The sequence below is a fragment of the Hippoglossus hippoglossus genome, chromosome 20, assembly GCF_009819705.1.
Source record: "Hippoglossus hippoglossus isolate fHipHip1 chromosome 20, fHipHip1.pri, whole genome shotgun sequence".
In the NCBI taxonomy this organism is placed as follows: domain Eukaryota; kingdom Metazoa; phylum Chordata; class Actinopteri; order Pleuronectiformes; family Pleuronectidae; genus Hippoglossus; species Hippoglossus hippoglossus.
Genome location: NC_047170.1, coordinates 11,302,252 through 11,446,430, shown reverse-complemented (window position 1 = coordinate 11,446,430; position 144,179 = coordinate 11,302,252). Strand labels below are relative to the sequence as shown.

The 144,179-nt window shown below is 43.1% G+C and overlaps 3 protein-coding genes across 18 annotated transcripts in view; all 3 read right to left on the bottom strand.

Annotated features, from left to right (window-relative positions):
• Window positions 1-34,612: 34,612 nt before the first annotated feature.
• eya1 (EYA transcriptional coactivator and phosphatase 1) lies at window positions 34,613-99,211 on the bottom strand. Of its 16 annotated transcripts, none has more exons than XM_034572463.1 (22): window positions 98,944-99,086; window positions 98,695-98,801; window positions 93,869-93,929; window positions 74,494-74,782; window positions 68,685-68,802; window positions 66,913-67,040; window positions 66,230-66,295; window positions 64,774-64,851; window positions 62,713-62,779; window positions 62,206-62,351; window positions 61,261-61,398; window positions 56,567-56,649; window positions 55,286-55,493; window positions 54,600-54,742; window positions 53,791-53,874; window positions 50,477-50,566; window positions 40,032-40,090; window positions 39,746-39,906; window positions 39,362-39,476; window positions 38,892-39,013; window positions 37,890-37,990; window positions 34,613-35,714 (listed from the first exon to the last, which is right to left on the bottom strand). In XM_034572463.1, exons 6-22 carry the CDS (start codon window positions 67,034-67,036, stop codon window positions 35,634-35,636), a joined length of 1,866 nt encoding a protein of 621 aa, XP_034428354.1. In that variant the 5' UTR covers window positions 67,037-67,040; window positions 68,685-68,802; window positions 74,494-74,782; window positions 93,869-93,929; window positions 98,695-98,801; window positions 98,944-99,086; the 3' UTR covers window positions 34,613-35,633. The 16 variants fall into 16 exon arrangements, with proteins under 16 accessions (XP_034428354.1, XP_034428357.1, XP_034428363.1 ...); XM_034572466.1 differs by having other exon boundaries at window positions 68,685-68,737; XM_034572472.1 differs by having other exon boundaries at window positions 61,261-61,383; window positions 98,944-99,085.
• Window positions 99,212-125,794: 26,583 nt separating this feature from the next.
• LOC117753888 (musculin) lies at window positions 125,795-127,435 on the bottom strand. Its single transcript, XM_034572380.1, has 2 exons — window positions 126,763-127,435; window positions 125,795-126,549 (listed from the first exon to the last, which is right to left on the bottom strand). The coding sequence occupies exons 1-2, from the start codon at window positions 127,162-127,164 to the stop codon at window positions 126,466-126,468; spliced, it is 486 nt and encodes a 161-aa protein (XP_034428271.1). The 5' UTR covers window positions 127,165-127,435; the 3' UTR covers window positions 125,795-126,465.
• A 2,948-nt stretch (window positions 127,436-130,383) lies between these two features.
• Window positions 130,384-144,179, bottom strand: part of trpa1b (transient receptor potential cation channel, subfamily A, member 1b) — a 19,369-nt gene continuing 5,573 nt past the window's right edge. Inside the window, exons 8-28 of the mRNA XM_034572619.1 lie at window positions 142,980-143,116; window positions 141,645-141,693; window positions 140,033-140,132; window positions 139,848-139,948; window positions 139,129-139,304; window positions 137,702-137,866; window positions 136,523-136,637; window positions 136,117-136,283; window positions 135,609-135,699; window positions 135,422-135,481; window positions 135,220-135,309; window positions 134,837-134,907; window positions 134,521-134,674; window positions 134,301-134,390; window positions 133,777-133,946; window positions 133,564-133,693; window positions 132,574-132,756; window positions 132,258-132,326; window positions 131,680-131,781; window positions 131,457-131,575; window positions 130,384-131,076 (exon numbers count right to left, since the gene is read on the bottom strand). Of these exons, the coding sequence (XP_034428510.1) occupies window positions 130,875-131,076; window positions 131,457-131,575; window positions 131,680-131,781; window positions 132,258-132,326; window positions 132,574-132,756; window positions 133,564-133,693; window positions 133,777-133,946; window positions 134,301-134,390; window positions 134,521-134,674; window positions 134,837-134,907; window positions 135,220-135,309; window positions 135,422-135,481; window positions 135,609-135,699; window positions 136,117-136,283; window positions 136,523-136,637; window positions 137,702-137,866; window positions 139,129-139,304; window positions 139,848-139,948; window positions 140,033-140,132; window positions 141,645-141,693; window positions 142,980-143,116 (2,541 nt within the window). The 3' untranslated portion in view covers window positions 130,384-130,874. The remainder of the gene's footprint in view (window positions 131,077-131,456; window positions 131,576-131,679; window positions 131,782-132,257; window positions 132,327-132,573; window positions 132,757-133,563; window positions 133,694-133,776; window positions 133,947-134,300; window positions 134,391-134,520; window positions 134,675-134,836; window positions 134,908-135,219; window positions 135,310-135,421; window positions 135,482-135,608; window positions 135,700-136,116; window positions 136,284-136,522; window positions 136,638-137,701; window positions 137,867-139,128; window positions 139,305-139,847; window positions 139,949-140,032; window positions 140,133-141,644; window positions 141,694-142,979; window positions 143,117-144,179) is intronic.

Sequence of the window (144,179 nt, the reverse complement as noted above, 5' to 3'; positions counted from 1 at the left end):
GGCTGCATTTTATTCTGACAGGCAGAAACAAAGATTTTTGGAAATTAAGATGTAGACACTCACAACCACTTGCTGATTGTTTTTTTTCAGTCACAACGTAACCTTTGCTGATTCAGCAGGCTCCTACCACACAACCTCGTTCTGGGAAGCAAACTGGCAGTAGCTGAGGTTACCAGTGTAGAACACAACATGGATAATCAATTACAAGCGTTGCTGACCCCGTTGTCTTAGCTAACAGCTGGTCTGCAGTTAAATTCTGCATTTTACACTGATACAACTAATAACTTGTTCTGTACTAAGCCATTATTCAAGCATATGTATGCCTTCCTGTTTACACTGGCATGCACGAGCCCAGTGGGTGTGAGTGGCCACTTGATATACGTTTTTGTTTTTAAAATGAAAACGCAGTAGTATGGATGTAGCCTATGCCCCTGAAATACATGATACGTGATAGAGACATGAACTTGATGTGCTGCGTCTATTTGCCGATCACTTTTCTGTCTGTTATTTACACATCCCGTCTACCTCAAATGTAACACATGTGTGTGGGTGGTTTGTGAAATCCATACAGTCTACCTCATAAGTAGGGGTGTTTTTCCCATTGCTTTTCAGCACGCTTGCAGAAGATCTTGATAAGCTTGTGAAAACGGAACTCTGCTGGGTCTGAAGCCCTGTTGTGATAAAGAAACTCTTTGTGTGGTGCACTCCTGCCCGACGGTACACAATCCCTCCATCCCTCTGTTAGGGACTGATGGGTAGAGGTGGAAAACAGGTAAATCAACGTAGAACCTGCCAAGCTCACCAGACCTGTTCCTGCTGTCCCTTGCAGGTGCATAGAGTTTGGTGAACAGGCAGCAACATATTTGGGTAGAGCAAACTGAGGTGCTGCTGTGATTGGTCGAGGAGAGGTGTGGGTTATACTGTCTCTTTCCTTGGTGAGCATCCCCGCCCTTTGTCCTCAGACGTGTGTTTGTAGATAGAAGCAGCTGCAGGTTAAATGGCGAGGAGCACCTGTGAGGAGCAGCGCTGTCGGGAGAGAATCACAAACATAACGTGCATGCATGCATGTACACACAGCTTGTATTTGTTTCTATCTGTGTGGATATATGGTTATAGTGCATGCAGTTAAAACATGGCAACCTATTATCATTACATAAGCTTTAGGCTCCATTCAAACTGTGCTCCTTTCTGCACAATAACACTAGTATTCTATCTGTCTGTGTGCTGTCATTGCCCAGGCCCATAAGGCACGGTTGCCCTTTTTTTCTTCCCTACCTGCTGGAAAGCTTCCTCTACATGTGGCTGCATATGAGTGTGCCAGTGTGTTTCAACAGTCTTGCTTATGGACTTGTAGACAAACTAATTACCTAAGTATGTCCCCCCCAAAAAACACAGAACAGGAAGGAAGGATGTAGAGGTGGCAGCTGGTATACTCCTACCACTGCCATTCTTATACGCCAGCGTGCACACACACACACACTACTCCCCATGTCTGGCAGGAGGAGACAAGGCCAGTTGTACCCAGTGCCAACCCCTCTGGAGCCAGGCCAGTCCCGCTGGACCCTCTGGATCGTATTCTGGTCTGGGCCGTTGTGGCTGGTTGGTCCCACTGTGTAACTCTAGCTTGGCCTCTGACACAGTACAGGTATGTCCCCTGTGGCCCAGATTACCAGGGGACTGTGTAAACAGCCCTGCTAATCTGAGGAAGTATCCTGTTGGCATATTTCTGAAGGCTGCCCCAGCGACAGGTTTGGTATTTCATTTGGAGAGCAACCATAAGACTGACGGTGGAGGAAGGATTCAATATATACATCTTAATTATTATTATTTTTAATTTCCTGCTGTAGTGTCACTTCGGATATAGAAAACTTTACATAAATGTCACATGAGAAAAAAGCTAAGATCTTCTCATTTTCATTACCTCCGTCAAAGAGGTTGTATGTCTCCGTTTGTTTATTTGTCTGTTAGTTCGCTGGATTATGCAAAAACTACTGGATGAAACTTGGTGGAAGGATGTGGCATCCGTCAGGAAAGAAGCAATTATAATCGTGGTGCGGATTTGCATCAGGGTAGGATCCAAGAATTTTTTCCCACTCATTATGGGAAAGGGCTTTATTTTTTTCCCATCATTTACATTGATTTCTCTGAGACTAATACAAGGATCTTGATGAAAAAAAATCAGACAAGTTTAAGGGGCTGATATTCATGAGTGGGTGCAATTTGGTGCAGATCCAAATAAGGATCTGGATCGAGTGCATTTTAATGTGGTTTCATAAATGGACTGTTGGGCCTTGGGGGAGGTATGAGCCATTTTAGTTCCACATTTGCATATGACTTTAACTTTCCACAATAAAATTTCATGAGATTTTTTGTGGAGATATTATAAAGGTGTAGAAAAAACTTTGCACTACTGAAAAATATTCACATCTGGACTGAAATCTGATAAAACAAAAAAAAAGCAACTTAAAATAGGCTTTAAACCCTGTTTTTTCATATATGGTTTGGTTCGGGAAGGAATCGCCAAATTGAGTGTATGAATATCATCGATGGAAATTAATATCTATAGTGTTTGTATGTCTGTGGCATAAATTACACTCCACCCTTCAAACGACCTCAACAAAATCTCTATCACCTGCTTTACCTTTGTCATGCAGAATTCAGGCCCCTGCATCTTTAAGTCACTTTAATCTGCTAACAGCTTGGACTTGGGCCACTCGCTCATTTCTTTGGCCCTCTTTCCATTGTCCTATATGTCATCTCCAGGCAGACACTGTTTAGATATTAATGGCTGCATGATGAGATGGCCTCCTTACAAGGCTGCCCTTACTGGATAATTGATCATGCAGTGAATGACATGATGTGGTTCAGGTTTAGGTCTAGCTGCTTCGCCGGGGAGACGCCATCAAGATTTTTCCTTTCGCGGCACACCTTATTCTTTGAGGCGACAACTTCATGGTGTCAGGTGGACGGATAAAACATTTTACGAGGTTTGATAAAAAATTTAAGGGGAATCTCATTTACACCCAATGTACAGAACAGAGCAGGAGAGAGGGGTCGAGCCAAAAGAGGAAAAAGAAGGAAACAGAAGTCCATGGAAAATTCTGAGAGACATAAATCACACATTTAAATAATAATTCTAACAGTGTAATACAAACAAGTTTAAGGAATCTCAGTGTGGTTTCTTTGATGACTTTTCTATTGCAGTAACTAATCCCAGGGCCAAATGAGAGAAGTAATGAGCATTCTTTTCTGACATGAGTGTGTTTATAAGAGTGCAACTCTAGCATGTAAAGAGAGATGCATGGAAGGACTTCTCTTCCTTGGAATAAAGTAATTAAGGATCTCCCTCCCTCTTTTTTCTTCTCCCGCTCACAGCCAAAGAACGTAGCTTTCTGTGTGTCAGTCGATCATCGCTGCAACTTGACATCCTGACCCGCGTGTTTAATTTATTGATCTTCATTTTATTCGGATGTAAGGGCCCTTTGCTCTTTTAAATTAATCCAGGTTAATTTGGCCGGGCCCCCGATCCCACCCAGCATGAATGGGCCCTCTGTCGGGGCAGAGCTGGCCCTGGCCACCCAGTTTTATGGGAATCTGCAATGAATTAGAAAATCTGTCAATGCGAGAGGAGCTGCACTGTGCGGATATGCCGTGTCACTCCACCTGTAAAAGGACTGCTCTTTGTCCATTATCTCCCAGGCTTACCTGAGGAGAGTTAACCTTGAGGTCAATAACATCTCCATGGTGTTTCATGACTGGCTGGGCCTGGGCCGGGGGGTCTGAGGAGAGCCATTGTTAACACGGGGGCTGCAGACCCACACTTCCTCCCTCTTTGGCTCTCCCATCAAATACCTCTGGGAAACAGATCTGTAAAGAGCAGTGACGGGAGCCATAAAGATGTGATCACTTTCACAGGAAAGAGCAGCCACTGTACCGGTTTGTCTTCATTGTGGTTAATATAAACGGGTCATTTCTGTAAATGAAGTTACAGCGTCAGGCCATTTATTCCTGCAGGATGTATAAATCCTGCAGAGTTTTTATCCGGCAACCATTTAAATTCAGCCTCATAATTACACATAATGTCCAACTAGACTGATACACCATCCACGAACCACGCCGTACCCCTGAAACCAAGGATGTGGAACTTTTGGCTGAACGCTCTCTTCCTCTTATTTCCCCCTTTAATATGAATCATGCTCCTCTGTAGCTCGGTCTTTGTAGTTAAGCATGCTGGTATTCAAATCTAAGCATCCCAGATTGGACTATAATTTGCCTGTGCATATCTGTTGCTCTGCCCGTAATCATCCCAATGGTAGAAATAATTGTAAGATTGTAGGAAAGTTTTAGGTAGCGTGCCAGACAAATAACAAGTATTTTGTCACAGCAGTGCAGCTTTATTTCTCTCAATCCCACCCTGCTGTGAGTAATAGGGAAGATATTTTTGTTTACTGTTGCCAGAAATAGATTTAGGATGATCAGGAAATACTCCCTAGTGAATTAATTTTAAGAAAATATGTATTTCATTATAATTTCTAGGCCTCTATTGGCATTAAAACAATTACAGATTGATGTCTGCAGCATTATTTTTGATTATTTTTGTCTGTAGGGGCCTTATACAAATGAATGCATAATCCCATATCAGTTGAGGAGGTCTGTTTTGAAACGCTCTCCTGTTTAGATGGAGACATTTGAATAGGATTTGACCTGCATGTAAATGGTGGGTTGGGAGAAGTTTACACTGAGAGCAGGCCGGCAGGTGCAGGGCACAGGGACGTCCAGGTGCTCCTGCTGCTGACAATGACACAGATCCTCTGTGTTTGCTGTTTGTCTTCCAGCTAGAAACCAGACGAACATATGATTTACTCTAGTGGAAAATCATTTGGTTAAATGACGCCTCATGTACCTTGATATTTTCACGTTCTTACACTGTGCAACTCCGTCAGGGCACACAAGGAAGAAAGGATTTGCCTAATTTGAGTGGATATTTTCAAGTCAGTCAAGCATTTGTCAACACAGCACAACAAAGCGAGACGGCTCTGCACTCTACGCAAGCTGACAGCAAATTAAGCGCTGGGCTGATTACGGCTTGGATTTATTTAACCAAACAGCAGAGACAACTGTCTTTTATTGAGCTGCTCTATGGGAAAAATGTCTTTTTCCCATGTTAAACACAACCATGCGGGCTACAGCCCTGCAGCTCCCGGGCTATATATATTAATCAAGTATTGATCCGTGCCCTTTTTTTTTTGCTGCTGCTCCTTTTCTTGGAAAACTATGTTGTCACTGCATTCACCAGCAGCCCCAAGGGGGTGGTGTGGAGGCAGGGGAACATGTCGGGCCAAGTGCATCACCTGTTCCTCAAACCAAAATAGGACACAACTTGAGATTCAATTTTAGCAGCCAGTGGGACCAACCGACGGCAGCGACAGGGCTGTAATGGCTGGTGATGAGTGATGATCACCGGCCCTCACTCACAATCAGCAGTCCCCAGTGGCCTCATTTCTTTATACCTGCCACTTACTGTAGCCTGCCATCCACTATTAATAACCACGGATACTGGGTTTCTACTCGCGCCTTATTTGTAACTATTTACAGCACAGAGATTAAATTGTGTTTTGTTAAAAAGAGGCACTTTCTCTGATATACCAACGTACACTGAGGGTTTTCTTTAAAGTTTAAAAGAGTTTTTTTCTGACTAGTAACGAGGGAAATTAGAACAAAGCCGAAATGACAGAACCAGTTATATTAAGAATACCCTCTGAGAAAGTGAAAAAACTCATGTACCCTATGAAATCTGTATCTGAGTCACATATACAAAAGATTAAAGCTTTAAAAACTCAAAGTGGGCAGCAATCAAAATCACAAATCTTCCTCAAAGGAAGATTAAGTCACGGGCTATTCCCGATCGTCACAGAGACAGATCCTTTTCGTTGATTTCAGCAGCTGCGTCTCGCTTTTTTTCCCCCTGCGTTCAATTTGCGTCTCGTCTGGCTGCCACATTAAAACACAATAAACCACAAAACAAATATTTGTTTTTGTTTTCTCTCTGGAAGTACGGGGCTTTGAAATCCACACCGGCCGCCTCGTCGCTCAAACTGGCGCTGTGAAATCGAAAGTGACAAAGCATTTTTCTCTCCCCCTCCGAAGCCCCAGCCCAGACTTTTTTAACCTGCTAAGAACTGCAGATGTTTCACTTTTTCATCATTTGGAAAATGTATACCTGCCCTTTTTCTGCTTTTGTATATTTAATCCTTTGTGAAGGCCTGTGGTTATTTGTGGTTGCAATTAGGCTGTTTCCATTAAGGAATATTACTGCTAAATGGATCCATTACTCTAGACCCTGCTTCGTCATAGGAAAATGCCTGACCACCTCAGTGATTGGAAGGAGGCCCAGCTCGGATCTCAAAACAGAAACCACTCACACCTGAGAGAGACAGCGGCAAAACCAGAGTTCCACATCATGATCGGAATCCATTTTCTGCTGCTTAGCTAAAGCTCTAGTTTGAAGTGGCTTCAGGGTAAACAAAGCAGGTGCAATGTCATACTTCCTACTCATATCCTCCAACTGGACCCTGGGACGTTACAGATATAACATGTAACAATTCTTCCTTAAAATGTCTAAAAGTAACTAGACCTATGTTATATATTTTGTTGACTTGGGTACTTATATAATCCAAAATGTTTCAAATAATGTTCAAACCCAGAAAATCCCCAACTGTGTCCTTTGCCCAACCTCCGGTGCAAACTACACATGAGCTCTGAATAGTGACCAAAATAATTACATCATGATGCCATCATGCAATTCCAAAGTTTTACATGTGTATTTAAAATTCTGCCTTGTGCATACTTGATCTAAAGATAGTTTAGCCGCTGTGACACTGGGCCCCTCCATGATATGTAAATCATGTGCTTCCCACAGAACTAAGTTGGCTTCTTGGGAGGTGGACAAGAATATTTCAGTCGTCTCAAACCATAGATCATTTTAAGAAACAACCATGCAGAAAAAAAACACACACCCGCTGAAAGAGGGCAACGTTTAGCTCGTACAATAATTGAGGCCTTATATAAGACACATTGTCTGCTTAAGGTCTGTGTTGAAAACTTTGACTCCTTTCCTCCCTGTCAGAATCACGCCAGCATTGACGGAGCCCTACAGCCCGCAGCGTCTCTTGTCACCGATACGTCTGTATCGTCCCCTAAATGGGTGACACTGACACTAGGATGTCACCTGGACTTTGTTTCTTAGCGTGCCTCCACCTCCCCACCCTCGGCCCTCGGGGTGATTCCCAGCCTCAGCTCCTCTCACTCCTCCCTCCTGTATTGAGGGACCGAACAATGGCTCCCCAAGCCTCTGGGCTATTTTTACACCTCCTGGCTTTGTTGTCCTCCCTGCTCTCGTGAAAATGCACAAAATGACAGGGCCGATCAATTGCAAAAAAATATTTTGGGAACTTGAATGTGGCCCATAGGGCTGCTCCACAAAGGGGCCTTATTGTTGTTGTGTGCCATTATGGTGGCAGCCCATAGCGTGACAGCGCTTTGACAACAGCTCCTTTCAGATTTAATGCTGAGTGACGTATTTCTGATAATCATGAACAGATTGAGATCCTCCATGTTGCATTTGCTGCAGTTGGCATCCACCACATGGAAAAAACGCTGCTGTTATGACTATTGTTTCGGCAGTGTTTGATTTAGTTGATGGGAAGCACCCTCCTCAAAAATGAAGTATTACTGTCAATGTGAAGGAGAATGAGCTTGTTTTCATAACCATGGCAGGAGCGGTTTTGGAAGGTCTTTTACACTGCGTTGAGTTGAAATCGGTTTCTTAAAAAAACATACAACCGTGTCACAGTAAACCAAGAATCCTGTTTGATTATGGACCTCAAGTCATTAGAAAATAATGTGCGTCCTTAAGATCTTTGGTGAACATAATAGATGCTACAGATGCTACAGAGAACATGCCAGTCCACAGTTGACTGCTGTATAAGTTTGGCGATCCGTCCCTCCAACATTCTGCCCGGCCAGTGAAGCGTGCCCATGGATCTTTCCCTTCATTGTTATTAAGTGCCTCGTATCCTTTGCCTAGTCTTAACCGTGATGACAATGCTTTCCAAATCCCAATCATTTAGGATCCTGTAAACAGACCACTGCTTTCATGTGAGCACAAACTACACAGCGAATACCCTCTAATAGCGCATATCAATTGCTATTAGGAACAAGGGGGAAAAAGAAGAGAAAAAAGACAGAAAAAAACAGGGGGGTCCGATTATCCCTGAGTCTCTAACAGGCCAAATAAATAGTACCATGTGAGTGATTTGGCCCAGATGGACAGCCAAGTCCAGGGGAGTTAGAGTTGTCCAAAAACCATCAGAGTTTAGGAGGGACGTCAGGGTACCTGCCTTACCTAAGCATCCCTTCATCATTAAGGGCTTATAGGTCCCAAATGGATTTTACAGTCACTGCTCTGGGACACACATCGGCACGGAGGCTGGGAGTCGCTTGAGGCTGTGCAGCCCAATGAAAACCACTTGTGGAGTCGGTGATGCACTTCTGACTGAAGGGAAGCTTTTGAATGGAGGACAGCGAAGAGAGCATACCTCCTCCTCCAAGGCCCAAAAATCCCCCTTCTGACATTTAAATTCACTTCATGCTTATTTTTTATCTGGATCTAAACCAAATTTGGCACATTCATAAATATCAGTCCCCTTAACACACCTGATTGTTTTCATCAAGATCCATGAATTTTTCTCTGAGAAATCAATGCCTTATCTCACAATGTAATAATAAGCCCCTGCTGTGGATCTGCACCAAACTTTAATGGCTTCTTTGCTGCACAACAACGTATCCTTCCACCAAGTTTCGTGGCAGACAGACACACAAATGCAGATGAAAACATAACCTCCTTGGCAGAGGTAATAAAACCCCATCTGAATATGTATGCACTCAGAGTGGTAAGTGACATTTTATCAAATTTGACTGATGTTCAGAGAAGACAGGGAATCCAACAGAATAATTGTGCTGTCGAATGCAGATCCTGACAATCTCCCCGTCGGTGCAACATGTGACTCTACTGTCAGGCTGATTTGTGTGTGTAAATAAGCCTGAGCCTGAACGACACTGGCCTCTGGCTCAGGCATCAGCGATGGAAATGAGCCACAGTGTGTCAACAGCCTCAGAGCAGCTCAGATCTGCTTGCTCATCCTGCTTCATTTAGCATGTGACAATCCTGACTGCCCGATGTGATGGCTGCTGTTGTAACATGTCTATCAGCTTGTCTTTTACGGACAGATGATTTCATTTTTGTGTATCTGTGGCTTGTTCTTCCTGCCGAAAACATCTGTTGGAGAGACAGTGAAACGCAGCCAACCTCCGTCTACCTGTCAGCCCCGGCGACCTGCTGACACGTGTTTGTATGATTAAAATATCACAGAGAAAATGTCATGTAGCGACCACATACAGCCACCAGCCTTGTGTCATGCTCCTGCGGTGAGTGCGGTGACGCCGAGTGAGTCCAGAGAAAGTGTGCGCTGCTTCCTAGTCATGGGCCTGTATGTGTAAATGCAGCAGCACATGGAACCGGTTGCAGTGGGACTGACCCCGAGCTGCCCAGTCGGTCCTGTTTGTGAGAGATGGAGCCTGTCTTTTATCAGTCCCCATTAGAGGGGACAGGGGTCGTGTGTGTGTGTGTGTGTGTGTGTGTGTGTGTGTGTGTGTGTGTGTGTGTGTGTGTGTGTGTGTGTGTGTGTGTGTCTCCGTATGTGTGCCTTGCTGAGCCGCCACATTAATCTCCATGAGTGAGCGCTAGCAGGTGTTAACCTATGTCACTCCTAATCGCCATGGCAACAGAGTCATGGCACCTGGAGGTGTGAGGGTGTGTCATGTTTGGAGCATCTCCACACACCCACACACACACACACACACACACACACACACACACACACACACACACACACACACACACTGTACATGTATATATTCTATATATGCATAGTCGCTCTTTTTCCAAGAGTTAAGAGAATTTTGGTCTGTATGGTAAACATGAAGCCGCAGCAGAAGCCCATTAGCTTTGTTTTATTAAAGACTGGAAACAGAGGGAAACAACTTCTTTAACGTAAATGGACTGTACTCACTCATGAAGTCACATTCAGCCACCCATACTTCACAGCCTTCAGGAACTATTCAGGGTTCAATATTTTGCCCAAGGACACTACAACATGCAGACTAGAGGAGCCAGTGATCGAACCACCGACCTTCTCGTTAGTGGACAAAGAGCTCCATCTCCTGAGCCACAGCCGCTCTTATGACAAGCTAGTGGTCTCCTGACTTCTGCTCTCTATTGCACAACTATGTAAAGTGGCATCAATCTTGAAATCTGCAACTTTTCCTTCAACATTTAATGATGATATTTTAGTCGGGCTGTGTTGACTGATTGCAAAGTAATAAAGTATTTCTGAATCAAACAGGCATTTCCTGAAATTATAAGCGACTGAATGCAATCATTTTCTCCGAGGGCAGCATCAATTCATGCCCTGTAGGCCTTTAAGCACATGATGAGACTATCTTTTGGGATCAACTGCAGAATATCTTCCTTACAGTGTAATCATTTCAGCTGAGGTCAAGTACTGATGGTTTTCGGGAGAGCCCTCTTAATGCACCCTTAAGTCCTGCGGCTCTTTGGCTACGTTCGTCTGGCAGACAGAAGTAAGCGATGGCTTGGGGAGGAAATGCTCTGGGAGACTTCTGGCTGGAATGTGGCGTGGTTCGCTCCCGGAAGGCCGCGCTGCAGTGGGCCCCTAGTGTGGCTGCCACACGCCGTGATTGCCAGGGGTCACCGCCCAAGCCTGGACCCTTCATCCGTCAGGCTCCCTGCGCATGATTCGGGGTTCACGTGTCAGAATATTTCTCAGCTCGCTGACCAGCCCCCGCATTGTTTCGCCACCCATCCTCCTCAGGGACCGCAGAAAGCTGAGGGATGTGTGCAAGACAAAGGCCAAGTGTCAGATAAGCACATCCAGATCAGAGATAGAGAAGACAAATTAGAAAAGCGATGGAGTGTGACATAGAGAGCGGTGATCTTGCAGAGGGCGGTGCTGTTGTTTACCCTCTGGAGAAGGTGACGGCGAAGCCAAAAGCACCGAGCTAATGCTGGGTGGCAGCTCTCTGAGGCCGGGACCCCTGGGCTTTCTGCTGGCTGGCCCAGCTGTCATCTTTCTAATGATTTCTTTATTTTGCAGGAAGAGCTTGTCGCCAGGGGAAACGCGCCACTTCCGGCAAGGGGAAACCCGACGCTGGGCCAGGCTGACGCTGGGACCCGCTACGTCTGCAGCCACATCACAAGGGACCAACACACCCTTTCATCCTACTTGTGTTTCTTTGCTTTCTTTCTCCCTGTATCCACACAGTCATCAGTATCACCCTTTCTTGTAGAGCTCCCACTTGTCCTCAGGGGTTTTAACTTTACTTCTCAGTAGTAATAGTTTTCTTTTGACGCCAAATGATTATTTAGCGTGCCATTTTGTAACACATACCAGTGTCACTGATACTTTGATAGGGTCTAATTACTCTCTACAAATAATTTTACATGAAGGGGTGTAGTCTGGTTAGAATACAAGAGAGGAACAGTCAGTTTTTTACTTTGTAAATTCTGACTGGTTATTTTTGTGTAAAGATTAAAAAACTGATTGCATTTTCAAATATTGCATATATATAAAAAGTAATATGTATTTATTCAGACCAAAAAAACGTGGTTGTTTTAACGTCACGTAAACGTATAAGCATGTTAATCATAAATCATAATCGGCCACGTTAAAATGTTTTTGACCACATTTGAACCTTGCCATTGATTTTGTAATGGATCTGAAATCCATTAGTGAGTTTGGCCCTGGCCAGTTGGATCGGGGTGAGTGGGGTTACTGGCCCGCAGTGACTGATCTCACCCTAGTGAAGCTTCTCTCCCAGGGCGAGCTCGGACAGATCCCAAGAGCCCTCGCTTTTTTTTTCTTCCAGCCCTCCGTCAGAAACCTTGAGAGGGCCTTGAAGAAAAGAAAACTTCACCCCCCCCCCCCCACCCCACCCCATCGCTGAGTCGAGCATAATCAGGCCCAGCCTCCCAATCATGAAACCCAAGTTGAGCGCAACTTACAGCCGTTGTTTCCCCCCGCGTTTCTCTCCAGGGCCCCCCGCCGCTGATTGTTCCAGAAACAACAGATGGAAATTGTGAGCGTAAACATGTAAATATTGCAGGAGTCATGGCTGAGAGCAGCGTGGAGCAGAGGGCCGCTCCGCCATCGCAGGGAAGCTATTACAGCATGAAACGGAGCAAAGCCTTCAGAAAACAACCACTTTGTGTCAGAAGTGATAGCTGTCAGGATCCAACACACAGAAGCATAAACACGCACATGGCCACATAAACACACGCAGGGCCAAGCAAACTGACAGAAAAAGAAACACTGAAACACAGGGTACGTGAGTGATTCAGGCTTTTTGGTTTTTGGTCAATATCATGTGATGGAGGATACATGAGGATGAAACTTTTTGAATCAAATCTGTGCGATTAAATACTTTAATGAAGCAGAATTTAAAATCATTTACTCATGATGTTATGTTTAAGAATGCAGCAAAAAAAAAAAACAAAGGCCAAAAGGTAACACAAAGAACATATGTATGACTCTGTCTGCATGTGTGTGTCCTGTACGTAAAATCGCTCTCATTCCGAGAGATCTTAATTGTGGTAGCGCAATCTATACAGGGGCACCTGAGAGTCGAGGCACGCAGCACAGTCGAAATGTAAACATTTTCAGAGACTGATTGGTATCCAAACCACAGGACCGTTACCTGTCAAGTCTGAGCAGCACTTACTAACTTGATGAGATGTCTGTGCGTGTGTGTGTACGTGTAAATGTGTGTGTACGTACATGATTATGTATGATTGAACCAGAGGCCTGCTCAAGACACACACAAAAAAAAAGCTCTGGTTAAAATCAGAGGGTCTGCTCGGCTCCACGCTGACAACGCCATCATACAATCTAAATCCTGCTTCATTTGATTTCTGACGGCACACCGAGGGAAAAACCAAAAAAAAAGGACGTTCGCACAGAAAATCAGCCTTGATGAACCAGACAAATGTTTTTTCAAGATGATGTGATGGTCAAAACCTGGCAGCTGACACGTGAAACTGAAACAGTAAACTGATTCGGCTTGAACAACAAGAAAAACATGTGGATGAACACAACCCTGGAAGTTGATTAATCTCTTCTAAAGACATATATGTATTTACTGATTATACAAAACTTATATGCATTTACAGTATATACATGTATAACCTCTGAAACAAGGCAATCAACTTGAGGGGCACATTTCTCCGCCAAAGTCCACCAGTTCACAGAATTCACATTTAAATTCACTAGACCTCAAATTTGCTTTGGTCTGCACCAAATTGCACACACTCATAAATATGATTCCCCTTAATGTGCCTGATTTTTTTCATCAAGATCCATGAATTATTGTCTGAGAAATCAACAAAAACATTGAAAAAACGTCCTATCTCACAGTGTTAAAGAGACTGAGAGCCCCACCCCTCCACAAAGTTTCATGGTAATGGGTTGGGTGGTTGTTTGTTTTATCCTGCTAACTAACAAACAAATAAATAAACTCCTTGGTGGAGGTAACTGTGGGCTTTGGTTTGCGTTATTGTAAACAACAGTCATATTTTAACATTGTATAAACAGCAAATTGATGAAATTAAACTTCTAGATTCATAAAATCAACACTGAGTAGCACAAAACTAAAGCTTCTTTTTCACCCCACAGATAAAAGATATCTCTATATCGTCTGGAATATAAATAATGGAGGTCTGGAAAGGTGAGACAGAGAGAACCAACAGTTAAACCCAAACTGATTTTAGAATTGAATTGAGGATTTTATTGCAAATCTACAGATTTTAAAATCTTGACGTTGTACTCGGTAGATTGTCAAAGTTTATCAGGGAATTTCCCATATTTTCTGTCGAGGTTACATTGTTCTGTTGTGTCTATATGTTGCTCGCTGCATAGCATCACATTGTGTTTGTGTGTCTGCGAGCTCCACCATTACAGCTCAGTGATTGACAACAGGGCCAAGCCGGGAAACTCTGCTGGGGGCTCAACACTACGGGGAGGGTGCCATCGATATCCGTTGTGTAATTTTCTATTGGCAGGTGGGTGATGGCTGTGATTAAATCTGGGCTTTAGCCCTGCCATCAGCATTATTGTGTCGGGATTCCCCGAGTCCCCGCTCTCCGGATCCTCTGTCACATTCTGTCATGCCAGCTTCGGGCCCTGCCAGCTGGCCCCGTGGCACGGCATAACACAGACCATGTTAGCCCCACAAGGGCCCCTTTCCTCTGCGATCCTCTCTCTCCCTCACACTCACACATTCTCAGTCATGCCTTCTCTTTCTCTTCTCCCCCCTTTCCCACCACCCGCCATCACCCACCGTTTAAAGCCTCACGCTGTCATCCGGCAGCATTGTTTTATTTATTTTGGTCTTCTGTCATTCTCCAAAGCGATGCATCTGTCCGTCATACTTTGCAGATCATCTGGGTACGGCCACCAGTGGAGGAGAGACGGGGGGGGGGGGGGGTCACACCAGGTTTACGATGTATTTTTCGTGTGGGCGAGCTACGTGGGTGTTAGTGATTACTGCAGAATGTCTGGGACGTGCAGGCCTGGTCTTGGTGGGCACAAGCTGGGGCAGCGGCTAAAGGTCAGGTGTGGTAAAACAGAAACGCTTCCTATTGATGTCTGACTGGCGTGTTTGTCTAAGGGCGAGGAGGCGAGGAGAGCCACGGCTGCTCTCATCGGCTTTGGCTGAGGCCTCTTTACCTCACACACATAATTGGGGAGGCTTCAGGACGAGTTTGAATCATCTCTGGGCCGTCAACATCATAATTACCCCATTGGCCCTCCAAACACTGACAAATTATTCTGAGGTAATCTGACCTCCTCTGAAAGGGCAAATGCTGTGATTTCAAATACTTACTCTGACATAAAATAATAATTGCAAAGCCGTATAGAAAGTTTGGTGGAATCCTTCAAATTGTTCAAAACTATTATATGGTAGCACGAGTGTTTATATGATTTTATTATCTGCTAAGTGTATACATTTTAAAATTCATATAAATTACATGAGATGAATTTGTTTCCATTAATTTTCTTTGGACGAGAGTTTAATGCACGCAAACACGCGCACACACACACACACACACACACACACACACACACACACACACACACACACACACACACACACACACACACCCTAAAATATAGATATCTAATCAAGTATTAAATCATGATATGATATGATATGAATTGATTTTAAACATATATATTAACAAATGTATATATTTAACCCATGTTTTCACATTCATGAACTATATATACGGTGTGTAAGACACACCAGTCTGCATGTGTCTCATCCCTCAGAGTTACATTCAAACACTACATTTCCATTAGGCTCAGCTTTCCTTCATTTTGTCTGGTGACCGCGGCACTTTACCGATTCAGAATTAGCCCGTGACACGTCAGGTGCGTACAGTATATCATGAGCGCGGCGACCTCTTGAATAGCACACCTCATGCTGTGAATGTGTCAATATTATGAAGTGCTGTCATCTGATCTAATGGGGTTTCATGTCAGTGGACAAGCTGTGACCCATGCCTGCACGCACACACACGTACACACACACACAGACACACACACACGCACACACGCACACTGGGACAGAGTCTGTGTCACCCTGCCTATTCCTGGCCATTGTGGCCACAAAATGGTTTACCCATGTGCAATTTGTTCAGTGTTGTATCTGTGACTGAACATATATCTGATTACGCTCCTCCTTCCATAAGAAATTGTTGACATGAGCGTTTTTCATTTGAATTTGCAGATTCTGTGACACCACTTCTTGCCTGTCAAGTCAACATCGAGGCCAGCGCAGTCTATCCCACGCCCGTGCTCTGAGCGACATGTCATGGACCGAGGGGTCTTGGAACACACCATCTCTAAAATCAAAACGTGTGTGTGTGTGTGTAGACGCCAGTGTGATGCCCGTAAAACACAACAAATGCCAAAACACACAAGAGACATTGGACGTGTGCTCAGAGAGAGCCTGTCATGCAGACATTCACACAGAGACGTGGAAAATTAGATGTTGAAAATCATTATTACCGCTTGTTTTCATTTCATCTGCCTCAGTACAGTCTTGACCATTGATGTTGCCTCCTTTAAACTCACTTTATTGTTTACCTTTAGTATCTATATCTGTTTACCTTGGGCGTGGGGGGATTCCTTTGGGCGCTTGAAATGATTAAGCCGATGATCTCATCCAGTATACGCACTTGTCAAGTAAGTGTGGAATTGGTTCATACAGCACTTTCTGGTGTGTTCTGGATGTAAACGATATATTTTCTCACATACTTGAAGAGTCTGGGAGTCGGGCGGGTTGTCACCGAGGCAGCCAGCGTGTTGGCAGCGTGTGCTCATCTCAGACGGCAGCACTGTCAAGTAGAAGGTTGTCTCACTGCCACATGAGAATACCAAAGCTGTGACGTACACTTCACCTGCCATTGACACCGAATCAAAACACGTCACACAATTAGGTCCATGATGAGCATAATGCATGAAATGATTCTGTGTGATTCCTACGAACACACTCGGGGGCTCACACACACCGGCTGTGTCTGGGACTCGATGAATCCCCAACGGTGAAAGCCACATTAAAGGTGAGTGTTGTTATTCTGCCTTTCAGTCCTGCTAGACTCATCAGTTATCCTCTATGGCCTCCAGGATGTCTGCCATCCCCTCCCTCCTGTTTGTTTTAAGAAAAATCCCACTCTCAAAGTGGGAGTATGGAGTGGGTGCGTCTGACACAAAAGTAAAAACACATCTTTCATGTCTAAATAAATCTGACAAAAAAATGCTTTATGAACTGCCACCTGAAGGTAGCCCTAAAAGCCGCAGTGAGCAAAGTGGCCATAACGCTTAATCCAATTGGCTTCCTCACTCCAAAACCGTCTTAGCAGATGGTCGGCTGTAATATGAAAGTTATTCACCCACTCACTACGGCAGCGCGTCTGTTATATCACCATGTCCTGTTATTCTTTATGGCTTCCATAGGCACTAAAGAGGAGAGAAGTTATTTTCTTTTCATTACTTCTCTCTCTTGGGGAACCGGGAGACTTGGTCCAGCTCTTCCCCTTCAGTCCAGAAATTCTTTTCAATTAAAGGCCTATCCTACCAGATGGTAGAGACGTTAGGGCAGCGCTCCGTTGATGTGCTGCCCCTGCAACCGATGGACAGCCATTTCATTTACCAGGCAGTAAATCTTAAGGCACCTAATGCCCCGCAGCCGAGGCCGCCAGCACCCGACAACGCATACCAGCCCCAGCCGGAGTGTTGCTCTGAACTTTTACCGTTCGATCCTCCGCTCCCTTCTCAATCACACATGTATTGTCTTTGCCACGGATCAATTAAAAGGATGGGGTCTAAAAAAAGGGCCATTTGTAAAATGGACGTCCTCTAAGAAGGGAAACAGCAGCAGAGAGCATTGGAAGCGTGAATAATTTATCCCGAAACCCTATCACAGGGTTTGTATCAGTTTCCATCATAAAGCTTGGCGAGGGAGAGCGGTTGGAGGGGAATACATCAGCTTGTGTGACAGGCTCTGCAGGGAGGGTACAGTAGAGGGTCTTCTAGGCAACCACATACACATAAATCCACTCGCTGTCTCAAAAGGAAGAGGTGGAGAGGAAATGGCACGGTGAGAGCGTGGCATAAGGACCTCGCCACTACTCCAAAAAGAATGTAGCTCTTAAAGGAAATACATTCTTTTTTTTTATAGTGACAGCAATGGATTTTTGACGCCATAAAGGCCTTTGGTGAACATCATAAACAAAAGCATGAAAATCATAAATTTTTACACACATTCCTTCACACGACACGCACAATTTATAGCATCTAGTTCTGTGGAGGCAGGCGAAACCACATGAATCGCCAGGTGATGCACATCATTTCAACTTTTTTCTTTTTTAGGGAAGTGGCTTTTTTTTTTTTGCACAAGGCTTAATATCTACAGCAGCTACTGCAATAATATACACGGTGAAATGAGAAGCCTCTGGAATCACAATTAATTTCTTCCTGTCTTAATCTCGACTTTGTTTTACAGTGAATGGTATGTACGAGTGTCAAAACAGTTAATTGACACCACATTCTTTTTCCTCAGTTTCGGGGAAATCGGGATGAGCTTCAGAGCTGTGAGATGCGTGTGAGTGAGAAGGGGGTCATCTCTCTCTCTCTCTCTCTCTCTCTCTCTCTCTCTCTCTCTCTCTCTCTCTCTGTTTTCCTCTGTGTTTTCACCGACACCATGAAAAGATCACTTTGCGTTTTGGGGCCAATCCGCTCTGAATGTCTGATTCCATAATACATATACCAGACAGTGATTGCTTATCGAAGGATAATGCATGTTAAATTTCGCATGTGTTCCTCCTGTATTATTTTAGCTTGCTTGAAATACGAGTGTGATGGGAAGCAGAGATGCTCCACAGGCGGGGAGGCAATATGGAAAAAAGGAAGGTTTGTTGGTTGATAACGCACAAACACACAAAAGACTGGAGACAGTTGTCTGTAGAGACAAAACAGATTTCCTGTAGCCTGTACACCTGATTTGATGGTAATGTGTGCGAAGGTCGGCTATTGTGTAAATACTGTCTGAACAGTTTCCAGAACATAAATGTAAATTTGAAATTTGACACCTGATAAATACAGACAGCTTCCCTCATTGGTTGATTTATACATCTTTATTTTGTGTCTGCTTTATAGATGCTTGAAAGTCAAGGATAGATGTAATTGTATGATATATTTAGTCTGAGGGGGGAAAACAGAATCCGAGTGTGTGTTTTGATGAAGGACATCATAGCTCATTTGCTGCCCGTTTCCCGTCACGTTTGGAGGCTTGTAATAACAGAGCTCCTGGTGAGTGAGTCAAAACGAACTCCACCTCAGCTCTTGTCCCGGCCAGCAATCACAGCCCGTAACTCCCACTGTTCGAAAGCTGCCGGGAGAAGAGGAGCCGGGGACCGAGCGGCTGCGACTGCCAGCGGGCTCACCGCGATCTGCGTCTGAAGCCCGAGCCAAACCTGGCCCGTCCCAGCGGAAAAGTGCCATTTTCTGCGAGAATGAGTGAAAGCCTGGTGTTCAGACGAGAAGGCAGCTTGTTAGGCTGTTCTCTCCTCACCCGCTCCCCCGTTCAAAGGGAGCTATGGGATATTGGAGGAAATCCCACAGAGCTGAAAAGAGACTCAGTCAAAACAAAGGAGCCTGTCAGGGCCCGAGACCACAGCCGTTTTCACACATTGTTCTACCTGGTAAAGGTGTTTGCAGTCACTATGGTTTGGAGAGGGATCAAAGTTGGTATGATGTAATGTACTTTACATTTAAAGCAAGATTCCAGTTTTTAACAATTTGGGCCTAATTTCACTGGTTTTGGTCAATTGATAACATTCTCATATGTGAGCACTAACCATGAAACCACAGAGTGAGTTTAGTTTAGGGTAAATTGGAAGCAGGGAGAAAGAGTTAGCCTGGCTCTGTCCAAAGTAAAAAAAACACCAACCAAAACCCTTTAAATTCAATAATTTCAATGAGATCAATTATATCACATTTGTTTAATACATAAACTGTATATAAAGATGGATGACGTGTCTCCGCTTCCTCCTGCCATCCAGAAATGAAGCCAAAATATTCCGGATACGAACGCTCCCCTCTTGCCGATTGGAGCCAGATTCTGCACTGTAGCGATGGTGGGATGGTGCTTCGGTATCAAAGTCCTGCTGATACATGTGCTCAACCAATTGCGAGTCATTCTCAGCTATCAATCATGACGTTTCACCCCATCAAATAACTAATTATAACCAAACTTGCTGGAACAAATAACACAAAAATCTGTGTGATAGGAACTACCTAAAATGACAGAAACCATTATTTAAGATTTAATTTTGTTTGTAGCATGTCCCATCTGCTGACATGGAGGAGGTAGGGTTTAGGACCTATTCTGCAGCCAGTCACTAGGTGGTGATCAAGACGCTTTGGCTTCACTTCTGGGAAGCTGTCGTGGCGTCCATCTTCAGTCTATGGTTTAATCTGTACATAAACTGAAATGTAAAAATGAAAATGTTGCTTGTCCATCTCTTGTCCTAATCTGTCCTGTCTGAAACACATCATAGTGGTCTGTCTTTTTTTTCCTTTTCAGACAGAGGGGTTTGAGGGTGAAGTGTCATTTTACTCAGCATCCATAAATAGAACGTGTGGAGCGTATCCCCCATGGAGGTGAATGCCTATCATGTTAGCAGGGCTGAGGAGGTGCTAACCTGCTGCTGGCAACCTTCACACTAAACAATACTTGTTACAGAGAAACACAGAAATCGGATCAGTGTTGTGTGAAAAGTGAACTAATGTTATGTGGAGAAAAAGACAAGAAAGTGTAACACAATCTAATGCTTATTGTTGTCAAGTGCCGGTTCCCTTGACAGAATTACATTACAAGTAATTGAGTAACAACAAGGATGTCTTTAGGTTGTGTTGTGTGTTATGCCCAATTCAAAATAGGTAACATCTTCAACATGAACAATGTTAAAATTGAATTTAAAAGCTGAAAGAATTGTAAATAAGACTGTGTCCTGTTTTCATTTTGAACAGTTTGGGAGAGTTACCAAAGACAGATGGAAGATCGATTTCAGTGTGGCTGGAAATATGCAAATTTAACACAACATTCAGGTTAGGTACAACCATAGATTGTATATAAAGATGGATGATGCATCTGCACTTCCTCCCACTATCCAGAAATGAAGCCAAAACATCTTGGATATGAACGCTGCCATCTTGCACCGAAAACGTAATTTAGAGCCAGATCGGAAGATGGAGCTGTAGTGATGAGGTCCAGCCGTTACACACGCTCAACTTCATTTAACCCAGAAGTGACTGTGACCTTAAAGCCAAACTATGTAACTTACTATTTAACTGAATGTAAGATGCTGTTAAAAGTTAGCTTAAATGCTGCAAAAGTTGAGAAATGCTGCTAAAGCTTTTAGCAAAACGGTAGCATAGCATTTTGCTAAGCATAGAGCTCAAAAATACAAACAGTAGGACAAATGGTGGACCATTAAAATATACTGGTCACCAGACATAACTAAAACCCCATTTGAATTGAACAAATCGTGTTTTATTACTTAGAAATCAACTTTTTGAGAGGAAGGATATTTGTAATCTGTCTAAACAGTCTCATTTTAAAGAGAGACTGCAGCAGTTTAGTTTTTTTATTAAATCTCTCTGTTACTAACTTTTCTTTTTACTTAAGTGCTGCCAAAAATCTGTAACAGATTATCTGATCCCATCTGTCCTTTCCAGGCTTAATCATCCCCGACCATTAAATACAGGTTGGGCCTTGTGGTGAGGTGAACAACAACGTGTAAAAAGGACATGCATTAAGCCAGTGTCAATTACACAAACCTCAACACTGCTATTAACATAGAATAGACACGCCACCATTTTGAGTTTAGACACTGTATATTCACCTGTACCAAAAAATAACCCGGGGCATCGAGAAACCACCAACAATGCTGCTTCCTTCCGAAACACACCCCGTCCCCCCCGCACAGTGAAAGTCTCAGAGCTATGCCAGCGAAAATTAAGACAAAAAGACATGATAGCTAATATAGTCTTGGCTACCTCTGTGTGCCCTGCAGTCATATAAGCCCATTGTTGCCAAGCTCTTTTGAAGCCTCGTAAAAATATCAAAGTGTTGGAGGCTGACAGAGCTTTGAACAATTAGTCTCTGGCTCAGTGACAGAAAAAACTTAGACAACAAGAGAAAGAGATGACAGATAGTGAGAGAAAGTACTGAATGTGTGTGTGTGCAGTGATTTTGGCTTTCCCAATTTCTGAGTGATGGGGGCGAGGCTTGCAGAGGGGGGGCACCTCAGATGTTACTGTGCTGAAGCATGACAGCTTGACAAGGAAGCGTTACAGAAACACACACATCTCCGCGCTTATGGACACGCTCAGGAATGTGTTTTAATCTGAAAAACTCGGTTGCAAGGTGGACTCTGTGTCTTTGCATTGAACAAAAGAAGGAGACAAGGCCAGGGTAGATGCCAAACACCCCCGACCATCCTCATTTCAAAAAGTAATGAGCCTGTCAAATTATCATCCTCCATCTGACTGACAGAGCAGGTCAGGAAGAGAAGGAACGGCAGAGGAGGAGAGCGGAAAAGAGAGAACGTCTGGTCGAGCTACAGCCTGTGCTGCTGCCTTGTTCCCAGCCAGTGCAGGAAATGAAGAAATAGGATAACATCAAAATATGCAAGCCCTATCATCCCCGGCACACCTCTCCAAAGGCCACAGACAAACCGGCGTAGGATTAAAGAGATTAACCTTTTGCCAGATGAAACAATTCTATGGAGTTGACTAAGAAATGTGTTTTAACGATGAGCAGAAAAATGTGTGATGATGACGACGACAGTAAAATAAGCCAAACGGCTGAAGCGGTCTGAGAGACTTGGCGACCAATAGGAAACTTCATTAAAAAGAGATTCTGAAGTGATAATTAAACAATCAAAGTGAAGAACGACAAACACATCACTGTTTGTGCGTCACTCGCTCTGATGAAGTGAACAGAACTGTGCAGACAAGGCCACACTTAGAGGTTCGACTGAAGAAAGACAGATTCTTTAGGGATTGTTTTTTCCTCCTGTGGGCAGAGAATGACAAACACTCAAATCGGAGGAAGAACATTACAACCAATCATGTTATGTTCTACCTCCTCATCATGTGTGCACGATTCATAAGTAATGTATTGATAAATATATTTGATTACCTCCACCGAGGAGGTTTTGTTTTCTCCTGCACTTCTTTGTTTGTTAGCAACATTACGCAAAATCTATGCAATCGATTTCTTTTATATTTTGTGGAGGGATGAAGTATGTCCCACATTTTGGTGCAGATGCAGATCAGGGGGCAGATCTAGGATCCCCCCCCCCCCCTTCTTGATCTTGATGAAAGAAAATCAGGTTTATTGTGTAAAATTCTGATAAAAATCCAGATGTAATGAATGTAAATGTGGTTTCCAACGGGGACTGTTGGGCCTTGGTGGAGGTGTGCACTCTACCGAGTGTCACTCAGTGTTTGTTTTATTGCCCAGCCCATCCCATGGTCACCAGGAAATGTAAATTAAATCCTGTTTTTGCAAAGTTTACAAAAACATACAGTGCCCAGCTGTTTTGGGGATATTACAGAGGGGAAAAAAAGAAACTATAGATGTGTGGCCTGTTTATAACTTGAGTAGGAATGAAAGGGCCTGGGACTGTGTGCCACAGTCGGGGTAGAGAAGTCAGTAAGCACTGAGAGAGAGAGAGAGAGAGTGCTAAAGAGAGATGGTGGGTGGGCGGCTGCGGTGGGATGGTGGCATAAATATATAACCGGAGCAAAAGCTGTGAGAAGAGGAAGCTTGCATGCGATGGTTTTGGAGCAGGTAAGGCTGTTTCCCTCCTACTGGGCAGTGATTACTGTTGGCTGAGGTCCACCCTGCCTGCAGCTAGATAAACATTATCTATGGCTCACTAAATTCCCTTTTATTTGATTTGATCCCTTTTTCTTCTGGGTGAGAGTTTCTGTGGTTCCGTGACAGGAGCCCGTAACGCATGCACAAACTTTGATGCCTCAACAGTTTGACGCATGCCTTCATAAATCCCAGTTTTAGTTTATAGGTTGTGTTTATTGTGTGATGTTATGGAGGGGAAAGTACAATCGTGGAGTGTAAACATGTGTGTCACAGTGGAGCTCATCTGGGGAGCAAAACCCAGGCCCCTGATTAATTTACTGCTGGTTAACAACACGCACACACACACAGTATATTTATCATGATTAACACGCGTTTTGTTTCTCACTACGCCATATCCATGAATTCCTCTGCAGCAGAGTCCTGAAACTCTTTGCAAAAAAGATGGGTATTATTCTTTTTTATTACAGGTCTTTGTAAACTGTGGATGTTTATGGGATACACTCGTAAAAAGGGTAAAGAGGAAAAACTCGCACGTGGGTATCAGCTGGGTTTCATTCCTCTCTTTTTTTCCTCCTTTTCTTCCGCTGCTCTCTTCATTGAGACATGGGGAGCTCATAAAGAGGCTGAGAGAGAGACAGGATCCGGGTGATGTAATTTGCTCTTAGCGTCAGCGAGGAGCAGTCCGGTGATTTAGCAGGAGTGTGCTGAAGACATGACAGAGACTAATTGCTTTCATTAATCACGTTTTGCAGGGCCCATTCCGAGGTAAACTAATTGAAATCCTCTTACCTGTCAGGACGCCAACCATTGTGCGCCCTGGCAGGGAGGAGGGGCGAGCGGCTGGGGTGAGTGAAGGTGCAGCGAGAGAGTGCAGGAGAAGGAACGGGGCAGGAAATGAAGCTTTAACTACAAATAAACCATGTCTTTGTCTAGACAAATCTCTTTTCAAGCCGTAATGCTCTCTGAAATGTGTTAATGTCATGTAAAGTCTTTCAGGGGGCTGCGGAGCCGAGGAGAAGCCAAGCGCAAATGTGGCTCGGGAAGAAAGGCTCTTTTCCAGCATAAAATACCAAATCAAATTATTCCCCCGGCCCAGCTGCCAGTGGCGTCGGAGAGAGAGAGGCTTTAGGCCTTAATACCTTTGTGTGTGTGACAGGGGCCATTACTGAGGCCCCTTTACGCCGGAGCACAGCGGAGACATCAGAACAGCCCGGCCTCTGCACACAGACGGACGGGGAAGAGACAGAGGAGAGTGGATTGTCGGAATCAATTACTATATTTTATCTATGTGTACTCAACACTGGAGTGGTGCAAAGGAAGTCGGCTTGTTTGGGATGCTGGTGTTCACGTCTCAGGAGGATGAGGTTTTTGGGGAAGATTCTGCGAACACTGCTACATCTTAATGAACACAACTGGTACAAGGCCCTTTAAACGTCCAAATTAGTAAATCAAAAGCTCACAATACTGCATAAAAGTCGCTGGAATGACAGATCATTTTCAGAAACAGCTTCAGTCCAAGCTGTCGACGAAATAGACAAACTATATTAAAAGACGACCTAGAACAACATGCTTTTGTTATGAGTCCATATTCTCTTTCATATTGTCATGGATCCTTTATGATGGTACACACACTAGGTTGAGATCATAAATCAAGTCTTTATGATTACTGTGGATGGTCTTTTTTTTCTTCCTCCGGAACATCAAAAGGTAACCAATCCTGTGACCACACGTCGTGAACCGGTCCACCTCTGCCAGTCAGTGGGGGGTTTTGGATTTAAAGAAGCTGTCACACCTGTATATAAGCGCACACACACACACGCACACACACACACCTTTTTGGCAGTGGTATTCAGGAGTTGCGTAGAGGACAAATCCAAAAGTGATTGCCGTGTGAAAGGCCCTCCTCCTGCCTTGAGAGCGCGTCTCCAGTTACGAGGTCACAGACAATTAGAGAGAGAGGATCAGACAGCCCCACTGTTGTCATGGTGCTGCGGAGTGACTCTCTCTCTCTACACACACACACACACACACACACACACACACACACACACACACACACACACACACACACACACATACACACACACACACACACACTCACAAATGCACACAAATAAGTTCCCTGCTCCATGAAACACATACAGACATTCCCTCGCATGTTCTTTAATCATAAACAAAACACCAACGTCCATGTATGCAATGCTGTAAACACACACGCGTACACACGTAAACACACTTTCATAAACACAGCCTACTGCCCGGGCCCGCCGTCAGTTAACACCTCGCACTTCCTCTCCCCCCCCCCCCCCCCCCCCCCCCTCATCCCCCCCTCCGTCTCAGACAAACACTGCCTCGGGCTTCGAGAGCAGACATTTTTTCGAGAGGTGAAAATGTAATTTAAGGTCCTGGAATGAATTTATTTGCCAAAAAAATATTATCTGTTGATCTGCAGGGGTGTTCACTGCTTCCTCTTGTCACCGCACTGCCTCCCATCGTGGTGCAGCGAGGAGGAAGAGGAGGAGGAGGAGGAGGAGGAGAAGAAGGGCCTGCAGGGACACGGGCCGACTCCAGATCTTATCGCGGCTACCATCCCATATTAGGTTACATCTATTTTTTAATTTAACATACTGGGAGACAAGTCCGCATTCACAATGAGGCCTTTATGATGCGTGTCATCTCGGTGCCAAAGACTTCATTGTAATGAACAGACAGCCGTCCAACTCCTTCAGCTCTGACTAATGAGAACATTAAAGAAACATTGCAAAAGATGATATTTGAAGCTTATAACATTACATTTGTGGTGAGAACGTGTCAGCGGGGTGATGATTTAACACAGCGGAAATTTGCAGGGCTTGTGATAATACACATTGTACAGAAGATTTGTGCAGAAGTAACATTGCTTCACCGATTTGCGGTTCCCAGTGACAGCGGCGGCAGCTTTAGTTTGGGTTCAGTGGCAGAAGAGGACGAGTCAGAGTCCGAAACATTCATCATGTCATTAAAAAGTTTGTAGGAGCCTCAACTGGTGCACGGACATTTCTTGTCTTCTGGTTTCTGTCGCTTCTCTGCAGCACCTTGAACTTATCAAGTTTGGATGTGAATGCTTACAGATACTTTCTGAAAAGCTTTCTGTGTGTCATCTACTCGGTGAAAAAAAGATTTAGTATTTTTCAATTTTCACAGGTGCCAAAAATAGAAAATTATGCTTTCTTTCCTTTTTTCATCCTAAAATTTTTATGCTTTTGCTTATGTTTTTAAGTTGTGTTGTTTTATTTTGCCTGCTTAAAAATAAAGTTATTATTGTTATAATCTGATCAATTATCCATGAACGAAAACAGAACTATAAAATACATATGAACAGGACAGTCCTGGAGATTAGCCCCTCACTGTTTATCATCCATACATGCATTGCTGCTCTGAACTCATTCTCCCATGTTATAATTCACAGAGTAACAGTAATAGGCCTAGCAGCTTTTTGTCAGGAACAATATCCTTCTACGTGTTGAACAGTCCTGAGCAGCTCTCGAACCCACTGAAACAATTAACACAGTGAACTCTGTCAATGCTCTAATTCTCTGGGCTGGAGGTTCAGAGGAAGGATCATGAATTATGGATTGCGGTTTAAACATCCTCGTCTCTGTTTGATTTCAGGATACAGGTCTACAGATTATTCATAGCAAGAATTGGCTGCGGAGAACCTCCAAGTGTTATCTTCGATTTGAAAGAGGGATTGCACAACTGCACGGATGTCAACCTCTGATAGAGGGAGAAGAGCTGTGGGACTGAACCTGTGTCCTTTATCAACTTCAGGAGCTGTGTGGGGTGTGTGTTTGTGTTACAAATGGCGTACTGTACAACATACCTGTGTACAACATGCTTGGTATGAGCGATTCGAGTGAACAGGGAGGTGGCGCAGGATTGAGGGCATAGCAGGGGGTGAATGCAGGGTGTGTGTGTGTGTGTGTGTGTGTGTGTGTGTGTGTGTGTGTGTGTGTGTGTGTGTGTGTGTGTGTGTTGGGGGGCAGCTGGGGGCACAGGGGAAGAGGAAAGGGTGAGGTGTAGGGATGTGGGGTGGGGGCTTGGTTTCCTGTTCCCCAAATTCCCAGCTCCTGTCTGTGGAACAGGTACACAAAGCCTCCCTTGAAGGTTTTGGAGAGGGGCGGCAGGATGAAACGCAGCTACTGATGGTTAACAGATCTGTCCCCCTGGACGAACCCCCTCCCCACCTCCCTCCCCCACTCCCTCCCTCCCTCCCCTCACTGCTAGCCAGCACCGCGTTTGTTTACACTCTCCCAAGCCTTTTTAGCGTTTTCTGGCCCAGGCCGGGAGACTTGGCGTGGCTCCATGCTGCTGATTGCCATATTCCCAGACCAGAAATGTCACTTACCACTTTGCTCTCCTTCATCCGCCAGTTAAACCCTCTGTAATCCCCCAGAAGAGCGGAGTCACCCAGGATATAGAATATTTTCTGCTGTACCAGTGGCTCCTTGCCCCCGTCCTGCCCCCTCCGACGCCTCTGTGTCCCCTGACCGGAGAGAGGCCGAGCACAGAAACCATTTCAGCCAACTGGAACGGGACATTAACATTCCTACTTGGACAGTACGAGCTTGAGAGAGACAGATAGACCAAAGAGGGGATACCAATGGACCAAAGCTGCTTTCAGACATGCACTGAACTCCGGAAAATCTCCTGAAATTATCCAGAGTTGCTGTATGTGCGAATGCAACTGTCCCAATTTGTTGCCTCAGACGTGCTCCGGAGTTTCTCCTGCCAGCCCTTTAGTAAAATGTCCAGATAATCTTCAATTGAGTACATGTGAGAACCAGCAGGAGATTGAGATGAGTGGTCATGTTACAAATATCTAAGAAAGAGGTGAAAAAAGAGACACCACACACAGAGAAGACACAGATGAAGATGTGAACTTGTAAAGACGACATTAGAGCTTTTGATGATAAGGCCGACTGAGGTGATGTGCTTTAAATAAAAAAGAGAAAACCTGTGATCTCTTCAGCGGGATTCATATGTTACGTCCTGATTTCTGTTACTGTCATACTATGGAGGTCAAATACATTTGTGCAATATACCGTACAAAAATTACATTCCACAATTTTAATAGCAACATGTAAAGGTTCATTTGAATAGTTTATACGATAAAGTCCATTTTCTTTCTATATCATATAAAACTTCTCTTCTGTTTTTTCGCAGCAAAGTAAACATCGACACTTCTCACTTTTTCTTAAACAGGTTAAAATAAAGTTATGTATGAAAGTAAGTCTTTTACCTTATGTGTGTGTTACTGGGCTAAAATACACAATCTGTGTTGCAGTAAACTTCTGAGGCTCCTGTATATAAACTGAGTCTTAGCTAGCTAGCTAACAATGTGGCAGTTAACACAGTCACAAAGCTTAATACTGCTTCAAAACATTCAGTCAGTGTGTAAAGAGAACATCAGCGAAACAGCCCAGAGGACATGTTCAACAGTTCAGCAGCACTTTACTACAGTGGCCGAGAGAGCTCAACGCACTGCAAATCAAGAAAACATCTTCATCAATTTGACGACACATGCGCTGCAAAAAGTCACAACCCATGCAAATACAGTAAGAACCTCAGGGTGGGTTGATGAGGTCAGTGTTGGGTGAAAATGTAAAATGATGACATTACTTTACAAAGATTTTACAAAGACCGAAAATATTACATGAGCAAACCTCCAGGCATCAAAGAACAGAGAGATATCACATCGCCAGTGACAAAGACATGTCATGGAGATAAAATTAGAGATTCAAAGATGTACTGATTGTTGAAAAACAAGAAATGACTCACAGGGGAGGTGCCAAAGGGAAATCCTTAGTGAGAGGAGAATACTTCTGGATCAATACCAGTGAACTTTACACCCTAATGGCCTGAAAGAAGAAAACAATCCAGCTGACATTCTGTGAATCATTGCTTTTGGGCCTGTGTGCGTTCACTGTTTAATGAACACACACATCGTCCACTCCTTTAAATTATGACATAAATTCGAATTCTCCGATTTCATTTCGTTCCTCGAGTTTGGTCACAGATATATAGAAAAAAATCTGATACTCCAATATATGTGGTCATGGCTGTGGTCATAAAATAAAGTAATTAAATGAATTTTCTTCACTGTGGTATATTTCAGGACATAAAGCAGGAACAGGACGGGGGTTTCGGTTGTGGGAGAAAAATCAAAAAAATCAAATGAGAGGGAACACACAGTCTACCTTCAGAAAACTGGGTTCACCCTTCCTTCATTTCTACTTTTAGAAAAAATACGAGAGGAGAAAGAAAACATTACCCATGACTTATCGAGCAAAAACAAGCCAAGGTGGGACGCGGGGCTGTTTTATTAACCGGATGACATCGAGTGTATAAAACTGGCCGAGAGGCTCCTTCTCCTGCCAGACGAGCGGGAGCTTGGCCCGCGTCCGACTCCTAACTGGAGAGAGCTGGCCCAATTAACACCCGGGAGGGAGGTCCTTACACACACACACGCGCGTAAACACCCTGTGCGTGGTCACACAGAACATACAGGGAGGTCTGAAGGGCCTGCAGCGGCCAAAGGAACCCTCGGGGAGCTGGTAGCCCAGAGTTAGCTAAGAAGTCTTCACACGTGCACGCTCACTCGCACGCTCGCAGTGGTAGGGTGGCCCGAGTTGACATATAAATCTCTGCCACTCACCTTCAAATGGAGCGGTGCGGTGGGCCCAGTAAATGTGTGTGTGTGTGACCACAGATGCAGGTGGCCCTGCGATGTGGTCGGGCAGAGAGCAAGCGGCCGCTGCAGCTCCGGCCCCGGCGACGCCGCTCGAAACACTTTCAACCCTGCAGCAGCAGCAGCAGCAGCGTGTGAACGTGCTGCTTCAACTTCCAAAATGATAATAAAAAAGAAAGTTAGAGTTGAATTTCAACATGTTTCTGCTTTTTGATATTCAATCAAGAATGCTACTGCGGCGCTGGTGTGGGATAGATGCATCATGGGAGCCTCCTACAATGGCTACCACTGTATGTCAGCGCTTTATTGGAACAGCATGGGCTTTGTCAAAACAACTACATCTGGTAAAATTACACATTATTTGCAGCTCTGGATGCCAGAGAACCTTAATATAATATATACACTGCAAATACTGTCAGACCTTGTGGGCACCTGAGTGTGTGTATCCCTCTCTGAACTCCGACCCAAACCCTCCACCAACATGCATTAATAGCATTGTCACAGTCTAGACTCACTTGGGAATGCCTGGTCTCTGTGGGACAGGCATAGCTGCGGACGCCCCGGCCCCTCCGGAGTTGACACTCCTGGCCGGGATCCCTGGCATCCGCAGCTTCCTGATCACCAGCTGTCCGTGCCCCACTCTCCCTGTCAAATCCCAGTAACTGAGAAATAAACAAACAGTAAACAAAGGGCCTAGTTTAGCGCCGCCGCCCGCCGCAGCATGACAACAGGTTTGTCACTCTCGCTGCTCCCTGCCAGGGCCGAGTGAGAGCCGCTCTCTGAAGTTCTCCCCATCTTTAAAAAACCACCGGAGGAGGAGCTGCAATCAGTGACAGTTGGTTTGTCTGCGCCGCCTCAAGACAAACAAGCGTCGGCCAAACCGAGAATAAGGGAAAAACAGGCTGAAACAATCAAACAGCATGTCGCTCCGCTTCTCGGATTGAGCAGAAAACTCCTCGCAGCCCGACTAAAGACAGAGGCTTTGAGTCTAATTCTCCCCCTCCCTCGCTTTCTTATTGTTTCAATCTGTGGACATCTGCTCGCTGCAGAGACAAATTCCCCTAACTTGAGACACATTAGCCACCAAGAGGAGAACACAGGCCTATTAATAGGCTTCCTGCTCGTAAAGGAGATGTGGCAGATCAGGTTTTTTGGGGGGAGTTTGATATGCATGTAATACAATATTAGTTCAATTGTGATGCACCGTCAGAGGCCCCCTCTATGGAAATCTGCATGAAATCACTGTCTGGGCAAAGTCGTAAATCACCAGCGGCGTTGTTTATTATTGCAGTACAGTTTTATGGAGGGCGGGCGCTTTGCCGGGACGTCCCGGAGAGGAATGCCCAACAGAGGACCTGCGAGGTAATGGCCCCCTTCATTTCCACGAGGGGGTTGTTGTGAGTTCAGCGAAGATCGAGCCCTAACCTTAACCCTAACCCTGGAGAACAACACGGCCCCTTTTAGGCCTGATTAGAGCACAGGGACACTTCGACCCATCAATAGCAAACACGCGACATTTTCAGTGAGCAGCGACGACACAGAGGAGACTGTGAAAGTTCTGGATTGTGAGTCAGGTACATGACACAAGCCAAACAGACACAATCTAGCTCTTATTTTTCATTCCCATCTGTTCTGTACGAGCAGCCAGTGTGGCTGGCCAACATGCCACAACACCCACTTTTTCTCTCTTGCAAAAAAAACGTCTGGTCTGGTTGCGTCTGACTTTTTCCTGCCAGGTCTCCGAGCATCAGGAAAACTTATCAAAGAGAACAGACCTTCATTCTGTGCTGAGGAGAGAGCAGCTCTCCCCTCCTCTGCTCTGCCAGAGCCAGCGAGGACCTCAGACGCTACTCAGTCTTTCAGCTGTTCGGAAGTTGAGGGGGGAAAAGCACTTTTGGGGTCATTGTTGATGCTGCATTCCGGCGGTGGCGGCCCGACGTGGCCCGTCCAGCCTGGCAGACGCACATACCCCGGACATCACTCCCACTCCATACGAAAACATAATTGATATTGAACGACTCTAAATAAAATTCCACGGATGCTCGATTTCTCCAGCGTGGTTTTGGAGGCCGCGCGCTCTCTTCCCCGTCCAGGCTTGTGTTACACGCCGCACTCTCTTAGTTTTGACCACCTCATAAAATTAGCCTCATAAATATTTTTCATGTGTCATTTAGACTAACCCGGCTTCTCTGTGACTCGGAGTGGATTGATAAATGTAAATTATGCACGGCGGCTCCTGCAGACGTACACGATGAGGCCAGAAACGTTCGGCCGGGCACTGGCTCGGCCTCAGGAGCCTCAAGAATGTGTGACGCATGTTATGCATTGTTGAGGCTATCGGGGAAAATCCAGCACTTTTCTCACAGGAATTAGGAAAAAACTATCTAAAATAATAGAAACCACAAAAATATAAAGAGCCTGTGTTATTCCAAAAGTCGCATGATTGATTCCAAACAAAACTCAGAGTATTACATAAGTATGTGTGTACTTTATTTATTGCCTTGATGTGAAAAAGTATTTCATAGCAGCTATTGTGTGGGTTTAAAGGATGTGATTAGCATGTGGGTGTGTGATGTTTGGTCTCGACTCGCACCAGCTCCAGTTTCTACTTGCTTCCTGGTAGGATTAGTGGCTGAGGCCTGTGACATCAGTGTCAGTCTGTAATGTCATTCCAGTCATATTAATACACAAAGATATGAGAAGAAATATGGACACAGACAAAAGTGAAGGGACTATTTATGAGGTGGATTAGGGCTATGTAGAAGAAGAAAAAATAATCGGAGATTTAGAAAATACAGTTGTAATATTCCAAACTTTGTTCTTGTAAAATTACAACTTTAGTCCTGTAGTGTTGTGAGTTACTTCTCGTTTATGACTTTATTCTCGTATTATGATTTTTCTTCTTGTAAAGTTTCGACGTTCCTCTGGTAAAATTCTGACTTTTTTCTCTCAATATTACAACTTTATTCCGGTAGCATGACGAGTTTCTCCTCAATTACAACTTCATTCTCAAAATCTCCGAATTTTCTTTTTTGCTCAACATGGCCCTAATCAATCGTATCTTTTATTGTTTTAAATTACCTTATAAGATGTAGTTTTCAATAAAACAACTCAACAAACAGAAAACAATATTTAACAGTTCACAAATCAGTTTTATTAATTTAAACACAATCAAATAATAATGTCAAAAACATCTGTACACATATTTTGCAGACACAACAATCTTTTGCGTTTCACAATGAGGCCCATGTAGTGTAAAGTATTTCCAGTTTGCATTTATGATTGCAACATAATAAAAAAAAAAGCGTGCTGTATGAATCTATAAAACATTTCCTCTATTTACCTACCATTACCTTGATCTAGCAGCAACATGTAGATACCCCGCAGCGCGGGGGGAGAAGTTGTTTTGAGTAGATGTGGGGGTGGGTGGGGGTATGTTAGGGGGGAGGGAGAGAGGGATCCAAATTGAAATGTAAAGGCCAGCAGTGATCATGTGCAAAGGAGGAAAAAATGAGAAACACGAGTCGAGTTTCTGCTTAAGAAATTCACAGTCGATAGCACATGTCCTGTATGTTCACAAACCCCTCGAAGTTAGTGGCTTTTCTCTAAACGTTAATTATGGTTTCCCCATCCACAGATGTAGAAGCGCTATGGAAAGGGCTTCGTGTAGTTCAGCTACTTCAAAACAGGGACACAGAATGTATTTTCAAAGTCGAAATAAAAACACTACATCATACAAAATTACGCTCGCTGTACAAGAGTTTTTATAGCGCCTGTATAAAAGATAATAAAACCTATTCAAGCCTGCCGTTTTTTATTATTTTAAATATCAGATTTATTCAAATTTGTTGTTAAAATGGCTCATAGGAGGCAGGAAACTGCCGTATGCCACTTCCAAAAAGCCTCATCAGATTTCAGTTTGCCTTCAAATATATATATATATGGGGTCAGGGCTGCAAGCTGGTGAGATGCCGTAAGGAAACAAGTTGTGAGCTACCTTTCCAAAAAACAAAAACAAAACAAAGAACACAAATATTTCTTTCCCTTTGAAATGAGTCTAGAAAGGTTTTTGCAATCGAGGAGACCTGTTACGCTTTAGAAATGAATGAAGTTTCCTGTAAGGACGAGAAAACATCACAGAATCAGATGAAAGGTCGTTGACACTTGACATCCATGCTTTTGGTCTTGACAAAAACGATTTATCACAAAATCCCCATTTACTGAACAAAACTCGAACACATCAACACTTCCAGGCGTCGCACAAAGCGCGTGTGCGATGGGATGCCTTTATTCTTTTTTTTTTTACTTCAATGAAGAAGCATTGCCGCCTTTCAAGAGCACGTACCTAAATGAATATAGGAAGGAATAGTCCAGTGATTACAAACTTACACACACAAAAAAAAAGATTTCCTCTGTACACGATTGTCTCAGCATTGTAAATAAAGTTTTTTGTAATTTTCTTAAATTATTAGAAAACCCCTTTTTTTTTTTGTTTCTTCCATAAACGTCTTCCTCTCGCTGTGGTGGAAATCAATAGTACTTTGCAAAAGGCACGAGTCTTTTGTCGTCGAGGTACCTTCTCGGTGGCGCGGCACCACGCACAAAGTCTCCGTTCATAAATAAGAAGCACAGGACTCCCAGGCCGACAGTTAACAGAGGAGCAGTCGCTTTGTCTGTCCGTCCCATGACAGGGGGGGGGGGGGTAAAAAGTAGACGGACAGATAAGGAAGAGAAAGAAGAGCAGTGGGAGAGAGAGGGAGGGGGCGAGAGGGACGGAGAATTGTCACCAGCAGTAGTCGAGGGCCTGTGGTTTACTGGAGCTGAGTTCTGTGGCGAGGTGAGGCGAGGCAGGCGGGGCCGTCAGTAGCTCTGCTCTCCTCACAGGTGTGAACCCTGACAGAGTCCCGGCACAAACAGGGCGCCGTAAAACACTTTGACAGCTTCAGAACGCCGCCAATTCACAGTAACCAGGGCGAGCAGCTGCAGCGCCGTAAATTCACCTCTCTCCTTCGCTTCCAGTTAAAAAAAAAAAGAAAAAGGAAAAAGGTTCAGGTTAAGACGAAGTGTGACCGTATGTCAGCACATTAACCGTGTGCTCAGCCTTCTTTTTTCTTTTTCCATCCTCCTCTTCTCTTCTTCCTGTGAAGTGGAAGACGGACGCCAGGCAGCGCAGGGGGGCGGTTATTTTTTTTCTTTCATTTTTTCATTTTTCTGGGCTGTGGGGTCTGCGGCAAGCGTTTGAGGGGGCTGGAGGGCGAAGGTGAAAGGTTGCAGGGGTGTGAGGTGGAGCACGGTGTTCAGTGGTGGTGTGGTGCTACAAGTACTCCAGGTCGAGAGCGTGGTGGAGGGCCATGAGGTCTGAATGGCTGGAGATCCTCCAGAAGGGCATGTTGTGCTGTGGAAGGAGAAAGCATCATGTTACACACAGATTTATTTTTAAAAATCCAAAAAGAAATCTACAAATAAAATATATATATTAGCTTATTTTTAGTGCAGAAGCATTTAATTGTGTTGATCAACGCAATTTAATTAATTATTGTAGTTATTTATCAAAGAAAAATCCCCCAAATTCTCAGGTTCCAGCTTCACAAATCATTTTAAATGTAAAACAAAAAAATCTAAAAACAACGATTGGACATTGGGGAAGTTTAATGAGCATTTTTCACTTGATGTCACGCACCCAAAATAAAAATCTTCACTTGTAATCGACTTTCTGAACACTGACAAAGTGGTGGGAAGACGTTCTACTACATTCACTGAATAAAGTGAGACAGATTCACCAGGAAAATAAATCACATCAGTAACACCCCCCGACTGCTGCTCGTGCTCCCTCGTGCACGCGTCTCTGCAGCCAAGTAGCACATCTGTACCTCTAACTAATTTCTCTGCTGCAGCCGCGTGTAGTTTTAAACCACCGCACTCGTCCGGGAGCCGTCCTCCACCTCGACAGAAACCAACTCCCCACAGTGTCTTTTCACCGTCCACCTCCTGCCTGCCGGTGTGTGTTTAGGACGGTGCAAATGAGCTGTTGTTCCCAGGCAGAGGACGAGGGGGAGAAACCCGAGTCGCGCAGAATGAAAGGAGCTTGTCAGGTAGAGTCCTCAGCTCCTCAGTGTGTGGAGCCCATTACCCTCCCCTTATCAAAGGTATGGCCTCTCCCAGGCATATGTTCCGCTTAGGAGAGCCTGCACTGACCCTTAAAAAGCTCTTTGCTTTTTGTTTTGTAAATTGTCTTTGCTTTTAAGTTTAAAAGCTGGAGATGTTATCTCCGCCCTCCTCTCCCAGGCGATGGTAATAACTGAGGGGAGAATTGTTTCAGGGGTCTTTTTTCTCTTAAGGTGAAGGAATGAGGGCCGAGGGGAACTTTTTAGACGTTTGCTTTTGTAGTTCCACGCAGTGTCACGTTTGATATGCGCCTCCTGACGGGTGAAATTGTTGTGTTATTACACGTCCTCTCTGATGTTGACACAGAAACCTTTTACCGCATGGCGTGTCGCGGGGCTCTCACACCAAGACGAGGGGGGGGGGGAACTGCCTTAGCCTTCCATCAATGTCACACTTGAACAACTCAAGACCGAGTAAAAATATTTGCATCTTTTTCCACAATCATCCCTCAAGACCATATTCCCAGGTCACGTTCGCTTTCCATAATACGGAGCTATTGCTTTTCACACTTATCCAGGGTAAAGGTGGCTACTTCTGCCTAATCGGCGCCTAATCACTCTTCATCTGTCCTCACGCTCCTCTCCGCTGTTTACTGAGAAACAGGTGAAAAAGGAGCTGGAGGCTTTTCAAAGGGAAACGCCGCGTCTTCACCCACTGACACCAGAACTGTCAGTGAAATATGCTCCTGGGCCGCAGATTAATTTGCTAATGAATATGTTTTGCCGCGTGTGGCTTTTGGTTTACATCCAAAACTTGGCAGAAACGCTGAATACACACAAATTGGGGAGCAAGAGCCAACAGGTAAACGTGAAAAAAAAAAAAGGTCATCAGATTCAACCGTCATGTTCGCCGAGAGATTGCAGGAGATGTTGGCTCGGAGCCTTTCTTCATCCGTCTCGTGCTAACAAGCTTGTCATTGCAGTAAATATTCTGTGTTCGTCAACAATGATTTAAGTCTCCTTTATGCGCAGTCTGTTTACGATGTGCCTTCAACGGGCCTGAAAGGGCCTGTCTAGCATTACACACTCAGCATTCACACTGCTCAGGGCACCAAGCAGGGATATATAATTATGCCATCTCTCCCGTCCCCTGCTTTGTAAACCTGAGATGGCGGAGGAAGAGCCCTGATTACACACCACGGACTTTCTCTCTTGTACTCCGATGCACTATAAGAGGATAAACGCATTAAAAGTGAAGGAGGGCTGCGGAGGAGGGGAGCTGGAGCGCTGATTCCTTTCTTTGGAAAGACGTGGCAGGTATGTTTTGTGTTCTGTAATGAACTCCTGACCTCACCGAAAGCAATCACGAGTCCAAACATTGTCTTTTCTCCGAGCCCTGCAAACGTCTGATGAATGCCTCTCCCAGATGACACAACAGCAGTATCTGTTATTCTGAGAGCTCTTACCTTTTTCGAGCCTTGCTCCTCTTCCACGCCATCTCCAACGACAATGTAAACAACTTTCCTCCCGAACCTTTGAATTACCCTCTCGAAGCAGCTCTCCTTCCCTGCGGAGGAGTGCACAGGAGAACGTTAGCGGAGCGTTGCATGGAGGCAAACAGATACACAGGTATACACACACACACACATACATTTGCAAAGACTCGCGCTGAAGAACCATCAAGTTGATTCAGAGGCACAGGGCGACAAGAGCCCCCTTTTAAAAACACCACACGCACAGAACAGGGCCGAGTGTAAACACTTTGAGCTCAGAGAGGAGATGTGATAAGATCAGGCTTCAGATAAAGACAATTTGAAAAGCATTAAGTCACTCCCTTCTGCTCCTCAGACATGGGACGAATGGACTGAACCAGCATGTTCCAGGGTCTGCTTATTGGAGGGCCAGTGTGCTTAATGCTCCGAGGAACCCTGAGCTGAACTCTGCTCCAACTCTCTGCTGATGGGCCCGAAAATGGCATGGGGGGGGGGGGGGTGAAGCTTGATGTTTACTTTGCATTTGAAACAGTGAAGAAGGGGAAGAACCGGAGGAAAGGGGGGAAGGAAAGGAGGAGGAAGAGAAGAAGGGGAAGAGAGGGAGGGGGGGGGGTCCCGTTGCCTGTTGCTGTGGAATGACATAAATGTGCAGAAGTGGTTTCATATGCAGAGACTGAGCAGCAGAGGCCTGGGGAGGCCCAGCTCAGGCCCAGCAATAGAAAAATAATCCCAGGCTGATTAGGCTGATTCCTTGGTAGAGGAACATCAACCCTCTCCGATGACTAAATGTCCCGCCCCCGTCCACACCTCAGCCCTGTCACTTAGGTAGCGTGTGTGTCTTAACTGTTTACGCTCACGTCGCTGAAATAATAAGCACTCACGTCCCCAAAGTGAAAGATTGGCGGCAGGAGGAGGAACATCACAAAATACAGTAACGACGATAACTCAAATCACACACACTTCAGGATCATTTACCTATTTTGGTTGCACTATAAATATTCTCGATAGGAAAGACAATTCCCAAGCCATAGAGCAGGACCTTAGCCAGGGCGGGGATGAGCTGCGTGGTGGTCACCAGGATATTCACACAGTTTGACCTGGATTAGGAGAAGGAAAAAAAAAAGGGGGATGACGTCGTTTTAAATCACTCGGAGGGAGGACAAAAGAAAAACACAGGGTGCTGGAAATACACACAAAGTCATGAATCAGTTGTGTAAAACATGTCCTCAAAAGAAGGATTAGATCTCAGCTCCTTTTCAAGTCGACGCTCTTAGCGCACTTATTTTTCTAAATCAAAAGGCTGAGGCCTGTCAAGAGAGACAAATTTGGAGCGTTGGTGTTTTCTTTAATAGCCTGGGAGTATGGACTTGACTTATTTACACCACATGCGAGTGTATATATGTGCGGTGTGGGACTGGGTACAATTTTCCTTGCTGGAGTCCTACCTTGAGTGGATTAATGTTAGTGCTTTCAGTGCCAGTGTTAACCAGGAGTCCGTCAAGGCTTCAATTTCTGCTCGCAATTGCAACCAGGCTTCCCTTTTGGCCGGGCCCAGCAGACCTGAAACGCAGGGTAACATTGTTTGGGTTGGACTGGCCCCTCTGAAATACCACTGAAATTTTCAAAAAAAAACTACCCTGACCAAGTAGTGTGGCATGTGAGCTCTTAGAACACACACGCGAAGGCTCTCTCACACTCACACACACTCACACACACACACACACACTCACACACACACATACACGCCCACGCAATGGGGGCACGTACATCTGCAACCTCATTTCTACTCGACAGATCTGTGCAAAGTGGCGCTGCTCGTCGGGGATTACCTCCAACGTTATTTTTGTAGGTGGTGTAGATTTCTTTTACTCGTCTGTAACGGAAGGCCAGCTTTCTCATCCAGTCCACGCCTCCGCGCACGCCCGTGGCCAGACACAGGTTGGCACTGGTCGCCGCTGCATGGAAACCGTCCGCGCCAAAGTTATACGTACTGATTTTAAGAAAAAAAAGGAGAGAATCTGTTAGTTTGAGCTGTTTCGTCATAATGGTGGCTGAGCATGTGACACTTTTCATGTTGATAAATGAACCGAGAAGCCATGAGGAGTAACGTTGTACCTTAGATCCTGGCCGTTGTCATCGGACGACACATCGTCAATATGTACCTGGTCACATTCCTACAAAACACAAAACATACTCTGTGAGTGGTGTGAAGAAATAGAATTCAGACAGATTTTATTCTTCTTTTTGGGAAAGGACACTTCCCATATGTTCCACGTTATACAGGAATCTGTGCTCTGACTGGACACCTCAGTATTAATCCTCCTTCGCCTCGACTTTCTCTTCCTTTCAGTGGTGGGATGTGACAAAGTACATTTACTGTACTTCAGCATATTTTTCATCTATTTGCACTTTACCTCAGCTACTTTTCAATATTACTCCAATCGATGATGCGAGGGGAATTGGCCCACTGATCCAATCAGAGCGGGCTCCGGCAGCATCAACATCACTGGTAAAGAAACAGCTAAAATAGATTCGATAGAGGAAGAGATTTTTCTGCCCCTACACCCTCATATACGACTCTTTTCAAACAATAATTAATCTCATCATCAGTCTGAATGGACTTCTACCACTAGAGGGGTCTAAAGATATGCAAACCCACAGACATAACCAATGAAATCCCCAATACAGCAAGTTTTACCAGTCGTACCATTCATACTGCTTCATCTGGGAGCGTACATATACATATACAGTACATACAGTAGAGGGATACATGTAGGCCAGGGGAATACTGTGTATAAAGAGACTTGGCTCTAATAGCCTGTGCATGTGAGCATCTCCAAACATGTGTACGCAGATCTTCCCCTTTGGGCTGGCTCTTCTTGGAAAGGTGGAGAGATTCTGCAGCTCTGCACTGCGCTGATTCCACCGGTACGCAGTAACACAATCCAGACTTTCTGGTAAATGTAACCTACTAGAAAAATTGAACCTGATGCTAACCGCCAATGAAATTATGACCTCTGATTGCTGCTGCGCCACACACCAACACAGCCCCGGGGCCAGTCAGCCAGCCAGCCGGCAAAAGAGCGCAAGGAGAAGGCAGACTAAAAATCTGTTATTAGTTTTCCATTTATAGGATCACTCTAGTGCCTCCCCCTTCCTCTCCGCTCCTCTCTCTCTCTCCGCCCCCCCTCAGCAAGCTTGAAATGTGAGGGAGTCCTGCCTTGGCATTCACATCAACACATTTCACATGGGACGGGGCAGAGAGAGTCGACATGAGCTGCTTTTAACTTAAACTTGAGGGTTGCAAAACATTTTTACTGACAGGAGGTTAAGAAATAAGACTGTTCAGAGCAAAAAGGCTTCAAACTGAATGTGACATCCACCGTTTCAGTTTGGTTCAGTCAGCTCGAACACAGAACCAGAACAGAGAGACTATTTGATTTCTCTACGAAGTAACCTAAAGAATTTCTCTGGAAAACTACAGGATTTCAAAATTGGTCGTCCCGCTGCAAAAGAGGTTTCTCTCACCTGTTTAAAGTTATGCGAGAAAATAATAATTGAAACTTGAGCGAGAGAATTCCTCCGCTCTTGAGTATGAAAAATCCTGATTTTGTAAGCTTTTTAATTAAGTTTCATCCGGCTGTTAAGACACCCAAACACAGAAAAGGACTTCCTTGTTTTAAGTCAATCTAACTGAGGCCAAATGCTGACGTTATTGCATTCCTCTCTAATGCTAGAGCAGGGTAAGGGTAAGGGCTTTCGACCGTAAACCTTTTTTATTTTACTGGTTCCCCTCTGAACAAATTTTTCATCTCCCTGGATTTGTGGGGAGAGGGAGGGGAGAGCGACGTGAGGAGAAACTCAAACCAGCTGTTCTTTAACAGAATTAAAATCTTGACCCCCAACCCCAGCTCTAATGCAGCCATTCTCTCGCCAAGCCTCTCCCAGCAAGCCCCGAGATCCAAAGAGGAAAAGACTTTGACCCTGTGACCCCTCTCCCCTCCTCTCCGGGGCTCCGGCACCCCGATAAGGGGGTGGGAGGGTAGAGAGCGGTGGATATGGAGGAGAGCAGCGGGTAAACGCTGGGGGAGAGAGAGTCCAAAGTGACCTCACATGGAGCAAACTCTGAGCCCCGCGTTCCAGAAGATGGACTGCCAATTGAAGCCGAGGTGCAGGCGGGGGCTCTCTCTCTCAGTTCCGACGGCCTAATCTGTTTCCAGACACTCACCAGCAAATCTTTAATAGTCGAAGAAAGCGGCAATTTGTCCCAGCTTGATGATCCACTGGCAACAAGCTTGTGGATAATTTACGTGCGCAAATTATCCCCCGATCCTTTCCTCGGAGCGGAGCCCAAGCCAGGAGTATTGATGTGCCTAATTCCTTAAGTAGTGCCGGCATGTCTGTTTGTTTAGGAAAACAAAAACAGCACCCTGGGTTAAGCACCACGTAAAGCCGCATTTCAAAGACCTCCCATTCTGGTGCAAGTGACTGGAATGCTCCTATTATCAAGTAATTACCTGCTGGTGAGTCAGACACAATCAGCACAAAGCTCCTGCCACCTCCTGCACTTTCATTCAGCCCCGCTCGTTTGCCATATCATTGCCTAACAACACACTGTGTCCTGGCACCTCATTGGATGACAATAGCTCCTCATTTTATTCCTCCTATGTAATGTGTTTCTTTCAGGGTCTGACAGGCAGCATAGATCAAACCAGCTATCTGAGAACAATATTACTCAGCGAGTTAATTATGGGGCGTGGTGCATGAGCCAGAGCCAAAACTCCAAATATGACCTGATATACACAAATACATTTCAGTAATTAGGCCTCGCTGTGGCCATTAGAACTGACGTCTGCTTACGAATGATTTTTCATAGACTTTTTCCAAATCCTTTGAGCTAATAAACACGTCGAAACCACAACAATTGCAAAGTGTTAAAAATCCAGGAGGCCAAGAAAAATACGGTCTTCAGGGTTTTGAATCCTTTTTCATTTTGTGCAATTCTGTAGATGTTACAATGCAAACCAGACAGAGGTTCGTCTCCGCGTGTGTGTGTGTGTGTGTGTGTGTGTGTGTGTGTGTGTGTGTGTGTGTGTGTGTGTGTGTGTGTGTGTGTGTGTGTGTGTGTGTGTGTGTGTGTGTGTAAAGACGGAGGGGGACGGCTTTGGAAAAAATGCACAGACTCCAACAATTACTGGTCGCAGCTGGGGCTGGCGTAAACCTCTGCACTGGCTCCCTGGGAGGACGGGGGAGAACTAATGGAGGAGGTGGCAGCGGGTAATGTCGTACAGTAACCCTTACACATACTCATTAGGAGCCACTTCTGAAGGTCTCGTAAACACCACACAGCCATGGACGGTGCAGGCAGGTTCAAGTCCGTTAAGTACAGTCATATAGTCAAAGTGGTGGATGGAAGGCATCGTTATGGGGAGGAGAATTTTACTAACTGATGGGACTCGTTGAAGGTGTCAATTGCAGGCCGCCATTGTTAGAGAGATGGATTTAGGACTTTCCTGCATATTACTATAAATGTGTAGAAACGTTCTTATATATGCATTCATTTTCTACATGTGTAGATGTTTTTATTGTATTGTTTATATGACTATGAATATAGTAGGCTAATATGTCATAATACGTTTTTATTATCTCTGCCAACAAGGATAAGTTGCTTGGTTTGTTTGCAGGATTATGCAAAAAACAACTGAACGGTTTTCCATTGAATGTTGTGGAAGGAAAACCCCATTAAATCCAGCTGCGGATGCGGATCAGGGGGCAGATCCAGGATTTATTCGTCACTTTCTTTGAAATTATGAGATGGAGAGTTTTTCAACATTTGATTTCTCAGAGAATAATTCATGTTTACAAATGAAAAAAATCGGACATGTTCCGGGAACTGATATCTCGGAGTGTGTGCAATTTGGTGCAGTTTGATTGAATTTAAATGGGACTGTTGGGCCTTGGCAGCGATATGTTCTTTGACGAGTGCCACTCTAGTTTTTAATGTCTTCTAAGGACGTAAGAGAAGCCGATGCTCGAAATCAGCTAATGAATTCTAATAAAATCATACGAAATTCTAAAAGTAGCATAAAAAAATGACAAAAAACATTATTGTATTTTGTTTTGTGGCTCTCACGGCTGTTTCATAGGCACTCAGGACTTAATAAAACTAATTCACAAGTGCTTTAAGTTCCTGTAACTGACTGAATGAAAAGCTTAAAATATCAAATAACAGGCTGCTTTTATTTTGTTTGTACAACATTACCAATACAATGACAGGCCTTCACGATGGTGACACACTGAGGGCAATGAGAATCGAAGAATTTCTTAGAACCTTTTGAACATCTCTTTTCCATCAGATCCCCCCCGTTCTCCCCTCACCGAGCAAACAGTGGTCTCTCTAAAACCTACAATCACCACTAACTCGCACCAGATGTTCCTACTGTACTCAGGAGTGAAGACCCTCCACCAGAAGCCATCGCAATTACTCCTTATGCAAACACTGTCTTTCTGTTAAATTCATCTGTGACACATTCTTTTCTCTTCAATCTGAATTCATCCAGCAACCAAACAGTTTATTTATATATCTGCACAGGAAAGACGAGAATAGCAAAAAATGCACATGTGAAGCCAGGAGACTTCTGCCTCAGGATGAGTCCATCTCCACATCATTCACTCTTCCTTTCGCCGTCTCGCCACTAGTCTGCAGACAACTTCTCACTGGGGAGGAAGTTATCAGAGCCCTCTTTGTTCCCCTGGCATCTGTCATTAAGCAATCAGTAATGACGGCCTGAGTCTTCCTGTAGCCCTGGAAAGAGCTCAGAGTGGTGACTGCAGCACTCAGAGCCAGATAGAAGAAAAAAACTCAGTAACGCATGTTACCAAAACACAGGAAGGACCGCGCTATCGGAACTAACCTTTAGACCTGTGTTTCCCGTGGAGGTCTCTGTCACTGCCGTACGGACAGAGTCCACTCTTTAGATACAAGCCACCCCTGGTCGCCACCCCTGGTCGCCCCCCCTCTCTCTCTTCTTCTCTCTCAGGTGAGCTGCTGGGGTGGGGGTGGGTGGTCAAAACCGGCGTGAGCGATAACAGCCGTCATCACAGCATTCTTTCTGACCCTACAGGCTAATGCCATGTGAAAAAGGCTCATCCATGGTTCGCAGGTTCTCAATACTGCCACTCCACCGGCAAAGGCTGTCACCCCCCCCCCCCCTCTCCGTGGTCTGTGACCCCCAGCAACTTCCTTCTCTGTTCCCACCACAGGCACCCTTGTCTGGGGTAGGGGGGGTGGGAGAGGAGGGGCTGTGATTACCTGGGGGTTGAACACAGGATGTGGGTAACAAAGGAAGAGTTCTTCGAACCCACTTCATTCCAATCCACAATCTGTGCTTGAACAGTCACGGAATTCAAACAGCGGCGCCAAACAAAGCGCAGGTAGAGAGATGCTGGTTTTACAGAAATTCACACAACTCTGAGAAGTCAACCAGAGGCAGCACGAGAACCCACTGAACTGAATTATAAACAAAATGTCTGCAAAGTGCTGCTATAATGACTGGAAAACACTCCACAGGTAGGCAGCAAGAATGAGCTGCTTCTCATTATTTCCTATTTTTGGAAATGCAATTCCAAAACCACACCTCAAAGGAGTGCACCATTAAATATAATATCAAATCTCACTCATCTCAGAAGTTTCCCCTTTGCAACAAATCAAAATCAATAGAGGAGCAGTTCATTCCTGCCAAGTGGACTGTTGTTTCTCTCCTTCCACAGACCACGCTGGGCAGGTGCCGCGTGTCTCCAATTTAAAATCGGGACAAGAAATCTTAAATATCATAATTTGTCACCAGACAGCAATGTTATATTTTCCGTGCACCCTCAACCCTTATTGGCGCACGAGTCGGCTATGTTGGGATAGCGGGTAGAGGCTGGGAGCGAGGTGGAGCTCTGCGGAACAAAGATTGACAAAGTGGCTTTTAAAACCTCCACTTTCTCTCTGTAGTCTTTCCAAAACACAGCAGCGGCCGCGCCTCGAGTCTTGATGGAGTTCTGTCGAGGACGTGACAGAACTGCTGAATCAGTGGCCAGGCAAATTGTGAAATACCCACATCAATGTGTGCAGACGTAAAGAAGAACATCTGACAAAACAGAGCATGTATGAAAATGGCAGAGGTTCCTGTTGCAATTTGGTTTCAGAGGCAGATTTTAAACTGAAGGAACATGAACTCTTAATCTCTGGTTTCCCCAGTAAAGATCTTGACGGGTTACTGTTCTGTTATAATGGAAGATTTTTTTTCCATATATGACTGGCACAGTTAGCGTTAAGTTCCTTCTAACTGGGAATAAAATCACCCAAAAAGTCAACTATCAAGGAACGCACCATAAACCCACCAATCACATGGAATGGCGAGTACAGGATCTGACCCTCTACTGTGGGACATAAAACCAACAGAACCGCTCCACGCTAAGAGGCTCTGGAGGGCCATTTCAGCCACTAGGAAAAGGTAACCGTGCGTTTCACAGCATCTCTCATTAACAAGCAGCCCCTGGGTGAGAGTGACAGAGGAGGTTTTAAACCAGCGAGTGCGGGGTGGGAGCTATAAAAGGCAGTCGGCTCACCGTGTCACAGGGTTGTTCCGCAGGTATGTGTGTGTGTGTGAGCTTCATACAAGTGTGTCTGCGTTGGCCGGTACGTGTGTAAATGAAGACTTTGCTGCACAGTGTGTGTGAGAGAGTGGTGCACACAGCGTGGAGGCATCGGTGGACTAATTTAAAATGTTCCCACCTTTAGAGACCTCTCCCCCTCACTCTCCCTGTGAGTGGTTTGCCCCCATGCCCTTTATCCTCCAGACAGGGAGGGTTGTTTTCTCACCCAGGGAGGGGGGAGACGGCAGCCCCCGTACCCCACTGAGAAGGGGAACACAGGGGGCTCGGGCCAACGAGACAGAGGCCTCTGGTTCCCACATACTGCTCCGTGTTAGGGTTTGGGCCGCAGCGGCGCACCTACAGTAAACTCACACCCTGAGTCTCAGCAGAGCTGTCAGTCTTCCCAGTGAGCTCAGCCTCAGTGGGCTTCATTACACACATCACTTTAGACCATCAATTATCTCCACCCCCACCCTTCAGCTGTCCCATAAAAACGACATCCAATAAAGCAAACCGACTATATTTCAAAAATGAGATATATGAACAACAAATGCTCTTATAATTATATTGTTTTGAAAAAGAAAATCAAAAGGTTATTTCCTTTGACAGAGTGTAATTCTAAAAATAAAATAGTTAATTATGAAATGACTGATATAACTCAACCAATATGATGTTGCTTTTAATTTAACCAACATAAGAAATTGATTTTGTATCAGATTTATTCAGATTATGTGTTTATCTCTGTAGCTATTGAAATACAGCTTCTTCTACAAGGACAATTAATACAGTGGAGATCAGATCAGTGGGGATCACATTGCTATGAATTACTTTACTAATACTTCCTTCAGCGTGAGAGTTTTTTGATGATAAAAACAGATTGTGTGGTTCATACAATCCTACACCCGTCCTTTAAAAGAGCTGAGCGGCAAATGGTTTGTGTGGGGACGATCGATGGAGAGATTTGTGTGTGTGTGTGTCTCGATCGGGAGGGGAAATCTTTTGGGGGAGGTGCAGTATTTCTGAGAGCCACTATCTAAGAGTGAAAAAAAAAAGAGAGCACTGATCCAGGAAAAGGTTAGAGGAGTGAGACGGAGAGACGGAGAGAGAGAGAAAAAGAGAGAGAGAAAGAGGGAGACGTAAGGGTGAAACTGATCCCTGTTGACCCCTTCGGCATGCCCTCTTTCTTTTTATGACTTTCCTCTGAATCGTCACTCACCAGCTCTATCAACACGACTCAGCCTCCATTCACACACACACACACACACACACACACACACACACACACACACACACACACACACACACACACACACACACACACACACACACACACACACACACACACACACACACACACACACACACACACACACACAATACAGGACATTAGAGCGTTTGCTGCAGCTTCGGGTGATGGAGCTCAATATTATGCTTAATTGTGCTGTTTATACGGCTGTAAACAACCCTTATGAGTTAAAACCGAAACAACAGCTCTTAAAAACAAACATTTAAATGAATACAAGCAAATGCTGAACTGCACATACTGCAACAATTTAAGGAAGCAGAGTTCACATTTAATGTTCCTGTGCACGGCCTGGCAGGACAGCAGTGTTAAGACTCAGATGGACCACTCACTCACACACACACTGTTGGGCCACTAACTCTGCACCTGTGTTTCTGCACAGCCTCTGGGGTCTCCCTTTATGGCTTTGACTAAATTAGATGGACCATATGCATTTCTGCACATGCTTAAATACATAACTGCTGCTGGGTGCGGTATTTATAGCTGGACTCTATTTAGCTCTATCTTAGATGGACGACTGTAAATCAGCCGAGAGGAAACACAACTGGTTAGGCGTTGCTGAGGACTGGCACTTAACGCTCGCACCGGGGCCGAGAGAGGAGAGATCTGTGCGCCTGCAAGAGAGTGTCACCCCTCTTCTGGTGTCACTGTAAATAACGATCACCGCAGTGTCTGCAGAGAGTGAAGTCTTTACGTCGCACTATTCAAAGACACTTCGCTCATAAGCCACTTTCAGACATGCACTGAAACTTTTCCTGCCAGCCTCCTGGTAAAATGTCAGCGTGAACCCAGGTGAGAGTAAAGCAGGAAATTATTTGGAATATTCAAAGCGAGCAAGAGGACATGTTGACTATGTTTCTAACACGTGATGGAAGCAAAACTGTAAGAAAAAATATCTAAGGATGAAAATTAGGCGCCAGACAGAAATGTCTTCATGGAAAGTCAACAAGATTTTAGAGCTTTTTCGTGATTAATGAAAAACACTTGATTTCCACAGCAGACGTCATGTCCTGCCTCCTGCATGCTCTACACTTCACCTGGATGTTGTGGACATTTTCCCGGCGTTGTGAACGCGTCTGACTAGAATAATCTCTGTGGAAGACAAAATCCGAAGAATGTCCAGACCCAATTTTGTGCACATTCTCTGGTTTTCATGTCTGAAAACTATAATGAAGGAAGGCTTTTAGGTGTCATAACAAACTGCAATAATTTGGTTTCTGAGATAGAGCAGAAGAAAATAGATTTAAAAAAAAAATTATTGTACAAGCAGTCCGAGCTGCCAATTCATCTGTGAACGGTTTCATCACACATGAAAAGAAATCAAAACACAGGACAGATGTTGAGCAAAACCACATTTAAGTGTTGTCTCAAACTGCCATTTCTTTTTTCAAATGATTGGGGCACATCTATTAAATAAAGTGCAGCTAGGACTGGATTCTACATGGCGAGGGCATAAGGAAATATTTAACCAGCCAATTGCAGACAATTAACTTTGATCACGATGACTGCGTTTGGAATCTCAGTCACACGTCTGTCTGGGGAGTATGAAACTTTTCTCTCTGTGTGTCTCTCCCGGTTTTTTCCTCCTCCTCCTCTGGGTTTGCTTCATGTAACAAAGCCGAACATGGTGGTGAGTAATGAGACTTGGCAGACCGGCCACAGATCTCTTCACACTTAAGTATCAAACAAAACATTTCCTCTACTGTGAGGTCAACCCAAAACAGGACACTGAGGAAAAGCGCTGGGTCAGTGGGATCAGATTCACTGGGAGAAAAGAGACCGGGAGGAAGAAGCAGGGACAAAAATCAAGGAAATAAAAACTCAGGAAAATCGTAAGACAGAGAATTGGACAGAGCAAGTGTTGACAAAGAAATATTATGGAGATGAATTGCTCTGTTTATTGCTATAATGTGATGAGCACGGAGAGCTAGCTGGGTTTTACGTCTCGATCTGGACAGAGGGTAGCGGGTGTATTTCATGTATACGAACAAATGGGGCTCCCACTTCTCTGTACAGACAGTCTGAGCCTATAGACATCCCTGACCCTCTGCTCCCCAGACACCCCATCACATGCACACACACACACACACACACACATCTCCCTACCCTTGATCCCTCTATTCCTGTGCCCCAGGGGCAGATTTTACACTAGGCGTACATGAATCAGGGGGGTAAAGAGGCGTGGGAGGGTAGACGGCAGGGGATTTCATGCTGTGTGCGACCGGGTCTGTGGTGTAGGTGGACAGCGACACCAAGCACACAGCATGACACACAGACAGCGTGGCCACAGAAACACTAGAGCTTGACAAATTGCGCTAGCCGCTATGGGAGTGGGAAGGAGGTGGAGGCGGGGGCAGGGCTGGTGACCCAGGAATGACAGAGACTGACAGCACATGTAAAATTCATGGTATCCCTTGGGCTCCGAGGTAATACTTCACCACTATGGGACTGATAACTGAGAGGTAGGCTCCACACCATGAAACAACTGTTGCTGATGTTACTAAAATCTTAATGAACCCTCCTGTTTGGATGTATAACACTACAATTCACAAAAGGTGACAAGAAGGCATTTTTGCAGAATAAATAAAACACAACACAAAACACATAGACCCACCTCTAAGTCGTTAAAGAATAAGTGTGTGTCAGCCAAGTTGAAGATCATTTCTTCCATCCTCAGGCCTAATGATACAGAGGTCGGTGGGTCCTGAAAAATAGAAAAAAAGAAAATAAATTGAAATAAATTCAGTTTCTTTCCCCCCCCTGAATATTCCTCTGCAGACTATTTCTATTTAACAAGATGTTAGCTGCAACTTGAAAGTTTGAACCCCTGTTTACGACTCCCTGAAAGGTACCAAAATAGTCATCAGAAATGCCACAGCCTTGAATGAACGCAGTGAAAAACATGTCTCTTGTCAGGACTGGTGGTCAAGTGGGAAGAGTCGGGGTCACAGCCCCGTCGTAAATCCCCCATTCTCCACATACTTGCGCTGATGCATCATTTGATTGCTCTGTAGCTGATAAAATACAATTCTTTCTCAGCCTAAAATGTATTTACATCATCAACAGTCACACTGAATTTAGGAAAATTTAAAATAATTGAAATATAAAATAAACACTGTAATATTTCCTTTGATTGGAATTTGTTTCCTTAAATCATGGTCTCTGTCAGTAACGTGACACGTGCTGTAATGCTGATATGGTCGCACTGTCTGTAAAATGACACCCAGAGAGGAGTCAACTACACTGTAAATAGTTAATGAGCCTGTGATAATGTGTGTGTGCGCGATTTTTCCCTTTAAAAACATAATGAACAGGCAAAACGTCATTGATGCAAATTAACACATTTCCTTAGAAAACTCACAATTATTAAGTTTCAGTTCGGGGACAACACAACATAGAATATATGAAAATGTATTACTTAACAGAAGAGAAGTGCAAATTGATTTTTTTCTTATCTTAAATCTCTTATCAGCAAATTGTCTTCAGCAAAGGATGAAGACAGACAATAGGCGGCTGTGGAGGAGGATTTTCTGCAGCTGCGTGAGGCTACTTTTAAAGACGGGCCAGGCAGCACCAGGAGCAGGGATTACAGAGCTAAACCACCTGAAGACTCACCTGAGCTTTCTGCTGATTACCTGTCACACCCCACAATGCTTATGTTTTCACTAAAATGACAGAGGGCAAACCACACAAGTAGAGCCCAATCCCCCACTTCTGGAGGCTTCCTCGCGCCTCTTAAACTCCCAGATCGAATCAAACTTTCAGTCAGAATTCATAACAAATAATTAGCCGCCCACATCAACGGGCTGCCAGCTCCCTCTGCTCGAACTCTTTGGAAGCTCTCGGGGAAGCTTTGGTGGGAAAAAGGCGGACTTCTCCCGCCCGAGTGAATCCTTTCCAATTAAATCTAAACAATCAGTCAGTGAGGGAGTTAAGAATACAAGCAGGCCAGAAGGCCAAAGTGCTGCTGCTGTCATTGCTCTGGCACCACCTGTCCCGAGATGTCAGTGCCATCCGCAGGGGCGCCAAGTACCTCCCTACCAATAACACCCCCACCGTCCCAACCCCATTTTAACCTCCTGCTCTGTCCAGCCCAATATCGGTACAGCTGGCCTCAGCCATCAGCTTTATGGGGGTGAGCTGCCTTGATGCCAATTAAAAGGGCTGATAAGAACAGCAGTGTGTTTATGTGTGTATGAGGGAAAGAGAGAGAGAGAGAGAGCGGGAGGGAGGGAGGGCGGGAGGTCACAGTGAGAGAGAGAAAGTGTTGATGTGCACTCACTCAGATACACGTCTATTTATAGTGAGCTCGGAGCAGCAAGGAGGGAAAAATATTTAGTAACTTTTTTGTTTATGCCGCTAAGATAGGGATGGCATGACTGACAGACCGGAGGGAGGAGAAGAGGGAGAGGTGGGGGGGTGGTGCTGAATGGGTGGAAGTGGGGGAAAGTTGGTCTTTACGCATTGGTAGTTTACAGATCTGGGTTTCTGATAGGCTTTGAGGTGGCGCGCTCTGTGGTCTCTGTGAGTAAGCATGTCTTATATCGCTTTGTTGGGATAATGCCGGCAGGAGAGGAGGGAAAACTTTGGCGAAAAAGCGACGGAAATCCGCAGCAGAGGAGGAAAAACAGGGAACAAAAGAGAAAGCGAAGTGAGAGGGACTCCAGCGGCTGTCACATCCTATAGCTGAGCTCTGATGGAATGAGCCCTTATGGAGTCAGGAGTGTTTCCTGTTTCAGAGGAGCACACTGGAGACCCTGTGTATGCAAGTGTGTGTGTGTGTTCATATGCATGTGTGTGTGGTTGAAGAGTCCCTCGTCACCGAGCCGCAGCTCCCTAAGCCTGAGCTCTCTCTTTACCCAGCATGCAGGGCTGAGAATAAAGTAAATAAACAGTGGAGGGTCGCGGGGCAGCCCTCTTTCACCCCAAAAACAAAACACTGCCCCCATCAAACACCCCCTCATACCAGAACAAAGGCACAGAGCATGGGCCGCAGACACTAAGCTGTCTGACATATGAGGAGCAATATATCATTTTCAGCTTCACAACCAGACACATGCACAGACAAAACAACTGTTGGTGATTAGAAATGCTACATTTAGGCAAAAATCTAATAATATGTTGTTTCATTTGTCATTATTAAACCAGAATTTGTCTAGAATTGTCAAGATTCTACAGTGTGTTTTTTTTTTAGCTCATGTGGGCTAAATCGAAATGGGAAAATCAGAGCACTTAGTGAGCTATAGAGAACTTATGACCTCAACAAAACCATGAGAATAAGATTCTGCTGTATTTCCCAAATTGTTTGTTTTGAAAGTTTAAATTTAGAGAAGCAATTTACATGTAACAACAAATAGCAAAGCCTGGAGAAGCAAACTTTGTTTAATGAGCATACACAGTGACATGGGACAGAGAATGACCCTCCAATTAAACACACACACACACACATATATATATGTATGTGTGTGTGTGTGTGTGTGTGTATGTGTGTGTGTATAGTGAGTTTGTCTAAATTACATTTGGTGGGCTCCCCTCTCCTGCCAGGGTCTCAGGGGAGACCCCTTCCTGAAAGCGATGGATTGAGAAGCACTTAATTAAACTAACAATGTGGCATTTCTGAAGGAGAAAGGAACACTTAAGATGTGTCAATAGACATCCTGGGTGCAACTGTTGTGAGCCCCTACAGCCGAGCCCCGACCAGCCACGCATAGCTCCAACAGCTGCAGAGAGCAGTCAAATACTTGCCAAGCCTTATTGGACCCATTTAAAAAAAAGAAATAATTATCTGTACACTGGCAGAGTGAAATCTATCCTCCTCCAAATGGCCATTTCCCCCCAGTTGTGATCCTCTGTTTTTCTCTTCCTTTTAATATTTATGTGTCTTGCTGATAACGTGAACCGCTACTGCTACAGTCTGATGTCACTCACCCGTCCATATCTGTTGGCGTAAGAACCCGTAAGCAAGGAATGGAAAACGATGATTGTTTCATCCAGGTCCCAGATGAAAACTCGCTGGAGAGATGGAGGTGGAGGGAAAGAAACAAAGAAAAACAGAGAGAAAAGAGGCAAAATCAATGGTGCACTCTGTAGGACTGCAAGGTGATCCTCCTGGTCAATAGGCCAGGAGCGTGTATTCGCGTGCCACTGGGACCGAGATCCATTTGCTTGGGTCGGTCACCACAACACTCCTCCCCTCAGCCCACCGCACGCTTTCCAGCCCCTGCCCTTTACATTAGAGTAATCAATAGTGACAAACTAATTAACTAGATATGTTAACATGCCATGATGTCAGCGCTTTAATGGGCGCTATTAACCTTGTTCAAATTCATATCATATTAATGAAGAGCCTCCTGAATTACCAGGAGTTTATTTTGACATATGGTCGTTATCAAAGTGTTTAATGGTGCAGACGTAACCATTGTTAGTCACAGCTAGAGTCCGATCTTTGATGACTATGAAATATATATTATTCACTTCAATGCTGACTCAATTATTCACATGCTTCATTATGTAATCATGAGGTATACGTGAGAACTTTATATAAGATGAGTGTTTAGTGATGTCATATATTCCACAATGCATTAGTAATGCAGAGATTGTTAGGGAATCAAATATTTAAGTACTCATGCCCATCAAGTGTTAAAGCTAGTGTGGCAGCCATATAGTAAGTGGATTAGTGTCCGCGTGCCTCAGACAGGGCGAGGCAGTCTGTCGCCAAGGTAGCGGGCTCACTCTACCTCAAGGTCAGAGTCGGGCGGCGGTGATGGGTTGTTGTTCCTTCTCCCCCGGCCACGTGACTTTCCATCCGAGGCCCGGCGCAATCGATCCGAATCTGAATCTTTAATGGGGGTTGATGGACTGTGGATGGTACTGTACTCTCCTGGAAGGAAGGAAAGAAGGAAGGAGGAGAGCATGAAAAGAGCGAATCAAAGATGAGCGATTGTTTTGCTTTTAGCATAAAATGTTTGAGTGACTATTTGTCTTGATGCAGGACGGACAGCTTCCTGGGACATTATTTAGGGATTAGGCAGATTGACAGGTAACATGCATCATAAATCAGTCGCAGAGCATATTATAAAACCCATTGTGCTCCATAATGATTTAAGGAAACCAGAGGTAACAGAGTACATGTCAACGAGAAAAAGCAAAGATGTAATGCATTTAAATTGGGTGTGTGTGTCTGAAACTCTGCTTAGTTAAAGTGCTGTGTACTTGGTGTTGATTGATGACAATTTTAAAATCAATCATGAATGTTTGAGAGACTTGTAAAGCTACAATCTGTACTATAGAGCTAGATGATGCATTATTCTAAATTCTTTAGTGCTTTCAGTCTGAGCTTTATATGATGAAACCATTTCTTCTTTATGCATCGTCTTTGCCTCTGAGTTAAGATATTTTAGTTAAGACCTGGTTTGATCCTTACCTGCAGAGTTGTCTGTGATACCAACAGAGTTGTCCGTGAGCGCCTGGCTAGTGATGCCAGTGGGCGGCTCCTGGAGGGTATAGGTGGTGGTGGTGGAGGGTGTGGTGGGACTGGTGTTGTTACTTGTCATGTAGGGTGAAGTGTAGGGGGAACTGTTGTAATACTGGGCATACTGGCCCTGGCCAAAGGCTGGATAACTTGAGTATTCCTGAGGAGAAAGAGGGGAAAGGGAAGTGGTGGGTTACATTTGGACAAAGATAAGGTAAGAGGGGAAGTAGAATCACTACCTTACAGTTGTACGCCTCTGCTAAACAGTCAAAGGATTAAGTGTATTAATTGAGATTTTACCACTATATTTTAATCATCAATGGGACAAATAGACAGACGAACTGTAGTTAAGACCTTGAAGGAATTTATTTAAAAGGTTTTAGGTGTATTGTTTTTAATAATTAGCATATTAATTATTGGGCTATGGCCAAAATCCTGTATTTTTCTAAGTCAGAGTGAACTTGACCTTTGACCAACAAGTTCTAATCAGTTTATCTTGGAGTCCAAGCAGACATTTGTTCGAGACATAATTAAATTCCCCTCCAGATGTAATTGATAATTCGCGTTCACAGGGAACGGGGCAGACGTGAGGTCACAGCGACCTTGACCTTTAACCCCCAAAACCTATTCAATTCAACTTTAAGTCTAGGTTTTGTGCCAACTTGGAAGAAATTCCTCCGGGTGTTGCTGAGATATCACATTCATGAGAACAGGCAGACAAATGGACAACCCTCTGTTGTGGCTGTCACTGGTGCAGAGAGATGGGAGGAAAGATAGGCACATGGTGTTGGTGATGGAAGATTTTGGGCAAAGAGAGACAAAGGGTAGCTGAGTTGAGGTGCAGAAGCAGGAGATTTGGCAGAGTAATGTGAGATATGCCCTGCGCCGGTGTTGCTACTTTACAGGGCAGATTCCAAAACGTAAATGCAAACACATGTCTGTTCTGTCCTACATCTGGACCATGATCTATCTTTTTCTTTTTTTCGTATTCTTTTCCTCTGTGGCATAATGCATATGTGTGGGAAGAAGGCACAATAGGTGATTCTGCATATAAAGCCTCCGACATCCTGAGTGATTTATGTTCGAATGTGTCACGGATGAAATGTAACATATTGAGTGTGCATGTTTCATAAAGGTTTCCAGGCTGGGGAAGAGAGGAGTCTGCAATTCAAACTTATATAAACTGATGCCAGATCAGAGAACTGGAACAGAGGGGGAGAAGTTCACAGCTACCTGTTGTGTGCTGTTGAAGCCGGTTGAGTTCGTCAGGGAGTTGTTTCCTGGATACAATCCTGAAGTTGTTGTAAAAGTACCACCTTTAAAGACAAACATAATGGGAGTGTGAGTCATCAACATATTTTATTAAAAGCTCATTAGAACGCGGAGCAGTGATAGACATGAAACAACACATTGTTAGGGGGAAAACAAAGATTAGTCTTTTGTGAAACAGCTCGGTGAGGTGGTGAACAGAGGGAGGCCTGAGGGAGCTCCCAGCAGTGACCTTATCTTTCTCCTCTTCCTTTGTTATCAGTGATTGGATCAGGCCACGATGAATGACGTGGGGGAAGGCGGAAAAGGGCGAGGGACGGACAGAACCTGCTTCCAAAGGCGCCCAAGCTCGCACAGTGTAGGGGAAGACAAGCGGCTGTTGTGTGCGAGCTACTGAAGGGTGGCGTAAGTGCGGGCTGGAAATGGGAAATACAGTGAGACAGAAATACATTCGGGAAAGGACTGTTGAGGTCACAGTGAGTCACCTCAGCCTCAATAAATATGTATGTCCCTCTTTACACTTTGTCTAATGACGGTCCACCAGGGAAACAAACTCTTTCACAGGAGATGATAGCATCTAATGGCTTAATGATACACATAACATGAGGGGCATGACTTCATGAGTGACCATCCACCTGCACCGTCATGTCAGGCCAGGGAACAGCAGGAGGAGCAGCTTACAGAGGACTTGGTTATTTTGCTTATTCTTGAAATCATAACTATTATAATCATTCACAGGGTTTCTGCAGGTTAAGTTAAAGTTAATTTAAAGATGTTTTTTAAGACTGTAATGAATGAAATGAAAGACCTATGAAGAAGAGCAACAGATATGAAGAAAAATCACAATTCCCCTTAAGATAAATGTATACATGCCACAAAAAAAAACTCCAAAGACTTAAGACCTACTCTTATGGATTTAAGACAAAGTCCTTTCTATTTTAATGTATTTCAGATTGTTTAAGACTTAAGATTCAGATGATAAAATTTCAGACTTTTTAAAACCCTGCACAAATCCCATTTGAACAATCTCCGAGAATAATTTAGTTAAACTTTACACTTTTTAAATCTATACCTAAAAGTTGCTTTAAAATTGCTAATATTTAAATGAAAAGAAAATGCAGGTTGCCATTGAGGTAGGAGCTGTTTTGCCTGCGCAGCCACAACCAGTTTGTAAAGAACCTGAGCAGGTAATCAGGGAGTTTTCTGAGCAAATGCCTGTGAGAGAATTTGACACATATAAACATTACATCAACCTAAATCGAATTAATTGTGAAAGCCAAAATCCTGATTGCAATTAGTATGCAATTACTTGAGGAGCTTAGTATATCCATTTTATTCTGTATGTTAATAATGTTATATAGAACCATGCATTTGAAACAATATGTTCTGGGGAATTGTGGACTTTACAGTCCTATTAGGTACTTAAGTTTTACAGGTTGTATTACAAATAGTGTATTAAAGAAACATCTGTGTCATAACAGCTCTAACAACCTTTACAAATACGACCCCTGGGCTTTATTATTCCTTTCCGTCCATACACAGTCACTCCAAACGCTGCCTGGGACATTCATCTGTTGCTACCACTGCTTTAGACAGCTTCTTCACTTATCACCACAGTGATCCTCCTGCAGCCAGAAAACTATCCCATCAGACTCAGTGAAAACGAAGGGGAGAGATAAATTTACTGTTCCTAAATGGGGGCGTAATTACACCTTTGTTCCCAGAGACAAACACAGGGAGTTCCTTTCATCCTCTGGTCATTGGCCCCATCAGGAGGGCCCTCCCACACCGTGACAAACGTGAAGCAGCTTTCAGGGCGGGGGGGGGGGGGGGGGACAGATCAGGGAAATGGGGCTGGCGGTGCGGGGGGGACATGAAGGGTAACGTATGGATGAAAGCACGGAAAAAAATAAGATGTAGTGCAGTGTTTTGCCCTGTCAGTCAGCTAAGCACCCAGGACTGTGGCTAATAAAGAGAAACAAACACCTCCCGAGCTCCCAGGATTATCAGGATCCACTAATTATTTGTGCAGTTCCTCAATCTCTGCTTCCAGCAATGACAAACACACAGCAGATTTTTACCATGTTTTTCACCCCGGACTCAGAAACGTTCTCTCTCTTTGTTGTTTTGTTTGATATTTCACGGCCTGCGGGGGAACTTCTTTTTTTATTTATTTTTTAACTTTAACTGCGTTCTCCGCAGAAAGTTCAACATCAAGTGAAAGTCCAGGACAGAACAAAAAGACAGAGAGAAGGAGCAGTAATGCTGTGAAGGACAACAAATTAGCCTAATGCACAGTTCAAACAGTCATAAAAGCTCTCGCTGGCAGGGTTTGAGGGTTGCTCCGAGGAGAACAAGGAGCCACATAAAAGCCGAGGGGACCCCTGCTAGCCGAGTGAGAATGAGCCCGTGCTGTTGGGGAGTGGTGGTGCAGGTTATAGCAGGGGGAGAAAGAAGGGTCTTGGTTCCCCCGGGGGCCATGTTTTCTCTCCCTCCCCCTGTCCTGCTCCGGTTATTTCACTCACTCAAGACCAGACATCGTCCCTCCCTCCTCTCCACCTTCCCTCATGCCTTCTGGCTCCACAATTGGAAGTCCATTTGCTTTGCTTGATCAGTCCCCTTGCCGTGGGCTATGTCTATCATCAGTGCACAATATTTGTAGCAGAAGTTTGTATGCCCCACTTGGGAATAGGCTATCAAGTCCAGATGGGGCTCTCCTTTTTTAAAACGGCAACCGAGGCTGCAGCTTCTTCAGCTTGCACCGCCACTGGGACAGAACGCTGGAATCCAATTATTCACCTAATTAGCATCTGCTCGCTTCCACCATCAGTTCTTCTGCACACCTCTGATGTCGTAGTCTTTTTTTACGACCATCCATGAGATACACTCCATAAATTCCAATAATCGCAAAAAAAAATTCCGGGCAGCACAGAAACGCACTTGCACCCTTTTTTACGATTTTGGGCCACGACTTGAGCACCCACACAAAGCTCCATGGCATCGGACACAAAAGCATGGAGCAGAAGCATTAATCTAATCGTCCTCTGCCTCGACAGCTGGCTACAGGCTGGTGGCAGGGGCACAGACAGGGAGAGGGGGAGTATCACATGTGGGGAGTTTTTTGGTAGGGACACCCAGGCCTGAGGCACCTCACCCAGCACAGATCAATAGGCAAGAGAGAGTAATGACAATGGCGTGGCAGAGGGCCAGAGTCACGGTTAGAGAGGCCAGAGCCCCAATAGTGGTCAATCTGTCATCTAACATGGCTGTCAATTACTAACGCACTTAAAGCTACGTGGGGCATCCGATAGCCAGAGATAGCAGGAGAGAGTGAGGGAGTGACGGAGATAGACTGGGGGAAAGAGAGAGACAGAGTAAGAGCATAATACTTAGAAGATGAATGGGCACATAATACTGTCATCGTGAGTTAAACCACTAAAGGCAGGATAGCAGCTTGTGCATTCTGCCGCACATGCTCCGTCTCTTGTTCCCGTTCTTTCTCTCTCTCTCTCTCTCTGCCTCTCTGTCTCTCTGCCGCTCCTTTTACAGGGGCTCTGATGCACGCTGCAAAACTCTGGCTGCGGCCGGCTGTATTTGGTTAAGAGGCGTGGAAAAGAGGCTTCCCCGTGCCACATCTGCTGCTGAGCTGGCGTTATTTATTGTGGGATGCTCTGGAGGATTTTCAACAACATGTGGGGATGTTTCTTCTGTCACACGTTGGATATTACAGGAGAAAAGGCTTCTGCTCCATGTTGACTAACTGTCCTTGCCCGGTGCAGGTGGTGTCAGGGAAGTGCAATGAGCTTTTGAACCAATACAAACGGAGAGGAACACAAACAGAACATGGCAGGAGGCCTGATCTGCACTTAAACTGGCTGAAAGACTGGACAGAAAGAGCAGAAGTGGGGGAGTGCAGGCGCAACAACTCATTTTTATCGGTTTCAAGGCCGTAAATCTCGATGGTCTCAGCTCTTAAACAAATACAAATATGATCACAGGGAGAGAAAAAACAAAGGCTGGGGAGTGGGGACATGGCTGGTGCCTCCTAAGCGCCTGCCATTTTTCCATCTGTGTTGATTCTTTTAAGAGGAGAAGAGAGGCAGGCGGCCTTTGCGGCTGCACATAACGACTGCTGGGATGCAACCATCTTCTGGGGTGAAAGCGAGGGCCGTGTTGTGAATCAGTCTGTCTCTGAATGCTATTAAATCAGGCACAGAGACCTGCAGTCTCTCATCTTTTTGAAAGAGCGGAATAAACTTTATCGCCGAACACATGGCAGACAATGGAATTACACAAATCGGTACTGAAGGATGGAGGAGATGAACTTTGAACGTGAGGTTGAAAGGATGAGAATGGAAAGACAGAGAGGCTGGTTAAGCGAAAATGAAAAAGACACAAACAAAAACAGGAAAAAAAACAACGTAGAAACCAGATTCCAAGCAATGCAGAGTATTTTTAGATCAGCGGTGAATTAAAATCTGATTTGTAGTTTTTAATAGAGCAATCACGATGTTGAAGCCATTTCTGCTATTTAGTTGCAAACATGTTATAATTATAAACTTGTCAATTTTACGACATAGTGATGGTATTTCACGCTGCATTTCGACACCCAAACTGACTTGTGAGCATGCACAGAAGAAACGATGGAGGATTCTCACCCTGCATCTGGTAGCTGTAAGGGGCTTGCCCTGTCTGCGGCGTGGTGAAGCCAGAGCCGTAGCTGAGGAAGCCCGTCTGTCCAGGGGACTGGGACTGGCTCAGGCCCCCCTCCGTCTTTATGCCTGCCCACAATGGACCTAAATCAGTTAGTGACACCAGATCGGTTTGATGCACAAAACAACAATCAACATACAGTTTTAAATTACACTGGCCTGTTGGTCTGTTGGCATTACACGCGAATCGCAACGGACGAGCGCTGGTTATCTGATTTGAACCATCTCCAGTTGTTAAGAAATACCTTCTTTCACTGGGTGCTGTCAAACTGCAAAGGAGTTGTCTATGTTTGGACTGTGTTTGATTTTATGTTTTCATCATTACAGTTATTATTATCATGTAAGATAAATCATCAGTGCACAGATGCACAAGCAATAAAAGATTTTGCTTGTTTTTCTGAGCTAAACCGGCCACTGCTTACATTGAATCAGTCACGATGCAGTTTCTGTACAACGGTAGGTTGCAGGGGCTCCATTCAAATAAACAGTGTAAATTCCTCCACATATTGCAGAGTCTTTTTGGGTCAAAACACTCCAAAGACTTTGGACAAATAAAGCCCACAGTGAGGCATCCACTCTGTGCTTTCTCTTTGCCAGAGGAAACCAGTTTTTGTTTTCAGATTTATATCACTAATCTTTCAGATCTATCTGAACAGCTTGACAAGCAAATTCCGTTTTATTGCAATGGAGGAGAACATGCAGGCACTAAACAAGAGCTCAGCATCTCTCCTGCTCTCTCCTGCAAAGTCTTGGTCCTGACCCTTAAGGAAGGAAAAATATTTAGTGGGACATTTTTCTTTCTGTGCATGCTGTTTACAGAACACTGAAATTGTTAGCAGGCATGTTCAGCAAGAGGAGAGGAGGTTATGAGTCGTGTTAGAGAAATCTTACCATAAGCTGGGATGCCATACGGCTGGCCAGGCTGGGGGTAGCTAGCATAAGCTGCGGCCTGCTGCATTCCTGTGGTGTACTGCGTCTGCCCATACGCAGCCATATTTTGGGATGAAGGGGTAGGAAGAATATGCGGATATGTTCTGCTATTTGAGAAAAGAAACAAAAGACAAAAAGTGAGACGGGAAACACACACACACACACACACACACACTTTCGCTAACTGACAAATTCCATGTGATTGTGCGACCTCACTCTAAACACGGAGCCAAGCTGTGAGACAGATAGCATCGCGCGGCTCATATACATTGGTGAAAGAACAACAAATGGCGAAGGAAATTTTTGCAAGATGATAATTACAACAGATTTCAGGGTGCGCAAGCTGCAGACATCCCGGCAAACAAAGCGAGCGGAGAGCCCCCCCACATCTGACAGGAGGATCTAATTAAAGATCCAAATGAAGTTGGATGCTGCTTATTTTTTAAACAAAAATAAAAGGAGTCTTACTTGGACGGATAAATCTGTGGAGAGAACTGGTGAGTTTGTCTTGGGCTGAAGCCACTGGTTCCAATGGCTGAGGAGAGTTGAAAAGAAAAGAGGCAAGCACATATTTAAACATTAAGAAATAAGGTCAATATTATCTTTTGCCAATAGAACTTCTGGATTCCAAGGAAACAGTAATTACATTGCATTAGTCTATTTATTTCGGTAACCTTATTTAAGGTTGAAAACCGGAGAGCAATAATGAAGTAAAATAATCAGGTAAGAACATCAGGTTTTTCTGCTGACCCGCGCATCTCTGAGATATACGTCTGGGCTGCTATGACGACCGCTGGCGTAAACACACACAGGACAGTTTGAATCAGCCTCAGCTGGGTGGCTTCAGCGGCCCTGCTCGGCTTTTCAGGCCACAACCACATTGGAAGTGACATCACTGATTGCAGGTAATTAGTGCTACTACATAATCATTCCTTCATTAGGCGTATGACTGTGTGGTTCCATGGTGCCGTTCACTTGTGAAGGTTCAGCCGCAAATTACTCACAGAGGAAAATTTGTTTGGATGCTGCAGTTATACACACACACACATCTTCTTCCACACACAAGAGTCAAATCGTGATTTAAAATGTGAACTTTATATATATATATAGTGTTTGCAGGATTCAAACCCAAAACTTGAAACATAAAATTTTGGAAAAGTAAAATAAATAAAATAATAAATTAAAATTAAACACACAAGAACCTCGCCTAAAATTAAAAAGTACCATTATTTGTTTTAATTTAAGCAATCATTTTTTAATAGTATGCATAATTCATTTAAAATATATCTACATTTTCAATAAAAAGCAACCAATGGAAGTCTGACTTAGATTATTTTATGTTTGATATAACATCTGCATTAAAAAATGTTAAAATCACAATTAATAAAATGCACAGTCAAATTCACAGTTGGAACATTTCAGACCGGCTACAATCAGTTCTGGTGTTTAACTGCAGCCGAGTGGCACAGTCTCGAAACATCTGTCTAATTGGTCATGACATGTAAAATATGGGATTTGGTTGCGGGGGAGAGCTAACTGTATGTAACTGTATGCTGTAACCCCTCACACACGTTATTAATATTGAACACTTTTCCCACATCGGCAGCACCTGCCACTGGACAAAACCTGCTCTTCTGAACGCAGCTTTGGGTTTCCCCCCGCAGAGGATACGGGGTGTAAGATTACTAAATTTCATTAATACTGTCACAGTCAAAAGTCATAGCAGTGATTTATGCACTTCTTGTGTTAAAGTATCAAGTACTTAGTGAAACCGTGATGGGAAAACAGGAAAATTAGCAGCAAGATAATACCACACGCGGTCGGATGTGATTCTATTAATGAAGGTTTATAGAAAACGTAACATGGAGCTGCTGGTTGACATAGATACCACTCACAGTGGAAAAAAGAAATAAGCAAAAAAATTATCACATTAGAGATTTTTTTTCTTTTAAAATTCTTAGAATGCTCATTAAACTCATTATACTACGTTATGTCAGTGTGTGTGTGTGTGTGTGTGTGTCTGTCTGATGTTCCCGTGCTGAGGGGAGGGTGTCAAAACCCTGGCACTGACAGGGCGATAGGGTAACAGCCCGTGGAGAGCGAGGGCCACTGGGACGCCATGTCACTCCACTGGACAGACAGGCTCAGTGCATTACAGGTCATAATTCAGTCCTCGCTGGCATGGGAACCAGCAGTGTTACACACAAACACACACACACACACACAGACACGAGCAAGCATAGCATATATATGTGCTGACAAAGGAAAGGTAGAGTCTCTTGTTCTTTAACACACACACACACACACACTCACACACACACACACACACACTCACACACACACACTCACACACTATATTTGAGTTTTAGCTGCAGGGACACTTCCTGAGGCCCCGGCTTATCAGTCACCCATCTCTCGGCTCATCTCTCACTAATCAGTTCTGCAGCTGTGTGTGTGTCTGTGTGTGTGTGTGTGAGAGAGAGGGAGAGAGAGAGAGACACAAACACACACACGGTCCTCCCCGCTCACCTGATCCTGAGAAGCTGTCGAGAGAGGTGTCTGCTACTGAGGTGATGATTTCGCTGCTGCTCATTGGCTCGGTTTTAACTGCAAACAAAGAAGCCACATTGTCACCAAATGCACCAAATCAACATCTGCAACAGAAGAAAAAAGAAAAAAAGAAAATATCAGATTCAACCACATCAAACTTTCAGATTTTCACATTCAGAAAATTAAATCAAAACAAGTACTCAATGCAAAAAAAAATTTAAAATACAGAGGTGGGGCGTAGTAGTCAAACTTTTCAGCAGTATCTACAATGTCAGCAAATTTAGATGGATTATGTATAATATATTTTCAAAGGTTTCTATATATATTTTTTATTTTACTTAACTATCTTTATTTGGTTTTGAAGGGATTTATTCAAGAGACTTTATCTGTATATCTGATCCTTATCTGACGACCTGGAGTCATTTTCCTAGTTTCTTTATTTCAAAAATGCATTTAAACTATTTTGCAGGAGCAACATTAATAACCTCACATACTAAATAAAACTAAATAATAGAATCTTATATCATCACTTTAATTTAATGATGAATTACAGGCTTATCTGTACTTAAATGTAGCATGAAATAAAACACTGTGGATGTGTGTTAAGAGTCAGTGATAAAAAAACACAAGCACAATTGAAATGTCAAGGAAATGTATGGCGTATAAAATCTTTTTGAGAGTGTAGCAAACGCTGTTTGACCTTGACTCCATTAAACAGCTCAACGATAGATCTGCAAAGACAATTTCACAGCTATCTGACAGCTCGGAACCTTTGAAATCAATCCATTTCACTTCAGGCGGGCTGCAGGTTTTTTCTTTTTTCTCTTTTTTTTTTTGGCAAAGCAAATTGACAATGTGGGCAAAGGGAGTCATGCTCAGTGGAATCCCTGATGGTTGAAGAAGCCATTTGCTGTCATGTTTTACATGTTTCTGCTATGCACGTTCGGTGCAGAAACATATGTAGACGAGGGGCAATTCTTTTTGAACAACACACTGATGAAATATAGTGGCGAGGTGCATGCATAAACTAGCACACTCAGCGCACGGAGCAAACAAAAAACCACTGTAATCAGGAAACGTCATGGAACGTTCAAACGAAAGCAAAATGCACAGTATGCAACTTCACAATCTGAACATTCACTCAACAATGGGACTGAAAATCCAGTTGCGTCAAACCATGCTTGAAACATAATACCACAACAGTTACAGCAAATACCACAGAGTTTCTGAATGAAAGGCACAATAGTTGAGGTGACGTTTTTGCAGCTGATAAATTGTGTTTTTTTGTGGGGTGACAAATTAAACTTTCCTCACGAGAGTGGTTGGTGGCTCAGAAAGAAAAAACCACAAAAACTCCTTTTGTTCTTGCTCTCAGAAGAGTTTAGGGAAATCACCAAGTATTGTGCTTTCATTGTGTCACCAAGAGTAGACAAACCTGCAGCGGACTGTGAGTTAGAACCTAACAACCAGTCTGCAGTGGTAAGCATTGTGATGTTATCACCTATGGGAAAGACAGAATGGCAAAGGGGACACATGACAGTCGGCACCATGTCTACGGGCCCTGTGTCATAAATATGCAGAAAAACCAACAACAGACTACCGTGAAGATTACGTGACAGCGGGTGACGTTTTCAATAACTTCACTAAACAAAGGCTCAGATTTAAGGCACAGGTGAATCACCTGAGTAAATAACTACACGTACAACCTCATGCAAAACTCCATCATTTCCATGGCTGTAGGTTTTGAATAATTACATGGTTACTTAAATAAACAGCTAAAAGTCACCGGAAAAACAACTACTAGAGGCACTGGCATTTTTAAGCTGCAAATGATAGGACAGCAAATTGTCTATACACGACACTGTAATCCACCCCATATAAAGTGCATTCTCTCTATTGTTTTACTGGCTGTTTAATATCATATAGGTGTTTAAAATTAATAAAAAAATTCTAACGCTGCAACAGCTTTACTGACTTTATTAAAAAGTCAGTTTCACAGTGAACGTGAGGGATACAGTTTCTATCACCATTCTCAGCTTTTTAAAAATATTTAATAAAACTCCACATAACAGAGAGAACAGCTACAGCGTAACAGCGGCAGCAGCAGCGCACACATACCTTCAGTGCCATTGGGTGTCATGGAATTGTTATTGATGTGTGAGTTGTCGAGGTTGGGACCATTAGGAGATTCACTGCTTCCACTTACTCGGCTGTGAGGACTGGCTAGATCCTGCATTTCCATAGACCTGACAGGATACACACACGCGCACACACACACACAAAAATCAAATTACACTTATCGCTCTGGTTTCAGGGAAGACACGCAGCTCTGATACGCAATGTTGTGCACACAAAATGCCTAATACACTCGTCCAGATTTAGATAAATGAAACCGTGATGATACTAAAAAGTAAAAATAGAAGTTTAAGTATTATAAAAGAGAAGATTAGTTTAATATATTCTTTTAGATTTGCATTTAAAGTGTAGAATTTACTGCGATTTCACAAATGGCTATTTTGCATGTGATATTTGCAATTCAATTCGAACTACCGTCATTTTTAAATGTTGCACAAATGTACTTGTGACATAAAAGAAATATAGATTGTCTACAAAAATATGACACACTCACAAAAACTGAGGCATTACAAATGAAATAAACACTAAACATTTTGAAAAGACAGACATAATTTATCTTATTACAGCAGCCCCACAACAAGTTGTACAAGATGTGAACACAAAGAGTTTACTATCAATTTACTCTGAGTAAAAATGGCCCTTAGTGTATATTGTATTGTGTGGTATCGAAGACTGTTAACAGATGTTTGCTGGTCTGAGGCATCAGTTAATGTGCCTGTTAAACGTGCAGCACTCTTGCCTGATTGTAAGAGCCCATGCCTCAGTGATGGGCAGATGAGAAGCTCATGAGGCGTGTGTTTGCTCTGGCAAGCTCCTTAATTGTTTCTGTGTTTATACGAAAGACCACGCCACCAAAAACATTATTCTATCTCCTCGTTTGTGCGCTCAAAGGATTTGATCGAGTGTAGACAATGAAGTCGAGGGGAAGGCACGAGTGATTTGAAAAGCACAGCCACAAACTCCAGACCCCATTTGTCTGTGCCACCGTTCCCATTGAAACGGCGAGTTAATGAAATTAGGACAAAATGTTTTGTAAATTATACTGACATTTCCAATTATGTCCCAGGGTTCTGGGTATCTCTGCTATCGATAAACATTGGCCTCTCACACAGGGCAACACAGAGATAAATGCTCAAGTAACTCTAAGTACAGTAGTTTGAGTGCTATCAGATGGGGGGGGAAAATAAACCAGAATAAAGATAAAAAGATTAAATTATGAGATATATTTACTGTATTTAAGATTATATTAAATACAGTTTAGCAAACAAAGTATTTTTCTTGCAGGCCTAATCCAATTTAAATATCATTGGAAAATAAATATTTTTCAGCATTCGATTAAAACAAATTAAAACACTGAAATGCAAGTAATAAAAAATATTCTTAAGGATAATTCAATCTTCTTCACACATGCTCCAATAACGGCTGCATGATCCTTTCCCAGTGGTATATTCATTTACTTCTGCCCTTAAAATATCACACCCTCAAAGCATACAACCACACAGAGGTGCAAATATAAGCACTTAAGGACTGTGCAAGGCAAACTAACCTCTTTCCTACATCTCACACTCAACCCTCTTTTCTTCTCCTTTGCTCCAAACATTTTAGTCATTAGCTGACATCACTATCTCCCATCAGAAGACACAGTAGACTGAGAGAAGTTGACAGTTGTTTAGCAGAGTGTCTAAGACGATCTCTGAAGCCCCCGCACAGAGGTTAACGTCCCTGATGCTGCAGCGGCTTAACTGTGCTCTTACCTGCAGCTAGAACGGCTCAGGGTCCTCTCAAACCAACCACACTCTGCCTCCACCTGCCCAGGCAGAAACAATGTCACTCCTTGTTATTGCAGCTCGATGTCACAGTCCAGAGCCATCCCTGACACAAAAAGGCATGTCTGAGAAAACATTATTGTTATTCTGGAGCAGAATGGGAAGAGGAGGCTTGCAGGGGGAACAGAGGCGCGCATTGTCTCCCTCCCGAGCCGCAGCCCTGTTCCACTGTTGTTTCCTCCGCCAGGTCCTCCCTCCTCCCTGAGCGAGGGGAGCACGGCCAAATGACGGAAAGGTGATTCATCATTGGTCTACGACAGCTGCAAACTGGATTAGCCCTCCCCCAATCAACATGCAAAGCTGCTTAGCCAAGGTAAGCAGGAAGGGGTGGTGGTGGTGGTGGTGGTGGTGGTGGGGGGGAGTTGTTGCGGGGGTGAAGGTAGGCAGAGGGGTGAGGGGCTGGGGGATCGCAGGCTGAGGGGGCAGCAGAGGGTGGGAGAGGCTGCCTGCTTTCCTGCTTGAGGTAGCCTGCTGCTGGGAGGAAGATGGGACTTGTTGAGGAGAGACAAGTCAAGCGTGACACCCCTAGCATCTTCAGCAGATCTTTCATCTGCAATTGACACTATCTGAAATTTATCAGCACTCCCGATCCCAGCAAACTGACAGGTCCTAATGACCGTCAGGGCTGCTTTCCGTGGGCCTGCCCCAGCCTGGGGCCACAGCACAGAGACACACAACTTCCCTCTTCACACAGTCACAATGGGCAGAATAGCAGAGAAGGGGAATAATACACACACTCACACAGGCCTTATATAAATCTTTTCTTTTCCTGTGGCAACATGAAAATTCATGCTTATGTCTTTTTCTGTAGCACACACAGAGACACATAACTCATGTCCGCATGTGTGCACACACTCGTGCACGGGGCACATCGGAGGCCCCCACATCAGTGGTGCACACACACACACACACACACATACGCACACACTCACACATGCAGGGCACTTTAGAGGCCCCCAGATCAGTGGTGCATCTCAGACAATGAAGGAGACTGGAAACAAGAACACAGAGAGCATATGGAGCCACATATGTTTCCTATGACGCTACGAATGCCTCTATTACTCTCCTTTAGCTGACAGTTACATTCTGCTGTCCACTCCCGCTCTGCTCGTCTCTCTCCAAACATAAAGCGGAGCCATATACTTGCACGACTATAACACTATATTTGACCTGACTCCTGCCCACCATGGGGACGCAGGGTCCAAAAGAAGGTCAAAGGTATACAGCTGGTCATGAAAGGAAAAATAATAAATTGATTTTTTATTTTTTCAAAAATCCTGGCATGATTTTTTTAATAGCTGACTGTTTACATGAGCCAGGGTAACCTGAGCTGCATGCATGGTCTTAAGTTTTTTTTTTTCCTTCGGTTTTTTTCACCAGGCTTTGCTCTTCACACCAAGGCAAAGCCTTCATGAATACCATTCCAGCTTTACAATTCGCCTCCTCTCCTGCTGCTTATGGTGCAGCCATCTTAGCGAAAATAACCATTATATTTCATTTTCACTCCGAGAAGCCACGGACAACAGCAGTGCCTCCTCCTGGCATTTCACAATATTGAAATATGCAGAAGGGATTTCAACAAAACAGAGAAATATAAATCCGCAGAGGTAAAACGCCAGAAAGACGAAAGAGAAATTATTTTTGCCACAGCACATTAACAGCGATCACAGAGTTGAGGGGGGAGTTGTGGAGAGGGTTCTGTGGTGGGTTGATGTGGTGTGTGTGTGTGTGTGTGTGTGTGTGTGTGTGTGTGTGTGTGTGTGTGTGTGTGTGTGTGTGTGTGTGTGTGTGTGTGTGTGTGTGTGTGTGTGTGTGTGTGTGGTGGCTGGTTTCTCTGCAAGCCAGTGAAGCCATTACCATGCTGGTGTCTCTGCCAGTGCCAGCAGGTGAAACCAGCCAGGTGAAGAGAGAAAGAGAGAGAGAAGGGGGGGGTTGCACGGGAGATGGGAAAGGAGAAGTCAGAGAGGGGGTTGGGGGGCGAGCAGGGATTTAAAAGCAAAAACAAGCCTTTCTTCTGCCACGCTAAATATTTATCGTAAAAAAAAAAAGGTGGACGCATTCAGCATCTTTGATGTGCGTCTTAGTTCAACCTGAACTGCCAGGTCTTTGAAGCGAACAAGAACAAAGCCCAGCTACAGATGAAGCGGTGGAAGTGTCATCAAGCGAAAAAGAAAAAAGAAAAAAGGAAAGGAGATGAGGTAGAAGAGCCACAACACGCTTCACTCACGGTTGTTTGCAAGCCCTTTTGTTTCCCTTTTCTTATTTCAAGACCTGCGTTTTCCAAAGGTAAACATAGTCAGCCAAGCTTTTAGCATAGATCATCTCGGCATGCAGGCTGTCTGACCTGGCACTAATCATTTTCTCTCTGTGCCTGTGGGACTCTAGAGGTGAGGGTTACCTATTTTCACATGTAAGATGTTGTGTCATCTGCAAAAGTATTTTCACATTAACGACAAGAAGATCAAACAGAAGATGTGACTGCAAAAAAATACGAGTGTACTACGCTTTGTTTATGTCCATCCTCCACTCGCTGTATCATCTTTAACAGATATTAATTTTACAGGGCAAAGTGCACAGTCCTTTGTGTTCTGCAGAATATGTAAAGCCATGTGTTGTGAGTTACAATTTTTGAAAAACAATGCTTTAATCAAAATCTAACTTTAAAACAACTAATCCCCACTTAAGCTGGTCAGCTGAATCCACATGGTGGCCCAGGAAAAATAAATCCACTCGCAAAGAATGTAGATGCAGACAACAATTGAACACAGATGTGAGTGGAATTAGGCACAAGTTTACAAAATGCTACACTTCACTTGTATCTCTATACGTGGCTGAAAAAACGAGGGCTGCCAACAAATGCAACATTAAAGAGCTTTGGGGAGTTTTTATTGTTTTTTTGCATCCTCAAAAAAGTTAAATATTGTTGATAAGACAGCTACAGCTCATTTTGAAATAAAATAGACTTTCGAAATTTCATGGCTGTGCAGGTCTGATGTCAAAATTTATTTTTTACAGAATAAAGCACACAAATTATTTTAAATAAAAGCATGAGATGTTGCTTCTTTGTTTTTTTTATTCTCCATTCATATCCTGCATATTTATTTGTACGGATTTAACTCACTGTTGTGGGATATTCAGCGCAACTCACAAAGAGACTGATGGCGAAACAAATTATGCAACCACACAGGGCTTCACGTGCAATTTAAAATGTTTGCACTTGCACACAATTAAACGCACAATTATTCACACGTGTGTTGTTTGTCGCTTTGCAATTTGTCTCTCTCATTGGGCTCAATCTGACACGGTGCTCCAGCAATTCACTCAATGGCTACATTAAATCTGTTAATACTGTGCTCTTCAACCCTCAAAATTATTTCCAGAAGGCCAGCTCGCCTTTGCGGGGCCATCAAACAAGATTTAAGGTGCACGTTTTTATCACGGGCTGCCCACCACACGAGACCACCGCAGAATGATAGAGGCTGTGCAGCACCAAGATGAAAGAAAAGTCCAGTGACAAATCTGACGCCTAAATCACTTTAATGCTCGTGACTTGTTGTTCTAATTCTCCCAAATCTGACACAGACCTGTTCTGTGAAGGGAATTATAATGCATGAAGGATTGGAAGTGAAGCAAATTCTAAAATTGCAGAGGATGTTAAAAAATATACTTCTTTTAAAAGCAAGAAGGATTTATAATGATCTGTGCAGAGGGGCGTTGCACTATAGGCACGTTTGCAATACAATTCAATCTCTACAAATACAATTGTTTAGACTCAGCAGCTTCCCAATTACCCGGCTCTGTGTAAACATATTGCCATTTACAAACAAACACACAAGTGGGTATTAGTGATTGAGGACCTGTAATGTCAATCAACAGAAATCTTTAAAGCTCATTTCCTGCTCTTTCAGCCACACAATTCAGATCCAAACAGAGGTGTGTTAACAAAATAACACCCCGCAGTATTTAGTAAACAACCCCTGGTCGCCCACTATAGGGCTACTTAATAGGAGGTCACCTATTTCCTTCTTCTTTCTCTCGCTCTGTCTCCCCCTCTCTCGCCATCTTCCGAGCGAAGCAGGATCAATTAGCCCTCTGTGTCTTTCACCGTTTTGAATCTTCCTCCCTGAGAGAATAGGACGAGGGTTCGGCCCCGGCTAAACACATCCATACGGGAGGCATCAGGCCTTGGGCAAACAATGCCACCGTCGACCACTCTTTCTTCTGCTCGCTGCTGCTACACATGCATGAAGCTCCGCAGCCAGGCAGGGAGAGAGAGCGAGAGAGAGAGAGAGAGAGAGACCCTGATCTCTGCCTGCGTAAAGCAAATACACAGTGTAAACAGCCCCTAAATCAGCCAGCTCATTATCTGTTAATTGGATAAATAAGGTTATTGTGTGCGTGAATGGTTGCAGCAGGCGGTCGCACACACTGTCATGTTTGTCTACACGGAGCGAAGGCCACTCTGGCTCTCTACCCTAACCTCTCCACTTCCTCTCTTTCATCTGCTAACACACACCTTTCTAAATACAGAAAAGGAGCAGGCATTTGAAAATGACAGGAATTAGAAGATGAAAAAGGACAGGGGAAAAAAAATAAAAAAAACTTTCAGAGAGATGAAATGCCCCTTCAAACAAACACACACACACACACACACACACACACACACACACACACACACACACTCGTACACACCATACAGTAATTCCCTGGCTTGTGATGTAAACCTGTGATCACGCACACAACATTAAACCAGAACATCCTTCAATTAGCGAGGCTAGTGATTACAGCAGCTGAGTCATCTCCACTACACGTGAAACACTGGCGAGCGGAGACGCAGCGCGGCCGGGAGTCGCGGCCTGTTGTCTTGGACAGACGCTGGGAGCCTCTCAGGTCTCCTCGCAGCATTCCTGGCCTCAGCAGATGGCATTGGATGTCAACTGCTTTAACTGTGTTGGTTTTGTTTGTTCTGCCAGTCGAAAAAGAGACTCACTGCAGGGGAGCAGCGTGTTTTCCTCGCTTGACCAAAAAAATGCAGACTGGGCCAAGGAGAGGAGGATACTATATTTGTCAATGGAATTGGGCACTGATGATATTGTTTTCAAAACAGACGTAGATTATTTTTCGACAATTTTAAAATGTATTTTTAATCACAAAAAGAGGAAATCTTGAATTATATAAATTTAATTGAAAGATTTTTTAGCTCTAAATTGCCATTTAAAGATCTAATTAAAGTAATTGCTTTTATGGATTAACATATTTATCAGGATGTAGGTTGTATTTATTTTATTTAATTAAAGTTAAACATTCACCTAGAAAAAATATTTTTTGTTTTGCTATTATCTCTCTATCATCAATGAATTACATCTGCCATGTGCCGAGTCTTCTTTAATTTATATTATTATTTTCTGTACAGCTCTACACTATTACAATTTTAGCAATATTGATTATATTTTTAGGTTGTTTGTATATCTGACAATTAATGACAGTATAAGTGCAAAAATGTGTTTTTTACTCCAACCTCTTTGTTGACGTAGCTGCTTTAAATGGGAATTATCTCTTGAATTTAAAGCTGATGCAAATCTATGAAATGAAAGGGCTATTTTCACACACACACACACACACACACACGCACACACACAAACATAAATACACACACACTGACACACTCGAAATTAATAAAATTGAGACAAGACAAGCATCAGATAAAACATGAGGTAGAAATTCAAATTATACTTACTACAATTATGGTTGAATCCCTGCGTGTTTATCCCGTCCTCTTTCTTAAAAACAAAAATCGTCTACAGACAGATCAGTCAGTCCAGCAGAAATGGACAGCAGACTCTCTGAAGCGCTTCTTCAGCTGCTGCCAGAATCTGTAGCACAGTGAATGTAAACTACAAGACTACTTTTTCTTTTTCATTTTAGGTGTTGGAACCCATGGAGCCCCGCGCCGTATCTCAGGAGACCCAGTCCCAGTGAGAAAGAGAGTTGTCCGATTACTGCTTCGGGCAGTGACTAGTGAGTGTCTGAGGAAGAGGGAAAAAAAGAGAGAGAGTGAGAGAGCGACGGCTGGAGAGGGAGGGAGGGAGGGAACGAGGGAGGGAGAGGGAGGCTGCTGCCGTTTGAAAAAGCAGGAAAGTTGCTCGGTGCTCTCTCACAGGAAGACTTTGGGTCTGGAGGAGGCACGCGGGAGTTGTGCCTCACACCAGCTCCCCATGTGTCATTCACTCGCAGCTTTAAGCAATAGAGCCCTCTCCAGATCGTATCAGTGGAGACTTAAGACAATGAAATGGCAGATCCCTCCACTGGCCTGACCAGGCCGTGCTCACACACCCCGAGGGCCCACACTTTTCTTCTCCCCCCTTTTCTCCCTTGTTTTTGTTATGCTCTCTCTTCTTCTTCTTTTTTTTTTTTTTTTCTTTACCACAAACCACATTTTTTTCTGCTCTCTCTTGTGAGTCTTAGGTCACTGCTGGATTTCTCTCTCTGAGTCGCAGAGGAACTCCAGAGGGTAAACAGGGGTTCAGGTCATTAGCTTAGGTGATGGGGTGCGGGGAGGTTTAACAGCGGCCCGAGCGTCCCGGCTCTGTCCGTCTGCACTGCAGTCTAGTGGAAGTCCTCCGTCAACACATACACGCCGCGCCTGTGTGCAAGGTAATGACTGCCTTCTGTCTGCTCCAGGTTATTATTTCAACTGTGCGAAGCTGCTAAACAAGGCCACGCTGCTACTGATGAGCTCAAACTGGTGATTTATGGAAGCTGGTGATGAGGCTTGTACAACTTTCGCTTCAATATGCTATGACTTTTCTTTTCCCCCCCCCCAAGAATATCAATTCTGTGTAATGAATGGTTGGGAGTGCAATGGGCCATTTAAAATTTAATCTTCACGTAATAAAACCGAGGGTGAAATACCAACTGTAATGCTGAAAAATGATTTTCAAGGAAGAGGAAACCATACATTTACTATGGTAAAGAGGTGCTGAGAGAAAAAGAACACCCATGGCTGAAAGAATGGTCTACTGTGTTCGTGGTTGGTCTGTGTATGCACTCCTTGTATATCTGCTACTTATGGTCAGTGGGTGAAATAGAAATTTATCACGTTTGTGACAAAAAGAGCAAAATCATAGCTGTTTTTGTCACATGCCACGATCAAAAGGAAACTGATAGATTAGTAGATTTCTCCTGGATCAGCCACTGAGTTCACAACCCGCACTGAAAGCAGGTCAACGCCAACCCACCTCTGTGCAGCAGCAGTCAACAAGGAGCTGACAGAAATAGATCAGAGCTGTGAGCCCAGCTCCTGATTTAAATACGCAGCAGCAATGAGGTGTACGAGCTGGAAATGCAAGCGCTACTTCCTTTTTACCCATAGGTGAACCGGTGGGCTTGTGTTTCAGCATCAGAGCATGAAATATATTGCACATTCAACAGGTAACAGATAACTCGATTGACTAATAGATGCTGGGGGACTCTCAGGTGACGATTTCTAATAGCGGTGGGGTACATGTGCCAATTAACTTGCTGGATTTACTCTGTTGATCTCTATTTCAATAAGCGAGATGTATGAAATTAGCTGGAGATGTAATTTTGCAAGTGAGTTATTTTCAAATTGCACAGTATCATTATCCAGAGTTGTTTATGTCTCAATGACTGAAGTCAGATTTTCCTCTTTCTCTCTGTAAGCACAGTATGTTTTGAATCAAGGCTCCAATCAACCTATGCTGTTGTTCTATTTCTTATGTTTGACAGAATGAAATACAAAACACAAGTTTACATAAGTTGCAAAGAAAAACGTGTACATTTTTTTGAGTTGAGTTTAGGAGCAAAGATGTTGAGTTTAGGAGCAAATTTCATATGGATTTAAAATATTAAAGTTCAAGAAGCAATGAGACATATTCAATAAAGACCCTTTTCCACTATAGAAAAAACCCACTTACATCCACTAAAACCCACTACCATCTGGCTTTTGTCTGCAATGGGAATAGATATTCACTGGGCATTCACTCCCAGTAAAATGACATTGCATTCAACACAGGTTTTTATCGTCTCCGACTCCAATCAGCAGTGATGGAAACATGACACCCGGGTGAATCCGCTTATTCCTTCTTTCTTCTTTACTTTGCAGTCTAGATGTCGACACTGCACCTTTTCCAGTGCGATGTTATGACACAAATTTGACTTACGGCCATTTGCACATAAATAGCCAGATGAGTGTTTGTGTACTTATAATTTTTTACAACAGCATTTTTTTCTTTGTATCGTGCAGGATGCAACACTGGCAGGATGACAAGGTCAGCGCTTCTCAGTTTTTGGCGTGTTTGTCTCGCACATGAGAGACAGAAAGGTTAGGTACTCTACGGGCAATGGTCAATCGCCTTTTTAACACGTTAACAATACATTGTAAAAGACGTTTAAAAGATATTAGATGCAGTTTTTTTCCCTTCTGCAAATGTAAAAGCTTAGAAGCATCTACATCTGCCAAGTGGAAGCTTAACAAAAGATGCACCGATACTGTCCAACTGACATCAGCGCTAAAACGCCACTTGCCAAAAACTATATCAAGGAAGAAATTTGAGAAGTGAGCTAAGATTAAATGTGAAGCCGTTCTTTATTAAGGATTATCTTGATGGGACTCAATGGTCTTCATGTGGGGTTGCAAGGATGCCTGCCTGCAATTTAGAGTGAGGAGAGATCTGCACTGTCCCCCACTGCCAACAGGTTATCCACTCAGACCTCTCACACACGTGGAAATAGACTCGCTCTCAAATGGCTGATTACATTATGGAGATAACGAGTGGATGGTTAATGTACATCTAACTGGAATCCTAGTACTTGGAAAGTTTCAGATCCCTAACTGTGGGATCCCCCCCCCCCCTCCTGTTGTTCCATAAAGGAGGACATCTCAACAGAGTGAGTTTACTTATCTTGACAAAGAATATATAAACAGTGTGAAAGAAGCAGGAACGGTGTGACAAGGAATCAAATGGTGCAGATGAAACGAAATGCTAACACCCCGGTGACACAGTTGCAATATTTTCATATGCATATACTGCAAATTTGTTTGGGTAGAGCTACTACTAGTGTTTATACAATGTCACACATGGGGGGGATCAAGTTCCTTTTTTGACACAAGTCTCAGCAGAGCATTATTCTCAAAAACCTTCCTCCAAGAGGAGAAATCTGAACTTGGGATAACTTTGGATAAAATAACAGTTTTTATATATTTACACAGGCATTACCAGGTGAAGTGCTCACCTACTGACTAATGGGAAAATAAGATTTTGAAAAAAAAAAACTCCTACCCTCCAGCATTGCTCCTGACACAAGTGGGACATTAAGTTTGCTGCATGGCAATTTGTCAAAGAGCTCTGTAAGTGCTAGGTACTGGATATTCCTGAGTTATTCAATGTGCAGGGTTTCCTGTAGAAAATAAAAAAGCTGCACAGAGTGACACATGCTTGGTAAAGCAAAACATCACTGATGACCAAGGGAAATTCAAGATCATTTTCAATACTATTCCATTCCTCTTCCGTGCCCACTGCTTGTGTTTTCATGAAAGCTCCCGAATACCAACTAGAAAGCAACATGCATAGCAACACTGACAGCAAAAACACAAAAAGGCACAAAAACATGCTACTTTCAGTTCAAGCTGCTGTATTCAAGTTTATACAATATAGGATTAACCCATCCATTTACCCAGGCTTTCATTAAACTCCACAGAAAATCTTTGATGCTGACAAGTTGCCGCCACAAAAAAAGGATTTGACAGCACAGACAGATAATTTTGAAGTCCCTCAAGGTAAATTAGTAGCAAGTCAAGTGCTTTCATGTGGTGAATGAAAGTTCCAAGTGAAGCCTGAGTTCCTTATAAATAAACATCAGGTTGGCCTGCCGCGGCCGAGGAACTGTGATAAAAGTAAACACGGCATACCTCAACCTGAAAATACACGAGGAGCTTTCCTCCGCAGCGAGAGGGGAACAAAGGAAATGGTTAACCTCAGTGGACGTCACAAACGTAAATGAACAGCGTGACCTTACTGTTGCAGCCATTTTGGTTCCAAACAAAACACGGGGGACATGTTTTGAGTTAAGGGAATATTCATTTGTCTTTAGATTATATAAAAGAAAATACAGCAAGCCCACTTCAGCTCAGGCACTCTGTTACAAAGGATCTTCGAAAGCAATTTAAAATGTTTGCATTTGTTGACTTGAAAATCACAGTGCAGGCTCAAAAGTATTTTGCTCAGTAGGCACATTTATCCGTGACTGTACCCTGAGAGACAGGCTTTACTTTATGACCAGAGAGGCACACCTGGGGAAAGTCTATGAGGACCCCGAAAATCCTCAGACAGACACTTTATTGCTCTCCAATGGCCCCAAAAAAGCCAAACAAGCACCCGTTAGAGACCTATTACTCATAATGAGACATCACTATGGCTGCACGAATCACTACTGCAGGCATTACGCTGAGAATATATAGCCTGTTAAAAGATAAAGAGAATGAGTAGAGTAAACTCAGCTGAATAAGTCACTTAAATATGGGTTGTTGAGATTCATGTCTTCCTTAGAAACAAGCTTTAGTTATAAATAGGTTAAACTAAGACAATAATGTTTTGTGAGAAGTAGAAATAATAATTTTAAATCAAATGAATCACAGCTTTTGCCTTTACTCATCAAGACAAACTCAGCTGAGGGGGAGGACCTTGGCTGTCATATTTGCTTCCAGGCTTTAAATTATCTAAACACTACATTCAGCAGCTTGGCCTATGGGATTCTAAGTAGGTAAAATATGCATGGTGAAAATAGAGCTTGCATGGCTGGGATGTAATTATTTTAAATAATTTTGATTCAAGAAACAGGCTTTAATCTACAACTAATTATTTTCAGCATCACTAATAGCACTAGACCAGATACAAGAGCATTTTTCATTTTTCATACTTATTAAATTAGTTCGCCTTTGTGATATTAACTTTACTGAAGTTTTTTAAAAAGTACTTTTAACACAATGCAAGCATGTGGATAAATTCACAAGATAGAACAATCGAACTCTTGAGGAATCTGATACACAATGGAACTTTGCAAGCTGAGCACTGATTCTTAAGGTAAGTGGATGGCATGACTAAAGAAATTCTCTAGCACTAGTAATCTGGTATTTAGTTTTAAAGACAAAACCTCAGCCAGTAATGCCACTAACTCTGAATTAGCTGCACCCTAGAATACCAATATGTTTGGTAATAAATTTGCAGCACCCCTCTAATGGCAGCATTTGTCAAGACAGCCCCAACTGTCTGGGGCTGGCTTCTGACTTGCGCAACCCAGGCGGCCAGAAATGTGGCACTCCCCGTCTCCTCCACAGCTGCATGTCCAGTTGGGCCCCGGTCATCAGAGCACCGGGGGACGAGCCACTGATCAGCAGGCTCGCAGTGGGTCTGGCCCGTGGAGGGGTGGGTTGGGGACGGTGGGGGCGGTCATCACTGGGAACTTATGTTCACCACACCACCAACTCCCAGTGGGTTAGAGTACAAAATGCAGAGGTTATAGACATAACTGCTGCCTTGCAACCCCACCCCCTCAGGCTGACTCTGTTCCCGGACCCCCTCCTCCCCCGAGTAACAAACCAAACCCCCACCAGTCCAGCCACTGTGACATTTGTGAAGCCAGGAGTACACATAACAAAAACACATTAGGCAAATGTCTGGGGTCAAACGTCTGTTTGAATTGGACAGATGAAAGCCACTTAGATTGGGCCTGTGCCATTCTGCTTAGTGACTAAAAACAGTTTCAAAAGAGGTAGGCCTGTGCGAGCCGGTTTGTCTCACTGACAGAATATGCTTCCACATTCAAGTTATGAGGCCGTTTGCCAAGGGATGATACAAAAGCACAGACAAGGCTATTTAAGCCCGGGGTATTACCAATCAGCTATCTATCCTACATAAATAAAACAGGAATACCTCAGACCGGAAAATAACTTATATTTAACCTACATCCACATTTGTTCTCTAAGAAGCAAGTGCAAGCGAACACAGCCGGGGTATTTGCAGTGATGAATGGGCACTGCCATTGGACACCAGTTTTCAGTAACTTTTAACTTGCGGACAGACTTAACAGCTGGGCTTATCTGTCTACCCGGCCTCCTTCTGCATGTGCACGTAAAGAAGCCGGCGCTCGGATTATCTCGGCACCAAATGTCACTCATTTTATAGAACAGCAGGAAACCTGCTGAGCCGCACAATTTTTCACAGCCTTGAGGACAGTGTGAACTATTAGCAGCTTGCCAAACCAGTAGGTCCCTCCGATCATGCCGGTGTCGGAGAGACATGAAGTATGACAAGAGGTTCCAAAATAACCGATGGGATAATCACAGTTTAAGACTATGCAAGAGGAGTGCTGATGTATATGCTAATACCTCAGCCCAAAGTACCTCATGGTGACTTCTGTGCATGTGTCTGGTACTTGTCGCTGCGGTCATCATGACTGCGGGAGACAACCTTTCATTTATTGTTTTTACTAGAGCACTAGTGCTGTGCTATCAATATCCAGTGGACAGGAAGGGCTGTCTAAGTAATTTTACATATGACAAAACAAAGACGGCATCATCCAAGGGAGGAGACTGCTAACAGTGGGTCACAAAGCAGGAAGAAACTACAATGGAGCACCCAACAGTTCCCTTAATTTCAATCTGCTGCACCAAATTGCACATACTCATAGATATCAGATCACTAAATATGCCAGAAGAGTTTTTTTATCATCTCCTGGATTTATTCTCCAAGAAAATCTGTGAAAATGACAAAAAGCATCCTCACTATGTGCAGCGCAAGGGATAAAAAAGTCCTGTGTCCTCCCCCCGATCCAGATCCACACCAAATTTTTATTGGTTCTTCCTTGACCCATACTGTATCCTTCCACCAAGTTTCGTGGTAACCCTTCCAGTAGTTTTGCTGTAATCTTGCTTACATACAAACCAACCAACAAACATATGGACAAGGGTGAAAACATAACCTAATTGGCAGAGGAAATAACCAATACTTCCAAGAATCCATTGGAAGTAAACCTCGATTCGCTCTGTCCAGGCCAGAAAAGCTCGTCCACTTTCTTGAGATCTCAGACTTCATTTGGACAAACATATCATTGTGGAAGACATCAATAGAACCGACTGGGCTCAATGATATGCCAACTTTCCATGTTTGTTTCCTCTTGATGTGTTCGGAACAGCAGTGGCCCTGTTAAAAGGTGACTTCCTCCATGAGGAAATGGAATTTGCAATGCACTCCTTACAGCACACTCTCTCTTTGTACTGTGTGAAAATATGTTCTATCTCATCTGACAAGAGCTGCCCTACGGTCTCATATTCTGCTGTTTATCTCTCTTCATTCCCCATGTCGGGACAGTAGGTCTCAGTTTAAGTGTAAACAAACTTATTATATAGTTAACACATATAATTTCAGAATGACAGAGTAAAAAACAGATGCTCAACAAAAGGTAAATACATCAAACGACCCGTTTCTTTAAAATGACCACTTTTGGCAAACCTTACACAGAGTACAGTCATTTTGGGAAGATGTGCATGTCATCATAAAGTATCTTCTGGGACATATATATGACTAAGGGCTTTGTGTGTAAGTGGTTGTGTCACTGCTACTGATAGATACTGAGCTAATACATTATTGATCACAAACTAAAAGGAGACATAGGAACATAAGAATTTCTTTACATTGATAACTTGTTATTTCTGCATATTTCTTATACTTTCTGCTTTTTTTTAATCATTTATTTCTCTTCGTCTTTCTGGATGTAAGATAATCGAACACCCTTAATGCTTTTTGTTGTATCCTCAAAAGCTCAATAAATATTTAAGAAATAAAATGCTCACTTTAAAGTGCCCGTTAGATAATTAAACGTTTCATCTTATTCTCTTGTAGAATCATGTTCGTTGCAAAGCAGCGTTACAGGAATCTAACAGCGATCGTGAGGAAGTCTGTACAGTAAAGGTTTCAAGAGGAAGGTAACAAACAGACCATGGGAGACGAGTAACCACAACAATGTTGTTAAAGGGTGAGCATGAAGCTGAAATGTATTGACAGGTCAGATCTACGTGCATTAAAAAGCTTTAAAAAGAGAGAAATGATTGATTGTTAGTTAAGTTAATGTATCTGGTCCATAAACTAAATGGATTCCTATTGATATCTCACCTCTTTCATCTCATTCCATCTGTTGTGTAGCCTCCTTAAATCTCATTTGAGGACTTAAACCTTTCATAGTGTTTCTACATTTGGTTTTCAAGAAGCCGTAGTGCTTTTTTATTCAGGAATGTAGAAGACTCAAAGTGAACTTTGAAAAGTGTTTGGAACAACTGCAGTAACACCTACTGTTTATAAAGCTGTGGCACAGACATGTACATGCACATGTATAAAAGTAATAGAAGTCAGAGACAGACGAAACTGGAGTTAAGTCGGATACAGCTGCCAACTGCCTTGGGGGAGATCTCTCCATGAACTCTGTAAATGACACCTTTGATAATTAATATACCTTTATCTCCGATTCACAAGGTCAACCCAACATGAATCACAGATAAATTATCACTTTGATACGGAAGGTTCCCTGATTAACCTTTTGATAGGGATGCACACGGTGAGGGGAGATGTGATGAACTGCCAGAGACCTCTGATGATGAACTTATGACTCATCAATACCAGCAGCTCTGTGCGTCTTTGCTAAAAACACAAGCGAAACCACAACAAAGAAATGCCGGCCATCCGGGGCATTGCCTCTGACTCCAAAATAAACATTACGTTTTGTTACAAGGATCCGCTTCGGCGTTGAGGGGGGAAAAAGCAGACAGTGGGAAAACAGGGGGGGGGGAAGAGTGTGAAGCTTTTCTTCCTCTTGACTTTGTGACTCGCTGGAGCCCCAGGTGTTTTTTGTTCTCAAAACATCCTCTCACCTCTCTGGTTGACGTTCAGCCTATGAAAAGCACCAGAGAACTTGTAATGTTTTCTGTGCCTGGTAGTACCAGCTAGATAGATCCTATAAATAGCTCCGCAGCCTGCCATGGAAACAAACAACCGCCTCGTCCCGGATCAGTTACAGAAGTGGCAACTTTTTATAGGTCACCAGAACTTCCTGTTGCCTTGGAAACAATGTGGAAGAATAGTGCACTTTCGGAACAGGTAATACTGGTCAGGGCTATTAGAGGGCCCATGTTGGTGAATGGGAGTTATCACAGAGCGGGCTTGAGGTAATTGGTGGGTTTGCTCAGTCACTGGTCACAGAATGTTCTGCGAGCGCTGCACCTGGACCTGGGCACCCTGAACAAATCACAATGGAAAGAAATGCCTGTTTGTTTTCTGCAAGACACAGGAAGTTATCTGTTAAAGGACGGGGCTGGTGGCCTAACAAAAGGCTACTATCTAAATATTGATGTACACTTTGACTTGGGTAATAATGACCAATGTACTGTATCTGCACTGGCTACGATTGGGTTTAGATAATGAAGCAACGTATTGCTTTTCTGTACGTTATATAAGACGAACTACTCAGAGACAAGAGTCACAAAGTGCAGTGCAGGACCAAAACAGAGTTACACCATACAAAATGTAAATACACACACACAAACACAGAAAGGGAACAAGTCCAGTTAAATGCAACTAATAAATGCATTAGTCACCTGACTGGTTGTTTAAATGGGTATTGTTTTTACCTGGTTTTTGAATGGTTCCACAGAATCAGCAAACCCTGAAGATGTAAGAAGGGTATTCCACAACTGGATGCTATTGTCTCAAGAGCTTAATCAAACAGTTAATGTTTATTTCCTTCTTGCTCCGTGTCTGCTTCTGATTATTCATGTGCAAAAGAATAGTTTGTCTTTTGGCAGGGAAGGTGCTGCCAACTGTCTCTTTGAAAGCCCTTTGTTTCCACGCTGCTTTTGTTGTGGATACCTGAAAACAACGCAACAACCACAACTGGATTCAATTCTTCGCCGTGTACCTGTTACTAAACTCCTGCAGGCCGACCTACGTTCCCTGCTGGGACTCTCTGTGAGGCCCGGCTCGGCCCGTTCGTTGCATGATGACTATGCAATTTGCAAAATTACAAGCTAGCTGAAACCCTGTCCTAAAGAAGCCCCAGACTCTGCCTGAATTATTAATCAAGTATTGATGAGGGCCTAATAAATGCACTCGGCTCACTGTCCCAATGACATTCTTGCTCTCCCTAAGCCACTTCTGCTGCTCGGCCTGCCTATATGTTTCTGTCAATGCGCTCATTTGAATCACAAAAGATAATTGTTTTCAACAATATATCGGCTTACAGATCTCCACTGTACCGCTATCTCTCCTGCCCGGGAACTCAAATAAACACACTTCCATGCCAGCTAATTACAGTTTCACACTGTGTGACAGTCCACAATCTTCCCCTAGTCTGTTGGCCAGCCACCAAAGTCTTCTAATGTGCTCACACAAGGGGAATCAGCATGCCGACCTGATTGGGGTATACAAACATCAGCAGAGAATCACAGGCATAATTTTGATTACTTCCATGCCTTTAGGTATTAATATAAAATCCATCTAGCTTTGGGGATAAATCTTCTAAATAAAGAATATATGAATTTATATTAACACACCAGGAGAATGTATAATACCAGATATGTACTGCGGGGACGTTAATTTATCAATTTAATTCACGTTATCAACTGAGAGTCGAGCACTTCTGACTGACCTCTGGGCCTGGTCGTCAATAACTCCACCACCATCGCCTCTAGCAGCTGAAGAGCACTTAATAAATTGCACCTTCAACAAAAGGAAAAGGTGATGAATTGAAAAATGTTTAGCCAGTTCATGCATTATTAATGCAGCCTCTCCCTCAAATCGGCCACTGATAAATAATTAAAATTAATCTCGTTATGGGAGTTTTCATTATAGGATAATTTAATTAAATGAAAGCCCGGGGACCTCTGAAGGCCTGGAGCCACTACAGGGCCCATACCCTGCTCCTCTAATGGGTCAGGACAGGAGAGTGCACTGGTAATGCACAGGAGCCCATACATTATTTAATGGATCCCACTAAGTAAGGACGGATCAATGAGAACTTGTCATCTCGTCAATGTGTTTGAATGGATTCCAGATCCCTCTGCAAGACAGATCCCAAAAATGGAACAGACAAATATCTGCACGCACACACTGGGAACCCACACACATGCAAGGACATTTACTGTAACTGTCATTTCAGGAAGCAGCTATGAATATTCCCGGTTTGTCCGTATTGAAACGCAACCCCAAACGTAGGATTCCTGCGTATTTTACTGATGGGAAAGCAGCGGACATCGAAAGATGACGGGAGAGGACTTGAAGCCTGTTGCCTACGTTACGTTTAAGGTCAAACGTGCTTCTTTGTAAACGGCGATGGGAACAAGGTGCATCGGATACCGAACAACAAATGATATCAGCGCGGAATGGGAGCCATTAAAGACTTGGTGGTGAAGGAGACGAGGGGCAGAGGAGGAAGAGGGTATCTGAGTTTGTCTTGTCTCCAGGAGCACTTAAGCACTCTAATTATCAGACCACAGTGAAGATGCACACATCGAGCTCACATTGAGATGACTTAAGCTGCTTCTCCGCCACGCACGGATCGAGTTCTCCTTTCACACAGGCACCAAAATAAATAGCGACTAGAAGTTTTGATATCGCAAACTCTCAAATGCTATTTTAGTTCACCCTTTCTTTCTCAATATTAAGAATATTACATGGTGCATTGGGAATGTAACGAGACAGAAGTATTCTCATGTTGCTGCAGGAACGGCATCAATAACACTTATATGACCAAGGACCAGCAGTTGTGTTCAAACAAGTGTCCAACATTTCAACATCTTTACAGATACCGATCTAAATGATTTCCACCACTATGCTGCGCTACAGTCAAGACCAGCATCTCTACTCCTCATAAAATACCTCACGTCACATTTGAAATTACATTTAAGAATGATGGATAACAGAAATGTGGGTTTTAAAGAGGGTCTGTTTATGTTACCCTTATTTTCCAAAGCCAGGCAAGTGTGTCTTCTTGACAAAGACACCGGTCTCTCTTTTAGACAAACACAGATGGATTTTACTTAAAGAGATACTGGTCAGTTCATTTGATCTGGTTTCAGCTGCACTCAATAGCTTGATAATAGCCGAGGCTCATTTTGGTTTCCACATGATTTCCTCAGGACCACTCCCTGCAGTAGATTTTCTAAATTTGCCAAAAGTGTCATTGTATTTTCAACGAAGAGCCAAATGATTTTGGTCAAGGCCACATTTGACCCAAGGGCCAAGTTGAATGACTCATTCTTCAAAATCGATGTGCCACACCATGTGTTCTTACTCAGACTTTATTGTTATTGCCAGACTTCTGCAAATGAAATCGATGAAATTATTATGCTTGATAACGAGGAGCATGTGGGACAGATCTGCATTAAAACATACAAAAATCTCACGTTATGTGTTATGCACGTCAGGTGAGCATTTCGAGGAGGAAATCTTTAACATAAACATTAGCGTTTTGTGAAAACAAAATAAGTAATTAGTTTAGGGCATAATAAGCTGGGGTAGGCACACAATGAAAGAAAGCATTCTGCCTTTAAAATGAATAAAAATTGATTGTGTCCCAATAAAAAACGAATTGGCGGAGTGTTAACTGGATTCCGCATAAACGTCTGTAGCAGTCCCTGGCCGCTTTATTGTGTGCTAATGCAATAGAGAACACTTAGCAATAAATGCTCCTCTCTGATGAGCTCACAGAGGCTTTCCAAGATGGCCTGATGAAATTGTAAAAATTAGATTTGAGCGAGCTGCTAATGACTCCTAAAACAAAGGAAAATCTCTAAATAGAATTAGCCTGCCCTCTCCTTCTCTAAATACATCATATGTAAATTACTGTCATTTGGAGAAATATGCTTGCCTGGAAGGTAAAGCCTTCATTAGAGATCTCAGTAGGTTTGGGACTCGAACTAGAACTCCTCCAGGACATTTAAAAAGTTTGAGCGCTCGGAGAAGGGGGAAGGCATTGTTCACATGTGGCAGCAGATCAGAGATATAACTAAGTATATATTTAATAATATATATTTGATTTATCTGTTATGTCAGATGGATTTAGTTCCAAGGCTGAGGACACAAATCACTGCTATGAGGAACAAATACTGCATGTGTGAAATTGTCTTGTGCTTCAGCCAAGACAATGCGCAGTTTCTCTAAAAATAGCGTTTCTCAGCCTCTGATATCTTCGATGAATCAGTTCATAAATGCACCACCACATATACCAGGATAGCATCTCAGTGAAGATTATTCTATAAATCAGTTAAAGTCTGAAATAGCTGCACTTTGAGAATTAAGTGCAATCAATCTTTTTAAGCTTAAGGCTTTTTATTAGTCATTTCCAGCTGCACCATGAATTATTGACTTTTAGTACAGCAGATAAAATCTTTTTAAATGTCTTAATATCTCCAATTATTATGTCACTATATATTGTACCTATAGCAAACCAAACCACTGTTTTGAATATATAATAACTGGTCAGGGTAATCAGACAAGGCTTAAATAAAACATAATTTAATAATGAATACAAATCGCATTAGTTTTCATAGTTACATTGACAAACCAAATGTAGTTTTGCAAGACTGATTTCTTATCAATAATAATCTTGATAAATAATCTAATTATAGTATAGTAGTTTCTTGACCCATTAGATGGTCTTAAAATGATGCAACATCCATTATAAAAAAAAGTGCTGCATTAATTTGAAATACAAAGAGATACTTGGTGTTGTTGTAGTTTGGTTGGGTGAGTTCATCATTAATAGTTACATCTGATGCAGTGACCAACAAATGACTTGGCAGACTTCCAGCAAATGTGTGTGGTGTTGGTACAATTTTACATTTCAAACATCTTCAATAATCTGAAATGTACAGGCAGTATACTCAGTAGCCTACGCCAAATAATTGACTTGATATTCCAATCTAACTCTGCCGTGGTGATTGCTCAAACTTGAACAATGCAACTTTGTCGACTGAGGGTTTAGAAGTGTTTACACAATTCCAGCAACCAATTATTTGCCCGTCAAGAGAAGCCACTGAACCAGTAAATGGCCATTACACACCCTCCATTGTTTGAACAGAGCAGGAGAAAGGAGACATATATGACAACTTTGCAGGAATTATGCAGCAATTAAACAGGACAAGATGTGTTTGCAGACGCCGCTCAACTGTTTCCTAATACAAACACAGGGGCGGCCAGTTGCCTAGCTTCAGGAAACAGCCCTTGTGTGTTCCAACCAGGTAGGTAATTCAGTTATCTGGGCATTGTTCTCAGTTCATCCCTGTTGAATCACATGGCTTTACCATAAGATTTGCCCAGCTTTAGATAAAGCCCCCCCCCCAGTACAAGCGCAGACCTCACAGGTTTCCCCAAATAAAACCAGGCAGAATATTTAGTGTTACCAGGCAGTTACATGTGACGATAACAATTTTAAGTGTTTTAAAAGAGAGGCATTGTCCAAACCACAGGTTTCATGTTGCACAGTGAAAAACTAATGGGCTGTCAATGATGTTTTATACTAAACTAATTTATAAAACAGGCAGAAAATCTGTATATTCATTGTGAACCCTTTGCCGGACACGTGTCTGTTTTCGCTGCAGCAGAGACCATGTCTGAAGTCTGAGTGTTTTCTGGGGGGTGACAGGAGGATCACATATGGAGCAGCAGCCAGACTGCAGCTGTGGGGTATTTCCACTGTCCATAAGCACCTCCCTATTAATGGGCTTAAAGAAACACGTAATAAGTCAAGTCTGTCAAACAGTTATTCTCTCTTATAGATGCAACAATTTCTTATCAAATCAAAAGCAAGCGGATACACTATGTGATACTTCCTGTGTCCTTGCTTTCATATACTGAGAAATAGATAACAAGGGGCACAAGGCAAGAGTAATTTTGAGAATATTCCCAATGCAAAACCCTTGCTTGCTTGATACGAAGGAGTATTAGGGTCATATTGAAGGAAATAAACTCACATTCTGGGAATAAAAGTCGTTATTTAATTTTAAAATAAGTCATAATATTATGAGAGTAAAGAAAAAGGATATAAGCAGCAAGGAGAACTTCCACTCCTTCTGGATCCAAAAACTTCAACTAATCTTGCGGTTTCTTTAAAAACCATGAAACCCATTTGGATGCTAACAACAATAGTCTTTCAGTCGACCACTATTATCAAACATTTCCACTTCCACCCAAAAGAGGCAATTTCCGTCAAGTCTTTGTGGTTCTTTCTTGAAAAATAGAAACAGTTTATTGCACAACTTTTTTCGAGGATCCTGATACTTACGATAATGAGAATTTTGTTATTTCTGAAACCTTAAGTATAACCTTAAGTATAAAGTAAAGTTTCAGAAAAGATGCTCCACATTCGTCATTTTAATGCAGACTAAAAGTTGATCTGATATTCCTCGTCTCACATGACACAGCCTACAAATATGACTTTATTCTTGCAATATTACAAACTTATTCTCATAAATATTTGACTCTTTGTCTCTTAATATTTCGACTTCATGCTAGTAATGTACAACATTTTTCCCACAATATTACGGCTTTATTCTCATGAACGTACGATTTGTTTTCTCATAATATCACAACTTTATTGTCAAAATCTCTTTTCCCCCCTAATACTCAATCGTAGTTTGACACTCTGTCGATAAAAACGAACAAATACAGGAAAATAAATATTTTTTACGTCAAAAAATAAATCGTCCACTTCTGATATACACTGTGTAGGTGTCACATCAGATGTATCTGAATAGTTAATCGCGCCTGATGTTCTTGCAGGAGTCAAACAGCGGATTACGGTAATTGAGAGCCCATACTGTGACAGAAATAACTGTTCTCACACAGGGGCTAGACCCACTGGTGCCTTTTGCTGTCTGTTGGCAAGAACTAAATATATTTTCTGCATTCTGAATGGCATTCCACTCTAACGCATACGTGCCAGTAGTTAACAGTGTATGAGAATAAATAGCTTTCTGGGCCAAGCCTTGAAGACATGTCGAAGATGGGCACACATGCATGTGATATGTTTGTTTGTGGAACCTATTTTCTAAGTTTGCAAGCAGCTGTAAAGAAGCTTCCATGTCCGCATCTTAACTTCGCGTTTCCATTTATATCAGTTTACATTAGTAACAAGTCAGATAAACTCATGCTCATGCATATTGACAGAGTAATAACCCTTCTGGCAGAGCAGCAGAGCCTAATTTCTGAGGATCTTCGCAGTGAGCCAGAATTATGTCACTCCGACCACCTGTTCCTCTGAAAAAAAAAACTAAACAAAAAAAACGTCATTGGGCTTAAGTAGTTCCGGCACGCATCCAAAATGTGAACTTCTGAACCGGAGCGCTTAACTTTTTCATTTGTGTAGAAGCAGGAGACGGTGGCGTGTAGCAACAGCCACTCTAATTTCGTGGCGGTAGAGGAAGGGTTTACATAAGGGATGTGCTGTCCTGTGCCTGTCACTCAATCCGCCTGATTGGCAAACGCATCACTGAGGCTGATGCTGTGTCGTGTCACCGACAGGCTAATGAGGGACTAATCAGCAGAAGTAGAAATGCTAAATATTGCTCTAGTGTTCCAGCAAGGAGTTCACACATGCAGCTGTGGAAATGATGGCTGGGCAATTCAAAATAATCATCGCTGTATATTTTTCATAAATAGCTAAATAAAAGAAGTCCAATATATATTTATATATTGTTTAAGCATTGTGTAAGCACAGTGAGGAGGTATCACATGTCATTGATCAACCTAAAATTTGTAAAATGTTGCAAAATGTTAAATATTAATGTGACATGATAATAATCGATCAAATAAGTAATTTTTAAATAATATTTTTTGCAATATCACCCTCAAATAGACATTTCCCTATTGGGTAAATCGAATAGGACTCATAAAAAGCATCTATACATATTAAAAGGAACAAGAATAATGTGATATCTGTACATGGGTCTATCAAAAATAGAAAATGCAATCATCTCAAGAAGAAAGAGGCTTTATATCCTAACACTTGGTTTTGATAGATGGTCAGAGAAATAATAGCTGTGTTCAACAAAACTAATCTCTTCTCTGTCAAGGGAAGAAGCTGAATGTTCTGCTGCTAACACCCGCGTTGCATTGCAGGTGTAGCACAAACATACAGTGTGCGTCTTTTAGATCGCAGCTCTAAAATAGCTGTGCAAGCACTGGTGGTCCACACACAGCTGTTGGTGGAGTGGTGCTGCTTACATCATTGGCGTTTATGCCAATTAGTTTTTCTCCCTATTTGCAGGGTGTTTGTCATGGATGGAAATAGATGGCACCCCCCACAGCCGTGCAGCGCCATGTTGGAGACTTACTGGTGATTAAAGCAGAGGTGTAACTGTATATGTTTAAAAGATATGAATAATAATAGACTGTGAAGTTATTAAACGTCACGACTTATTTCGGATGAATGAGTCAAATAGCCGTCAGGAGCTCCACGGTGAGACGTCGCACTGGCTGCAACAGGACCTGTTCCTGTTAAGTGAAACAGGCTTGCTGAGGAAGCCGGCCCAGCAGTGGTCCGTCACGGGGAGCAGGGCAACCGCCGTACTGTGGCAGCCTTGATGAAATCAGCTCACACTAAGGCCGATGTGCTGACAGTGGGGATCAGGGGCGGTCAGAGTTATTCCAGGGGTCCTGCCACTCTGCAAACCAGCGGCTGACCTGTGCAAGAGGCCGATAAGCCACAGACACAGAGAGGCCTTCTCCACACCGTAAACTACAGCAAAAACCTACAGTTATGTTTCAATCTTTGGGGAGACCAGACAGGCAGGCAGGCAGAAGAGGGCAGTGTTTTTCTTCACTGTTACACACAGTATAGTGCAATGATAAAAAACGTATTATAATACCATAAGTAAGCATTCAAATCTAAGCTTACGCTAGTATACAAAAAGAGATTTTGAGCTATTTTTATATTGTGGATTCTCTGATAATCGAAAATTTGGCAAATTAACATTTGAGAATAAGAGACAAATCTATTTTATCTGTTAACTCCTATGATAGTGCACCCACTGTGAAAGCATCTCCGGTTGAGGCAGCCGCTGTCTGTCCTGCTGCAGTAAAGAGAAGTAGCCACATACTTCACTCCATTTGCTCCATGTGTTAAGGTGTCTATCATGTGTGAAACAAGCCGTTTTTCTTCAGCCGTGCCTTTTTGACTCTGATGACATAATGCTGGAGAGAGCGCGCTGGGGGAAACTTTCCCCCACTCTCACTTTTATGCACCTATTTAAGAACAGCAGCCTTTCACACCGAGTTCAGCAGGAAGAAGCAGTTAAAATGAAATGGGCGAGACCTACAGTATTTCATAATTAATAGGTAGCAGCGAGGGGAGAATGGTCCAGGCTGACGTAAAAAGATCAACAAGGTATAAAAGTGATCATTCATTCTGCAGAAAATTACGGATGAAAAACATGGTGCCATATGTTTTTTCCCCCCCAAAATCAAAAGCATAACACATTTGAAATATGCACGGAGCGTTTTATAATCTCTGATTGCTTTGCTTTATTTGGAGGTCGTACAGAGCTGCTCCTGCGCCTGCCTATACGATCTAATTTGTTTCTGAGGTGGTCCCCAGCTCACACCAGGTCACCACCTGCAAGAAGTACTGTAAATTACTCGGTGGGCCTAATTGCCCATGTCCGCTGTATTACTATAAACCACTAGTGCTGTGCTAACTCTATTGTCAGGTACTTAATCAGGGCCACCAGATTTATTTCCTTGCTCTAACTCTGGGGACAACCACAAGCAGAGGCCTGAGTAATTGGATCTTATTTTGCATCTAAAATTAACCACCTATTCTTAGTGAGGGCCGGGACTTGGAAATGATAACAATAATGATATCAAGCAGCACCATATGAGGCTTTGCCTTTCATACTGGGAGTTGCATAATGCATGATAGGCCCAGATGTTGCTCGGAATGACCTTACCTGGGGGGGTATGGTGCCATTATGCCAATCAAAGTGTGTAGCACTTGATCAGTCACAGGCCCAGAGCAGACTGAAGGAACTCAATTATTCAGTCTCTTACCTCACACGTGCACAGCAGAGGCAACAGGCGTTAAGGTTTTACCAGGCGCTGCCGCATGGATCTGATGGAGAGAATGACAAAAACTGAAATTAATAACTCAAATTAAATTTACGACAGGGCTGATTTAACACACATTATAAGAGAGAAGCTTTCATTTTATACATTTTTCACGGCTATTTTCATATTAGAAAAATGACTAAAGGAGGAAGAAGGAAGGACGGATTGAATTTATTCTGTAAAAGACATTTTTGTAGTGTAAAACCTGTAGGGCAATATGTTGAGAGAACTTGTATCACATCACATTGGAATAAGTCGCAAAAACTGAGACAGGACCCATTTGAAAAAGAAACTCCTGAAAAACACCATCAGAAATTTCAAATAAAAACATTAAAAACATACTCTGCCAAATAGCAATGTATTTCTTGGCACGACGATGCACTTTAACTACAATTATTATATTAAATGTTTGAAATTAATATGTAATCATTTAATTTTTACATATTCTCCATTTCAATATCTGTCAGTAAATGCCAGCACACGGCGCTTTGTAATATAACTCCTTTTTGTCAATGTGGTAGGTGAAGCAGTGCCGAGTGAGTGGAGAGCGAGCAGTGAGCATGCAGAGGGGATGTGGTCTGTGTAGGGATGTCAGGAGCATAATGGCCAGCTGAGTCATAGGTTATAAAAAGCTGTCATTAGGGATTTCTGTCCTCAGCAGCTCATCACACAGGACCTGTGAATTATTTATTACGCTGGAAACTCAAGTGCCCCGTTACTCGAGTCCGCCTGGTTTCCTGCACTTCCCCTTTTTCCTTGGGCTTGTTTAATGAAGGCGAAGCATTTAGTTGTTATAAAAGTATTTAAATTGGATCCAATTTATAAACAGGAATTCCTTTTATTAATGTCTCTGCTGTGATTATGTTTTTCATAGTGGATATAACAAATTATACACCAACAGAGTGAACCTAATGAGGGCATTTATAAAATCAAAGTGTATAATCAAAGTGTTTATATTATTTGAATGGACCTGGTATTAGGTTTGCCTGCAGTCAAAATGACCACATAATTAGCAATACAATTGAAGGGGGATTTTCTTGCTTTCATTTATCCTAATGGCGACAATAAAGGTTTTAGAGGAAATCTTTGCATGAATGGAAATGTGACATAAACATAGTTACACAAACAAATCCCAGATTTCTTTTAAGTAGATAAGGATTATATATCATGAGCAACATATTCCACAAATCAGCAAAAAAGAAAACTACATCTCCCCTAAATCAGTCCCACTTCATTTTTCCCCCCACAGCTTTTGTCGATGCAAATCAGCTCAGGCGTTTTCCTCACTTTGTTTTGCTCTCGCTATATGAAAATGGTTAAAAATCCCATGGGTCAGTGAAAATGATCCTTCCACTCCGGTCGCCTGCTCTAAGTCAGCCAAAACATTCCAGACTTCAAAAGGCAGCTTTGCCTACCAGGGCCATTTCAGTGTCCCAACCTCCGTGGCTCAGGAGGACTTGGTTATTTGGATAAATTAATTTCTGGAGTCTGCCTGAGTTGCAAAAACAACCTCCTGCCTGACAGCAAATTAGTCTAAGTGAAAAACCCGAGAAAACGCATAAGGTTTAAGAAAACAGCTTCCCCCCTCTTTTTGAGCACATTATTGATTTTCTGTTTACCAGCGACTCAGCTGTGTTTAAGATTTCCTAAATTTTTTGGTGAGTTTACAAAGAGAATAGAAAATATTGTGGAATACATGCGTAAATCTATCTGCTGGCAGGTGAAGCGGTTCAATAGGCAACATCAGCACACGGGCTGTAAAACGCACGCACTGTGTACAGTACACAGCTGACAGGCTGTATACCATAAAACAGGCTGATGTAAAACTTTTAACAGCTGTCAGTGGTATTGAAAAATGATATAAAACTGAAATCTCTTAGAAGACTCAAAACGTTTAAAAAAAAATAAACCGGAGAGCACGGACTGTGAAAATGGGGGAAAAAACAGTTATGGAGGGAAAATTATGCAAACAGATGAAGACAATCCAGAATTAATGGTCCGCAACATTTTCAGGCACTCCGAGAGCTGTCCAAGGACACCATAGGGGAGACTGCATGGCCCCAGTAATTGGAGGAGCATGTAACTTCAAAAGTAAGGAGAGCAGACTGGAGAACTCTCCTCTGAAGTCAAGTCTTAAAGAAAACGTGAAGCACATGTATGCTACAGTAGGCAATCCGGTACATGTGTGAATGAAAATTGTTCTATTCATTGCCGCGGACATGATACACTGCAGTGTCCCCGCTGAGCTACCAGACTTTTATAAGTGCATGAATTCACTTTCTGAAACTTTTAGGCCACAGCTGCTCCGTCTGAAAATACAGAATGCAGCAGCGGCAGCAGAAAAAAGAAAAGAGAAGGGAAAGTGGGTCAAAAACAAAACAAGATATTCCACATAATGTCAATCAAACGTCCATAAAATATATCACTCAGCAGATGTAAGATCACCCAAAGAAGAAGAAAAGTGCTTTTTAAAGTGTAACAACCTTTAGTCACAATAAATGTGTCTTTTACAGTGTTGAGGATTTTGACTGTGTTCCCCATCTTTCATGAAATGGATGATGTTTCAGCCGAGCAATTCAAGGACGGGATCGTGAATCCGTGGTTTTGTCAGATGACGATTCAATCACAGTATATGAGGCGTATTTCAGTATTCGTAGGTGTGGTGGTTTAAGTATATTTTAAAGCAAATGTTAGGGTTTTGCTGCTTTTCTTTGTCTGTGACTGCCGATTGAATCAATCTTTAGTAAAGTGTGATGAGCATCTTCCATAGAACAAACTATTCATCAGGAACATGATAAGTTTATTAATCTACATTGAAAATAACAGCACTAAATATTTAAAGAAGACGAACTTTGTAGATAATCCTATCTCTATCATTCATGATGCATGTCTGTCACCGACTGTATATAAAGATGGACGACATGACGGTCCCCCAAAAGTGAAGCCAAAGCGTCTCATTCACTACCTGGTGGCTGGCTGCAGTATAGGTCATCAACTCTGCCTCCTCCGTGTTAGACGATGGGACATGGACTGAGCTAAAAGTCCAAGTACACATCGAATAAATTTTTCTCAAATCAGGTTTCTGTAATTTTAGGTAGTTCTTATCACACTGATTCTCAATATTCCAGTTAGTTTGGTTAATTACTTATTTGAAGCTATACAAACAAGGTAAAATGTCATTCGACTCACAAACTGACTCACGATTGGTCGAGCATGTTTATCAGTGGTACCTCTCGACCTCTGTGGCTCCAAAGGCGCAAGTTGGCAGCGTTCGTATCCAGACAGTTGGAGGAAGTGTGGATGCGTTGTCCATCTTTACATTCAGTCTATGTTGTCTGTGCACTGAAAGCTAAAATATAATTTGGCTTACGTACCAAGAAAAGCTGTCAGATGACCAACATCAGGAGTGTGACGCAAACAGGTAGAGCAGTATAAGCTTTGACTAATATTTAAGTATAAGATTAAACAGGATGAGACAGATAGACGCGGCAAACATCATCTGCCTAATCTTTTTGCTGCTTTTCTACAAGTGCAACTGCGGCACGAGATGGTTTGTGCAACCATGGACCCGTGGATTTCCAGCCCGACCTCAGAAACCAGCCAATACTCAACAGTAACCTCATCATAACCAGGTGCACACATATGGCGGCTTCTTGAGTTGATATTTAGACACTGATTGAATACCCATATTCAACTATTTTGCTCTGCAAGACAAAGAAAAACATCCCATCAGGGGAGCAGTCGACTCGGCGAGATGCTGATTCAGGCCTGCTGCACTATTGGAAGGCCTGCCTCCGCAACCTCGCCTGTTATCATGATGGCATAACTTTGACATAACATACACTTCTGTCTTGATGATGTGCTTCGGCTATACATCATGAAAATGAGCCCGGCTCGGAGGAAAATGAAGACAAACTGTATCACGTTGGAATGGGAAAAGCAGAGGGGAACACAATCTTTCCAAGGTCCTTTTTGGTCTGAGGGAAGAACACCGTGCGTGCATGAGTCAATCCAACCTACACCGACTGAGGAGAAAACGTCCATTTTTAACCTGTTATCCATCACTGTCAAATGTGGTGCACGGTAAAAGAATTAAAAAAAAAGAAAAAGGAGGAAATAATTAGATAGAAAAATGACTGCAGCCCGGGGCAGGATGAATGAGAGTAAAAGCGAAGTAGAGCTGCTGTTAACTTAAGGTCGAATGATAGTTTGATAAATGTCCCGCGTGCAACTTGTACCGTACCTGCATCGCCCCTTTATTTTGTGGGAGTGAGAGCATGTTATTCTCTCTGTATGTGACACTGAGGGAAAATGTGAGACGGCACATGCAACACAATACTGTGCAATCCAACTGCACACGTGGGTCTGACACATAGAGATACTCGTACATTACATTACTTCCCAGGAAGTATTTTTGCACTCTCATCCAATCAAACGTGTGCCTTATGACTGCATACTATGTGTATACTATGTCGTACTGTGTACTATGTTTTGAGTACTTGTTATGCGTACTTGTATGTTCTGTCTACTTAAATGTTTACACCGGGGATCAGAGAGAAACAGCATTTCAATCCTGTCTAAGTCCAATAAAGTTGACTTTGACTTTTAGCAGCAACTGAATGATGCAGAAGTACTTTTTTTAATTCTAATATCAATTACTGTTGCAGCAAAACAATACTTTACAAGAAAGGTCAACACTTTCCAGACTAATTTACAATTAAAATATATATTAAAAAATTTGAATATGGTAAAACCACAGCCTGTTTTACCGTGTTTGTATTTGTCCCTGCGCACTAGTCCTCCTGCCACAGCTATGAATCATGGAGTTGTGTCACTGTGTCTCCGCCCATGTTGGAAATGTCTCCACCACACCGCGCTGTCAACACACACACACGCACGCACGCACGCACTCACACACACACACACACAGGTGAACACGTGTGTGACAAAAAAAACCCCACACAAGTAACAGAGGAGCGGATGAAACACACAACTGGAGCCGCGTCACAGCTTCGTACCTGCGCTGTGTGTCAGTCACCGCATGCAACAAGTCCTCAAGCCCAAGTCCACGTCCACGTCTTCTCCTCCGTGTCAGCGACCCCCGGTGTCACCGCAGCCCGGGTAACGTGTCCGACACGGGGGGGGGTTGAAACAACGCGACACCCCCCGGAAAGTTTTGGGAGCAGCGGAGTCGGAAGGTTACACTGAGCTGACAGAGTGAGATGACACCATCAGATACATCCGCCTGCTTCCTTGTGCGCGTGCTGCTGCCACTCACCGTGTAGCACGAGGAAACAGAAAGTTCATAATATTATATTATACAGTAATATTACACTTCACTTTTAGCGCGTGTGTGTATTATAATTTCTTATATAGTTTTATTTATTTAACTAATGCAAGTTAAGGAATATTTCAAATATATCATGTTTTTATTATTTAGAATATGCAAAAAGTCAATTTACATGTGTTTTATAATGTTCAAATTGTGAAAAGAACACCATCATCATATTATGGTAGCAGTAGTACAGTACAGTTCTCCATCTCTCTGGATATGAACTACAGCGCCACCTATAGGTCTCTATATGGCCTCTATATAAATATAAGGATAGTTAGATGATTTTTAGAGAGTGGGTGCTTGTGTTTTTGACTTCAATCAAAAATATCACAAATATGAGTCATATTCCAATAACATAAACTATTATCATTATTATTATCTGGCCTATTATTATTATTATTATTATTATTAGTAGTAGTAGTAGTAGTATGAGTAGTAGTAGTAGAATAAAATCCACACATGTAGACTATCTTGGTTTCTCAGACCTTTGTCTAGTTTTTACTTATATCTTTTTAAATTATATTGATTTTCCTTCCAGACATTCAAATGTAACATCTGAGCTGTACACAACCTATGATGAGAGGTCACGAGCTGATATTGCTAGAAGGAGTCACTTGTAAAAAAAAAAAATTTTTAAAAAAGGTTTACCACCAATTGAGTTATTATTTAACTTCCCCTGCTCTCATGGTGCATATAGGGAAGAAAACAGGCTGAAAACACTTGTATAAAAATAGTAATCACGTGGTTCTTTATTCTATGAGTGTTTCTGGAGTCTTTGTGAATTCTCTATTTCACACACTGGAGCACACAGCAAGACTTCCAGTATTTTAACAGTTCAAGATTGAGACGAGAAGCATTTGAAAACATCATTCATGTTCATAGCCTCCATATAATATGTGGTAATTGTCATTCTACTCCTTTGACAATATCAAGTGATTGGACTGGATGGTTGGATGGACAGCCCTTAACGGCCTTCAGCAATACATCACGAGACAATTCAGATAATTTGTTGCATCAATTGACTGTTCACGTAATCACATTTGGTTTTGAAAATGCACTCATCCAAAGGTTCACGTCCGAGCCTTCATTTCAGCATCGCAGCCCACACACCTTCGGATAAAGGGATGGAGATTGCCGCACATCCTTGAGAGCATTTTTTAATTTCTTGGTGCTCCATCTGTTGAAATGATAAAGTGCAGCCATAATGGAGTGCAACAAGATTAAATTAATCAGGTTTGTCCATTATACCGCCGCGGGCTCCTCACAGATGATTGCAATTTTCTCTGTCAGGCCCATTATTGTAAGATCTGTTTAGTGGGTTGATGCAATTAAAATGGACTTAATGTAAATTTAACAATACAAATAACACTTCTGTCTGTGTATGTTTGAGAGGGGCGCGGCTGGAGGGTCCTGAAGTGCAACGGTAAACACCCACTGCAACCATTTTTAACTTCAAACAAACGGGGCTGCTATTTGATTAGCGCGGGCCTCGGTGATCAATAACTATGTTTCATGTTTTCATGTTCGCCGCGATGTCAAAGGATCTGGTTGCACGGACCACCCTCGTCTGGATTGTTGGCTGCAAGGAACACAACACCTTCCACAAAAGCGGATCATGATGCCCATAGATCATTTCGAACCCGGAGAGTTTAATGGAGTCGCAGTGCTGAAAGTGCACGCCTGTACTCCTCTGCACGAATCTCACGGTTCAGCGCGGTAGGTGAGGCAGACCTGAGAGAATTTTTATTAATTTTTCCCGGAGCTGATCTAATATCTCCCTGATTGGTTGCTTCCTCCGGCTGGATCGGGTCGCTGCCAGGGGACGGAGCGTACAGGATGTGTGCTTAACAGGAGGAGATCTCGGCCTCGCGCCACAAAGCTCCCGCCGCCATTTAAACGGGGATGGCGGAACTGTCACGCCAAAAAATGTCAAGGCACTTTTTATTCTCAGCACCTCTATAATTCTCGATTTATGCTGTCCAGTAAAATATAACAATGCACGAATGCTTTTTCTATATTTGCACGAGTGAAAATATTCGTACATGCATTTGATGGTGGTGCCGCTGCCCGGAGACACATTCCTCATAGAACTGTCTGGAACCTTTAGAACCACATCTGTTTCAAGTGATTTTGCTGGATTTGAGGCGGCTGAGCTTAAGGTTATTGTGGCTAAATGACGAATTACCATAACCAATCAGACAATGCACTTTATTACATTACACATATGCTACGTTTCACTCTGAGGTCAGGTGTTTTGTGTTAGTCTCCTATCGCATTACGAGCAGAGTGAAACAACCCACACCTGGAGAAAAAAAAGCACATATTTCCTTTGATACAAAGGAGGAGGCTGTGTTTTTATTCAGATATTATTTTTTCTCTTTTTTTTTTAATCACACAATGAAATCTATAATACCTGGTGTGCCACGCTCACCCCCTCCTCCACGCAGGAAACCTGAGGAGGTATGCGCCAGTGTGTTTGTCGGAGGCACCTTTCACACGAGGCACATTCCAGTGGTCCTGACAGGCCAACAACAAGTCAATCAATCACATTCTGCACGCCGGTAATTTAGTAGGTGTCATACTATCTCTTTTGTTAGCCACAGGATGACAGAGTGAGTCAGGGAGGGAAGCAAGGCAACAGAATGCTTTGGAAACAGCTGAGGACACATACTGTAAAAAAAAAAACGTCCCACCGCCTTTTCTCCCACCGGACGAAAAAGAAAACAGATTATGCAACATTTTATGAGGTTTATATGAATCACTGATGGACTGTTTCATTCAAACACGCTCAATTTAATACAGTAACACCAGTAACACTTTTTTAAATGTAGAAATATGATATATCTTTTATATGATTACAGTCTGACACTTTATTAACCACTGCAGACTAACTGAGGAATAAAATGACAACTTTAAAGCTGGTAAATAATCAGCAGGATGTAAACTCAACATAGTGACATGAAGGTCAGTCTGTCAATTAAAGGTCCAATCTGAAATCCATCCATCCATCCATTTCATCCATTCATCCATTCATCCATCCATCCATCCATCCATTATCTATACCACTCATGGAGAGCTGGAGGCGGGGTACACCCTGGACAGGTCACCAGCAAATCGAGTTGGATACCAATCATTTGACCTTTTGCCATTCGACAACATTGTGAAAAAGACTCTCAAGCCCAAATATTGTGGAAAAGAAATGAATGCATACAACTTTTATAATATATCCACAAGTATGTTTGCAGTGTAGATCCATGGGCTAGAAATGAGAGCTTAATACCACAAAATACAACCCACTGTGTCTTTCGGTATAGTTAATTTTATATATTTAACTTGCGAGACATCCAAACATACAAATACAATAACAATCAAAATACTTCTTTGCTTCAGTGGTATATGACCTCGAGGGGAAAGCTGTCCTCTTGCCAAATCAAACAGCCCTGCAGGTACCGTACAGAATGTAAAACCATGAAAAATGCAGCCCAATCTGTCCTCTATCAGCGGTTATATTGGAGAGGAAGTATGGCCAGTGTGTGAGACTCCAGCGCAAAATAATGATCCACCCTGTTCCAAAAAATGTTTTATACAAACATACAAGCACCGGCATCAAATGCCAGAATCTCCCACAAAAAGAGCTCGTGAAGCCTCCGTCCAGTGGGATCGCATAAGTATGGGAAATTTGTAAAGCGGAGGAGAAGTCCTCCAAAACTGCTCAGTATGATTATTTGGTACGGGTGGATTCTTTTTAATGTGACATGAAGGAGTCTGGCGCTGACTGCAAGACCTCGTCTTCCTCTTTTACTCACTCATGATGGATTTATGGGATGCCCAATAAGTTGACTCCTTTGTTTTAACATTTCAGGCAGATTCCTTTTTAGATTATATCCAGGATCTTTTGGGCTCTTAACGGAAAATCACTCTTGGAGGAGATAATGTGTGTGAAGGTTAAAAACGTCTTAAGGAATACCAGAGAGGGGTTTTCTTATCGGCTCTTCTTGGATTTAATATGATTCCACTGATGTGCCATCTCTCTACTTTCCTCTACTGACACCATTTTCCGCAGGTTTGTCTCACATATCTGTGCTTTTATATAATAATACAATAACTGTTAGATGTTCCGGCGAAGAGTACTTGCTTATAAAAATATTATATGTATAAAAGATTCTGCTAGATTTGAGCTTTAAAAGCATTTATGTGCACATTGTCATTTACAGCTACTATCATGCCATTTTAAAGCAGAAGGTTATATTTCATGATGATGTTATAATTGAGTTTTTAGGGGGAAAAACTTATTAGATTTGTTAAGTGTCCACCCTGCTGTTTTATAATGTCTTAAAAACAGGCCACAGCCCATATGGTGTAACCGAGTTAATCATTACACATACATGTATACATCCAGCAGGACTTAAATGTATTGAAGGTATCAATATCCTAAAGCGGCAAACACACATTGAATGAAAATGTTTTTGCCTTATAGCTATAGGTCAGCAATAGGTGTGGTTGAGTGCGCAGACGGATAGTGATCATGTGGATTAAACTGCATTTAGCCACACTTGTCTCATGGGATTTTCCTTGGCTACATGCAGGCGGACGCCGAGCCAAGCACAGCTCAGTATTTTGACAGCCGAGCCAGAAAAAACAAAAGTGTTTTGCTTTTCCGTTAAAAAAGAAAGGAAAAAAAAATGCATGAGAGAGAGAGAAAGAAATGAAGATGTAGTGGAGAGAAACGGTAGTCCCTCAGCCACTGCCTTACTCAATCCATATGCGAGGCTTAGAGGCAGGAAATACCCACAATTCAGTGTAATCAGGGCAGAGGCCGCCTACCCCATTGGAACGGACCTGGTGGAACTGATTGGGCACCATTAAGGGCGAGCGAGAGCTAAATACGCAGCACACTCAAATACGTTACACTTTTCATACAGCCCGGGACACAGTCAGAGTAATGGAAGGGAACAAGTTCTATCTCCCATGAAAATTTAAGTAGAAATGGATTTGTGGAGGTTGCTGCTGTATGAGTTTTAGCTTCACCTTTAATCTAACAGCTTCAGCCTCCTGCCAGATCCACGCGAGCCATGTCGACGCACACTTGCCGTAGTTTGGCATGACACATTTCGAAGTTGTTGAATGTCGGAGCGGTGCGCAGGAGAGCACATTATGTAGAAATCTCCCTCGCTGCTGAATATTCTCAGCTCACTTCTAATCACAGAGGAACACGTGTATTGTGCCCAGTTGCTTTGTTATTTCACAAACTGACTCTTTTCTGCGGTACCAACATTCAACCACAAGCAAGACTTCTGCAGAGCAGACGACAACGTGCTTCCCCCGAGAAGACAACAGTTGTTTGACAGGCCGGTGGGTTTGTTTCATGATGAGGAGGAGAAACTGCTGGCATGTTAAACCATAATAACACTCCCCCCCCCCCCTCTAACTAGCGTGCCATAGCTGCGTAGCCCTGCCTCAGAACCAGAGAGGGGTTTCCCAGATACACAAACAGAGGTCGGGCTGCAGCTTGTTGTCCGTAGGGCTTGACGTTGATGGAATCTGAGGAGTCTGCATGTTTACTGATCGTTGGTTTTGGTTTGTGCTTATTGAGAAATAATTGGGGAGGCTGGAGGAAACAAGGGGAGCGACAGCTGATGTGGTTTCGGTCAAAGGGGGATGAACATCTGCACTTGATTTAACGTGTGGCCCAATAAAGACCCGTGGCATTACTGCAATATCTGTCTGTCTCTCTGTCTCCATCTATTGTTGCATCTGTCCGTCTCTCGCAGTACATCTCACTCATTCAAAAAGCATCATCCTCACAAAACAGCTCCCGATTTTGTGATTCCTCCTTTTAAATATCAGAAATTCGAGAGCCGAGCACCACCTCGAACACAATCGAACATGGTCCTATACGTTTTTTAGTAGGAGAGACGGCTGAAGTAGTTAAATCCTTGATTTGTACGTCTCGAAAATTCTCACAAGTCCCCCGTGCCGCTCCACCCCCGCTCTCCACCTCCCACACAATTCCCAGGTCAACAGAGCTCTCAATATGAGGCGCGTCTGGTCTACTGTGACAGCATATGGTTATCCACTTAAGGTGTCCGGAGACACTCGCTCTTCATGCATTTCCAATAAACAATAGAGTGAGGGGCTTATTCAATCAAAGTGGGTACTACTTTGAAGAAACAAAGAACTTGTCTGCCTCAGTCAAACTAGTGCAGTGTCCGTTCCAAACCTGCCTGTTTGGAATGGGCTGTTCTCTTGTTGATGCTCCAGAGCTACTCCAGAATTATTCCTGGTCATTAGTGAGTTCTCCTCAAACAGTTCGACAATAAACTGTCACTGTTTATTGTTTTTTTGTTGTGTGCAGAACTCTCTATGGTGCAGAGTGAAGTTAGAAAACTTTGTATTCATCCTACCTGGTTTATCTGCAATGAAAAAATTAACCTAAATTTGCTTTATTGCTGTTCACGTGTGTGCTTTCTATATAGGTTTGAATGATTCACTGAACTGCTGTTATTTGTTCATACATTACATGTCAGCTATTTCAGAGGTCTGTTAAGCAATCTACACAATCTTCAGACCCCAGTTCACAAGTTTTTTCAAAATAAAAGCTCTGCAATTCATCTCTTTATAAAGCATTAGACCAAATAAATGAATGTTGTGCTTTTACTTTGAAAATAACTTGCAAAAGAGAATTCTACAAATGTTGTGTTCATGATGGAGATCACATTGTTTAAAGCAAAATGATCTGGCGTGATTTGACCCAGTTGCTGCTGTGGTTTATCCAATGACGTGGAAGAAGACACCTCGGTCCGCAGACTGAGGCCACACTGCCCCGCCCCCACTGACTGATACTGAGGGGGGGGGGAAAGGCTGGTCGCCTGTTTATTCAATTTCATTTATAATAATATTTATATATATTCATATTTGATAGATATTGATCAAAGTGAACTGCACTTTCTCGGGCCATTAACAATGCACATGCCAAGTGTGAAGTTGATTAGATGAAAGGTTCATGAGAAACGTGTTCTCCAGACAGACAGACGTTTGTGGAATTAGTAGGTAGAGGCAAAAAATATATATCTTTAAATATCATCTTCTTGATAATATGACATTTCAAAGCTGTATTCAAATGGTAAAACAGTAATACAGTAAATTTGATTTCAACAATTTCTGCCTCTCCCTCTGCTCTCTTTCAATTTTTTGCAATCAAAGTATCTCCTTTTTTTTCCCCCCCTCAAGTGAAATGTCTGGCAATGTCTCCGGCCGTACTGTACGCGAGCAAAGAGTAAACACACCAAATTAGATGCTGATTACATCTTATTTTGAATCGGGGTGGAACTAGAATGGCATCACATGACGTTTTATGAGCACTGTCAGTTACCTTTTAAATGATACACTCACTATGGAGATGATGTTTACGTAAAGAAAACAAGTGTGCGTTTTGCCTGTTAGAGGCAGCGCTCCCTAAGTGCTCGGCAGCACCGCGCAGATGTTTGCACTGTAAACACCATAGTGGATATTAGAATGATGTAAACCCAGAGCGTCTGCAGTCGATTACCACCTCTGCTACTCTGCCTCTTTATTTCTTACGTTGGAGATCTGCGATAAAGCTAATTTTATCCAATCCTCTGCAGCACATTTCACTCACGTACTGTATTGTGTGATTGGATGATGGACAGCCGCTTGCCTTTCCATGGGTTTGTGTGCGCTGCAGTTGTAATGGCGACAGAGCAGCAGGGATGATGGAGACGTGTGCTCGGATTGATAGCATCTCTGAAAGGCAGCTCCCCTGGGTTAATGGGGGAGTTATCCTATTAGGGCCCCTCCTCTCCCCTCCCTCCCACGCACTCCTCCCTCTTTCTGCAGGAGAGAGCACCCATCACTGCCCGGACTCTCCTGCAAGAGGGGAAGAGGCTAATGGCCTCTGCTGCACCGTCCTCTCCTCAGTCTTCTCCTCCCTCTCTGTGTCAGTCTTCTGTCTCTCTCTTTGCTCGTCTCTCTGCGTCGTCCTTGCTGCTGATTTCCAGGATCGATAATTCTCTGCGTGTGCCCCTTGCACTTCCCTCCCAACATGTTGGGGCCATAAATCAGCCCTCAGCGTCTCGGGCAGGAAGGATGCCTCAGCTAGAAAACATCTCAACCAAGTGCAGGTCAGGCGGAAAGGTGAGGACAGCTTAACGGACTGTCCCCAATAGCATGCCCTCCTCTTTCGTTTCTACAAAAGAGACTTTTTTTTTCTTGAGTCAAAAGATGGGTGGGGAAGTAAATTAGGAAGCCACATTAAGCTGTCAGCCGAGACTTAGAGCAACACAGACACATGGCTTTATACATACGTGCTTTTCGAGAAACCGCACCAAGCAACGCAAAGCCACATTCATAAATAAAATGCATTAGGTTCCAAAAAAAAATGGAAGAAGTGAACTTTATAGAGTGTTTACTCCTCCTGAGGTTTCTAGGATGGGGTTAAATGAAGCCAGAGAAAATGTTTTACTTAAATGTGATTTATTGCCGTTGCCCGATTACGTATTGTTTAAATATCTCTGCTCAAATCAACCGCAGCCGCCGGAGAGGCCGCACCACAGGAAAAAACACAACCACCCTCTTTTAAAATTCTTTCAAAAGAATCTTGTTGTTTAAAACCATTGGACTGTTTATAAAGATCGACGACATGACTGCTCCCCAACAGTAAAGCCAAAGCGTCTCTATCGCCACCTGGACACTGGGTGCAGTATTGGCGTTAAATCCCGCCTCCTCCATGTTAACGGATGGGAGATGGACCAAACTAAAAAGTCAAAGTACACATTAAATCAAAATTCCTTGTCATTTTAAGTCAATTTTATCAAATATTGTGCATATTTCATTCGGCTTCTATTAGTTATTTGATGCTTGCGGGTCGAACCATCATGATTGAAAGCTGAGACTGACTTGCAATTGGTGGAGCATGTCTGTGGCTGGGATCTCGATATCACTGCTCCATCCCCTACTGCGCAGACTCTGGCTCCAAATGTGCAAGATGGCTGAATCCGGCATATTTTTCCCTCATTTCTGGATAGTAGGAGAAAGTGGAGACGCATCGTCCATCTTGATAGCCACACTATGTTTAAAACTTAACTCTGCTGATCCATAAGTCACACTGTCTTCCTCTTTCAAAGATATTTCCGTCATATATACAGTGTCCTCATAGCACTTTCTGTATGTTTGATAATGAAAGTCAGAGATGAGAAATCTTTGAAGGTCTCAGGATCGTGCATCTGTGCTCCTTGCAGACTGTTCACTCCTTCCTCCAGAGCTGCTGCTTATTTCCCCGTGGCTTCTGAAGGCAGCACAAAGACGTTGACCTGTAGGCCTCGGTAATGGCCCCTCGGTGGCCATCCTGTCCATCGTCAGCATAGCTGAGTGCTGAGGCGCATGACATTTTTATGCTGCAACATATGCAACTCAACCATATCGGCAAGGGTGCACTTGCAAGACGTTACTGCGTCGGAAGTGAGGAGAGAACCGTAAAAAGTTGGAGAGATTAAAACAATCTTATAGATCACAGTTGACTAGGGCCTACATGTGGCCGCGCTCTCGCTCGGTCGGACAGTAATTACGAATTGTGCTGCAGGATCTTCAGGACATCAAAGTTGGTATGGGTGAGGTGACTCACCCACAGCGGGGGAGGCTGATATATGGTATGAGGAGGGAGACGGTATGAGGCTCGTTGAGGGGCTCATGGGGAAACCTCTTGGACAAACTCTAACTGCTCCGCGTTCGCCCTTGTGACCCATGATCCTGACAGCGTTTGGTCGGGACTGGAGAAATATTGTTGCTTTTTCCGAAGAGAAAATTCTTCAGGCAGAACAGAGTCAGGCATTCGATGTGGTTTTTTGTTTTTTACCGAGGATGAAGGATAGAAAACATAAGACAAGGATCGTGTTTATCTTTCAGCCTTCCACTGTTTTAAATAATTATAATTTTCAATGGGGACTGCTCCACTTCTTGGGTCTCAAATCCAAGCGCTCTGCTCCTTTATTTCTTTAGGATATGAATATTAACAGTGGAGCCAAAAACTCACAACTAGTTCAAACAGTGTGAAGAAGTTTCTCTGCCAACACTTTATGATTTTGAGTCAAAGGTATTTCCAGACGAAGCCAATGTTTTCCCCAACAGACTATAATTGTGCTGATTTACACCAGGGGACACTTCATTTCTCCTCCTCCCTCCTGCATTAAGCTTCAGTGCAGCACAGACCCACCATTATATCTCTGCATTACCATAAAGAATACACAGATAAGTGGAGACCGCTACCAGACAATGGCTTTTCTATTGCAAGTGTGGGTAATCGTCTTGAGGAGGGAGGCACTGTGTTTTGGCAAATTGCACCAGATTCATCTGGCTATAGGCATCCCCTTTCCTGCTCGCTCCTCAGGTTTCCCCCGCCCCGTCACAGTGGAGGGGCCTTATCGTGCTGCCCGCTCTCAATAGGCAGGGGCCGACACTGAGATTTCAGATGCTGGCCAGCCTCTCTCAGGGAACAGGTGTCCCCTCTGTCTGGCTGCGGTCGAGGTCCCGCGGTGGAAGCATGGGAAAGGGCAGCCACCGCAGAGGTTCTACCCCAGCGGACAGGTAACAGTGCGCCTTTCAGCTCAGCCATGAATTCAGCTAAATTGGCATCCTTTTAGGGACCACGGAAGGCAGTTGGAAGTAGAAAATAAAGAGCGGAAATTCGCCCAATGATTCCCTGTTGGCTTGAGGAGTAAGGTGTTCTCACAATGGGGAAGAGAGAAACGATTTTGATGTGTAAATGAGATAAGAAAAAGGGGTTTTGTCCTGAACTACTTTACATAGAACGGTCCCGACTGCAGTAATAAAGTCAGTACATTCACATAAAGGAATTATTTAGTCTGTCATTGTTTTCTGTAATAGCGGATTAGAAGAATATCAACAAAGTAACAAGCATCATCTCCTGGGGACAAACTCTTTTTCTCAGACAGAAAATCTGACATGAGACGAGAGGGATTTGGGGCCTTGTGGTGAGCAGGTCACCCTGAGATCAAACGAGCGGCGGTGTCAGCCCCGAAGGGTCCAGCTCATCTGAGATCAATGGTGCAGGTGTGGAGGGGAACAGAGGGCAGGTAAATATCTCGGAGGCTCACACCACCCACTCCTCATCACACATCTGCATGAGCGTGGACAGATGTGGTGAAAATACAACTTCAAGTCAGGATTTAAGTCCTGAAGTCGTAACCAGGGGGGGAGTTTATTGGTCAGGAAGCCACTATAATTAATGTCTAAGTAATGAAAAGTAATTAATGTTATTGGTGCTGCAACAGTTAGTCTCTTCATGTTAACTCTCACTGACAATACACGCGCCCTGTGATCTCCTCCATTCATAAACGTGGCCCAACATAAACAGATAAATCATCACAGTCAACCGTGGCCTGGAGGAAGCTCTGGGGCTGAGGGAACAAAGGCGTTTGCAGATGTCATGACGTGACCTCTGCGCAGAAAAAATTCTGCGGAGTGATAATATATCGATGGGGACGCCATTAAAAACAGTTTCAAGGTCCTCCGCGGATTCATTTGCGCTGACCCAGAATGCAGTATTTTCTTAACACAAGCAGCAGGCCGCTTTGATGTTATCTCCCTATCCAAACAGTGGAGGGCCGGCTGCCCCCGCCCTGCCTGTGGCCGCGGAGGACGGCGTCGATTAATCACAGTGAGGCCTGTGAGAGCGCGCCCATAAATCGCCTCTCCGCTCCTTAAACAGGAGAGTCCCAGGGCGCAGCGCCGTCATTTATCAACACTCTCCCCTCACTCCGGATGAGGGGTAAATAAAACTCTGAATATGTGGCGGTGGGGAGCAGGAGGAGGGTGTCCTGGGATGTTGAGCATATCCAGTGGTGTAATGGTAAATAAAGAAGTGCCTAAACTCTGACCTCCGAGCAGTCATCAATTTATTTTGTTTGGTTATTGAGTGTTTTCACACATTTACCTTTGAGGTACTTCATAGCGTTGATATTGTACTTGGGCAACAATCGTATCGATTACATCATTAATGGCACAGAGTTTAATAATAAAAATAATGGTAATAATTATGTAATTATAAGGAAGGAATGCACAACAGACAAACATTTCATTCTATTTGAGTCTCTGTTGCATTAAGTCCAATTGGAACTTTGTTAAAGCTTTGCTGAAACATTTTTTGCTGCCTTTGTTTATTTTCTTTTTCTGTGTCAAAATGTATCTCCCTGCACCAAAAGGCACCTTGTAGAATTTTTTAACACATATTTCCAAACAGATGAGAATATTGATATCTTTCAAGCAAGCATGCTAAACATCACCAGGATTTGTTCATCTTATTCGACTATTTTAGGTTTTGCTGCTGCTCAAAATTTTTTCGAGATGTTTCTTTGAGCAACATCATAATTGATGAATTGAAAAAAAAATGGCATCTTTTTAAAAAACTAATCTGCATAATCGTTGTCATTAGTTGTGTTGTTGAGAGATAAATGGTGATAGAGATGCATAATGTTTTCCTTGAGTGGAAGTTGAGAAAATAATTCATTAGCTTGTTGCTGAGAAAGTTTCACATTATGGTAAAACTAAGTGCAGTGGATTGTATTGAATTTTATGAGACAAAAGCTCAGAGAATGTCAGTTGATCAAGTTATGCTGATTTTGATTTGATTTCTAACTATAAGGTTAAAATCATTTCATGTCATCTATGTGATTACAACAGACAGTTTTGGACAAGCCAGAACAAAGTCTGGATTTATATTTCATAAATTTTACTTTTATTATTTATCGCAGAGAAAACACAACTCTCACACATATATACATGTCAAGGTCACACAAGAAGAAATGAACTTCCTCAGATCAGCTCCATTTCTGTGGATTTCAACTTTGAATCCTTGTTTGGACGGATGGAATTTGGTAACTTTTTTAGGAAAACATACTTTAGCATCCATCCTTAAACACAACATCACGCTGGGAGCAATCATGAGTAAAAACATTTTCCCAGGATTCCTCTCTTGGCCCGGCGGCGGGGGGTGTAAACATTACTCCTTGTGTCCGGCAGTAAGACTAAAGTCCTGTGAGACTCTGGGAGAAGCAGCAGCAGCAGAAAGCACTATCTCCATCATCGGTGCTCACCGGGCCTGTCCTCACACTGGCAACCCCACAAAGCCTGCCCGGAGACAGATGACAGCGCCACAAAGACAACACAGGTGGCTGGCTGCAGACCACCTGGAGCAGAAAGAGCTCGGCCACGCTAAGACCTCTGGGAGACTCCACAGAGTTTGGAAATGGCGGTGGGGGAGAGAGGGAGAAATATTATGAAGGGGGTGGTGAGGGGCAGACGAGGTAAAGAGTTGGATGAAGAAACAGACAGCTACCGAATGAAGGGAAATGAACAGAGTGAGCTGAGACAAAGTTGCAGGAAGTTCTTAGCTATGCTGGGATCTCCTATAAGCTTTTAGGAAATAATAAGAGATTTCGGTAAATGCACCTATTTATCTTTGTAGCTGAGAACTTAAAGAAAGTATTGTCATGTCCTGGTGGTAAATATGAACCAAATCTGCATACCAGCACATGGAAAACTCCTGCACTGACTAATATGTTATGTCTTCAAGATACAAAGGGAAAAAAAGAGAATTTGTGGTTTTAAATGGATGGTATTTATGTCGAGCTTTTTCCAGTGTTATCGACCACTCATAGCACTTTACAATATCGGCCTCATGTACCCACACATTCATTCAGCGCGTCTATATGCAGCATGTTTATCACACATCCATTCATATCTGATCGGCAAATCTGGGGTTTGCCCCCAGGGAGCCAGGGAATCCAACCACCGACCTTAAGGTTGGTGGACGACCCTCTTTACCTGAACATGAACCTTTTTGACAGCAGGTAATGCTGCAGACTCCAGGAGCGGTGACTTGCCACTGCTCTTTTTTTCACTTTAGTTTTTATCTAGATTAAAAGACACAATTTGTGTATTAGTGAGATGTTTGTTGGCAGATTTTCTTAAACCTTTTAGATCGATTCCAGACCAGATATCTCCCCATCTGTCCGGTCTTTGTGCTAAGCTAAGCTAACCAGCTGTTCCACAGACGTGTGAGTGGTGAATCTCAATCAAGAAACGACTCCTTCAAGAAATGTGTTACCTGCACCAAGGTGGTTATATCAGAGTTTGTTTGTATGTTAGCTGGCAGGATTACCCAAAAATTACTGGACATAAAATATCCTAGTAGTATTTTCATTTGTTCATTTGTTGATCATCTAAATTGTACAAATTGTTGTTTTCTTTATTCTGGAATGGGCCATTTATATTTTAATACTTTATATTTACATTGGGAGCAGATCCCCTCTACAGAGGCAGCCATGTTTTCTACAGGAGTCCAGACTGGACAAACTTAACACCTTTTTAAAGTTTTTATGACAACTGAAGACTGCAACAGGTTCTCTTTCATGTTTGGAAGGGGAGGGGGAGGTGAGGGGTATTCAGCTGCAGCATGCAACTACACCACTAGATGTCACTAAATTCTACACACTGAACCTTTAATAGGTTTGATGGCTTACCTTGTATTTCCCCCCTTAATTTAATGCAAAACCACAGTTTAAACAGATGAACATAAATTTGCACACCAAACATTTTGAATTGTATTTCGCTCCACAAACATTGGGCTTTTGTCTTTTTAACATTTTGTAAAGGAATATATCAGATGTATAAACATATATATATAAACACATAAAATACTTGTCACCCTTTAATGACACATACTCCATGGTTTTATTTATAGTGATGGATAAGCTCATCAAAGCGAAACCTACATCTATCACCAGCATCAGCGAAGGCCTCGTCTCAAATGTCACAATAAGGCGGCTCACATCAAATCTGACCTCTCCCTCTTATTTCCTTTAACAATAGCCTATACCATTTAATGATGATATGGTCTGTCATGCTCCATAGTGCAATTACATGCATTACTTTCAAGAGGTTTTCTCCTGACCAAGATGAATCTCTCCTCGAGACCCGTGTTCGTGTCCACCTTTGAACTGAGAGAGATGCTTTAGTGCCGTGACCTCAATCCATTCCCCTTTACAGAGCGCTGTGAACTTTTATCCAGACAGCACAATCCCCTGGATCAAATTCTCCAGCACCACGGAGAGTCTCTGGAGCCAGTGGTGGACGTCGAAGCCTTTCAGACCTCAGATCAAGTTTTTTTTCTGTGCCGGACATGACCAAAAGTTAGGCTCTGCAGAAATGGAAGAAGGTGAAAGACACGGAGAGAATAAAATAAATTCAGACAGCGCGCTGGTCTGGATCAGGGTTGATTTGAAATACAGGACGTGGCTTGTACTCCCAGCGGTTGCCAGCTTCAATTCTTTTGACCTCCTGCTATTGTCGGGGCTTTTACACGGCTGTAATAGCAGATATGACCTTACCTGCTGCTGGAGGAGCAGCATTGGAACATCATCATGGCAGTTTGATAAGCCTCCGTTCTGTCATTGTGCTGAAAGCCACCCACAGGTTTCCTTTAAAACATACTGTACACACACACACACACACACACACACACACACACACACACACACACACACACACACACACACACACACACACACAGAAAAGTCAAGGGTCTGTTATTCTTATGTTAGCTTTGGAAAATAATCATTCCCCGTCCATTCTTTCCTTTCCTTTTTTCCCTTTTCAGTATCGTTGTTTCCGTCTGTCCTTGTTGTCAAGTGTAATTTTTTCTTCTTCCCCGTGTCAGTATCCCTCCTCCATTGCACACACGTCTCTTTTCGACCTATTTATAATAAAATACTCCCCCCCTTCTCCTGATCTCACCTCATCAGTAGCACTTCCCCATGTGCGCTGCAGTCTCCCGTGTATCTGCCTGTCTTCCATCTGGGTCCTTGGTTGGGAGCCCTTCACCCCCAGCGCGAGGCCTGTCTGTCTGCGAGCCACCTCAGCAGCTGTCATGAAAACCAAACAGACACTCTTAATTGGTGTTCCAGACTCGAGGAAACTGGACTAAAATATTTGCATAATTTCACAGAGGACGGAGGAAATTGTTAAAACATGTGGGGCCGAGGCCCGGGCTGATGTAACCCTACACCCGCCAGCCGAGTGGCTCTTGGGTGCCACCCAGCGCCAACAGTGCCAGGAAGGAATGGTGGTGGTGGTGGTGGAGGGGGGTGGTCGACAGGGGTGAGGGGAGGGCAGGCGAGGAGAGAGAGGTGAGGAGTGAAAAGGTCATTCTGGCTGATCCTATCAGAGCGTCTCACCTTCTCGCTCTGCTCAGAGCCAGAGAGGACCCGACACAGGCGGAGCCGAGGCTGTGGTATCATATGAACACTGCACTGGGTGTTTCTTGTTAGGGAGAACTTTTCTTTTTTTCACTGAAATGTCCCCTATTGCTCTTAAAGATATATGCATGGCTGTTTGCATAACCCACTAAAGTCTTGATTTTTAGAAAGTAAAGTAAACAAATAGGTTTCCATTTTTTATTTAGTTTAGTTAGTTTTTCTTGTATCACTTTGTGTGTGTGATCGCATCACAGTATAGAAAATAATTAAATATTGCTTATATTAGTAATTTCCAATATAAATCTTAGGGGTCACCAGATGATTAACAAGTTAGGATCGATGAATAAGTACATATTAAAAAATGATTGCCAAAATACTGGACAGTTTCAACAAGACGTTTTCATATTGAACATTACGCGCATGTAAGAAAAACGTCTATTACTGTTTTAAAAAAAATGTAATTAATCAATCTGTGTAAATGATGGAAAACAAGCAAATAAAAGATACATAATCCAGAGTCCAATCCAAAAAAAGACTCTACTTTCTTAAAGTTGATGTTTAAAAAATCCCAGCACATGGTGCATTGTTTTTTTTGGTGATGTTACCGACATGTTAATGTGCCATGTCCATCATTTCTTAAAGATTACAGTATATAGTCCAAACTGTCTCTCTGGAATGTACGGGAAGCAGGACAGTACATATTTGTGCATCCAGGTATAAGATAAAATAAGGAAATTATTGTGCCATATTACAGAAATACAATAGAATAAAACAATAGTGTAAAAAATGTAAATATAAATTGTATACTGAGGGGCAAAAGAAAGTAGTAATGAGTGTGTGTCTATGTGGTCCCACTGTATATGAGTATGCATAAGAATGTTATATTATTATACAATATAGAAACTATACAGTACGTTTATATTTTGATGGATAATTGTTTAAATAGCTAAATTAATAAATAAATCATAAAAATAGACATAACAAAATGCATGAGGATTAGTACATGTGAGTGTTGTGCAGCTCTGGTGCAGACCCTGTCCTCCTCCGTCCTGGTTCCCACATAACAAACCCGAGTGGTGGGCGTTCACAGTCACTTCTGAGGCAGGGCAGGACAATTAAACTAGTCTGGGCCATGTGGAAAACACATAGAGCTTTAAATGCCCTCGCTGGAGATAACATGAGCGCCATGCAGATAGATCACGTGGGAGCCCCCATTTACTGGGGATGCCAGCTGCAGCGAGACACTGCGGCGAGCTTTGTCACCTTGTAAACCGAAGACGAGAGACAGGGAAGCGTGGGGGGGGGCCCGGTGAGCGGTGCCACAGTGGGTCTTTTTGTTGCACACCAGAGGCGGAGGGAGCAGAGAGAGGGAACGAACTGCACGGGGCTTCATAAAAAATGTGGAGGAGGCCGGCACGAGACGCCTGAAGTGGCTCAAACAAGCATCAGGTGTCTGTGGGATTTCAAGGGAAATTTCATGTTGCAAAAGTGTATTTTATGGTCGTCGGCGAAGAGAGACTGTGAAACACAAGCCAGTGATTGTTGAAAGGAGATATCATTCGGGTTTTCCTTTTTTTTTCTTTCTTGCAATATAGATGCAAATGAGCCATCACGATTCCTACACTTCAGTTTCGAGGAAAGGGCTAATTACGAATTCACCAGAGCTACAAGTAATTATTTAAAAAAACATTGTATTGCCGAGGAAGCGATTAGATCTAATCAAGTGGGGATAAAGTGGGTAAACAGATCATTAAACATCAGCTCCTTATGAATACAACATAATTATTAAATGATTATAGTGATTACACACCCACCAGGGTTTGTGGCTTGTCTTCATTATCACACTGATTAATCAATGCCACTGCAGGCTCCGGCTGCTGGAATATCTACAGTGCATAGGAGATGCATTACGAGGTTAGAGAACGAAAACATTTCCATAGAACAATGAAAAATATAGAAAACAAACTCAGATTTTGGTCATAGAAAGCTGAAGTAAATACATTTTTTTTGCAGATGATGCACTTTTTTATATTTCTAATCATTCCTTCAAAATCACTCCGATTTAAAATACCCAACGTTTAATTAAATGTATTGGAAGACTTTGTAACTATATCATCATAAAATATATATCTGCTTTTTGCATAATATATAAACAATGGAAGAGGAGTTCTCCCTGATATCCGTTGTGTCTCCTCACAAATTAATCAATGTCATAGGCCCAGAGAGCAGGAGAAGGATGATGGATGGAAAATGTCTGCATGGCACCCATGTGACACAACCATGTGTGTGTGAGAGCATCTGTGATGTAGTGACAGAGGAGGAGAGAGAGCATGTGCCCGTCTCACTGGTGCAGAGAGGAAGGAAGAGACAGCCAGAAGAAACAGTGTGCGTGTGTCTTTTTTCAAGTGTGTGTTTGAGTACGTCTTTCTACGCTGACAGAACAAACGACCTCCCCTGTCATGCGTGGCCTTGAGAAACCTCTGTGGAGTCAGGGCTCCCATCAGCCCCGCGGCGCTCTCCGGCCGTCCTTGGAGCTGCCTGTTTGTCTCTTTCCACACCGCCGAGCGGCCAACCAGCAGGGTCCTCCGTCTCTCCCACGGGTCAGGTCCCTCTCAACCCCTGGGAAGCTTTGATCTGACGGACAGAAGAAGGGGGTCTGAGAGGGGCTTTGGGAAGCTCTAAGCTCTGGGTAAGTGTGATGGGGGAGCAGAAAGATAGACAGGAGGGGGATGGTCCAGGTCAGCGGGGGTCAAAGGCCGGTGTCCATCTCGACTGTCCTTCTGTTTGTTGGCTGCAGAAGAAAAACTGCTACCACACACTCGTACAAATAAAGACACACCATTTAAAGCTGAATACACTTGCAATAAAAATGGATCTAATTACGTAAACCTTTCATGAATCCACTCTAACAGCAGCCAAAATCAGGGATTTGCTGGTGAGCACAGTGGAACATTCAATGTTTAGGATCCAGATATCTCCATTAGATTAGTGTGGTGACCAAAACGGAGCTTAAAGTAGACTGAATAATCAAGGAGTGAAAAATTACTGCAAATAAATGCTAACCCTCTCTTTTATATGAAATAGTTAAGTGTTTGCTAACAGGTTTACCATTTTAACTCAAAAATACAACATGTAACTTATCAAAACGATAACAAAAGACCCAGTTTGCTGACATTATGAAGCAGTGTGGGATCATGGGAGTTGCTGCCTCCACCAGCATTGCCGAAGAAAATCTACCTGACGTGACTCAGGCACAAATCATGTTCACAGATGAGGTAATGTTTCAAAATGTTTATTTTAATACGCAGCAAACGGCAAATGAATTAGCATGATCCCTTTCGAGTGTCGAATGCAAACAGTGACTGACTGAAGTGAGTTATTCCTTCTTCATGCGTCGTTTGCCCCAGAAGTTTTAGCAGAGAAGGAGAAAGCCGCAGGTGAAGTGGATATGACGCAATTAAAAAGCAATAAAAAATAAACCTTGGATAATGTAAGTACACAAGTCAAAAAAATATATAGAACATGGGTCTAATTTATTTAAGAGATTTTAAGGAAGCATTGCTACATATTATATTTTTAAAAGGTCAATTTGGTTTTGCACCTTATTTCTGCAACAAAAAACAAAACAACAAGTATTGCAGGTTTACACAATCAGAAATATAATAGAATATTTTTGTAATTATTATAAAATCTGAATTGAACAGTTTTTTTTTATTTATACGAATGTGGATACAGCTGATGTGTCACATTTCCAACAGCAATTACGCCCAGAACAGCCACGACCAGAGAGAGACTGAAATCCACCTTTCTGCTTGTTCACCTGTGTGAGTGGTTGACGTGTGTGATCACTGGGTATGAATGCAGAGCTCCACATGTGCCCCCCCTCTCATCCCTCTGCCTCTTCCCCAGGGGCGGCCTCTCTGACCACCACACAGCCATCAGCCGTCCGCTCACTCCCACCCAGGACAGCCCCCTTTTGAAGGCTGAGTAATTAACGTGCCATCCGATACACCATCCGGCCACAGAGGCTCTCTAGGGTGACACACGCACACACACACACACACACATACACACACAGACACACAAACCTGCATGTGCACTTGCATGCTTACACGCACAGGTGATCCATCAAGCAGTGTTAACTGGCTGAGTGTCGCTGTCAGCTGCGTCTTGGTGTATGATGGTGACCCTGGGGTCGGCCCAAAGAGACCATCATGTGCCATAATGACAATCCCCTCTTCACATATTTGGAACGGGATGCACAATAAAACCAGTCCTGAGGATGTGAGTCTTTAACAATTACCCTAAAGGGGCAATTCCAATTTTTTTTTTTCTCTCACTTTAAAATGTAGTTTTATTCCATTTTGTGAAATATGAAGGTGAATAAAGCCTCATTTTGTTGGATGTCTAATCTAAAGGCTACTTTGAACAGACCTGCTCCATTATTGAGACAATTGATTTTTTTCTTCTGGCTTTTCTTTCAGTAAAGTTTTCACTCATACAAATACAAAAAACGAAATAATTAAATCATTATTTAGTGCATATTGACAAATGTTAAATGTTATATTAATAAATTTGACCAATATTAACAAATATTTTCTGTAATTTTAAACATTAATAAAGCTAATTTAGACTTATCACTCAAAAAAGGTTGGTTTTGGTTTTAATAATGATTTACTTTTTGTGTATGTGAACGTTGTGTATGAGATGTGTGTACGTGTGTGTTTTCCTGACGCTGCTTCATAAATTACACATGAAGCTTCCTCTGTGTTGCAAAACTCCACTTTAACTTTAACAAAAGTCACATTAAAAAGAGTAATTGGGGGAATTGTAATGATGATGAAGTCTTTGAAGGTAATTCATTAAAAGCAAGGATCATTATCACACAAAAATCAGTTACTTGGCCTCCGTTCTCAAAATGTAAAACACCCACATTGACCCCCGTTGCACCTGTGCCGACTCCGCTGTCTTCAAAGGCAGTAAACAAGAAAAGTGACCACGTCTCAATAAATTTCTCCCGTTTCTCCCCGGAATCTTTTCGGGCGTCACGTTCTGCACGATGACCGTGAAATCAATTTGATTTCTGGTGTGGTCATGCAAAGTTCATTCCTCTTAGAAGAAAGGTTGGATTTTGGGTTTAGTTGCTCGTATGTGGCCATTGGAGACGCATGACAGAATATTTTTTGGAACGGGGTTAAAGGTGATGCGGGAGGCTGTCAAAATAAGACGGATGCCGAGGAAAGCTATCCTTCCTGACATTTATTTGGACTTGTACAAACATTTAATTTGAGTAATTAGCTTGATCAAAATGATGCATCCCTTCTAAAACTATTTGTCAACCTTCCAGAATAAAAGCACCCTGGATAAAAGACTCTTTTATTTTAGATGATCGCCTTCACATCCACCAAAATCACCTTGATGAAAACACAACAAAAAGGTTCTGCTCTTCATGTGTTGTCCACCATTGCTCTGGGCAAGGAAAGCCTGTTTTATCTTTTTTCCTTTTTGTGTGAAAGAGCACTTTTGATGTGGCCAACTCTGCCACGGGCAATGTGTCAGAAAAGAAAGACAAAAAAGGACAAGAGAGGAGAAGAAAAAAAACTTCTAATCCGTAGTTGCAGGTGTGTTTCACTTTTGTTGCCCCACCAGAAGTTCACAACAGAGTTGATGACAAAGGGCCGAGCCCCATGCAGCCCATTGTGGCCCGCAGAACAATATGGAGGCTGTGAATGGCTAATCCCTCTGGACCGCTGACAGGTTGGGCCTTCAAGCAACCTGGGGACTCATTTCTCCACTGGGCTGGGCCGCTGTCTGACAGGGATGGGAAAACCCAGACTACTTACAGCGACTGAGCCTTTCGCCCCCAGAGCAGAGACTGAGAGCCATTGTGAAGGGAAAATATTATCTCCATTGTCAGGGTGTGGCCGTCTTTGTAATGTCAGAAGATGAACTTGGGCAGAATGTGCCACCGGAGGGGGCAATGGAACAGCGGAGGAACCGGCTCTGACTGTGTGAACGGTCTGAAACCGTGTCTCAAAACAAGTTCTTCTGACCTCATTCGGGTTACACATAAAGGCCGGAGTCCAAGTATCAGTTTGTGTTGACATTTTCGTTGAGTTTAACGGTGGAACAAGAAGCAAAGTAGCTACAATCTGGTAAAGTGGCATTAATACGTGAGCTCTTCCCCGACCCTTTTAAATATAATAAAAAATCAGAACAGAAAAATCCTTTCGCACATCTATTAAGTGACATGTGCGTCACAGGAAAGCAAGTGGAAAAAACGTCACAGAGTAAGACAGTGGGCAGGAGTTATTGTCAGATATTGATAAGCCTCTTTCAATCAATTATCTGATACCTCAAAGTTTTAACTAATATTATTCATGTAATTCAAATGAAGAATTCTTTCAACAAAAGAAATTTAACTTGGATATCAATTTCCCATGCATTGTTTTGTGTATTATATGTTTTCTAATGTCTCTATGTCAGTCCACTCATTGGGACACAGATGACACGATTCTTGACCTTTGTGCGTACATGTGTGTGTTTGCATACCTACAAGAGCACACCCCAGGTGGACAAAAGGGAAACATGTAGTCGGTGTGTATGTGAAACAAGCCGGGTGAAAGTGTACTGCTGGTGTGAATGTCTTTCTGCGGGAGACAGAAAGGCGAGAACATGATAATAGGCCAGAGGACCACCGCCCAGTGCTTGTAAAGAGGGCCCGGATAGCTCCACATGCCCCGAGCGCAAACACTAAGATCGCTTTCTCTCGGCCAACCAGGACACCACCCAAGTAGTTCAGCGCCTGCTCCAACCAACAAGCAGAGCAGGGATGATATTCACCTGTCGCCCAGTTCAGGAGACAATGGAGGATGAGGCCGGGGGGGGGGGGGGGTGCTTGTGAGGATGTTGTTTCGTCAACCCTCCCCACCTCGCGGCCTCCTCACCCGTCCACGCCAATTAATGCATCTTCCCTTCCCGTCGTCTTCCACTCCTCCTCGTCTCCGTTTGGCTCGACCTTCCCTCTCAGAGTGTCCAGCTCATCCTGCCACAAAGAGCCTCCATTCTCTCCTGAGAGGAGGCTGCCAGTCCCGCGCTGTAACCCAATCACCTTTCTAACAGAGGAGTGTGTCGTCTCCGCAGAGGAACAGGAAGTCTCGCACACAAGGCAGCGCTCCTTCTCTCTGCCTCCGTCTCTCTCTCTCACTCACACTCAGGGATTACACTTAGAAACGCAAATCAACAAAATCCCTGACAAAACGGATTGACATTTAGATTTTGGAGGCGTTTTCTAATCCCTGACATGGATGTTTACTTTGAAATGAGCCTGCTCTTTCAATGACAAGCCTGAATATAATATATCAGATATAATAGGTAGATAATATAGATAATATACTGTATTATACGTATTAAAAGTCCAATGAAGAGGCCAAAAAACAAGAAATCAAACCTTCTAAAATGTGATAACTGTGTAGCTGAAGCCCGACTTACTCCTGTATGTATGCCATAGACAACTGTTGTCACACACACACACACACAGACACACACACACACACACACACATACATGAACAAATTGCAAGGAATATTTAAAGACCTTCGGCGAATCGAGCATTTTCTCCCCCCTGCTTCAACAGTGGTGCAGTGGTTAACCTGTGTGTGCAGGTACATGCATGTAAGGTTTAGTGGCAACTGTATATGTCAGTCCTGGGATACGCTGGCAACCTGTCGATAAGCGATAATGGATGAATACTTCCTCCGATCCAAGTCCAGTTCTGGATCTGTTGCATGTTTTCTGAAACCGAGCTCCTGTTCCACTGATTGTAGCCTGTTATCAAAACACAACATCCCCACATCCATGTTGCAAAACTATCACAATCACAGCACGTTCCAGAAAAGCGACACCTCCACCGTTAATTTAAATGTCTATTTTAGGACGACAGCTCTAAGTTCAGGGGTCAACATTTTCATACCTGGAAAGAATGCATTTTCTAAACAAAGCCCGGACACTCGAGAGGAACTAATCTCCCCAAGAGGAAATATATGCATTAGGCCGACGTGATTAAAATAGTTTGGGATTTGCATATCCTTTTTCTCATTAGTGGTATGGAGTGACTGGATATTGAATAACAAACATGTCAGAAGTGGGTTTGGGAAGCTCCGAGGCAGAAGGGCCTATAGTTAGTGTTTCTGAAGCCCTGATGTTGGCTTTGGATCTGTAGTATCTTCCTGTTCAGGGAAATTCTTCCACAAATGAAAATTGCTACAGTTGTCCTCGGTCCAAAGAAGGTTTAACTGAGCTGACCTTCGATTGCTGGTGATCTGATTTTATATCAAAGCAATGTTCAGCATTTTCTAATTTAATATCTGAACATGTTTGTTAAAAAAAGATGGAGAAAAAAGTATTGATCATTTAAAAAAATAAATAATAATCATGTGAAAATCCCACAAGGTTGAATAAGTTGAATAAGTCACATTAGGTGATCATACAGACGTCACGTTGCCAGGAAAGAGCTTCACTCTGTTGTGACCATGTTGGCCAATGTCAACAGTGAAGATATGGTGACCTCTGCTGGACACAATGGGTCATGGTTCTTAAAAATCAGGGGGCTCAAATTGTGATCCTGTGTCCTTTAACACACCGACAACTGTCATAATGTAACAACAACAACAACAACAACAATAATAATAATAATAATAATAATAATTAGCAGCTTATTTCTACCATCATGATGTCTCCACATGAAGAATCCTGTACTACTAATCATACCCTCTTTCTTTCAAATTTATTAATTATTAATTACCACCTTTGCCTAAAGCAAGCACAAATTCCGCAGCGTGTAAGATCACCCCACTTGTTTCCAGTGCAGCTTGTATATCGTTGCATTAGTATCACGCACGGTGCCACTTCAATGTATTTGCATACTTAAAATAAAGTTGTATGGTAAAATTGTAATTAAATTGATCATAAAAATAATTATGAGTCAGAGTTTTGCAGCCTCAACACTCTTAGTGTCTTAAAGAATGACTGAAATAATGATATTCAGTTCTGCACATGTACTTGGTTGGGGCGGTAATTGCAACTCAGCAACATTAATAATTACCTTTAATTTCTCACTAAAAGGGTCACACTTGATATCCACGGTGAAGTGTCTTTTTCCACATTAAGAGACACAAAGCATTGGATGTTATATTAAAGTCCTCATGGGTCAGCTGCTCCATGTGTTCACATTCCTCACCACTAGATGCCAGTCATGTATCATCATCATCATCTGCAGGAGGCGGGATGGAACTGGCCACAGCAGAACTGGGCCATCTCTGCAGCAGTGTTTGCAGCCGGCCTTGGCACAAATTGGCCTAAACTACTTTTGGTTTCACGGTTTTCATTTGTAAAAACGTCTGAGATGTGAAAGCTGCGATCAACTAACTGCAGCAAAGCCAGTCCCCCAAACTCCAGCATGTTGTTGACATGCCAGGTTTTGATTTATGGGCCCTCATTTTGGACGCAGTCAAGATGCACGTTGGACATTTGCAAGTAGCTCTCCCCGGGTGCCTCCTCGGAAGTGGATGGCAGCAGAGAGGAGCTGAGACGGAGTGTGAGAAGGCAGCTCATTAGCTGTCCTGCTCCAGCAGAGTGGCTGCTTTGTCCCAGGAGAGAGCTTCAGAGTTCTGGGAAACTCACCAACACACCGACAGCTGCAGCTCCACATGAACCTGATGAAAACTCGTCCTCTCTTCGTCTGCTTCTTCATCTGAAGCACTTTGTTGCTCTGTCCCTCCAGACTGGCCCGGCCCTGGATTTCCATCCATCTGTACTCACATCATTTTGGGGTTTAACTGCATTAAAGGACTCGTATAGGTCAAGAGATCACTGTCACAGCCACTCTCTCTTTGTCAGTCAGATGTGTGCAAGTGGTCATGAGTGTGTGACTGTGCACGCACAATGTGTGTGTGTGTGAGAACTTCAGCTTTACTCTGAACTTTTTCCCAGTTTTGTGACGGTTTCTTTTTTATTTTATTTTCAACTTGTGTAGATTATCCTTAAATCCATCAATTTTAAATCTACAAAGGATATTTGCACATTTAAATATCACGATGGTGTGTGTGGTACTAATTAAGTTCACTTTTTAGCGAAGAAAAAATGAACATAAGCTTATGCAGTGAAGAATAAGCCTATGAATAAGAGTCAATTGTGATCTGAGTCTTTCCCAAGTGCACAAATAACCAAAAGCTGACATTATTTTATTGCATATGAATGACGCAGCTATTGGCCACATTTAATTTAAACCATCGAGGATCATGGAGCTGAAGAATGTTCATTTCCAGTCACATTACAACCTGCGCCCTGTGATTCAGACAGCTTGATGTGTGCAGGATGTCAACACACAACATGCTGCTAAAATCAATGGAAAAATAAACACTCCAAGTTTAAGAGCAGGACAAAAACATTGGATGATCAGTGTTACCAAACTTTTATCTGAAAAGCAAACATTTTAAAGCATAAAACATACAACAAACACAATAAATAGATATATTTATAGAGCACATGTGGGCCTTATGATGCTTGATATGTTCACATCTAATAACAAAACAGAAACTACATAACCGCACTCAAATACCTGTCAAAAGTACCAGAATATATAACCTTCTATCTAGCTGTAATATACTTTCCAATAATCAACAGCGTAAAAAACCCAAATCCAGAATATAGGAATCAAACGTAAATGAAGACAAGAGGTCACACACTCATTGTAAACTTGCACGACAAAATAAAGTTCCAGAGTTCAGGACGTGTGTGTGGGGGGGGGGGGGGCACACATGCACACGGGCCACACAGGAACAGTATTTTTCAAAGATGGGAGAGAACTGGATTGTTTCTGTATCATCTCCTCTCGCTCCATGGTCCTATAAGAGTCTTTATGCTGTAGCTCCACAAAGTCGAACAGCAGCAGTGGAGATGTCCTGGTCCTCGGAGCGGACTGTCATCATGAAAGGCCACGTCTGTCAAAGCAGAACACAACAGGTTCATCAGTCAGGAGACACGTGCGAGACAACTCTCCAAGAAACACACCGAAACGCACAGCAACAAATGAAATGGATCTGCAGAGATATCACTTGAGTTTCGCTTCAAAACAATTATTTCACTTTCTCACTCTGCATGCTTGCTATAATTCTAAAAAATCAAACTGAATAGACGAAGTTGTGTCCTCCTACCAGGCTGACAGGGCGCGCAAAGCTGTTCTCGAAGCGGTCCTCCTGCAGCAGCTGCCTCAGGTGGGATATGTAGCTGGAGGCGAGGCGCAGCGTGTCCAGTTTGGACAGCTTGGTGTCCGCCGGTACCCAGGGCAGGCTGGTCTTTAGCCTGGAGAAGGCTTTGCTCAGCACTCTCATCCGCGCCCTCTCCCTGGCGTTGGCCGCGTTCCTCTGCGTCTGCCGCGCCTCCCTCTGGTGCGCCCTGGAGACCCTGCGCTCCTGCTTGTCCTCCGGCTCCTCGTCCGAATATGGGTGAGGGTCGTAGCAGGTCGTCTTCCTCACAGTCCTCCCCAGAGGGTCTGCGGCTCTTCTGAAACACGTCTCATAGTCCTCGGGGTCGCTCGCTGCGGAGCCAGTGGACATGGCTGCTCCACCTGCGCCCTGGAGGCGGACAGGAGTGGCACCTCCGGGCACTTCTGGCAAGTTTGACTCTCAGCTTGATGCGATATTTGAGTGAATTCAAAAAAGTTTTCAAGTCAGCAGTGTGTCCCACTTATTTCAGCCTCAAGCTCCAAAATGGCACAACTTGACAGGACTACAACTGCATGAGGTCACATCTGAAAATAACACCCAAACATGCCTCATTGCTTTGCCACCCCTCTAATTTAAGTGTCCTGGACTTGGCATGTGTACAGTTTTTTTTTTGTGTGTGGGACATTTCTCCTCCCACTTTTTTCTCCAAAGCCACCATGACCTCAGCAAGACCACAACTGTGTGTAAACCTTTCCTCATCCGCAACCTGACTATCGCACTAAGCCCTGTTAATGATCGCCTCATTGTAGGGGCAGAAATGACTCTGAGGATGTCAGAGGATTGATTATTTCCAAACAGGAATAATAATCCCCTCTAATGTTTGTCCACGGAGGGGCATAACTTTCCCTGATGGTAACACACACACAACCCATGGCAACATTTTGGGGAATGCACACACTGTGTAAACACTTCCCAGGTTTGTCGGTCCCACAGATGTGTTTCGTTAATAAAGATGTCTGAAAGGACCTTATCAAAAGTGCCTAATCCTCTACTGGTTTCACAGAGGGATTGGGTTTCTGCAGATGGAGCAGCTTTTCACACGCAGCCCGAGCTCACCAAGCCCAGCTGTTATCGGTTCCCATGACATCTGGAGCGTTGGCATGACAAGGGTGTGGCAGAGGGACGAGGAGGAACGATCCCCATTCCCATAGTGGGTTTTTTCTTCCCTTACTTTTTTTTCCTGCATTTGTTTTGTGTCCACCAAACTTTTCGGGGAGAGTATCAACCGGCAGCAATGAGAGCGGGTTATATTCTACTGTGGATTGAGATCTACAGCAAACAGAGGGGAGTGGAGAAGGAGAAGATGAGATTGCTCCAGGCCTTGGAGGAAGCTGCAGAGTTGCACAGTGTGTTTGCAGAGATATCAGAGCTGCCGGGAAGGTTTCAGAGAAAGAAATCCTGTGTATTTGTTGTGCCAAACACTATACCCTTCAGACAGAATATCAGATGCAGTCTGTCAGATTTGTGAGTGCCACAAAATAAAACACAGCGCGTATTGCAATGCGAGTCAAGCTGTGGGGGGAAAACAGGAGTTTGGGCGCGTGGGAGCTGCCTTTTCTCTGAATGACTGGGAAGTTCCATATAGCGTTTACAGGAATCCATAGATGTTCCCAGAAGACCCCAGGTCCCTGCTAGCTATTACTCTGTATAATATGTGTGAAATTTAGATATTTTTTTACGACAATTGCAAGACTCTGCCAAGGATTACCTAACTGCAGCTGAGATGCTTGCTTGATTTTTGGTAGCCGGCCATGCCAGGGTCACTGGAGGGAGGAATTATTGCTCTGCACTGGTCTGAATGCTGTTCTGAGGGCGGCGTGTGATTTAAATCATCTCACTAATATGCTAATATGGTCAGTCGTTAAATATTTGATGCCTTCGCTGTCCACATTTGTTTGTTTATCTGTTATTTAGCAGCATTTAACAAGAACTACTGGACGGATGACCACGGAATTTGGTGGGAGAATGCTGTATGGGCCACTGAAGAGCCCATTGAGTTTTGGTGTGGATCTGGATCAGATAACAGATCCAGGATTTTTTTTTTTTCACTTTCTTTGACATTGTGATATAAGGCGTTTTTTTTTATGAAAAAAGCAAATCCTATTTAGGGAGTTGATATATGAGTGTGCACAATTTGATGAATTTAATTTGATTGAAGTGGACAGTTGGGCCTTGGCGGAGGATATGTGCTCTTCTAGTGCTACTCTATAATATCATTGGTTTATAATGACGTTCCAATTCAGTTTTTCGGTGTCAAAGTGCATTTCGCTGGGATTTTGAAGCGCTCTGTGGTTTTTCCTCTGCTCAGATTTCCGGCTCCCCTCTACCAAGAATGCTTCTTAATCCAAGGACACATTCCTGTGCTTCCCACAACCCCGCTCTTACACCACTTTCACAAAACCCCCAACATCAGCTGGACCTTTTGAGGGATCCCTGCTCTTAGCTTAGCCTTGGTCCAGGCAGGCTGCCATCTCTATCCGCCGTCACTGCATCAGTCAGCAAGGTGAACGGCCTGACGGAGGCACTCAGAGGTGCAAGCGAAGGGATTCTGCTGTCGGATTTACTCCCACGTTGATAAACCGTCTTTTTTTTTTTAAGCATTGCATAAAAAAAGAATTGGCTCGGTGACATATTCCAACCTGCTGCTTCAGTCACTGCCAAACGGAGGCAGGTTGACATGAAACACTCGGCTCATTAGTCATTCTCCAGACGCTCGAGTAAAAGCAAAAAATATTGTGGAAAACATCGGTGTAATTGATGGTTACATGGTTATTGTATTAGCCCTGGGAATTATTACATTCAGGGCCAACGGTAATAAATATCACTTGAGACTTGACTTGAAGGGAGAGCCAGCATTTGTCTATCAGCAGAGACTTTCAGGGGTCGCGACCTTCACTGGGGCCCGGTGCTGGAGAAGCAGAGGGACAGGTGCTCGCTCATGATGTCAGAGGCCTTTGTCTGTTTCTCTCACAACTTCCTATGATCTCCATTCAGGCAAGCGTAAGACTGTACATTGTACAAATCATAGGCAATTATGAATTCAAAGTTATGCCGTTAAATTATTATCGTCTCTGTGGCTTACGAGACACCACAAATGAATACTAACCAGATTCAGGACGCTGTTTAATAATTAATAATTTACATAGGATTCACTCAGACCTATGTCTACACCGCATGTTTCGATTGAGTAAAGTGTTAAATTCTTCCCTGAACCAGCAATAGGCTACACATCACTTTTCCAGCTGCAAGAAAAGTTCTTGTCAGTTCTTCACTAGACTGAAATAATAAAGAGAATATTCTAGAATGTTCTATCTTTGAACATTTGAAGGTTCAGACAACACTTTTTTATCCGTCTCTTTTGAAAACACTGTCTTTGCGAGATGTAAAGATTTGATATAAATCATTATTCTGCAGTGATAAAAAAAAAAAAGATGAAATTTTGCCACACCAGCAACAAACCAAAACATGGGAGATTTTCCTTTAAGCTCTTATTGCAGCCATTAATTATGCCTGTATTGTAAATACAAAATTTGATCAAAACTAATAATAAAACACACCTTCCTTTTTATTTTTACATTTGAATAAATGTTTAATGTCAAGGTGGAGGTGACACATTGTATTAAATAGATGGAGAAGCACATATTTCACAGAAAGGCGCATGAACGTATGGAAACACTGCATCCACACAGCTACAGGATATTTATTCATCAGTGAGTCCCAGTTAAAAGTTACTAATATCATATATTATGTAATTTACTGGAACACCACTATGACTATAAACTTAAACTCCATATGCAACAGTATTTAGTCTTTAACCTCTAATTCTTTAAAAACCACACAACAGTTACTTAGTTAATTGCACTTGATTGAATATATGTAGATATTAGATGAATTTAAGCTTCACAAAGGCTATCGCTTGATTTAACAGAACAACATCGTGCAGTAGTCATGTAATAATGCCATGATTACCTGCATAATGTGGTGATATTTCATTCTGTAGGGTTAGATAATTGCTTCTGTATCACTATTCTTATTTTTCCTCAATCGATGGCCTTCATCAGCGGGACCCAGCGAGACACGGCGTGTCCTCTCGACTGAGCCCGACTCAGAGTCGGCCACATGCTGCCCTTGACGTCCGGGGGGCCGTCGGAATCTTCGGCCTCCGAGACGATCTCCATCTTCTGGATGACGAGCTTCAGGAGGCTGTGCTGCTTCTCCAGCAGACTCGACATCTCTTTCATCCTGCAGAGGAGAACGTCGGTTTGTGTTATTCAGTGGCAGACCTTCGTTTGTGTGGAATTGTGTTCAGGCTTCTAGAAGCGATGCTCCTGCATGGTTTCATAGCTCATCAGAGAAAAGGGACACATCTTTCTTTGACCTGGCCACAGTCTTTGTTTCTTTAAATCCACTAGGGGCTGCTCATGCATCAAGAACAACCATTAATTGCTCTTCAGCACAGTGACTTGTCACCTATGCATGAGATCATGAACCATTTTAGTCGCCTTAAAGCAATTCGTTGTATCCGTTATCTATAATCTCAAAGGTAATTTTTTATTTCATGAATCAATGTATTGAAGAACACACTCTCGTCTCATCACCATGTGTTCCTCTGTGTGCTTTACCTGCTCTTCTGCTTCCTCAGCTCTTTCTCTATCACGGTGCAGCTCTGAGACTTGGCCTGCACACAACTCCAAACTTCAGTTGGCTCCTCAGCCCTAAAGAATAATTGCTGTAAAAAGTTCTGTAAAAAAAGATGGTCAGGGTGAATGAGGGGGAAAATCCTTCTGACATACACAAGTTAGAGAGACAAATCAATATGTTGCAGAGTATCTGTTCGGAGAGTACCCGGGAGCACTTGCGGTTGGGGTAGATGGTTATGGAGGGTTTGTCGACTCGCTTCAGGAACCAGTAAGGGAGCTTATCTTCCAGAGCAGTGTGGAGTTGAATCTGGGGTCAATAAAGTAAAGTAAATCTGTCATATGAAATTATCTTAATCTTACAGGCTGTGTTTGTATTACAAGCTGAATATCCTTGAAGCTTTAGTTGGGTTTTGCTGCATATTTTGAATTTCATAGGCTGTCCATCTTGGACACGTATTTAAACTAGAATGGCACTCAGAGAATACAATCCTCCACCAAGGCCCAACGGTCACATTTCTATTTGGCTCTGCACCAAATTGCACACACTCATAAATATCGGTCCCTTAAACATGCCGGATTTTTGTCATCAAGATTTCTGAATTATCCTCTAAAAAAAAAGCAACAACTTTTTATTTGAAATGACTTATTTCAAAATGAAAGTAAATAATAAATCCTGTAAAATATGTAAATCGGTCAAGTAGGTTTTTGCAAACGCAGATGAAAACATAACCTCCTTGGCGGAGGTGAAAACTCTAACCACATACAAGCTGGTTCAATACATACCTGCATGGCTATTCTTTTCAAGACAGCATTTCTTTGTACTTCAGCAATGTCACCAACTGCTAAACCAATCTACAATGCAACCAAAGACAAATAAGAACCATCTAGTATATAGATCTAATGTATGAATACATATAATACATGGATCACGCACTATACTATTGTTCATACTTATTAAATTATTGTCTATAATATGTGAGTTCCACTGTGGATTGTACTCGACAAGCAGAATCCTCGCCACCAATGAAATGTATCTTTTAGCATCAATACTTACTTGCATAGCTTTATGAAATCCTGTGAAATGTAAAGACCCACTTACCATCAGGTTCACCAGCAGTATGGGCATGAGCAGCACAAATTGCACCAAAATTGTGAAAGTCAGCGGACCGAAGGGAAGCTCGTCTTTCATGTAAACTTGCAGAAAGTTGCTTTGGTAGTTCAGCTCCCCGACCATCATCACAAAGGTCTGCATCAGTGAGAGTGGCACGGTGTCAAACTCTTCCTGAGGGGGGGACAAAGAAATGTATCTCACAGAGTTAAAAGGTACACAACATCATGCATCGTACGTGACATTGTAATAAAATATGTATCGACTTGGTGGCCCACATGCCCTGAAGTTTAAAATGTTTGTTTTTATAAAACGACATGTCTCCCCCTGTGAATAGAGTGCAGTAAATTGTAGCACATACGCATAGAATACATGCCACACACAGCATATGCAATAAACTGGTTTGATTTTGCAGGAGACAAAACTAAAACAACTGTTGCTGAACCATTAGAGCGAGGCCTAAAGATGGAGATGTCGGCTGTTTATCAATAATGTGCTTAGTCCCCCCATCTCTTTATTACAGAGCAGATTATTTAGACAACTTTGGCCCAACAGTTATGATATTTGTAATGAATATTCATGCTATGAGGAGGAGGACTAGGTTTGGTTTTTGTGATCTTATAACTTGAGACAGTGGACCAGCTCCATCCCCATGTAACACTGCTACTTTGCTTATTGCACAGATCAAATAAAAAACATGCATGTTAATTGATGAGTTTTAGAAGTGTTGAGAGATATATCTTATCATCTTTTGGTGAAAGTGAAAAAGCAACAGACTACTACTTTGAAATACTTTTGTCAACTTTGATCCTGAAAATCAATGGGTTAAAAATAATATTTGCTAAGGTTTTTACCTTTTTATCCACCCACAGCATAAAATAATAATTAGACTGGGAATACACACGATTAATGAGGTTTTTTTTCAATGGGTGAACTGCAAAAGGCCCTACAGCCACTTGATATTTGTTTTTTTTCTCTCACCTGGTTGAGCATCAAAGCATGGAACGTTAATCCAAAAGCTAACAGCAGGTATAAGAACAGCATCATGATGCCGAGCAGGGTCTTCAGGATCTCTCCAAACATCACAACATAGATTCCAACGCCCTCAAACCTGGAGAAACAGGAAGTGAATTCAGTTTTTACCTTGAGCACCATGAAAAAAACACCTGATAACGAAATGGGAGCGAACGTTACCTCTGGAGATAAAGGAGAAATCCAATCCACGATTGTAAGACTGCTAATGCCCCTGCCTGCCAGTGTAAAGAACCTTCCACGTTGAGCATGACGGGGATGATGAACAGCAGAGAGAAGATGGCGGAAACCCAGTCGGTGCTGTTGGACGAATCTTTCAAGTAATTCCAGCGCTTTTACAAAAGAAAAAAAACAAAATAATGTGACAAATAAAACAACTTTACAGAGAAAATATCCTTGACCTGTGAAGCCGGTGCAGTGTGTCATTGAAAAAACACTTGAACTGTATATTACAGGACGTATAATGTGAGGTGACAGTGTTTCTCACAGCTCTAATCAAAATGACCAAGTGTGGAGGTGACACTGTGACTGCTGTCACCCAGTTATCCTGCAGACCTAAATCACAGTGCGCTCATCCGTCACACCTGATCGCTACTGTGTCCATACAGACCTGCTGCTGCTCAGCCATATTTATGAGCACCGGCTTTATGTGAGCTTATGACATTTTTTTTTTGGCGTCACAGTACCTCTTGTGATATCTGCACCACCTCCTTCACAATGGAATAGATGTTCATGGCCAAGACCATCCCCATAGAGATGGACCGGTCCACACTTTGCTGTGAAATGACAACGGAGATTTACTTCATCTCGAGGGACTGCTTTAAAAGCCACATGAATCGTTTATCTATAATACAAGGTCTACGTATGAGCTCTAATTGAATTCCCGATCAGCAATGTCATGAGTACCTCTTTGAAAGAAACGGGCACCATGATGATATCGTGCACCCCCCCAGTGGTGTTCATGCTGGGCCTCAGAGTCACTATCAGGTGAGTGAGGGGCATCAGGCCTAACATGTACACAAACATGTTGAGCAAATGAGCCTTGCTCCCATATGCAAGCCTGTGGATTAAAACAGACAGTTTTTTGTCAGTTGTGACATTAGAAGAGCGATATTCAAAGTAAATAATGCATAAATAGTTGAGTAGAGAGAATCAGTCAATCTGATTGGCTGTCACAACATATCCAAATGAAAACGATCACTCTCTGGGGGTTCATACACACCACTTCGTTGTCAGGTACTTTTTGCTGACAGGGTGTTCGAGAAGCTCGAGCCGGTTGTACTGCACCATCGCCTGCAGAGAGAGGGATCAGAAAATCATCGCGCAGTGAATTGCTTCATAAGGTTGACAAAGGAAAAAGAAACTGTTAGAATTTAGAAAACACTGAGCAGCAGGTCCATGAACATGTGTACACATAATGCAGAGCAGAAAACACATCTCACATCTTATTCCCACCTGGGCCCGCGAAAGATAAAAGATAAATGATGTGACAGCTTCCTGAAACGGTGAGCTAAATAATCCTGGTCGCTGCTTGGTGATTGGCTGCAGTATTGGTTATAAACCAAAGAGGAGGTGCATATTTGCTCATAAGAAAAAGTTGCTTACATTGAGTGAAGCCAGTGGTTGGTACTTCTTGGAAATGTCCGCTTTTTTTGTTACGAGGGGAGCTTGAAGCCATTGGAAGTTATATTCAATCTACACCACATGGAGTTAAAACTGTTTATTTTATTTTGCATGGCAGATACAGTACATTTAATAATGTGTATATAAGATATGTATGGATGTGTTATGGTGTTGTGATGTTTACGTGGTAGTCAGGACTGTTGTTGTCATCGTCAGATTCCTTAACACAGCGGTCCAACAGGTACTATTGAGGAAAATACATAAGCACAGTGAGAGATGGTGCAGAGTGATACAGAAGTGAACTCCAGCAATAATCAAGAGGATTTTTGTTCTCTCAGATGTACGATATTAATGTGTTGTCAGTCGCAAACCTTGTAGGTCTCAGGCAGAAACTCGATCATGTCTAGTATGGGACATCTCTGACTTGAGCCAGGTATGAACGTTGTTAATGCCTCAACAAATCTGGAGGCAGAAATACAGAAATCAATCTTAACACCTAGAAATTAAACCTTCATGACATTGAAGAAAATAACTCCTGACATCGATCGACACTACTTCTCCCAGAATCTGAAATCTGAAATGAATGCAACTGAAAATTTGGTCATTTTGGCTTTTTTCTAATAAACTGGAGTACTGAGTGGGTTGAGACAAATTCTCCTGCTCCAATAAACAATTAAAAACCTGTTGGATTTCTTGAAAAATGCATTGTCGCAAAGGGATGGGTTGTTCTTTAATGACAACTTAAGGAAAAGTTGGTGTTTACTCAAATACATGGTTTTTGCGAAACATCCTCGTCGGATAAATGCTGAACAATTGCAGTCCAATTTCTTTCAGACTGAACTTTAGGCTACTGCAGTTTTTGCGATATTAACACCGTACCTGTCACTGTCGATTAGCGCATAGACCACATCTTTCTTGCCGTTCTGCAGCGCTTCATGCAGGAACGAAGTGTCGTTCTTGTTTAGGATGAGCTCCGCTCCCCGAGCCAGCATCATGCTGACTGCAGCCACATGTCCCTCTTTTGCTGCGATGTGCAGTGCAGTGCTCTGGTAAATAACAGGAGAAAGATTGGATTTATTATACAACAGCGATGACTGTATTATTCACTGCCACTTGTAGAGTATTTATTCGTGACCTGGCTGAGGACTGAGCTGAAAACTGCTGAACATATTCAATTCTTCTTAAACCTAAATATTCATGAACTGTACAAAATGACTACAGTGGCCTACACATATTCGTGCAAAATTAATTATGGGCTGACCTATTTTGAAATAATAATGCATACCCCGTCATGGTCGGTTTTATCCAGTAACTTGGGATTGTTTGAGAGGAGGATGTCCATCGTGTGTGTGTATCCTTCAGAAGCTGCATGGTGCAGACAGCTCCAGCCCTTATAATCGCTGGAGACGAGACAAAAACAACCAACAGGAATCGGTGTGAGATGGTCTGAGTCGAGGGGCCATAAAAAAAGATGGTAGGCAGGGAGACTCAGGAGACTTCTTGTAATTTCACAGGTGAATAGTTTTATTTACAGTGTTCCCCAATCGCCAAGTAACTTAGACAAAATAACAATCAAACTATAGAACCCAAACCAACCATGCTGGTGACAACTCAACTTCTCCTCTCCTGTGGAACTACAGGCTACAGCTGTTTATATAGTGTTTTTCTATTCACACCTCCAGCCTGAACCATGATGAGCAGGTAACTAGACACAGTGCTCCTTCTGCACAGATATCGTTATTATCTTTTACATTATTTTACCCACTAAAGAAGCTCATTCGCGTCACTCTTTAAAATGAAATATATCGAAACACGACTACTACTGCTCAAAAATCACAAAAGAAAGAAAAAGAAAACCCCTTCCCTTGGTTTGTCCCAGTGATGTCATCCATGACATCACCAAGAGTATAAAAAACAGGAAATGCTGGGCGGCGCCCTCTCATGGACAATAATGCATAGTGGCTCTGAACAAAGGTGCCAACTATTAGATAATGTTTGAACCTGCAACATCATGTCTGTGTCTTTCTCTGTCTATCTCTGTCTATCTCTTTCTCTTTCTCTATAGGTCTCTCGCTCTTTATCTTTCTATATCTGTCTTTGTATTTATCTCTCTCTCTCTTTATGCCTCTCTATCTCTCTGTCTTTATTTTTGTCTTTCTCTGTTTCTATCTCTTTTCGCTCTCTATCTCTCTCTCGCCTTTTATCTCTCTCTAAATCCCTTTCTTTGTTTCTAGCTCTCTCTCGCTCTTTATCTCTCGGTCTCTTTATCTTAATCTGTCTTCAGCTATCTCTATCTCTACCTCTGTGTCTAATCTATCTATCAGAAGATGCCGGTGACAAATGGTGAGAAAAGACGATTTTTCACCGACTTTGTCACAATCCGTCACACATGAGAAAGCTGTACACAGATGTGAACACTGCAAACAGCAGAAAGACATCAGAACAGATGTTTGCGCTGATCTACCTGTGAACGAGAGCTCCTTTACGCAGCAGCAGATGCACCACCTTGGTGTGTCCCCCTCTCGAAGCCAAATGAAGCGGAGTCATGCCTCGACCGTCACCTTCGTTCAGCAAACGAGAGTCTGTGATGGTCTCCAGTAATTGTTGACACGTATTGATGCGGCCGTACCTTAAATAGAAGATTCACAATTAGAAGAACCTTTTTCAAACGGAAATGAAAATGCCCACATCACACTAAAGCCAAAGGTCGGGGGCAGCGACACTTCCTCTTGGTGATTTAGCATATTGCTCAAGGACACGGTGTGGGGCTTGAACCTGTCGTTAAAATATGGAATAAAAGTTTTGCGAGGGTCATTGATAAATCGAGCCACAGGCTGCGAGAAGATCTGAACAGAGTTGACGTATTATCTTGCTCTGTGATCTTTCTTCATCTCCCAACCTTTTACGAAAGGTCGGCAGCACTTTGTGTGGAGACAGGTGGATGACTGAAAGTATGATATCATAGCAGCGCGGCCTTCATTCGTCCTCCAACTCTAATAAAATGGCTGAACATGATAGCAAAATCAATAACAATAATGTCGAACATCCCCTCATTTCGCACTATTAGCAGCATTTCTTCACGCTAATTGAATTCTATTCTTGTGACAATTCCTCCAGGTCACGGTGTAATAGGTGTGTCACGGCAGTTAATCTTCAAATGGAGGAAGGGTACAGACATCTCTCACAGCTGAGCGGCGGGGTAACGGTTTCAAATGTGGTTACACTGCTCATTTTTCATCTGACCACTGTTATTCAATTACCAAGATGAGTCTTTAACCAAAGTCTTTAAGGCCTTGAGGAAGATTGTGTGTCAAAGTCCTTTAAAGAGACACCTTTTAAACTTAAGACTTATTGTAGAGTAATTAGAACAATGTCTTTGTCTGACCTGATATTTAGGGTTGGCAAATTTCCGAAACAATTTTTATATTATTTGTTGAAATCCTCTTCATGTATCGATACATAAATAAATAAATAAAGTCTGCCTCGCACAACAAATCGTTTCATTCAGACAAAGTGAAATGATGTGTTTTGGGGGTAAAGCTTGGACGAGTGGGCCGCATTTTTCAAAGTGTAGCCCGCTCTTGCTAGTTTTTCCAGGATTACCTACCTAACCTTTAAGCTGCTTGTGAAAGTGCATTCTTTAGACAGGGAAACTGAGTAATGTATTAAATAAGAGCTCCACAGTTTTAACAGTAATACAGTGGGATACTTGCTGTGGGTGTGAATATTATAAAAGAAGCCAAATAACAGGAACATCCCACACTGGCCTGTAACAGTGACATCGCTGCTACTTCTCTGATGAAATTTGCAAAGTCTAAGCAACTCAAATCATTATTGTTTAGTCCAGTGGTATGGAAAGCCCTGATGCCCTCAGGGACCAATTGAACTCACTGGGCGGCAAAGTGCAATGCAGACTTCTTGTCCTTGGACTTGCATGCAAGGCCGACCTTCCCCGAGAGGCCCAGCATGTTCTTTACTGAGTCATGGACACCCAGTTTGCAAGCGTAGTGGAGAGGGGTGCAGCCGTCGTTGTCCTCGCAGCTCAGCAGCGCCTTCACACTGTTGTTCTGGAGTTCAAAAACATTATAGAGTCCATTGCATTGAGACATTATGACGAACATTTTACGGTAACGTTGATTTAACAATGCACAAATCCAAAAGACTTGAGTCTGCTGCAGCAGTCATTCAGCATAAATGTCAAACTTTTATAGCTAAAGTTACAGCACCCACACCCATATACACATATACTGACATTTTATAAATAAGCTAATAAAGCTTTGTAATGATATTTGTACAGTGACTGTATTCACACACTGTCTGAAAATAATCATTAAATGTAAATACATCACCCTTATCTGTGGCTCATTTGAGGGCTTTGGCAGGACTATAGCTTATTATTATTATAGATAAACCTTTCAATATCTTAAAGGACTATAATCTGGCTAAGTGAGAGTGTAAAGAACCTCATCCGCTGGTCTTCAACACATGCAGCTGAGGCTCAAGGCAAATTGAACGAGCCATTACAGAAATTGGATTTCAATCTCTTGATGACATCTTTACCTAAGCAGCATAACATGCATAAGCAAACAGACGACTCTGATCGACAGTACCTGCAGCAGTTCTTGCGGAAGATTCTTCAGACCCTTAGGCTGCAGAATGGCCAGGTGGAGGAAGTTACGACCGCATCTGTCTGTCGCATTTACATACGCCCCTAAACATATATAAAATCATGAGTGTGCACAGCCTGCATTTCATATGAGCATTACTTATGGTAAAATACAAAAATGTGGCTCACCTTTCGACAGCAGCAGAGACACAGTTTTCCATGCTCCACAGCTCGTGGCCAGCAGCAAAGGAGAATTTCCTTTACAATCATTGCGGTTTAGGTCTGCACCCTGAGTAGACAGTACACTAAAACCTTAACATTACCATATCAGTCACCACATCAATGGTAACACACAATGACATTAAAATGTAAGTAATTCATGCTCTGCGTAAGTTCAGACATGCACCGCCAATGAAATGAAATGGGCCTTTCCCGATGCATTTTGATTTTGAAGATTATTTTGAAGTATGTCCCGAAATAACTACCGAGGCCACTGCGACGTTAACCTTTGACCACACAAATCTAATCAGGTCATCTATGAGTCAAAGTGAACATTTGTGCAAAATTTGAAAGGATTCTCTCAAGGTGTTCTTAAGATAACGCGTTCACAAGGCAATTAAACTTCAGTTCATCAAGTGAATGTGTGTACCAAATTTGAAGAAATTCAATATCGCATTCACAAGAATAGGATGGGTAGTTCCACAGACAGACGGACAACCAGAACACATAATGCCTCTGTCCACTTGCATGATTAAAATGTGTAATGTGCCATGCATGAGCAGACAGACACAGTAGGGGAGGGGGAGTCAACACTGAGCAAATGTTGGATTACTTGTGCCAAAAACACTTTGACATTACTCCTGTATAGTGAAATAACAGATTAAAACACCATTTTACAGGGCGGATACTGAATGATGGTCAGTGTTCGTTGCCAGGTGATGTCACTATGTCGGGCATTTCAGAGACAAACACGCTCAGTTTGTCTCCCGCTGCAGTGTTTGCTAACAGAATGAGTTGACGGGAGATAAAAGTTCTTTGTTTTCCTAGCAACATAGTTCTGTGTAATTGGACCATTGAGTGTAACAAGTGGTGACAGATGGTCTGCAAGCAACAGGTATTCTGCTATTAACCTCTACTGAACTGAGAGGGGTGTTTGAATTCGCTAATCGTTTTCTGGTGGCAATTGAGCAGTGAAGCCACTCAGACTGGAGATGGTATATAAACATTGGATAAAGCCCAAATCATCTTGATCACCCCCTGGTGACTGGCTGCAATATAGGTCATAAATCCCGCCTCTTCCATGTTAGTGGTTGGGACCACCAGGGCCCAAAATCTTTAGCGGCGCCCCTGTCTTCAAATGTTAATTTTTAGCAGTAACTTTGGTTTTAATTAGTTGCTTGATGCTTAAAAAAATGGTTTAAACATCGTGATTGGCAACTGAGACTGATTCGTGATTTGTCAGTTGCTCTACTATGGCTCCATCCCCTGATCGCGACTGTGGCTCCAAATTGACAAGATGGCAGCATTCGTATCTGGGATATTTTAGCTGCATTTATAGTGCGAGGAACTGGAGATGCAACACCCATCTTTATAAACACTCTGCGGAGTAGATGCAAAAATTAATTTGCACATTTTCAGTATTCACGACAAAGAAATGCAGCTTTTCTGTCTTTTCTGTCACCTAAGATTGATAAAACCTGATAATGAAGTCAGAAATTTCCTGTGGATAACTGCTGTGAAAAGTGTGTGTATGTGTGTGTGTGTGTGTGTTTGTGTGTGTGTGTGTGTGTGTCATATTTACCAAAGAAATGAGATACTCGGCCAGCTCTGTGTGATCAAATATTGTTGCCCTGGAAAAGTAAACACAGTTGACTTGAACGAGCCGCACACCATGTGACTTTATGAGTTTAGGTCTTGTTGTCAGATGTCAAATAAGGACGTTCTGATTCTGCTGCAGCAAAGCACGACATAACAAGCAGATTTACCTTTGTCGTTACAACTCTTAGCTGCGGGATAGTAATGATTCAGTGACGTGCTTTAACAACTAGTTCCTGGTATTCTTGTGGTATTCTCTCTCATAAGTAGAGGAAAGATGATTTCAACGACTGAAATCTGCAAACCACAGATAATACTGTAACTGGGGGACAATAGGAGCATTGCTGTTGTTGTTAAAGCAGATATAAGTGAGACCTTCCTTCAGTTTGGGAGGGGTAATTTACATCAATGGCGTTAGAACCAGAACAAAATTGTAGGGTAAGGACTTTTTGTTTCCAGATTAAAGAAACAACAAAACACATTCTCACAACGATCTGACCCCTTTACCATGCAGCGGCTCTTACTCTGCTGCTGTATGTGCCAACACAAATAGCTTTTAGATAAAGTTAATGTAGGAAGCATATCTTTATTATGCATTCCTCATTATCATTGTCCCCAATTAAAGTTCATTATTCCGCCGGCCCTGCCAAGCTTTTTATATCTTATGTTCTTTGTTTATTACAGTGTTGCAGAGCTGTTATAATGCAGATTGATTGGTGCAACTTTGTTGGGACAATAATCACAAATCTATATGCAGTGAATGCATTGGGTGTATGTTTTAATAGGGGCTAGAATCAGTGCTAACGAGTATTTGTTAGTGATGTTGTGAAGACATGTTATATCTAGAATTAATAGAAAAGATCGATGCGACTGTACAATCAACATATGCTACAGCCTGCAGTTGCTAGCGTAGCTTAGCATAAAGACTGGAAACAGAGGGAAACAGCTAGCCTGGCTCTATGCGAGAGCCTCTTAAAGCTGACAAATGAACAAGCTCTGTGTCATAAAATTATAGTATTATGGTTTTACAGGTGATTATATGCCAACGTTCTTTGCATTACAGGAATTTATATTGGTTGGCTGGCAGTTTCACAGTATTGACTCCAGTCACTGAGCCCAGCCAAGACACACACATAGCAACTCATGGTAAATATCTAACTCTTGACGAAAAAAGCAAACAAAATTATTTGCTTACATGTCAAACTATGATTTTTAAGTCCTCAATGGTAAGCTCAGTGTTCAGGTATAAACACGAGCATTGGACCGCCATAAGCGTGATTAATGAATTAGTCCCAGTGATGGAGGGATAGGTGAAGCCCACCTGTGCAGAGGGGTCTGACATGCCCCGTCAGTTAGATTGATGATGTCTTCCACTTGGTCGAAGGAGGAGAGCATCAGTTTGACTACCTCAGTCGCACCCTGGGTGCAGGCCAAGTGCAGCGGCGTGGACCTGTCATTCTGGAAAGCATCGGACATGGAAGCGTTATGAGTTATGAATATTCACAAGCTCTTCAAACATGCTTGTGTCTGCTCCATACGGCGACACAGTGACATACTGAGTTGGACAGAGGAGAACATAAACACACTCAAATTAGCACGCACGCAGGCTCTCGTGTACATGTACACTTCCCCCCCATGTTTATTAGCATTAGCAAAGTATCTCCCAGACTTGCTGTCTGAACACCGGGGACTGTAACACAAGCCTTTAATGAGATAACCAGGACAGGCAGAAGGAGGCCAGTGATCGCTCCTCTCGGCTCCACAGTGTAAATGGAGGTAATTTGTATCAATTTAGCCAACTGAAGCTATTACTGTACTCACTATTCCTGCTGTCACCCTGGCCACTAGCCCAGGGCAAAACACAACGATCACTCCCAGATGGGCCTGATGAGACTGATGTTCGAGGTTGCAACCCTTTGCCAGGGAACACTTTACACATGTAGGCGAATGAGATCGAGATTCGAAAACAATGCAAATCTGACATAGCATGGAATGATCACACGTCCGTAGCTCCCAGGTGTGTATGTATTGTTCGGTTTTAATCCAGGACCATACGAACACACCTGAAAACACATATCATGTGACCACACATAAACACTGGAAGCATTTGGTTCCGAGCAGTTGTATCATTGTAAAATGCAGAATTTCACTGAACAACAACTGTTAACAAAGACAACAGGGTCAGTAACACTTGTAATTGATTATCCATGTTGCACTCTACACTGGTAGACAAGGCTAATGGTTGTTTTGTTCCTGTCACATGATAGGAGCCTGACAAATCAGCAAAGGCTACGTTGTGACTGAAAGACCTAATCAGCAACGTCATTGATTCCAAACATCTCAGTTTCTGCTCGCCCAGACTAAAAAGTAGCCCCCCCAGTTTTCAAACTAAAATGGGGACAGCAGCGTCCAGACTTCTCTGTTTTATTGGCTCTAAAACTCTGGAGTAGTATGGACACTAGTTGTATACGTAAGCAGAGTTGATGCGTTTTCAAATAAAAACTTAGTAGCATGGATGTAC

Coding starts and splice junctions, on each gene's coding strand:
- eya1 (XM_034572463.1), bottom strand. CDS start 67,036: ATGGAAATGCAGGATCTAGCCAGTCCTCACAGCCGAGTAAGTGGAAGC. Junction 64,852..66,229: donor TAACTCACAGTCCGCTGCAG/GTTTGTCTACTC, acceptor CTTTGTTTGCAG/TTAAAACCGAGCCAATGAGC. Junction 37,991..38,891: donor TTATAGTGCAACCAAAATAG/GTAAATGATCCT, acceptor ACTCCTCCGCAG/GGAAGGAGAGCTGCTTCGAG.
- LOC117753888 (XM_034572380.1), bottom strand. CDS start 127,164: ATGTCCACTGGCTCCGCAGCGAGCGACCCCGAGGACTATGAGACGTGT. Junction 126,550..126,762: donor TTGCGCGCCCTGTCAGCCTG/GTAGGAGGACAC, acceptor CTGCTTTGACAG/ACGTGGCCTTTCATGATGAC.